This window comes from Mustela erminea, chromosome 1 (genome assembly GCF_009829155.1).
Source record: "Mustela erminea isolate mMusErm1 chromosome 1, mMusErm1.Pri, whole genome shotgun sequence".
Classification (NCBI taxonomy): Eukaryota; Metazoa; Chordata; class Mammalia; order Carnivora; family Mustelidae; genus Mustela; species Mustela erminea.
In genome coordinates, this window is record NC_045614.1 from 6,669,752 (window position 1) to 6,813,930 (window position 144,179).

General features: G+C 41.4%; 7 protein-coding genes across 7 annotated transcripts; 2 read left to right on the forward strand and 5 right to left on the reverse strand.

Annotated features, from left to right (window-relative positions):
• Window positions 1-10,718: 10,718 nt before the first annotated feature.
• On the reverse strand, window positions 10,719-11,663 carry LOC116600270 (olfactory receptor 7G1-like). Its single transcript, XM_032360423.1, has one exon. It carries the CDS (start codon window positions 11,655-11,657, stop codon window positions 10,719-10,721), a length of 939 nt encoding a protein of 312 aa, XP_032216314.1. The 5' UTR covers window positions 11,658-11,663.
• Window positions 11,664-27,586: 15,923 nt separating this feature from the next.
• Window positions 27,587-28,546, reverse strand: LOC116567957 (olfactory receptor 7G1-like). Its single transcript, XM_032303354.1, has one exon. It carries the CDS (start codon window positions 28,520-28,522, stop codon window positions 27,587-27,589), a length of 936 nt encoding a protein of 311 aa, XP_032159245.1. The 5' UTR covers window positions 28,523-28,546.
• Window positions 28,547-32,909: 4,363 nt separating this feature from the next.
• On the reverse strand, window positions 32,910-33,836 carry LOC116600281 (olfactory receptor 7G3-like). Its single transcript, XM_032360433.1, has one exon. The coding sequence runs from the start codon at window positions 33,834-33,836 to the stop codon at window positions 32,910-32,912; it is 927 nt and encodes a 308-aa protein (XP_032216324.1).
• A 19,216-nt stretch (window positions 33,837-53,052) lies between these two features.
• Window positions 53,053-54,087, reverse strand: LOC116567964 (zinc finger protein 85-like). The gene has a single exon (XM_032303366.1). The coding sequence runs from the start codon at window positions 54,085-54,087 to the stop codon at window positions 53,053-53,055; it is 1,035 nt and encodes a 344-aa protein (XP_032159257.1).
• Window positions 54,088-85,227: 31,140 nt separating this feature from the next.
• LOC116571809 (olfactory receptor 7G3-like) lies at window positions 85,228-86,166 on the forward strand. Its single transcript, XM_032310207.1, has one exon. It carries the CDS (start codon window positions 85,228-85,230, stop codon window positions 86,164-86,166), a length of 939 nt encoding a protein of 312 aa, XP_032166098.1.
• A 6,698-nt stretch (window positions 86,167-92,864) lies between these two features.
• On the forward strand, window positions 92,865-115,707 carry ZNF317 (zinc finger protein 317). Its single transcript, XM_032310061.1, has 7 exons — window positions 92,865-93,062; window positions 109,349-109,471; window positions 110,155-110,294; window positions 110,765-110,891; window positions 111,315-111,410; window positions 112,986-113,068; window positions 113,775-115,707. The coding sequence occupies exons 2-7, from the start codon at window positions 109,441-109,443 to the stop codon at window positions 115,092-115,094; spliced, it is 1,797 nt and encodes a 598-aa protein (XP_032165952.1). The 5' UTR covers window positions 92,865-93,062; window positions 109,349-109,440; the 3' UTR covers window positions 115,095-115,707.
• Window positions 115,708-129,102: 13,395 nt separating this feature from the next.
• On the reverse strand, window positions 129,103-130,044 carry LOC116598800 (olfactory receptor 7G3-like). The gene has a single exon (XM_032358127.1). It carries the CDS (start codon window positions 130,039-130,041, stop codon window positions 129,103-129,105), a length of 939 nt encoding a protein of 312 aa, XP_032214018.1. The 5' UTR covers window positions 130,042-130,044.
• Between the last annotated feature and the right edge of the window lie 14,135 nt (window positions 130,045-144,179).

The window sequence follows — 144,179 nt, forward strand, 5'->3', positions numbered from 1 at the left end:
AAGCTGAAGGAATTCATCACCACTAGACCAGCCTTAAAAGAAATTCTAAGTGAATTTTTCAAGTTGAAATAAATGATGTGGGGGCATCTGGGTGGCTAAGTCAGTTAAGTGTCTGCCTTTGGTTCAGGTCATGATCCCAGGATCCTAGGATCAAGCCCTACATTCAGCTGTCTGTTCAGTGGGAAGCCCGTTTCTCCCTCTCCCTCTGACATTACCCTCACTTGTGCTCTCAGGCTCTCTCTCTCTGTCAAATAAATAAGATCAAGCAAAAAAAAAAAACTATATCAATTAGTAATGTGAAAACATATTAAAGTAGAAAACTCACTGCTAAAGGTAGTCAAATGCAGAAAAGTCTAATATTTTAATGGTTATAACTCTAGGGTAATGTCTAAAGGAAAAAATTATTAAACATAACTATACTGCATTTATTTTAAAAATATACAACACAAAAAGATGTAAACTGACACACAAAAGATATAAAATGGGGAAATAAAAGGGTAGAGTTTTTTTTTACATAATCAAAATTAAGTTATTGGCTTAACATAGACTGTTTTATTATTTTATTTTATTTTATTTTATTTTATTTTATTTTATTTTATTTTATTTTATTTTATTTTATTTTATTTTTTATTTATTAGAGAGAGAGTATGCCTGAGCAGGTGGAGCAGCAGGCAGAGGGAGAAGCAGGCTCCCTGCTGAGCAAGGAGCCCAATGTGGGATCAACCCCAGGGTCATGGAATCAGGACCTGGGGCAAAGACTAACTTAACCAACTGAACTACCCAGGAGCCCCTTAACATGGACTGTTAAAACTGTAAGATGTGTTATATAAGCCTCATGTTAACCACAAATCAAAACCTTATAGTAGATACCAAAACAAACCAACATCAAAGGAGAAGGGAGATGAGGGAAATTGGAAGGGGAGATGAACCATGAGAGACTATGGACTCTGAAAAGCAATCTGAGGGTTTTGAAGGGGTGGGGGGTGGGAGGTTGGGGGAGCCATGTGGTGGGTATTATGGACGACAGGTATGGCACGGAGCACTGGGTGTGGTGCATCAACAATGAATTCTGTTACACTGAAAAGAAATTAATTAAAAAAAAACAAAGGAATCAACAAATCACAGAAAATAAATCACAAAGGAAGACAGCAATAGAGAAGAAAGGAGCAAAGGATCTACAAAATACCAAGAAAACAATTAACAAAATGACAATAGTAAGAATTCACCTATAAATAATTACTTAAAAGTAAAAGGCACTAAATTCTCTAATCAAAACACATAAAATGACAGTTGTTTTGTTTTGTTCTATTTTTTAAATCCTAACTATATGATGCTTACAAGGAATGCACTTCAGCAATTAAGGACACACATAAACCGAAAGTGGAAATGTGGAAAAAGATACTCGATGCAAATGAAAACCAAAAGAGGGCAGGAGTATCTATACTTATATTATATAAAATAGACTTTAAGTCAAAAACTATAACAAGAAACAGTGGCACCTAGAAGGCTCAGTCAGCAAAGCATCTGACTCTTGATTTCAGCTCAGGTCATTACATCAGGGTCTTGGAATCCAGCCCCATGTTGGGCTCCCTGCTCAGCAGAGAGTCTGTCTCCTTCCACCCTTCCCCTTGCTTGCACTCTTTTAAATGAGTGAATGAATGAATGAATAAATGAATGAATCAATAAAATCTTTTAAAAATTGTAACAGGACACAAAGACGACTGATATATAATAATACAGGTCATCAGGCTATAACAAGTATAAATGTGTATCTATCCAATATCAGAGTATGTAAACACATTAAACAAATACTAATGGATTTGGAGAGTAACAAACAATAAATAATGATAATGGTCCTCCCTACCTTACTTTCAGCAGTGTCTACACCATCCAGGCTAAAAATGAATACATAAACATTGGATTTTAAGAACAATTTACCAAATAGACCTAACAAACACATCCAGAAAACTCCATCTAATAGCAGAACACATATTCTTCTCTAGCATATACAGAACATTATACTGAATGGATCATATGCTGGGCCACAAAATGAGCCTTAACAAATTTGAGAAGACTGATGACAGTGGTATGAAGCAAAAACTCAATAACAGGAGGAAAACTGGGGAATTCACAAACAAGTAGAGGAAAAAAAATATATTCTCCTGAAAAACTGATGGATCAAAGAAGAAATCGAAATGGAAATTTAAAAAAAAAATCACACAACAGGGATGAGGGATGCCCCAGTAGCTGAGTTGATTAAGCATTTCCCTTCAGCTCAGGTTATAATCCCAACGTCCTGGGACAGAGGTCCACATCAGACTCTCTGTGCTCAGTGGGGAGTCTGCTTCTCCCTCTGCTTGCTTCTCCTCCTGCCTATGCTCACTCTCTCTCTCTGACAAAAAAATAAATATTTATTTTTCATGTGATTTTTTAAAGAATCACACAACAAAAGAAAATAGATTAAAACTCTTCAAACTACAGGGATAGAGGGAACATTCCTCAACTTCATAAAAGCAATCTATGAAAAACCCACAGCGAATATCATTCTCAATGGGGAAAAGCTGACAGCCTTCCCTTTGAGATCAGGAACACAACAAGGATGCTCACTCTTGCCACTGTTTTTCAACAAAGTACTAGAAGTCCTGGCAACAGCACAGCCACTGTGTACTCCTTGCACTCCCTTTCACCCCACAGATATACATGTTTAGTGACGACATCCACCTGAGTCCCTCGCCACCCCTTCCCCTCTACTCTGAGCCCACAACATGTACCAGCAGCCAGCTCAGGCCTCTGAAGATGTAAATGCGAGTCACCACCCTAGACCCCCTTGCTGGCTTCCCAGCACCATGTGCTCACTTGGAGATAGTCCCTCCAGCTGTGCACTGCAGGCCATCAGCTGACACTGATCACCAACCTCCACGGCAGTGTGCATGCCTGAGGCAGATGGTACAGCAAAGGGAGAGCTCACCAAAAGCCAGGGCTCCCACAGCTGCTTATGGATATGCATCAGGCCTTGTCTTCTGTCACTGGCCTACACCACTGAACTCTTCTGTAGCCAACCCCTCCAGCTATGCACCTCCACACTCCCAGACCAACCCCCATTACTGGGACCCTCTCCAATATATAAAAATCATGAACATATATGCACCCAACATCACAGCACCTCAATATGTTAAGCAAACACTAACAGAATAAAGGAAAAATAGGCAATACAATAACAGTAGGGATTCCAATGCCCCCACTTTCAACAGTGAATAAATAATTCAGAGAGAAAATCAACAAGGAAATAAACTTGAACCATACATCAGGCCAAATGTACCTATCAGACATATACAGAACATTCAGCTGATAGCCTCAGAATACATATTCTTCTCAAGCGCATGTGGAACTTTCTCCAGGATAGATAATATGATAGGTTCCCAAAGAGTCTTGACAAATTTATAAAGATTGAGATCATACCAAGTATGTTTCCAACCACAATGCTATGAAACTAGAAATTGGTAACGTAAGAAAAGCTGGAAACTCACAAATATGTGGAAATTAAACAACACAGTCCTGAACAACCAATGAGTCAAAGAAGAAATCAAAAGAAAAAAAAATACCTTGAAACAAATAATAAAAATGAAAGCACCATATATCAAAAACTACAGGATGCTACAAAAACAGTTCTAAGGGTGGGGTGTCTGGGTCTGGGGGTTGGTTATCTGCCTTTAGCTCAGGCCCTGATCTTGGAATCCTGGGATCATGCCCACATTGGGCTCTCTGCTTGGCTAGAAATTTGCTTCTCCCTTTCACTCTCTCTCTCTGCTTTCCTTATATATCTCTCTCTCTCCCGCAAATAAATAAAATCTTAAAAAAAAAAACAGCATGGAGCACTAGGTGTGGTGAAAAAATAATGAATACTGTTTTTATGAAAATAAATAAATCAATTCAATTAAAAAAAACAAGTCTAACAGAAATATTTAGAATGATATAAGTCTGCATTAAGGAAAAAAAAGATCTCAAAAAAGAACAAACTGAGGTCATACTTAGGAGAAGGAGGTAAACATAAAGAGCAGAAATAAATGAAATAGAGACCAGAAAACTGTGTAAGATTTATTTATCTGAGTCAGAGAAAGAGCAAGTGGGGAGAGGGGAAGGGTGAGAGACTCTTCAAGCAGACTCCCCACTGAGTGCAGACCTCAACTCAGGGCTCCATCTCATAGCACATGAGATCATGACCTGAGCTGAAACCAAGAGTTGGACACTTAACCCAAGGCTCAATCTCATGATTGAGATCATGACATTAGCTGAAACCAAGAGTCCAGTGCTTAACCAACTGAGCCACCCAGGTACCCCATGAAAACTATATTTTTTAAAACAACAACAACAACTAAGAGCTGGGTTTTTTAAAATATTATTTATTTATTTATTTATTTATTTATTTGAAAGAGATCACAAGTAGGCAGAGAGACAGACAGAGAGAGGAAGGGAAGCAGGCTCCCCACTGAGCAGAGAGCCTAATGCTGGGTTCCATCCCAGTACCCTGGGATCATGACCTGAGCTGAAGGCAGAGGCTTCAACCCACTGAGCCACCCAGACACCCCTGGTTTTTTTTTTTTTTTTAACTGTATTTTATTTTTTCAGTGTTCCAAGATTCATTGGAAGAGCTTTTTTTTTTCTTTTTTTAGAAATGATAAACAAAATTGAGGAAACTTAGCTAGACTAAGAAAAAAAAGAGAGAGAGAAGACTCAAATAAAATCAGAAGTGAAAGAGTAAACATTACAACAGATACCACAGAGATACAAAAGATCGTAAGAGGCTACTATGAACAATTATATGTCAATAAGTGGATAATCTAGAAGAAATGGATAACCCAGAAGACTCCTAAAAACATAAAGGAAACCAAGACTGAATCAAGAAAAAAAAATAATTTGAAGAGACCAATAATGAGGAAGGAAACTAAATCTGTAATAAAAAACCTCCCAACACAAAAAAGCTCATGATGACATGGTTTCACTGGTTATTTCTACCAAACATTTAAGGAAGAATTTACACCAATATTTCTCAAATTCTTCCCAAAATTTTTAAAGATGGAAACATTTCCTAAATCATCTCATGAATCCAGCATTACCCTGATACCAAACCCATATAAAGACATCACAGTAAAATTATAAAGGAATATCCCTAATAAAGAGAGATGTAAAAATCAAAAAAAAATTAACAAACTGAATCTAACACCAAATTAAAAGGATAATTTACCATAACCAAAGATATTTATCCAAGAACTCAAGGGTGGTTCAACATATAAAACTAGATCAAGGAAATACATCACATCAATAAACAAAAGACAGAAAATTCAATTTGATGAAGAAAATGATTTTCATAATTTAAAACCCATTTATGATCATTTTTTAAGACTCAGAAAACTAGGGATAGTGCAATAATTCCTCTACCTGTTAAATGGTTTTTATGAAAAACCCATAGCTAACACCATACCTGATACTGAAAGACTGAAAACTTTCTTCCTAACATCAAGGACAAGACAAGGAAGCTGACCACACCATTGCTGGTCACCATGGAACTGGAAGTTCTAGCCAGAGCTACTAGTCAAGAACACCAAATAAAAGTCATTTAGATTGGAATGGAGGAAGTAAAACTACCTCTATTCACAGGGACCTGATCCTATACAGAGTAAACTCCAAAGAGTTCACAGGAAAGGTACTGAGCAAAGAACCATTGCAGGATATGTGATCAACACACCAATATCAGCTGTGTTTTTACATATCCTAGGTGGCTCAGTGGGTTAAGCCTCTGCCTTCAGCTCAGGTCATGATCTCAGGGTCCTGGGATTGAGCCCCATATCAGGGAGCCTGCTTCCCTGCCCCCATGCCTGACTCTCTGCCAACTTGTGATCTCTGTCAAATATATAAATAAAATCTTTTTTAAAAAGTTATTCTGTTTAAAATAGCATCTAAAACAATGAAAACACCTAGAAATAAGTTTAACCGAAGAGTTAAGAGACTTGTACACTGAGAATTAAACACGTGTCTGAAATAAATTGAAGAAAACCTAAATAAATGGATCTGGGTCTGATGTTAATGGGTATAAAGACTTCATTTTTAAGATGGCAATCAATACAAAGAAACCTAGAGGGCTGCCTGGGTGGCTCAGTTGGTTGAGCATCTGCCTTCAGCTTGGGTCATGATCTCAGGGTCCTTGGATCAAGTCCTCTGTTGGACTCTCTGCTCAGTGGGAAACCTGGTTCTTCCCCCTCTCTAATAAATAAAATCTAAAAAAAGAAAGAAAGAAAGAAAATGAAACCTACAGATTCAATGCAATCCTTCTCATTATTATTTTTGTGCAAAAAGGGACAATGCCTTTCTTCCACATACGGAAAAACTGATTCTCAGACTCCTATGGAATTTCAGGGGTCCCCAATCATCCCAAACAATTTTATACAAATAAAATTAAAGGACACAGACTTTTTGAGTTCAGAGAGTACAGTTTGGCAATTCCTCAAAAGCTAAACATAGAACTACTGGACAACCCAGCAATTCCACTTCTAAGTATATAGCCAAAGAATTCAAATCAGGAACACAAACAAGTTATTTATATAACAATGTTCATAGCAGTATTACTGACAATACACAACACACATACACAACACACACACACACACACACACACACACACACAATGGATTATGTTTCAGCCATAAAAAGGAATGCAGTTCTGAAGCATGTTAAAACATAGACAAACCTTGAAAACATTATGCTAAGTATAATAAGCCAATGCAAAAAAACATGTATTTTATGACTTCTATGAAGTATTTAGAATAAGAATAATCACAGAGGGGCACCTGGGTGGCTCAGTGGGTTAGGCCTCTGCCTTCGGCTCAGGTCATGATCTCAGGGTCCTGGGATCGAGCCCTACATCGGGCTCTGTGCTCGGCAGGGAGCCTGCTTCTCTCTCTCTCTCTCTCTGCCTGCCTCTGCCTATTTGTGATCGCTGTCAAATAAATAAATAAAATCTTTAAAAAAAAAAAGAATAATCACAGAGATAGAAAGCAGACTAGAGGTTGTCAAGGGTGGGTTCTGTGGCATGAGCAAGTTTTTGATAAATGGCTATAGATTTTCTGTTTGATCCATGAAATTATGGAAACAGATGCAATGTTTGCCCAATACTGTGGGTGTAGTTTTGTCACCTAATTGCACAGGCAAAAATCATGAAATTTGCACAGGGTATAAGAAAGTGATCCAGTTTCATTCATTCTCATGTGGCTGTCCAGTTTTCCCAACACCATTTGTTGAAGAGACTATCTTTTTCTCATTACTTCTTCTTAAGTTTTTATTTAAATTCCAGTTAGATAACATACAGTGTACTATTAGTTACAGGTGTACAATATAGTGATCCAACAATTCCATATATCAACTGGTGCTCATCACAAGTACCTTCCTCAATCCCCATCACCTATTTAACCCATCTCCCCCAACCGACCTCCCCTCTGGTAACCATCACTTTATTCTCTGTAGTTAATAGTCTGTTTCTTGGGGCACCTGGGTGGCTCAGTGGGTTAAGGCCTCTGCTTTTGGCTCAGGTCATGATCCCAGGGTCCTGGAATCGAGCCCCACATCGGGCTATCTGCTCAGCAGGAAGCCTGCTTCCTCCTCTCTCTCTCTGCCTGCCTCTCTGCTTACTTGTGATCTCTGTCAAATAAATAAATAAATAAAACTTAAAAAAAGAGTCTGTTTCTTGGTTTGCCTCTCTCCCTCTCTTTTAATCACTTTGTTCATTTGGTTTTTTCTTCTCTTAAATTCCACATATGAGTGAAACCATATAGTACTTGTCTTATATGTCAGTCTGACTGACTGACTTTGCTTAGCATTATACTCTGTAGCTCCATTCATGTCATTGCAAATGGCCAAGGTTCCATTTTTTTTTTAATATTGTATTTATTTATTTGACAGAGACACAGAAAGAGAGGGAGCACAGCAGGAGGAGTGGGAGAGGGAGAAGCATGCTTCCCGCCGAGCAGGAAGCCCAGTGTGGGGCTCGATCCCAGGACCCCAGGATCATGACCTGAGCCAAAGGCAGACGTTTAATGACTGAGCCACCCAGGTGCCCCAAGATTCCATTTTTTTATGGTAAGTAATATTCCAATATATGTATACACTACATCTTCTTTAGCCATTCATCAATCAATAAATACCTGGACTATTTCTATAATCTATCTATTGAAATAATGCTGTTATAAATACTGGGGTACATGTATCCCTTTGATTTAGTGTTTTGCATTTTTTGGTTAAATACCTAGTAGTGTAATTGTAAAATATGGTTGCCCTATTTTTACCTTTTTGAGAACCTCCATACTGTTTTCCAAAGTGGCTGGACCAGTTTGCATTCCCACCAAAAGTGCAAGAGAGTTCCTTTTTCTCCACATTCTTGCAAACACCTGTGGTCTCCCTTGTTGCTGATTTTAGTCAGTCTGACAGGTGTGAGGTGATATCTCATTGTAGCTTTGCTTGTATTTTCTTAGTAAGAGCGATGGTGAGCATCTTTTCATGTGTGTGTTAGCCATCTGCATGTCTTCTTTGGAAAAATGTCTATTCATGTCTTCTACCCATTTCTTAACCAGATTATTTGTGTTTTGGGTTTTGAATTTGGTAAGTTCTTTATAGATTTTGGAATATTAACCCTTGATGGATACATCATTTGCAAATATATTCTCCCATTCCATAGGTTCCTTTTTAGTTTTGTTGATGGTTTCCTTCACTGTGTATGGTAGAAGTCTAGCCACAGCAATCAGACAACAAAAAGAAGTAAAAGGCATTCAGATCAGCAAGGAAGAAGTAAAACTTTCACTATTTGCAGATGGCATGATACTCTATATAGAAAACACAAAAGACTCCACCAAAAAACTGACAGAATTGATAAATGAATTCAGTAAAGTGGTAAGATACAAAACCAATGTACAGAAATCTGTTGTATTTCTATACACCAATAATGAAGCAGCAGAAAGAGAAATTAAGCAATCAATCCCATTTACAAATCCATCCAAAATAATATGATATGTAGGAGTAAACTTAACCAAAGAGGTGAAAAACCTGTGTTCTGAAAACTACAAAACCCTGTCAAAAGAAATTGATGATGACACAAAGAAATGGAAAGACATTCCATGCTCATGGATCAGAAGAACAAATATTATTAAAATGTGTGTACTACTCAAAGCAATCTATACATTTATTGCAATTCTTGTCAAAATATTAACGGCATTCTTCACAGAGTTAGAACAAAAATTCCTAAAATTTGTATGGAACCACAAGAGATTCTGAATAGCCAAAGCAACACTGAAAGAGAAAAAAAAAGTAAAGCTGGAAGCATCACAATTCCAGGCTTCAAATTATATTACAAAGCTGTAGTCATCAAGGCAGTAGAGTACTGGCACAAAAACAGACACACACAACCACATGATCAATTAAAGCAGGAAAGAATATCCAGTGGAGCATAACAAATAGCATGGAGGACAAGGGGAGATGGAGAGGAGAAGGGAGTTGAGGGAAATTGGAATGGGAGGTGAACCATGAGAGACTATGGACTCTGAAAAACAATCTGAAGGTTTTGAAGGGTGGGGGATGGGAGGTTGGGGGAACCAGGTGGTGGGTATCAGAGAGGGCATGGATAGCATGGAGCACTGGGTGTGGTGCAAAAACAATGAATACTGTTACACTGAGAAAAATAAATTCAAAATAAATAAATAAATAAAATACCCCATGATTCAAAAAATAAACAACTGAGACTTCATCAAATAAATAAAAAGCTTCTGCACAGGGAAGGCAACCATCCAAACTAAAAGGCAACCTATGGAATGGGAGAAGATACTTGCAAATGACACATCTGATAAAGGGTTAATATCCAAAATCTATAAAGAACTTATAAAACACCCCAAAAATGAAATCCATTTAAAAAATAGTCAGAAGACATGAACAGACCTCTTTCCAAAGAAAGCATATAGATGGCCACAGATACATGGAAAGATGCTCATCATCACCAATCATCAGGGAAATTATAAACATATTTATTGTTTTGGCATTTTACAATCAGAATTATTTTCTCTTAGTAGATATGACGGCTTTCTCACTGATGAGGATCAAAGGTCTAATGACCATCTCAAATCAATGAGATAATCACACTATAGCAGTTTTGAAGATTATAAAACTGAGTACAGTTAATGCTGATGTTGCCCTGCACTGACATAGTTTACCAGTGACAGGTCTCAGGAATTACTGGAGTATGAAAGAACAGCTCCCCCTACATACACACCATGTCATATACTTGGCTTGTCTCTAGAGTGCAGTTCGCATGGCCCTAACCATGAGATCAGGCAGACTCAAGTCTCTGCTATAACCACAGACTTATTTGATCCTTTCCTGACCTATCCAATTTTTCCCACTTCTCTTCTGACATTTTGGTATCTGTATAACACTTGCCTTGGGACAGTTTGTGAAGACCCCACCAAAAATACCAGGCTTAGGAATTAGAACTCATTTTCAAAACCTCACAAGAGCTACTCAAAGAGCAAATCAAGTTTCAACCCAAAGGTAAGATGAACTTACCCAGTAAGTTCTCTAGTCATTCTAGAAGAACTTGGTGATGCAAGAATCAGACATTCTGGCTCACCCAATAATTCTGTCACTTTGATTCATTCTAGAAACCCCAGTCCATTCAGACGACACAGTCACAGAAGAGAAGATGTTCTATTTATGAGTTTCCTCAAGGCTCCCTTCATGTCCCTGTTCCTCAGGCTGTAGATGAAGGGGTTCATCATTTGAGGGACAACAGTGTACATCATTGAAACCACTGCAGTGTTTCTGGAAGAGTTAGTAAGAGCAGAACTAATGTACACCCCCAAACCTGTCCCATAGAACAAAGATACAACTGACAGGTGAGCCCCACAGGTGGAAAAAGCTTTATACTTTCCACCTGCTGATGGCATTCTCAAAACGGAGGACACTATCTGAGTGTAAGAGAAAATGATTCCACACAGAGGAATACCACCAAATATGCTCGTTGCAAAATATATCAGGATGTTATTGATGAGGGTATCAGAACATGCAAGCTTGATGACCTGAACAACTTCACAGAAGAAGAGAGGGATTTCAAGGTCTGTGCAGAAGGTCAGTTCCAACACCATCAGACTGTGCATCAGGGCATCCACAATGATAATGAACAGGGGGAGCAAAACCAGCAGGCCACAGAGGCGGGAGTTCATAATGACTGTGTACCTTAGTGGATAACAAATGGCCACATAGCGGTCATAGGCCATTACTGCAAGAAGACTACTTTCTAAACTTGCAAAAACCAGGATAAAGCAGATCTGGGTGAGGCAACCTGTGTAACTGATGTGCTGATTCTGTGTTTGGATGTTCACCAGCATCTTTGGGATCGTGGTTGTGCTTAAACAGATGTCATTAATAGACAGATTAGAAAGGAAGAAGTACATGGGGGTGTGGAGGTGGGAGTCAGAGCTGACAGCCAGGATGATGAGCAGGTTTCCCAGGATGGTGACCAGGTACATGGACAGGAACAGGATGAAGAGGGGGAACTGCAGTTCTGGATCCTCTGTCACTCTCATGAGAAGGAAATCTGAAAGATGTGTGTCATTTCTGGGTTCCATGTTGTTGATGAATCTGATGGAAGGATGGAGTCAATCAAATGTGTGTTGTCTAAAAGAAAAGGACAAGCACCACTAGAGGAAAAACCATCTTGGGATGGGATGGATACTAATAGGAAGGAATAAGAGATGTTTCTTTAAAAATAATAAAAACCTGGGATGCCTACATGTCTCAGTTAAGTGTCTCCCCTCAGCTCAGGTCATGCTGAGGTCAGAGTCCCACATCAGGCTCCTTGCCCAGCAGGCAGCCTGCTTCTCCCTCTGTCTGCCTTTCCCCCTGCTGTGCTCTCTCTCTCTCTCTGACAAATAAAATAAATAAAAACCTTTAAAAAATAATAATAACCTGAAGCTGATATTGCAGAGAATCAACCATTGTTAAGTCTGAGGAGGGTTAACAGATAGTCATTTTTAAAAATTACCTTGTTTATGATGCTCTGTTTATTTAAAACATTCAGTAATTTTAGGGGTACCTGGGTGGCTCAGTCAGTTAAGCATCTCACTTCAGCTCAGGTCATAATCTCAGAGTCCTGGAATTGAACCCGGTATCAGGCTTTTCTCTCTCCGTCTCCCTCTGCTCCTTCCCCCTGCTCATGCTCACGCTCTCTCTCAAATGAATAAAATCTTTTTTTAAAAGATAAAAAAATAAACTGATATGCAGAATGTGAACTTATAATGCTTAATATCTTGATCAGACTTAGTTGTTTTTTTAAAAGATTTTATTTATTTATTTGACAGACAGAGATCACAAGTAGGCAGAGAGGCAGGCAGAGAGAGAGAAAGAGGAGGAAGCAGGCTCCCTGCTGAGCAGAGAGCTCGATGTGGGGCTTGATCCCTGAATCCTGGGATCACGACCCGAGCCGAAGGCAGAGGCCTCAACCCACTGAGCCACTCAGGCGCCCCAGACTTAGTTGTTATGTGGGTTTGGTCCACTCTAAGAAAATTCATCAATTAGTGTACCTTTCTTTGTGTATGTTACACTTCAATAATAATGTTTACTTCTGGAAAAAAAAAACCACATTTGGTAATTTTATAAAAAGAAACAGACTGGGAAGTCACCTGAAGATTCTCTCTGGGGGCACCTCGGTGGCACAGTCAGTTAAGCATCCAACTCTTGGTGTAAGCTCAGGTCATGAACTCAGGGTGGTGAGACCCTGCCCTGCTTTGGGCTCCATACTCAGTGGGAGGTCTGCTTGAGATGCTCTCTCCCTCTAAAATAAATCAATAAATCTTTAAAAATAAAAAGATTGTCTGGATCTCTACAGACTTCAGAGTCAGACAACTGAGATAATACATAAATATGTCAAGAAACAAGTTTTTCCAAACTTCCTGCCCTCTTACCACTACAAGATTATAAACAAATGCCAGAAAATTTTATAATGGTCGTGTTTTTTATACTTTATTTTTTAAAGATTTTATTCATTTATTTGAGAGAGAGCATAAGCACAGGGAGCAGCAGAGGGAGACAGAAGCAGGCTCTCCACTGAGCAAGGAGCCTGATGCAGGTTTCAATCCCAGAACTCTGGGATCATGACCTGAGCAGAAGGCAGAAGCTTAACAAACTGAGCCACCCAAGAACCCCAACACTCTTGTTTTTTAAAAGGCAAATTTGTACTCAGGAGGAAATGGTCCTGGTCATACAAGTGAATGAAAAGATATTAGTAAATGGAATGGTGGCAAAAAGCGCAAGGAAACATATGAAGACAAGACAGGAGGGAGGACCATGTGTTACTTGGTTTCAATCACCTGGTATATGTGCTCTTTTCACAGCTGCCTCAGATGAACCTGTAGTAAGACATCTGCTCCCGTTTCCAAACACTGAGTGAGGGATATTAGGTTACCTGTTGGCATCAGACTGGAATAATGACTGACATTTCTGATGAACCTTATGGAATATCTGCTCTCAGGAAGGGCAGAGGGATTGAGTGAGATCCGAGCGCCTGAGCAAGAGGGATTGCCTGTGGGAGGCGGCTTAGGTGCTACTTACTACTTTTCATGTTGAATGAGGCGGTCACAGCCAGATTGCAGTGTCTGTATCCCTAGAGGTTCAAGTTCCAAAGCTCCTCATTAACTAAGAAATTTTTCTGTCACAGACATCCCAAGGCAGTGTAAATCCTTAAAGACCAGCACTCTATAGAACAGTGGAATTCAGGGTGGTCCTTTCTTGACCCTAAAAGACCAGGTGTACCTCATGTACATTCGGGTCTGTTCATCTCCATTTTTTTTTTAATTTTTTATTTCTATTCAGCATAACAGTATTCATTATTTTTGCACCACACCCAGTGCTCCATGCAGTCCGTGCCCTCTCTAATACCCACCACCTAGTTCCCCCAACCTCCCACTCCCTGCCCCTTCAAAACCCTCAGATTGTTTTTCAGAGTCCATAGTCTCTCATGGTTCACCTCCCCTTCCAATTTCCCCAACTCCCTTCTCCTCTCTAACTCCCCTTGTCCTCCATGCTATTTGTTATGCTCCAAAAATAAGTGAAACCATATGATAATTGACTGTCTCTGCTTGACTTATTTCACTCAGCATAATCTCTTCCAGTCCTGTCCATGTTGCTACAAAAGTTGGGTATTCGTCCTTTCTGATGGAGGCATAATATACCATAGTGTATACGGGCCACATCTTCCTTATCCATTCGTCCATTGAAGGGCATCTTGGTTCTTTCCACAGTTTGGCGACCGTGGCCATTGCTGCTATAAACATTGGGGTACAGATGGCCCTTCTTTTCACGACATCTGTATATTTGGGGTAAATACCCAGGAGTGCAATTGCAGGGTCATAGGGAAGCTCTATTTTTAATTTCTTGTTCATCTCCATTTCAAATAATTTGCAAATATAGATACACCATTCTTCTCTAACTAAATTTCAGTCTTCATTGTTTAGGTATTAATGAAGGGATTTCTATCCAATGAATGACATCAGTAAGTCTGATATCAATTCTAGTTGTGAAAATATAGTTTGTATGTATTGATATAAATAATACAGGTAAAAATACAGCTGAGTTGTTATAAAATGGGAAACTCTCAAAGGTTTTTCTTCTGGGTGCCTGAATGGCTCAGTAGGTCAAGCCTCTGCCTTCAGTTCAGGTCATGATCTCAGAGTGCTGGGATTGAGCCCCACATTGGGCTCTCTGCTCAGCGGGGAGCCTGCATCCCTCCTCTCTCTCTGCCTGCCTCTCTGCCTACTTGTGATACCCCTCTCTCTCTCTCTCTTTCTCTCTCTGTTAAATAAATAAATAAATAAATAAATAAATAAATATTTTTTAAAGATTTTATTTATTTATTTGACAGACAGAGATCACAAGTAGGCAGAGAGGCAGGCAGAGAGAGAGAGAGAGAGAGAGAGAGAGGGAAGCAGGCTTCCTGTGGAGCAGGGAGCCCGATGCGGGGCTCGATCCCAGGACCCTGAGATCATGACCCGAGCCGAAGGCAGCAGCCCAACCCACTGAGCCACCCAGGCGCCCCATAAATAAATAAATATTTTAAAAGAAAGTTTTTCTTCTAAGAATCATTGTTTCCTGAAGCTTAATCTTCACTGTGTATATTTACAAGTATATTTATATTTAGATTCTAATTTATCCTGCGTGACAATTTTGACTAGAGTCAATGCAGACTCTGTTACTTCTTTTTACATATTGTAACTACTTTTTCTTTTTTTTTTCACAGTATTTTCAATTTACAGATTTGTTCACTTTAGGGGACTGTGGGTTAAAATTATCTAAAGAACTCATATGAATCAGTAAGAAAAACATAAACCCAGTAGAAATACCAAAAACATATATTTAAAAGAAAGGGAAACTGAGACCTGAAACCATAAATATCTTAGAAGCAAGCACAGGCAGCAATTTCTCTGACATCAGCCACAGCAACATTTTCTAGTTAAATCTCCTAAGGCAGGGGAAACAAGTGAATCATTGAACATTGTATCAAAAACTAATGATGTACTATACCTTGGCTAACTGAATTTAAATAAATACAAAAAAGCAACATTAAACTATTGAAACTACATCAAAATGAAAAGTTTCTACACAGCTAAGGAAACAGTCAAAAGAACAAAAAACAGCCTACTGAATGGGAGAAGATACATCTGATAAGGGATTAGTATCCAAAATATGCAAAGAACTTATACAACTCAACCAGAAAAAAAATCCAATCAAAAAATGGACAGAGGAAATGAATAGACATTTCTCCAAAGAAGACATACAGATGGACAACAGACAATGAAAAGATAATCAACATCTGATGATTAGTGATCATGAAGAAAATGCAAATCAAAACCACAATGAGATGTCACCTCACACACATCAGAATGACTTAACAGTAAGCTATGCCAATTAATTAAAAAATACAAGGAACAGGTGTTCGTAAGGATGTGGAGAAAATGGAAGCTTTACATATTGTTGGTGGGAATGCAAGCTGGTGCAGCCACTGTGGAAAACAATACGGAAGATTCATCAAAGAATTAAAAATGGAATTACCATATGGTCCAGTAATTCTACTACTGGGTATTTGCCCAAAGAATCCAAAAATACTCATTCAAAAAGATTTTATATATATATATGTATATATATATAATTTGGTATTTTTATATATATATCCCTATGTTCATTACAGCATTATTTACAATAGCCAGATTATGGAAGCAATCCAAGTGTCCATTCATAGATGGATGGATGGATAAAGAAGATGTGATATAGGGGCACCTGGGTGGCTCAGTAGGTTGGAGCCACTGCCTTCAGCTCAGGTCATGATCCCAGGGTCCTAGGATCAAGCCCCGCATCGGGGGTGGGGGTGGGGGGGGGGTCTCTGCTCAGCAGGGAGCCTGCTCAGAGAGTCTGCTTCCCCACTCCCCCACCGCCTGCCTCTCTGCCTACTTGTGATCTCTGTCAAATAAATAGACAATATCTTTTTAAAGTATTTTTTTAAAAAAGATGATATGGTATATGCATACAATGGAGTATTTCTCAGTCATAAAAAAGAATGAAATCTTCCCATTTGCAACAATATGGCAAGATTTGTCAGAGAAATGATTTCACATGATTTCACTGATAGGTAGCATTTAAGAAACAAAACAAATCATCAAAGAAAAAGAGAGACAGGGCACCAGGGTGGCTCAGTCAGTTAAGTGTCTGCCTTTGGCTCAGGTCATGATCACAGGATTTTGGGATCAAGTCCCCCATCAGGGACTCTGTTCTCCATCTCCCTCTACCTCTCCCCACCCTGCTCGTGCTCTCTTGCTTGCTCTATCTCAAATAAATACATACATAAGATCTTATCTTAAAAAAAAGAGACCAAAAAAAAAAATACAACCCCCCCGCCCACCAAAAAACATACTCTTACATACAGAGAATAAACTGCTGGTTACCAGAAGGAAGGTGTGTGGAGGGATGGGTAAAATAGGTGAGAGGGATGAAGAGTACATTTATCATCATGAGCACTGAGTAATGTATAAAGCTGCTGAATCATTCTACTGTAGAGCAAAACTAATATAATATTAATTATACTGGATTGAAAAATGTTTAAATTTAAAAATGTTTAAATTAAAACTTTATAAATAATAAAAGAAAAGGAAGTTAATATGTGAAGATGCCCAGCCACATAACAATAAGCTATGCCAATTAATAAATTATTTTTACTCCCACCAGGTTATCAGTATCCTTGAAAGTATACTGATGTGGTATAGATTATCAGGACCTTCTAACATGTGCTAACTGGCTCTCTTATTTCCATCAAGGGACATATGAGAGAGTGTTCCAACAGGTTATTCATAGTAACAGAAAACTACTTACAAACAAAATTTCCCTCAATATTGGACAGGATACCTACTTTGAAAACTCACCACATATCATGTAAAAACACAGAGGAATGGAAATAAGTTATTTATTTATATGCTCAACACGATTAAATATCAAAGTACAATAATGAGAAAAACAATTAAGATGAAAATGCATACATCATATTAAACTTCTAACAAGTTTGAAACCAGGCAGGCAGATTTATAAATTGAACAGGAATATGTATCAGATGATAAGAGGATGATGTTTAATTCTACTGCCAGTTTCAGAGGGCAAATATGATTAAATACTTGAAATTTCATAGAATTCAACCCAAAAGAAGAACTTCAAAGAAAATAAGTAAACGGGACGCCTGGGTTGCTCAATTGGTTAAGCAGCTGCCTTCGGCTCAGGTCATGATCCCAGGGTCTTGGGATCAAGTCCCACATCCGGCTCCTTGGCTCCTTGCTCGGCAGGGAGCCTGCTTCTCCCTCTGCCTCTGCCTGCCTCTCTGCCTGTGCTCGCTCACTCCCTCTCTCCCCCTCTGTCTCTGACAAATAAATAAATAAACAAGTCAACAGTGTTTGCACCTAGAAGGAGGCAAGGATAATGTAAGTGGCAGATCACACAGACAGGTCCTAGGGTGATGGCATTGTTCTTTTTAACCCCTGGGTAAGTGTAAATGTTCTTATTATGTGACTATTCTTTCAAATCTACAGGTAGATTTTATGTACTGTTAAGTATATACAACATTAAAAAGAAAAACTGAAGAAAGATCTTCCCTCTTCCTAACTGGGAATACATCCTCCCATAAGCTTTTTATTCTTTTTTTTTTTTAAGATTTTATTTAGTTATTTGAGGGAGAGGTAGAGAGAGCATGAGTGAAGGGATGCAGAGGGAGAGGGAGAAGCAGGCTCCTGGCTGAGCAGAGATCTCAATGCAGGGCTGGATCCCAGGACCCTGGAGTCACGCCCTGAGCTGAAAATAGACATTTAACTGACTAAACCACCCAGGCACCCCTCTTTCTATTTCTTTTTTTTTTTTTAATTAAAATGGGTCATGCTTTGAAAAAAAATCTCAAATTTAGTTCTGAGTGTAAAAATGAGTGCACAGGGATGCCTGGGTGGCTCAGTCAGGTAAGCCTTCAGCTCAGGTCATGGTCTCAGGGTCCTGATATTGAGTCCCCCATATGGGGCTCCCAGTTCAGTAGGGAGTCTGCTTCTCCCTCTCCCTCTGCTCCTCCCCCCACTTGTGCTCTCTTGCTAGCAAGCTCTCTCAATTAATTAGATAAAATCTTTAAAAAAAATTCCTCAACTCTATGGTCAAATAATCTTTGACAAAACAGGAAAAAATAGACAGTGGAAAAAAGACAGTCTCTTCAATAAATGGTGCTGGGGAAACTGGGCAGCTATATGTAGAAGAATGAAACTCGACCATTCTCTTACACTGTACACAAAGATAAACTCAAAATGGATAAAAGACCTCAATGTGAGACAGGAATCCATCAGAAACCTAGAGGAGAACATAGGCAGTAATCTCTTCGATATCAGCCACAGCAACTTCTTTCAAGATATGTCTCCAAAGACCAAGGAAACAAAAGCCAAAATAAACTTCTGAGACTTCATCAAAATCAAAAGCTTCTGCATAGCAAAGGAAACAGTCAAGAAAACAAAGAGGCAACCCACGGAATGGGAGAAGATATTTGCAAATGACAGTACAGACAAAAGATTGATATCCAGGATCTATAATGAACTCCTCAAACTCAACACACACAAAACAGACAACATATCAAAAAATGGGCAGAAGATATGGACAGACACTTCTCCAATCAAGACATACAAATGGCTATCAGACACATGAAAAAAATGTTCATCATCACTAGCCATCAGGGAGATTCAAATTAAAACTACATTGAGATATCACCTTACACCAGTTAGAATGGCCAAAATTAGCAAGACAGGAAACAACATGTGTTGGAGGGGATGTGGAGAAAGGGGAACCCTCTTCCACTGTTGGTGGGAATGCAAGTTGGTGCAGCCACTTTGGAGAACAGTGTGGAGATTCCTCAAGGACTTAAAAATAGAACTTCCCTATGACCCTGCCATTGCACTCCTGGGTATTTACCCCAAAGATCCAGATGTAGTGAAAAGAAGGGCCATCTGTGCCCCAATGTTTATAGCAGCAATGGCCATGGTTGCCAAACTGTGGAAAGAACCAAGATGCCCTTCAACGGACGAATGGATAAAGATGATGTGGTCCATGGTCCATATACACTATGGAGTATTATGCTTCCATCAGAAAAGATGAATACCCAACTTTTGTAGCAACATGGACGAGACTGGAAGAGATTATGCTGAGTGAAATAAGTCAAGCAGAGAAGAGTCAATTATCATATGGTTTCACTTATTTGTGGAGCATAACAAATAGCATGGAGGACATGGGGAGATAGAGACGAGAAGGGAGTTGGGGGAAATTGGAAGGGGAGGTGAGCCATGAGAGACTATGGACTCTGAAAAACAATCTGAGGGTTTTGAAGGGGCAGGGGTGTAGGAGGTCAGGGTACCAGGTGGTGGGTATTATAGAGGGCACGGACTGCATGGAGCACTGGGTGTGGTGCAAAAATAATGAATACTGTTACGCTGAAAATAAAAAATAAATTTTAAAAAAAGACAAAAAAAAAAGAAGGGATTAAAAAAACATATTTACATTTATATTAAAATAGATAATTTGGGGGAGCCTGGGTGGCTCAGAGGGTTAAGCCTCTGCCTTTGGCTCAGGTCCTGATCTCAGGGTCCAGGGATCAAGCCCCACATCGGGCTTTCAGCTCAGTGGGGAGCCTGCTTCCCCATCTCTCTCTCCCTACTTGTGATCTCTGTCAAATTAAATAAAACCTTTAAAAAATGTTTAAAATACTATTGGCTAGTATTTTGTTGAGTATTTTCGCATCTGTGTTCATCAAGGATATCGGTCTATAGCTCTCTTTTTTGGTGGGATCCTTGTCTGGTTTTGGGATCAAGGTGATGCTGGCCTCATAAAATGAGTTTGGAAGTTTTCCTTCCATTTCTATTTTTTGGAACAGTTTCAGGAGAATAGGAATTAGTTCTTCTTTAAATGTTTGGTAGAATTCCCCCGGGAAGCCGTCTGGCCCTGAGTTTTTGTTTGTTTGGAGATTTTTAATGACTGTTTCAATCTCCTTACTGGTTATGGGTCTGTTCAGGCTTTCTATTTCTTCCTGGTTCAGTTGTGGTAGTTTATATGTTTCTAGGAATGCATCCATTTCTTCCAGATTGTCAAATTTGTTGGCGTAGAGTTCCTCATAGTATGTTCTTATAATAGTTTGTATTTCTTTGGTGTTAGTTGTGATCTCTCCTCTTTCATTCATGATTTTATTTATTTGGGTCCTTTCTCTTTTCTTTTTGATAAGTCGGGCCAGGGGTTTATCAATTTTATTAATTCTTTCAAAGAACCAGCTCCTAGTTTCGTTGATTTGTTCTATTGTTTTTTTGGTTTCTATTTCATTGATTTCTGCTCTGATCTTTATGATTTCTCTTCTCCTGCTGGGCTTAGGGTTTCTTTCTTGTTCTTTCTCCAGCTCCTTTAGGTGTAGGGTTAGGTTGTGTACCTGAGACCTTTCTTGTTTCTTGAGAAAGGCTTGTACCGCTATATATTTTCCTCTCAGGACTGCCTTTGTTGTGTCCCACAGATTTTGAACCGTTGTATTTTCATTATCATTTGTTCCCATGATTTTTTTCAATTCTTCTTTAATTTCCCGGTTGACCCATTCATTCTTTAGAAGGATGCTGTTTAGTCTCCATGTATTTGGGTTCTTTCCAAACTTCCTTTTGTGGTTGAGTTCTAGCTTTAGAGCATTGTGGTCTGAAAATATGCAGGGAATGATCCCAATCTTTTGATACCGGTTGAGTCCTGATTTAGGACCGAGGATGTGATCGATTCTGGAGAATGTTCCATGTGCACTAGAGAAGAATGTGTATTCTGTTGCTTTGGGATGAAATATTCTGAATATATCTGTGATGTCCATCTGGTCCAGTGTGACAGAATGGGAGAAGATATTTGCAAATGACATATCAGATAAAGGACTAGTGTCCAGAATCTATAAAGAACTTAGCAAACTCAACACCCAAAGAACAAATAATCCAATCAAGAAATGGGCAGAGGACATGAACAGACATTTCTGCAAAGAAGACATCCAGATGGCCAACAGACACATGAAAAAGTGCTCCATATCACTCGGCATCAGGGAAATACAAATCAAAACCACAATGAGATATTACCTCACACCAGTCAGAATGGCTAAAATCAACAAGTCAGGAAATGACAGATGTTGGCGAGGATGCGGAGAAAGGGGAACCCTCCTACACTGTTGGTGGGAATGCAAGCTGGTGCAGCCACTCTGGAAAACAGCATGGAGGTTCCTCAAAATGTTGAAAATAGAACTGCCCTATGACCCAGCAATTGCACTATTGGGTATTTACCCTAAGGATACAAACGTAGTGATCCAAAGGGGCACGTGCACCCGAATGTTTATAGCAGCAATGTCCACAATAGCCAAACTATGGAAAGAACCTAGATGTCCATCAACAGATGAATGGATCAAGAAGATGTGGTATATATACACAATGGAATACTATGCAGCCATCAAAAGAAATGAAATCTTGCCATTTGCGACAACATGGATGGAACTAGAGCGTATCATGCTTAGCGAAATAAGTCAAGCAGAGAAAGACAACTATCATATGATCTCCTTGATATGAGGAAGTGGTGATGCAACATGGGGGCTTAAGTGGGTAGGAGAAGATAAAGGAAACAAGATGGGATTGGGAGGGAGACAAACCATAAGTGACTTTTAATCTCACAAAACAAACTGAGGGTTGCTGGGGGGAGGGGGTTTGGGAGAAGGGGGTGGGATTATGGACATTGGGGAGGGTATGTGCTTTGGTGAGTGCTGTGAAGTGTGTAAACCTGGTGATTCACAGACCTGTACCCCTGGGGATAGAGTATTATGCCTCCATCAGAAAGGATGAATACCCAACTTTTGTAGCAACATGGACGGGACTGGAAGAGATTATGCTGAGTGAAATAAGTCAAGCAGAGAGAGTCAATTATCATATGGTTTCACTTATTTGTGGAGCATAACAAATAGCATGGAGGACATGGGGACTTAGAGTGGAGAAGGGAGTTGGGGGAAATTGGAAGGGGAGGTGAACCATGAGAGACTATGGACTCTGAAAAACAATCTGAGGGTTTTGAAGGGACGGGGGGTGGGAGGTTGGGGTACCAGGTGGTGGGTATTATAGAGGGCACGGATTGCATGGAGCACGGGGTGTGGTGCAAAAATAATGAATACTGTTATGCTGGAAATAAAAAAAAAATAAAAAATAAATTAAATAAAAAAAAATGTTTAAAATACACAGTTTTATATATATGCCAAATGTGAATGAAATCTACTTTATCTCCATCCACTAAAATATGCATATGTATGCACTGACACCAATAAAAAGATGCTATATCAGTTAAAAAAAAAAAGTCCCTCAAATGTCTCCCCAGAGGTTCAAAGTCAGTCATTCTTGCTGGAGTCAGGGAAACCTCAGTGTGAACAAAGGTCTCAGGGGATTTACCTACGTGGCTGTGCTGTGAGCCTCAATGGAGGAATCTTCACACTACAGGCACTACCAGTGCCAGGGCAGGGAGCTGTTTCTCAGATGTGATGCTGAAAATAAAACCATCCCTCAACGTCCAGTAACAACAGGTTCTCCAGCAACTCCGATTCTCCAGGGACCACCACTGTTTAATCCCCTCCCAGAAAAGGTCACTTTAACTTACAGACCTTGTTTTCTGCATTTATGGGGAAAGAAATGCTCCTAATAATGACAATTTCCCTTTTCTCTACTCAGTATTTCCTTATCAAAAAACAAACAAAAAAAGCATTTCTCTGCAGAATAACTTTATAAAAAGACACACTTAGGGGCACCTGGGTGGCTCAGTGTGTTAAAGCCTCAGCCTTCGGCTCAGGTCATGATCCCAGGGTACTGGGAATGAGCCCCACATTGGGCTCTCTGCTTGACAGGGAGCCTGCTTACCTTCCTCTCTGCCTACTTGTGGTCTCTGTATGGCAAATAAATAAATAAAATCTTAAAAAAATTAAAAAATAAAGACTCACTTAAAATATTTGCATTATAGCCCTAAGACTGCACCCAATCTCTATGACATTAATGATACAATTAATTTTATTCAATTATGTTTCCCCATATGTAGGAAACAGCAATAAAAGCTCAGATACATTCTTATAAATAAACCAATGGAGGGCCCCTGGGTGGCTCAGTCAGTTCAACATCTGCCTTGAGCTCATGTTGTGATCCCAGGGTCCTGAGATATGCCCCCACCTCTGGCTCCCTGCTGAGCAGGGAGCCTGCTTCTCCCACTCCTGCTTTCCCTGCTTGTGTACTCTCTATCTCTGTGTCAAAGAATAAATAAAATCTTTAAAATAAATAAATAAATAACCAATGAGGTTTCTAAGCAAGTAAGATCAAACTTTGCCCTTTTTTAAAAAAACTCAGACCAGAAAAGTCAATTGATAAATACAACAAAATAAATTGCTGACACCAGTGGTAAAAAAATATGTGAGTTACAAGACTTAAGAATATATAGGCTGTGTAAGACATAAAAGAGAGGTGCCTGGGTGGCTCAGTTGGTTAAGCAGCCAACTCTTGGTTTCCACTCAGGTTGTTATCTCAGGGTCATGAGATCGAGCCCCACAGAGGGCTCCCCATTCAGCAGAGAATCTGTTTGAGATTCTCTGTCCCTCCCCCTGCTCTCACGTAGAGGTGCATGCTCTCCCTCTCTCAAATAAATAAATCAATCTTTTTTTTTTTTTTTAAGACCTGTAAGATATGGAACACAATGACAGCAGTTAAATCCTGGGGAATACTTGCTAGTTGTCAGGCATTGTCCTAAGTGTTTGTAATGCTTATGGGGGTGGACTTCCCAGCAGGAGTTACATTCCATATGATCAGTAATCATTTTCCCCAAACCAAGAATTAGATTAAGTAGAATCCTATTCTCAGGGAATAGACTAAAGGGCATTTATTCTGCATGACTCAATGCAATGTCAAGTAACAACAAAGCCAGAGTACAACAGTCAGATTTGTCTCCAGGTATCATATCAGGATAAGATGCCCATATCTGTCACAGCCATCTGTGTCCATGAGGGGAACCAGCCCAAGATAAACCCACCACACAGAAAAATAAGTAAGTTTGCCTCTACATTCCCTACCTCTGAAGTAGTTATCAGGAATACATCATTCCTAAAATCAACAACACAAGAAACAAAAGGTGTTGGCAGGGATGTGGAGAAAAAAGAACCCCTCATGCACTTCTGGAGGGAAGGCAAACTGCTACAGCCACTGTGGAAAACAGTATGGAGGGTACTCAAGAAGTTAAAGTAGAATTACCCCATGATCTGGTCATCACACTACTGGGTATTTACCCAAAATATACAAAAACATGAATTCAAAGGTATACATGTACTCCTATGTTTATTGAAGCATTATTTACAATAGCCAAATTATGGAAGCAGCCCAAGTGTCCTCTCATAGATGAATGGATAAAGAAGACATCATGTATATATATACATACATATGTGTATATATATGCATATATATACACACATCATGTATATATACATATATGTATACTTACATACCACATACCACATACCATATATATACATATATGAATACTTACATATATGTATATGAATGAATAATATTCCACTGTGTATGTATAATATTCATTATATATCTATGTATAACATATACAAGCAGACATATAAAATGGACTATTATTCAGCCATAAAGAGAAATGGAATCTTGCCATTTATAACAACATGAATGGAGCTAGAGAGTATAACGCTAAGTGAAGCCAGTCAGAGAAAGACAAATACTGTAGGATTTAACTTATATGTGGAATTTAAGAAACAAGACCAATAAGCAAAAAGAGGAAAAAAAGAGATAGAGGCCACCCAAGAAACAGACTAACTTTAGAGAATAAACTGATGGTTACCAGAGGGGAAGTGGGTGGGTGAAATAGGAGATTGGAGTTAAGGAGGGCACTTTTTATGACCACTGGGGTTGTATGGAAGCACTGAATCACGATATTGTACACCTGAAACTAACAGAACACTGTGTGTTACCTACCTGGAATTAAAATCAGAACTTGTAAAAAAAAAAAAAAGAATTTAACAATCTTTATTGCTCACGTCCATTAGAGCCAGGGTTACTTTCTTTTAGCAGAAACAAAGATTTTTTCACTAATTAAGATAAATTGTTTCACCATCATCTCAAACTATTACAGTGTAGTAGATGCTGATAGTGCCTTTGCAGAGACACGGTCTACCAGTGACCACTCTTGTAAACTACCAAATTAGGTGTAAAAGATCTGTTTTTCCCATGTTTCATAGTAGGCTTACTTTAGAACTGCATGTATGGAATTGGCAGTATTATGTCTCTGTGACTACAGACTTACTTGGATCCTCTTCACCATCCACCCAACTTCTTTACTTTTCTTCTTCCTGGAATATCCCCCCAAAATCACTGTATGCCCTCCCTCAGGTTCAGCTCTCTTGACCTGACCAAAGAAACTGAGCTTGATAATGGAATTTGTTTCTGAAACATCACAGAGCCATTCAAAGAACAATTCAAGTTGTTCAACATAGTATTAGAAGTCCTAGCAACAGCAATCAGACAACAAAAAGAAATAAAAGGTATCCAAATTGGTAATGAAGAAGTCAAACTCTCTCTCTTCGCAGATGACATGATTCTTTATATGTAAAACCCAAAAGACTCCACCCCCAAACTACTAGAACTCATACAACAATTCAGCAATGTGGCAGGATACAAAGTCAATGTGCAGAAATCAGTGGCTTTCTTATACACTAACAATGAAAATACAGAAAGGGAAATTAGAGAATCAATTCCATTTACTCTAGCACCAAGAACCATAAGATACCTGGGAATAAACCTAACCAAAGAGGTAAAGGATCTGTACTTGAGGAACTACAGAACACTCATGAAGGAAATTGAAGAAGACACAAAAAGATGGAAGATCATTCCATGTTCTTGGATCGGAAGAATAAACATTGTTAAAATGTCTATACTGTCTAGAGCAATCTATACTTTTAATACCATTCCGATCAAAATTCCACCAGTATTCTTCAAAGAGCTGGAGCAAATAATCCAGAAATTTGTATGGAATCAGAAGAGACCCCGAATCACTAAGGAAATGTTGAAAAACAAAAATAAAACTGGGGGCATCACGTTACCTGATTTCAAGCTTTATCACAAAGCTGTGGTCACTAAGAGAGCATGGTACTAGCATAAAAACAGACACACAGACCAGTGGAACAGAGTAGAGAGCCCAGATATGGACCTTCAACTCTATGGTCAACTAATCTTCGACAAAACAGGAAAAAATATACAGTGGGAAAAAGACAGTCTCTTCAATAAATGGTGCTGGGAAAACTGGGCAGCTATATGTAGAAGAATGAAACTCGACCATTCTCTTACACCGTACACAAAGATAAACTCAAAATGGATAAAAGACCTCAACATGAGACAGGAATCCATCAGAATCCTAGAGAAGAACATAGGCAGCAATCTTTTCGATATCAGCCACAGCAACTTCTTTCAAGATATGTCTCCAAAGGCAAAGGAAACAAAAGTGAAAATAAACTTTTGGGACTTCATCAAAATCAAAAGCTTCTGCATAGCAAAGGAAACAGTCAAAAAAACAAAGAGGCAACCCACGGAATGGGAGAAGATATTTGCAAATGACAGTACAGACAAAAGGTTGATATCCAGGATCTATAATGAACTCCTCAAACTCAACACACACAAAACAGGAAATCATATTTTAAAAATGGGCAGAAGATATGAACAGAGACTTCTCCAATAAAGACATACAAATGGCTATCAGACACATGAAAAAATGTTCAAGTTTCAACCCAAAGTTAAGATGAACTTACCCAGTAAGTTCTCTAATCATTCTAGAACTTGGATGCAAGAATCAGACATTCTGGCTCACCCAATATTTCTGTCACTTTGATTCATTCTAGAAACCCCAGTCCATTCAGATGACACAGTCACAGAAGAGGTGTTCTATTTATGAGTTTCCTTAAGGCTCCCTTCATGTCCCTGTTCCTCAGGCTGTAGATGAAGGGGTTCATCATTTGAGGGACAACAGTGTACATCACTGAAACTACTGCAGTGTTTCTGGAAGAGTTAGTAAGAGAAGAACTAATGTATACCCCAAAAGCTGTCCCATAGAACAAAGATACAACTGACAGGTGAGACCCACAGGTGGAAAAAGCTTTATACTTTCCACCTGCTGATGGCATTCTCAAAACAGAGGACACTATCTGAGTGTAAGAGAAAATGATTCCACACAGAGGAATACCACCAAATATGCTCGTTGCAAAATATATCAGGATGTTATTGATGAGGGTATCAGAACATGCAATCCTGATCACCTGAACAACTTCACAGAAGAAGAGAGGGACTTCAAGGTCTGTGCAGAAAGTCAGTTGCAACAACATCAGGCTGTGCATCAGGGCATCCACAATGCTAATAAACAAGGAGAGAAGTATGAAGAGGCCACAGAGGTGGGAGTTCATAATGACTGTGTACCTTAGTGGATAACAAATGGCCACATAGTGGTCATAAGCCATTACTGAAAGAATACAACTATCCAAACTTGCAAAAACCAGGACAAAGCAGACCTGTGTGAGGCAGCCTGTGTAAGTGATGCTCTGGTTCTGTGTTTGGATGTTCACCAGCATCTTTGGGACTGTCGTTGTGCTTAAGCAGATGTCAGTAAAGGACAGGTTGGAGAGGAAGAAGTACATGGGGGTGTGGAGGTGGGAGTCCGAGATGACAGCCAGGATGATGAGCAGGTTTCCCATGACAGTGACCAGGTACATGGACAGGAACAGGCTGAAGATGAGGGGCTGCAGTTCTGGATCCTCTGTCACTTCCAGGAGAAGAAATTCTAAAATGTCTGTTTCATTTCTGGGTTCCATATTGTTGATGAATCTGATTGTAATGATTATGGAAAGACAATGAAATGTCAGCCTCTAGGCAAGCAGCAGGAGTATCACCAAGCACAAGCACCTTGTTGGGAAAGGAAAATGTCCAATGGAGAGATGCCTTCTCTTTGCATATTATTTTGTTATTTTGAAAAAAGATCTAAAGTGAATAAAGCAGTGAGTCAAGATTTGTTAATTCTGGAAAGGGTTGAGGAATCATCATTTTTAAAATTAGACTATTCTTTAATTTGGTAACTTCACTAGAAAAAATGGGTAGTGAGACTGTCTGGATCTCCACTCCCTGTGAGATACCTCACAGGCTGGCAACAGAGATAATACAACAGTATGTTAAAAACCCACAACTGGAAGATACAGGGAAACTGCCCAAGCCAACTCCCAGAAACCAGTAGAAAGACTGAGCAAATGTTGTTATATAATAACAATCATCCTATTTGCAAATGCTCATGTTCCTGCTGAGAAGGAAAAATGTCTTTCTCACAGAAAGAAAAAAGAAACTGACAGAATGATAACTATTTGGGGACTGGAGGAAAGGTTCAAGGAAATAAGTCAAGAAAATAGAAGACAGGCAGGAAGCAAATGGATGTCTTGATTCCACATGTACCTCTCACAATTTCTGCTGGATAAACTTGTAGTAAAATATATGCCCTCATTTCCAAACATTAACTAAGGGACATCAGGCTACCTAGATGACATCACTGTGGAATGATACAGGACATCTCTGCTAGATGCTGGATAATGGAGACTGGTGCTCCACCTACAGAAAGAAGAAAGGGAGGGAGTGAAGCATCAGGCTCCTCAGCAAGAGAGATCATCATCAGGGTGAGGCACAAATATGCTATTTCTTTCCTGGGGCAGGGCTGTTGATCGAGGCTGTCACAATTTATAGTCTCTGTACCTCTGGAGAATCAATATCCAAAGCTCTTCATTAACTGAACAATTATATCTTCATTCTGATCCCAGGGTGGTGCAAATTCTTTTCAGACTAAAGCAGCAGAATTGAGGAATTCAAGATGGTTGATACCCTGATGCAATGAGTCTATCACCACTTATCTCTCCACCTGTTTCTGCTCACATCTTCTATTTCACGTACATTACAGATATGCACATGCCCTCCTTTGGAATCTCTATGTAATCAGTGATATCAGGAAGCCTGATGATAATTGTAGGTGTGAAATTATGTATTTGTATTTCAGCCATTAGAAGGAATGAAATTCTGACAGGTGCCACCACATGGATGAACCTTAAAAACTTATGCTCAGTGAAGTGAGCAGATGAAAAAGAACAAATATTGTATAATTTTAGTTTAAGGAGCCTTGAATAGGCACATGAACACTGTTACCAGGGGAGGGAAGAAAGGAATAATTTTTTAGCGTCCCAGAATATCTTAACAACTGTATCTGTGCTAATAAAATCATGTTCCTATTGGTAGGGTGAGCAAGATCACATCTGGAAATATTTACTGAAAGTTTATGTGCCCTGCTCTTTCTTTCCTTGTTATAATGAAAGAACAATTCTGAATTTCATTGAATCAGTAGCTTGTTTTATTAGCTCATTTTTGAGGTGCTTGAATTTCTTAGTCCTTATCTTTTAGATTGTACTTATTCTCATAAAAAATGCTTGATTTCAGCGAAAACAGACAAAAAAAATGCCTTTGAGGTGTCTGGGTGGCTCAGTTTGTCGGGTCCCCAATGTTGGGTCCCCTAATAATAGGTCCATGGTCAAAGGAGTGAGACTGATACAAAGTGAACGTCAAGCAAAGCTTTATTTCGTGCCAAGTATCAAGAATCAAACCGGCCATCACACAGACTGGTCAGGGCTGCCCCTTACAGAGAGGGTGACCCCTCCCTGCCTCACAGACTAACTTTTATAGAACAAAGGCCATTCGGTTGGGCCTGGCCACACACTGGTGGTGAATGAGATAGTAACACACAGAGAAAGCTACACAGTCATGCTAGGTCACACGCGGGTGGCCAACTGAATTACAATTCATCCCATAGTAGCTATTTGAACTGGCCTATCACCTTAGTCAGAATTGGCGCCCAAAAGTTGGGGCACACTCTCCTTGGTAGCTAGGGGGACAGTATGCACGCTTTACTGATTGGATGTCTCCACCTGACCCAACTCATCCCTGCATTCGGTCTGTTATCTGGGGGGGGGGGGGGTAGGGTCAGTTTAAGTTTTACTGCATAAACAACAAAATGGCTGTTCAACCAAGGTGGGGCCACTCTGGCTAAATAGGCCCTTACAAGTTAAGTTTCCAACTCTTGATTTCTGCTCAGTCATGATCTTGGCTGGGATCATGAGACTGAGCCCTGTGTGGGCATCTGGGCTCAGCTGGAGTCTGCCTGAAATTTTCCATCTCTCTCTGCCCCTCCCCCACTTGTGTGAACACTCACATGCTCTCTTTCTCTAAAAATAAATAAATCTTAAAGAAATGCTTAACTTTGGGACGCCTGGGTGGCTCAGTTGGTTAAGCGGCTGCCTTCGGCTCAGGTCATGATCCCAGCGTCCTGGGATCGAGTCCCACATTGGGCTCCCTGCTCAGCGGGGGACCTGCTTCTCCCTCTGCCTCTGCCTACCACTCTGTCTGCCTGTGCTCACTCTCTCTGACAAATAAATAAATCAAATCTTAAAAAAAAAAAGAAATGCTTAACTTCTCTGAAGTAATAAAATTGTTTCCCTATTTTGTCTTCAGAAATATTTAATCACTGATTCTTGTATCTAAAGCTTTGGTACATTGGAATGAATTTTTTTGAGTTTTTATATTGTAGTAAATATATATAACATTATAAGGGCCTATTTAGCCAGACCGATGCCATCCGGTTAAACAGTGATTTTGTTGTTTATGCAGTAAAACTTAAACTGACCCCCCCAAAACACCCCCTACCCCCCCACCCCCCCCAACCAGGGAACTTACTTAAAAGCAAGTCTGGGAAACCAGTCCCAGGTAACAAAGCCCAAATACAAGGGTGGGTCAGGTCAGGTGGAGATAACAGCCCAAATGCAGAAGCTGAGAGGGTCAGGTGAAGACATCCAATCAGTAGAGTGCACATACTGTCTCCCTAGCTACCAAGGAGTGTGGGTGCCACCTTTTGGGTGCCAATTCTGACCAAGGTGACAGGCTCATTCAAGTATCTACTAGGGTAAATTGTAATTCAGTTGGTCACTCATGTGTGACCTAGTATGACTGTGCAGCTTTCTCTGTGTGTTGCAATCTCATTGGCCACCTCTGTGTGGCCAGGCCCAACCACATCGCCTTTGCTCTATAAAAGTTAGTTGGTAAGGCAGGGAGGGGTCACCTCTTTGTAAGAGATGGCCCTGACCAGTCAGTTTGATTCTGGATGTTTGGCACAAAATAAAAGCTTTGCTTGACCTTCACTTTGTATCAGTCTCGTTCCTTTGATCAGGGACCCATTATTGGGGGACCTAACAAACATAAAATTTACTATTTCAGCCATTTTAAGTGTACAATGCCGTGGCATTAAGAACACTCACAATGTTGGAGGACCATCATCACTATCCATTTCCTGAATATTTTTATCATCCCAAACAGAAACTGTACCTATTAAATGATAACTTTTTCTCCAACCAGCTTTCAGAAGGAACCTAACACCTTGCCATACAGCTGATTTCAGACTTCTGACCTTCAGAGTGCAACAGAATACATTTGTGTTGTTTTAAGTGGCTAACTTTGTAACATATTACAATGACAATGGGAAACGAATATAGGACACATAGTTCAATTTGGGCTAATGATAACAACAATGCTTTCTGGATGTCTCCTTGGAAATATTATGGCTGGTTTGCAAGGAAGCTCAAGGAGAGGCTTATCAGGTTATGTTTCTGACTTTGAAAGGCCTCTGCACTGGAGCAGGCATCAGTGACCACCAGGAGACTAGCCCTAATAGGAAAACATCACCACATGGCAGAGTAAAATGCACTCCCCTGGTTTTGTGCCTGGACCTAAGCAATCCCTGAAGTTTTTGTTAGGACAGATCATTGTTTTTATCATTTGACCCTACTGGATCTGAGAATCTTGCCTTATTACAGCTGAAGTCATGCATCCTCACTAACAGAGTTTAAGCTTCTCAAATCTACTCAAAATATAAACTAATATAATCACATCAATTTTATAGATGAGGAAACTGAGTTTAGAGTTGAAATAAATTGTCAAAGACCACAAAGCTATGTTTTAGTGGAGGTAGGATTCAAACACAGCTGGTCTGATTTCAAAATTCTTACCCTTAACTGTTAGATCTCTGGCTTTATATATTCAAAGTCAGTCAGGCTGTCTGGATTATTTCTCTCTGTCAAATTCCAACAGTGTAAGCCCAAAGCAGCTGACACATTCATGAAAAGATTATATTCTAGAGGTAAGTTTCCTCAAAGCCCCCATCATGTCCTTGTTCCTCAGACTATAGATAAAGGGATTCATCATGGGGGTGACCACAGTGTACATCACTGATACTATTGCACTCTTCCTCGAAGACTGTGTAGCTGCAGAACTAAGGTAAACCCCAAAACCTGTACCATAGAACATGGAAACAACTATTAAGTGTGACCCACAGATGGAAAATGCCTTATACTTTCCACCAGCTGATGGGATTTTCAGGACAGAGGAGACAATTTGAGTGTAAGAGATAATTATCCCAGAGAGAGGAATAACACCCAAAAGGCTGGTCACTAAATACACAAGAATGTTATTGATGAGGATATCGGAACAGGCAAGCTTGAGAATATGAGCTAATTCACAGAAAAAGTGGGAAATTTCCAGATCTGTGCAGAAGGAAAGCCGCAGCACCATCAAAGTGTGGAGAAGGGCATCCAGAACACTAATAAGGAAGGACAGCAGAACCAGCAGCCTACAGAGTTTGGGGTTCACAATGATATTGTACCTCAGTGGGTGACAGATGGCCACAAATCGATCAAAGGCCATCATGACCAGAATTCCATTTTCCAACCCGGCAAAAGTCAGGACAAAGCAGATTTGGGTGAGGCAGCCTGCGTAACTGATGGATTTGCTCCGTGTCTGGATGTTCACCAGCATCTTGGGGATCGTTGTGGTGGTAAAACAGATGTCAACAAAAGCCAGATTAGAGAGGAAGAAGTACATGGGGGTGTGAAGGTGGGTGTCATACATAATGGCCAGGATGATGAGGAGATTCCCAACCACAGAGACCAGATACACAGACAAGAACAGGCAGAACAGGAGAGGCTGTAGCTCTGGATCTTCTGACAGTCCCAGGAGGAAGAATTCTAGAGTATCTGAGAGATTTCCGGATTTCATGTTGTTGAAGGGTCTGATAGAAAGTTGGAAATGACAAGAAAACAAATCTTAAGAGAAACTTTCTCAAACATGCCTATCTTTTCTCCTGCTTCCCTCTCTCCCCTTTTTAAACCTCCTTTTCCTGTTTTGTTTCCCTCAACACTCCCAGCTATACCATCCTGTCCCAAGTTTTTTTTTCTATCAATCCTTTGTGAAGTAGATGTACTTAATAAGAAAATAGGAATGACATATTGCCCTGTTACAATGGCTGGGTGGTTAAGTGTCTGCCTTTAGCTCAGGTCATAATTCCAAAATCCCAAAATCAAGCCCTAAGTTGGGTTGCCTGCTCAGCGGGAGTCTGATTCTCCCTCCCCTCAGCTTCTCCCCTGTTCCTGCTCTCTCTCTCTCATTTACTCTCTCAAATAATTAAGTAAAATTAAAAAAAAGAGAGATGGAAGGAGAAGCAAGAGGGCGAGGAGTAGGAGACTAAAATATCATCAGGTCCCAGGAGTTCAGCTAGATAGTAATCAAACCATTTTGAACACCTACAAACTCATCAGAGGATAAATAATAAGAGCAACAATTCTAGAAACAGAAAATCGATCACTTTCTGGAAGGTGAGACGTGCAGAGAAGTGAATTCAAAGCAACAAGAAGAGACCACAGAGGGGAGAGGCCAGATCCCATCAAGTGAGAGAGCAGCAGAGCACAAAACCAGAACTCTTAGAAGTCTGCTCCACTGAGGGATGTCACTCCAGAGGCTAAGCGGGGGATGGAGCCCTCATGGGGACAGTGAGGGGACAGTGTGGTCTCAGGACCCACAGGGTTACAGAAAGACCAGGGATGTCTGAGGGTGACAGAGCCCACAGGCATCAGAGTGGGGAAGCCAGCTGTAGATACAGAGCCAAGGAGGGCACTCTCAGCTCGGGGTTACCTTAAAAAACCATGATCGAGGCACAGCCAGGCCACTAATCTATGAGCAGTGACGCCGGAAGTGGCAGATCTGGGGAGACTCATCTTCCTTCTCTGGGGGGAGCAGCAGGGGAGCACACAACAGGAATATGCTGGGTTTGGAGACTCCAGACAGGGCCATGTGACAGAGACAGAAACATTCAGTCACAGGCCAGGTGAGCTCAGACCATGGCCGGAGACCAGGGAGACAGGAGAGATTGACTGCTTTTCTCTGAGGGTGCACTGAGTAGTGGGGCCCTGAGCTCTCGGCTCCTACAGGGCTGGAGACTGGGAGGCCTCCATCTTCACTCCCATTCTCCAAAGCTCTATGGAAATCATTCAGGGAACAAAAGCTTCCAAGAGCAAACCCAAGCAGATCGCTTAGCTTGGCCCCTGACAAGGATGGTGCAATTCCACCTCCAGTAAAGATATTTAAGAATTACTGCAATAGGCCCCTCCCCCCAGAAAAGCAGGAAGAACATCCAGCCAAGACAAAGTTCATGGATCAATGAGAATTGCCAAATTCCAGAGCAAAAGGAAAGCAACACACAGAATTCATGGCTTTTTTTCCATGATCCTTTAGCCTTTCAAAATAAACTTTTTTTAAAAGATTTTATTTATTTATTGGGGGGTGGGGGAGAGCGAGCACAGGCAGACAGAATGGCAGGCAGGGACAGAGGGAGAAGCAGGCTCCCCGCCGAGCAAAGAGCCTGATGTGGGACTCGATCCCAGGACGCTGGGATCATGACCTGAGCCGAAGGCAGCTGCTTAACAAACTGAGCCACCCAGGCATCCCTCAAAGTAAATTTTTTAAGTTCATTTTTTCTTTCCTCTTTCCTATTTTAATTTTTAAAACTATTTTATCAATACCTTTTTTGTACAAATGTTTTTTAAAATAGAGATCTTTATTTTTTTAATTTAATTTTATTTTTTCACTGTTCCAAGATTCGTTGTTTATGCACCACACCAAGTGCTCCATGCAATACATACCCTCCTTAATATCCACCACCAGGCTCTCCCAACCCCCCACCTCTCTCCCCTCCAAAACCCTCAAATAAGTCAAGCAGAGAGAGTCAATTATCATATGGTTTCACTTACTTGTGGAGCATAAGGAATAACATAGAGGACATTGGGTGGAGGAGAGGAGAAGTGAGTTGCGAGAAATCAGAAGGGTAGATGAACCAGGAGAGTCTGTGGATTCTTATCGACACCTTTTCAAAAAATCTTTTTTAAAAAATTTTCATTGTTATCATCATATTTTAACCCTTCATTATATTTAACCTTATTTTTTGCCTACATATACAGGTTTTTTTTCTTTAAAATTTAAGAAACAATTTTTTCTAATCAAAATATACCCTAAATCTAGCACGTGGCTTTGTTCTAGTCTCCACCCTGATCACTTTCTTTCCTTTTTTTTTCTTTTCTTTTTTCAACCAACTTCTTACCTTAAAAATTCCTTTTTTAGAATCTTTAAATTTTCATCTTTACGGTCATATTCCATCCCTTCATTGTGTTTACCTTTATTTTCGTATATGTATGTTTTTCTTTCTTTAAAATTTTGGGAGGTAGTTTCTTCTAACAGACCAAAATACACACAAAATCAAGTGCGTGGCTCTGTTTTAATCACCAGTCTAATATATTTTTTTTCTTTTTTTCTCCCTTTCTTCTCCCCCCCAGGTTTTGGGTCTCTTCTGATTTGGTTAGTGTGTATTTTTCTGGGGTTGTTGCTCCCCTTTTATATTTTCTTCTCTCATTTATCTATTCTCATCTGGATAAAATGACAAGGCAGGAAAAACTCACCTCAAAAAGGAGACAAGAGGCAGTACCAATGGCTAGGAAGCTAATCAATACAGACATTGGTAATCTGTCAGAACCAGAGTTCAGAATGATGGTTATCAAGGTGCTAGCTGGGCTCGAAAAAAGCATGAAAGATACTAAAGATTCCCTTTCTGGAGAAATAAAATCTTTTTCTGGAGAAATAAAAGAACTATAATCTAGCCAAGCTGAAATTAAAGAAAAAAGCTATTAATGAGGTGCAATAAAAAAAATGGAGCCTCTTACTGCTAGGATAAATGAGGCAGAAGAGAGAATTAGTGATATAGAAGACCAAATGATGGAGAATACAGTGAGCAAAGAGAGACAACCACTAGACCATGAGAGGAGAATTCAAGAGATAAGTGATACCATAAGATGACAATATTAGGATAATGGGCAAAAGAAAAAGAAAGAGAGAGGCAGAAGGTATATTGGAGCAAATTAGAGCAAATTAGAGAAATTTCCCTAATTTGGTGAAGGGAACAAGCATCAAAATCCAGGAGGCACAAGGAACCGCCCCTCAAAATCAATAAAAATAGGTCAACACCCTGTCGTCTAATAGTAAAACTTACAAGTCTTAGTGACAAAGAGAAAATCCTGAAAGAAGCTCAGGACAAGGGGTGCCTGGGTGGCTCAGTAGGTTAAAGCCTCTGCCTTTGGCTCAGGTCATGATCCCAGGGTCCTGGGATCGAGCCCCACTTCGGGATCTCTGCTCAGTGGAGAGCCTGCTTCTTCCTCTCTCTCTCTCTCTCTCTCTCTCTCTCTCTCTGCCTACCTGTGATCTCTGTCAAATAAATAAAATCTTAAAAAAAAAAAAGCAGCTCAGGACAAGTCTGTAACATAGAACAGTAGAAATATTAGATTGGCAGGCAGCGGACCTATCCACAGAGAGCTGGCAGGCCAGAAAGGAGTGGCATGATATATTTAGAGCCCTAAATAAGAAAAATATGCAGCCAAGAATACTATATCCAGCTAGGCTGTCACTGAAAATAGAAGGAGAGATAAAAAGCTTCCAGGATAAACAAAAATTAAAAGAATTTGCAAACCCCAAACCAGCTCTACAGGAAATATTGAAAGAGAGCAAAGAGAGAGCCTAAATATAGGCTCTAAGCAAAGAGAGAGCCTAAATAAACAGACCAGAAAGGAATTGAGACAATATACAGTAACAGTCACCTTACAAGCAATACAATGATACTAAATCCATATCTTTAAATAGTTACACTAAATGTAAATGGGTTAAATGCCCCAATCAAAAGACCTAGGGTACCAGAATGGATTAAAAAAAAATAAGACCCATCAATATGCTTTCTGCAAGAGACTCATCTTAGACCCAAAGACACCTCCAGATTTAAAGTGAGGGGGTGGAAAACTATTTACCATGCTAAAGGACATCAAAAGAAAGCTGGAGTGGCAATCCTTATGTCAGATAAATTAGATTTTAAGCCAAAGACTATAATAAGAGATGAGGAAAGACACTGTATCATACTTAAAGGGCCTGTCCAACAAGAAGATATAAAATTTTTAAATATCTATGCCCCTAACATGGGAGAAGCCAATTATATAAACCAACTAATAACAAAATCAAAGAAACACATCGACAATCTTAGTATATGTGCTGCCGAAGTGAGCACAACATCGACAATCATACAATAATAGTAGGGGACTTTAATGTCCCCTCCTCAGTGAAATGGACAGATATCTAAGCAAAAGATCAACAAGAAAATAAAGGCTCTCAATAACACACTGGACCAGATGTACATCAAAGATATATTTAGAACATTCCATCCCAAAACAACAGAACACACATTCTTCTCTAGTGCATATGGAACATTCTCCAGAATAGATCACATCCTGGGTCAAAAATCAGGTCTCAACTGGTACCAAAAGACTGGGATCATTCCCTGAATATTTTTAGACCACAATGCTCTGAAATTAGAACTCAGTCACAAGAGGAGAGTTAGAAAGAATCCAAATACATGGAGGCTAAAGGGCATCCTTCTAAAGAATGAATGGGTCAACTAGGAAATTAAAGAAGAATTTTAAAAATTCATGAAAACAAATGAAAATGGAAACACAACTGTTCAAAATCTTTGGGACACAGCAAAGGCAGTCCTGAGAGGAAAGTGTATAGCAACACAAGCCTTTCTCAAGAAACAAGAAAGGTCTCAAGTACACAACCTAATCCTACGCCTAAAGGAGCTGGAGAAAGAACAGCAAACAAAGCCTAAACCCAGCGGAAGAAGAGAAATAATAAAGATCAGACCAGAAATCAATGAAATAGAAACCAAAAGAACAGAAGAACAAATCAACAAAACTAGGATCTGGTTCTCTGAAAAAAATTAAAAAGATTGATAACCCCCTGGCCAGACTTATCAAAAAGAAAAAAAGAAAGGACCCAAATTAATAAAATCATGAATGAAAGAGAAAATATCACAACCAACACCAAAGAAATACAAACAATTATAATAACATATTATAAGCAACTATATACCAGCAAATTTAGCAACTGGAAGAAATAGATGCATTCCTAGAGACATATAAACTACCAAAACTGAACCAGGAAGAAATAGAAAACCTGGAGGCACCTGGCTCAGCCGCCTTCAGCTTGGGTCCTGGGATCAAGGGTCCTGGGATGAAGCCCTGCGTCAGGCTCCCTGCTCAGAAGAGAAACTGCTTCCTCTGTCTGCCACTCTGCCTACTTGTGCTCTCTGCCTGTCAAATGAATAAATAAAATCTTTTTAAAAAAAGAAAAGAAACAGAGGCGCCTGGGTGGCTCAGTGGATTAAGCCTCTGCCTTTGGCTTAGGTCATGATCTCAGGGTCCTGGAACTGAGCTCCACATTGGGCTCTTTGCTTAGCAGGGAGCCTGCTTCCCCCAACCCCTGCCTGCCTCTCTGCCTATTTGTGATCTCTGTCAAATAGATAAATAAAATCAAAAGAAAGAAAGAATCAGAAAACCTGAACAGACCCATAACCAGTAAGGACACTGAAGCTGTCATCAAAAATCTCCCAAAAAACAAGAGCCCAGGGCAAGATGGCTTCCCAGGGGAATTCTACCAAACATTTAAAGAAGAATTATTGCCTATTCTTCTGAAACTGTTCCAAAAAATAGAAATTGAAAGGAAACTTCCAAACTCATTTTATGAGTCCAGCATTGCCTTGATTCCAAAACCAGACAAAGACCCCATCAAAAAGGAGAATTACAGACCAATATCCTTGGTGAACACGAATGCAAAATTCTCACCAAAATGCTAAACCAATAGGATCCAACAGTACATTAAAAGGATTATTTACCACAACCAAGTGAGATTTATTCCTGGGCTGTGAGGTTGGTTCAACATCTGCAAATCAATCAATGTGATGCCATACATTAAAAAAAGAAAGGACAAGAACCGTATGATACTCTCAACAGATGCTGAAAAAGCATTTGACAAAGTACAGCATCCTTACTTGATCAAAACTCTTCAAAGTGTAGGGATGGAGGGTACATACCTCAATATCATCAAATCCCCCATCTATGAAAAACCCACAGTGAATATCATTCTCAACAGGGAAAAACTGAGAACTTTCCCCCTAAGGTCAGGAACATGGCAGGGATGTCCACTATCACCACTGCTATTCAACATAGTACTAGAACTCCTAGACTTGGCAATCAGACAATAAAAAGAAATAAAAGGCATCCAAATCAGCAAACAAAAACTCTCACTCTTTGCAGATGATATGATATTTTATGTGGAAAGCCCAAAGACTCCACTCCAAAACTGCTAGAACTCATACAGGAATTCAGTGAAGTGTCAGGATATAAAATCAATACATGGAAATCAGCTGCATTTCTATACACTAAAAATAAGACAGAAGAGAAATTAAGAAGTCAATCCCATTTACAGCTGCACCCCAAACCATATTATTGTGAAAATATTGTGAAAATGTCTATGCTATCTAAAGCAATCTACACATTTAATGCAATCCCTATTAAAATACCATCAATTTTTTTCAAAGAAATGGAACAAATAATCCTGAAATTTATATGGAACCAGAAAAGACCTTGAATGGCCAGAGGAATGTTGAAAGAGAAAGCCAAAGTTGGTGGAATCACAGTTTCAAGCTTCAAGCTCTATTACAAAGCTGTCATCATCAAGAAAGTATGGTACTGGCACAAAAACATACACACAGATCAATGGAACAGAATAGAGAGCCCTGAAATGGACCCTCAACTCTATGGTCAACTTATCTTCGATAAAGCAGGAAAGACCTTCCAATGGAAAAAAGACAGTCTCTTTAACAAATGGTGTTGGGAAAATTGGACAGCCACATGCAGAAGAATGAAACTGGACCATTTCCTTACACCACACACAAAACCAGACTCAAAATGGATGAAAGACCTCAATTTGAGACAGGAATCCATCAAAATCCTAGAGAAGAACACAGGCAGCAACCTCTTTACCTCAGCCACAGCAACTTCCTCTCAGAAACATCACCAAAGGCAAGGGAAGCAAGAGCAAAAAATGAACTATTGGGACTTCATGAAGCTCAAAAGCTTTTGCACAGCAAAAGAAACAGTCAACAAAACCAAAAGACAACTGACAGAATACTTGCAAATGGTATACCAGATAAAGAGCTAGTATCCAAAGACTTATCAAACTCAACACCCAAAGAGCAAATAATCCAATCAAGAAATGGGCAGAGGATAGGACAGATATTTCTGCAAAAAAGACATACAACAGACACATGAAAAAGTACTCAACATCTCTTGGCATCAGGAAAGTACAAATCAAAACCACTTGAGATACCACCACACACCAGTCAGAATGGCTAAAATTAACAAGTCAGGAAACGACAGATGTTGGCGAGGATTCAAAGAAAGGGGAACCCTCCTACACTGCTGGTGGGAATGCAAGCTGGTGCAGCTACTCTGGAAAACAGTATGGAGGTTCCTCAAAAAGTTGAAAATAGAGCTATCCTATGACCCAGCAATTGCACTACTGGGTATTTACCCTAAAGACACAAATTTAGGGATGCCTGGGTGGCTCAGTGGGTTAAAGCCTCTGCCTTTGGCTCAGGTCATGATCCCAGGGTCCTGGGATCAAGCCCCACATCGGACTTTCTGCTCACCAGGGAGCCTACTTCCCCCACTCTCTCTCTCTGCCTGCCTCTGCCTACTTCTGATCTGTCAAATAAATAAATAAATAAAATCTTAAAAAAAAAAATACAAATGTAGTGATCTGAAGGGGCACGTGCACCTGAGTGTTTATAGCAGCACTTTCCACAATAGCCAAACTATGGAAAGAACCTAGATGTCCATCAACAGATAAATGGATAAAGAAGATGTGGTGTGTACACACACACACACACACAGGAATACCATGCAGCCTTCAAAAGAAATGAAATCTTGCCATCTGCAACAACATGGATGGAACTAAGAGCATTATGCTATGCGCAGTAAGTCAATCAGAGAAAGAAAATGATCCCCCTGATATGAAGAATTTGAGGGGGGGGGTATGGAGGGAAAAAATAATACAAGATGGGATCAGGAGGGAGACAAACCATAAACAACTCTTAATCTCATGATACAAACTGAGGGTTTCTGGGGGTGGGGGAAGGGATATCGTGGCTGGGTTATGGACATTGGGGAGGGTATGTTCTGTGGTGAGTGCTGTGAAATGTGTAGACTGATGATTCATGGACCTGTACACCTGGGGCAAATGATACACTGTATGTTAATTTTAAATATGCCTGTAAAAAAAAATGCCTGTAAGCCAGTAACTCTAAAATAAAATTATTGAGGCTTTATTCTAGAACAGTTTGAGAAAATACAGCTGATGGGCAAGATCCAGTCGATAAAGGCTTATGAGAACATAGCCATTCATTTCTTTATCACCCATGGCATCTTGAAAGCTACATCTGAGTTGAGTACTTTTGAGAGGCCACATGGCCCACAAAATCTAAAATATTTTCCAGAGACAAGATGGCGGGGAAGTAGGAGGTGGCGCCTTTTCAACCTGTACCCTAAAGTGAGCTGATTACCTACCAAAGAAGTCCGATCACCCATGAAATCAGCCTGAGATCAGAATTATACACGTCTGGATTTCTACAGGGGTAGAAGATGCCAGTGGGCAGGAAAAGCAGAGTGGACACTGGACTGATATTGGAAGATAAACAAAAGGGGGAGGGAGCCACCAGAGGTGACCGGTTGGAAAGTAATACCCCTAATATGAGCGAGAGTGCCCTGAATCTGGGGACCAGCATTAACTTGGAGACTGGTTGAAAGCACTCCAAAAGAGCAAAGGATAGAGGGGGGAAATTATGGGAATCAGGGTGGCTAGGGACAGGGGCTTAAGTCCCCAGACCCAGGACAGCCTCCCCTCCTGCTGAGCCAGAGGGAGTGCAGCGGAGAAACCGCGTCTTGGTCCCTTAGCCACCAGTGCACCTGAGATTGCGTGGGGTCTGGCTCCTGTGAGGGGCTGGGAGCCACACCAGACAGCAGAACACCGAGCCCTGCTACAGAGCCTCAGACACACACCCCCCCCCATCCTGAGAGAGGTGCACAAAGGCCCATCCGGCGCTCTCAGTTCCGCGCCATTGTTTCAGAGCCTGAGACATGCACCCCAAACTCTCCCGAGAGAGGTGCACAAAGGCCCAGCCTGGTGCTTTTGGACCTGCATCCCGCTCTCAGAGCCTGAGACACACGTGCGACCCACAGCCTTCCCTGAGAGAGGTGCGTGGGAGCAGGGAGCTCCTAGACCCAGAAAGACCAGGCACTCCCAGCCTGGGCCAGCGGGAAAATCTCGGCATGCGATCGCTGCTTAGAACCTCTCTGGTGGTCTGGAGATGCCTAGACAACCACCCTGCCGTGTTTTTGGGTTCAAGCAGAAGATCCTGCATCCCCAAGGACTGAGATTCAGAACCTGCTCTGCCAGTGGCCAAGAGGGAATTTATATGGCCTCTGCAGTACCCACAGGGGAGCAGACTGAGGCTTCTCTCTGAGAGGGAGGTCAGGGTGCAGTTTGATTTCCTCTAAACCTACAAAAACCATCAAAAGTGGTCAAGGTGAGAGAGAAAAAAAAAAAAAATGAACAAACATAAAACCTCCAGAGAACAAAAGCCTGAAAAAACTGGTTTCCTCAGAGCCCACCCCCTTGAGGGGGGAGGGCAGGAGGACTTAACTCAGGGAACATCATTGACTGAAAAACCACGTGGCAGGCCCCTCCCCCAGAAAACCAACCAGGAAGGAAAAAAGAAAAAAACCACAAGAGAACCACCACCACCACTTCATAGGACAACTTTTATTTTTAATTTATTCCCACTATTTGGCTCATTTTTTTAATATAGATAATTTTTTAACCTACTTACCATCACAGTGAGCTGTCTAGTACATCAAATTCCATAATAACCTTCTAACCTGAACTCAATGATACATACACCTGTGTTTTTCTTTTGCATTTCTATTTTTTAAATTTCTTCTTTTTATTTTAGTTTAGTCTAGTTTATTCCTTTTTATTTTTATTTTCTAATATTCATATAGAGTTAAACTTCAAAGTAATCCCCTTTCCCCAATCAATACTACCCCTATAGGTAAACCAATTTTTAACCCCCCTTTATCTTAGGAAAGTTGAGTCCTTTAACAAAGGTATCAAGATACATTCAGGAAGAATCAAAACCACCTTCCTCGCCCACACTGAGAATTTATAACCACTCTCCCATCTTTTTCTTCCACCAGTGTTTCTGTGTTTTTGTGTTTGTCCTGATAGTATATAAAATATTTTCCATCTGGCTCCTTATTGAAATAGTCTGCCTACCTCTAGTCTGGAAGCCTAATTAGATTTAGGTTCAATTTTTTTGGCAAACCCTTTTAAATATTTTCATGAGGACCCACATACTCTCTTGCTTTTTGTAATAATTATCACTTTGATCCATTAATTCACTGGCAGTTACAAAATGTTGACGTTTATTGGTTAAAATACTTCAATAAAAAAATACTTCAATAAGGAGTAACTTTCCCTAATTATACAAGTGGTCACCTGAGGACTGCATTCTCGCAAGGCAGGATACATCTTGATTCTTGTATTCATCATTTGTTAAAATAATAAAGTGGCTTTCAGCATGACACACAATGTTCGCCATCTTTGGCCATTCCTCAACTTGCCTCCTGAGCTCTTCTGAAACAAGCCTTACAGCTTCAGGTCTACCTTAAGTTTGGCATGAAAGATATTCTATACTCATCAATGCCTTGGTCTTGTGTGTCCCATGCCTATGCTCCCAAGGCTGTGCTCCCATGCCGGTACACACCACATGTGGTGTGTGCTGGCTAACATCAAAACAGAGCCCATCTGCAGGATCTAAGTCAAGCTTAGAAAACACTGCCAGCTCAGAGAGGCTTGTATGAATCAGTCATGAGCTAGACACATGTGCATATAATTTACAGACACTGGTCACAGTCTGCTCCATAGTCACTCAGGGACGCAGGCTGCTGGGGACCCTCCAGTCTTGTAGTTGTATCACTTGGAACATGTGGCCTTGCTAGTAATGATTTGGTGGATTTTAAAATGTTTGCAAATTCCGATTCTTTTCCTTAAGGAGAGCGGACACAAGTAGGCTGGGAAAATATTTGCTGCAATTTTCTCTCCATTAGTTGAAGGCTAATGTCACTCTCTGAAGCTAGAGTGAAGCACCTCTTTTCTGTAACAGGAGAGCGGGAGAATGACATTTAAGGAGACTTAATAAAATAATATTTTTAAGTGTCATTCTCATAAGCCTAGACAGTATTTCTTAATTACCTAACCCTGATATCAAGGCCACTGAACACTTGAGCCCCCAGAAAGGCTGGTGGACAGAAAGAAGGAAATAGAAGCAAATACACAAAGGAACACCCAGGTGGCTCAGTTGGTTGAGCATCTGCCTTCAGCTCAGTCAGGCTCCTTGTAGGGAGGCTGCTTCTCCCTCTCCCTCTGCCCCTCCACCCACCCCCCATGCTCTCTCTCTCTCAAATAAAATTTTTAAAAAGAAGCATATATACGTGGATGATTACACTTTCAGGGTAATATGGGGACGTACAGTAATAAATGCAAAATGTCCGACAGGGCACATGCGAACAATAACACTTTAGCGTATTTTACCCAATTAGATCTATGTTCAGGAGAAAAAAATGACAATTTTAGAAGTTCCTTACCTCTTTCTCACTGGTATTTTCCCTTTTCCACTTAACACTCCTTAACCACATAATGATGAGATAAAAGTGGAAAAAAAGAAAAGAAAGAAAACAAGAAAGGAGAGATAATTAATTCCAAATATATTCAAATATTAATGGATGTCATTAGAGTCTAGCTCTGTGCTTAGAATAACAGCCTGGATAGAAATATTTACCCTTTTGCTTCCTTGATACATACCCCAAAATGTCTTTCTCTTCCATCATTTTTCCATTCTTACTGCAGTTTCTGAAGTGAAAATAAATCTCTTTATCCAGTAGCATAGGTCCCTATTTTTGTCTTAACCCTTGTCATTTATTTCTATAATAGACAATATAAAAATGTTACTTTTCAGAAAAGATTTTATTTACTTGAGAGAAAGAAAGATCACAAGAAGACGGGGCAGGGAAAGGGGTTGCCCCTGAGGGTAGAGAGAGAACCAGACTCCCTAATGGTCAGGGAGCCCAATGTGGAACCTGATCCCAGGACCCCAGAATCATGACCCAAGCCAATGGCAGATGCTTGGGTCATGATGGAGCACCCTTAAAAATGTTATCTTTTAAAAGTTCTCATCACAAGAAAAAATGTGTGACCAAGTGTGGTGATGGATGTTACTGAAACTTATTCTGGTAATCATTTTATCAATATTCACATATATCAAGTCATTATGTTGTACATCTAAAACTATAGCAATGTTACAACTTAATTAAAAGAAAGAAAATGTTGGGAGTAACCCATAGATCACAACCTCCTTCCTCATATTCTGGGTTTGGCCACCTCAGCCCCTGGTTCAGAGGAATCGTCCCACGTGGACCTACCCAGGACCCTCTACAAGCCTCTCGTATCCCATGGTTTATCCAGATTCCTGAGAAATTTATCATGATGCCCCCAAAAGTGGCAACAGGGGATAGGAATGGGTAGCAGTGTCTAAGCTTCTGCCTACTCCCACGAAGGAATTTCTGCAACAGCATCTCAAATACATGACAGAATCACAAGTACAGTGAGCCCACATAATGCGAGCCCTCTGCTTCACAAGCTGAGGCCCTGAGCAGAATTGACTCTCTTCCTGGAGAAAGATAAGGGATCATAAAAACCATTTAGGGATAAGTCTTGAGCACAGACACTCCTTGGTTTAGTCACAAATCTCCCAACTATAACATGGATCTATGACATTAGAAGGTCCCTGAACCTCTCTGAGCAGATTCAATTTTTTCATTTTTTCAAAAAATTTTACTTATTTGTCAGAGACAGAGAGAGAGAGAGAAGGTGCATGCGCACAGAGGCAGGGGAACACTCCCCACTGAGTAAGGAGCTGGATTCAGGACTTGATCCCAGGACTCGGATCTTGACCTGAGCCGAAGGCAAATGTTTAACTGACTGAGCTATCCAGGTGTCCCAATTTTCTCACTTTTATAATGGGAACTACTATAAAAATATACAAAGGTATCGCAGGAATAAAAAATTAATAATGTAAAGCACCCAGCACAAGCGGGGACTTGCAAAGACTTTTCCTATCACTTTCAGTTTTAGCAATGAACAGTCCTAATGTCTAGAAAGGAAGCAAGCTGAGAGTGAGACAGAGTAAAGAGAGACAGGCAAAGGCACCCCAAGACTATCTTAGGGCTGAAAAGGATGTACTCAAATCCCTACTGGGAGCCCTCAGTATAATGAAATAGAGAAAGGAAATAACCAAAACAAACGTTAAGTATGGGAATACATACATAAGTTATGGCACAGTCATGGTACACCATGTTATTTAAATATTTTATACTATTATATCATCCTTCATGTTTTAAATGTTATGTTTTAAAAATGCAAAAATCTAAGTATTTACATTACTTCTCACTATATAAAATTAGATCAAAACTTATAAAAGGAGAAAAGCAATTTATATGTTAGGTATAGCATGATAAAATTTATATAATTATAAAATACTCCTTAAAATAATTGTTTCACATTTTATGTTCAATTTAAGTATCCCAACAAGGACAAAGGGACAATGAAATGCTTAAGCCCACCAACTGGCATGACAAAATTTTGATTATTGTGCCAAGCTTGCCCCAGTTTTTTTAATAAAACAATGCAGATTGCTTTTAAGCTCTGGCATATTCATACATAATCTCAATACAGATGGAAGGTCATTCTGCTGAGGGTAAACTCGATACCGAACTTTACATGTATTATTCCCCTGGAATATTTCACATGTGTAATGATGTAGCTGTAAACATTCTGTGCTTATGTCACATTATGTTACAAGCTCATTATTATTATACATTATTATTCAACTCAACCACTTATTTTGGCTTTATACTGTATTTTCTGTATTTATTAAGACTGACACAAGAAGATTAATTTTAATATACATTCTCACATCAGTGGGCATTTGGGCTGATTACAATTTTTTTCTATAGCAGAGATTTATCAGATATGTTCACATGTACTAATAGTATTAAACTACCTGTGGCAAATATCCACCAATTCCAGACTGGTAATCTCTGGGAAGTGGGGGGGAGAATAGTAACGTAACAGAGGATTTTTCCATGCTGAGATAGTTATTCCCATCTATAAGCAAAGAAAGGCCTTTCCCTGTGGGATCTGGATCTGATCCTCAGTTTAAAATATAATGATAGGGAAGCCTCTTTGGAGAACAGTGTGGAGATTCCTCAAGAAATTAAAAATAGAATTTCCCTATGACCCTGCAATTGCACTACTGGGTATTTACCCCAAATATACAGATGTAGTGAAAAGGAGGGCCATCTGTAACCCCAATGTTTATAGCAGCAATGGCCACGGTTGCCAACCTGTGGAAAGAACCAAGATGCCCTTCAATGGACGAATGGATAAGGAAGATGTGGTCCATATACACTATGGAGTATTATGCCTCCTATCATGCCTCCATCATAAAGGATGAATACCCAACTTTTGTAGCAACATGGACGGGACTGGATGAGATTATGCTGAGTGAAATAAGTCAAGCAGAGAGAGTCAATTATCATATGGTTTCACTTATTTGTGGAGCGTAACAAATAGCATGGAGGACATGGGGAGTTAGAGAGGAGAAGGGAGTTGGGGGAAACTGGAAGGGGAGGTGAACCATGAGAGACTATGGACTCTGAAAAACAATCTGAGGGTTTTGAAGGAGTTGGGGGTGCGAGGTTGGGATACCAGGTGGTGGGTATTATAGAGGGTATGGATTGCGTGGAGCACGGGGTGTGGTGCAAAAATAATGAATACTGTTAAGCTGAAAATAAATAAAAAATTAATTAAAAATATATATATAATGATGGGGCGCCTGGGTGGCTCAGTCATTAAGTGTCTGCCTTTGGCTCAGGTCATGATCTCAGGGTTCTGGGATTGAGCCCATTCCCACTGCCTGTGTTACCTGTCACTCTGTCAAATATGTAAGACCTTAAAAAAAAATAAACCAATCATATATAATGTATACTACTGTATTTTTTTTAAATGTCTGAAGCTAATATGGCCAAAATGTCAGCATTAATTCTGGAAAGTACTATGCTATTCTGATGGTTTAAAATATTCTGTATTTTCTTGGGTGCCTGGGCGGCTCAGTTGGTTAAGTGACTGCCTTCAGCTCAGGTCATGATCCTGGAGTCCAGGGATTGAGTCACACGTCCAACTCCCAGGCCCGTGGGGAGTCTGCTTTTCCCTCTGACCTTCTCCCCTCTCATGCTCTCACTCCCTTTCTCAAATAGATAAAGAAAATCTTTTAAAAAATAAAAGAAAATATTCTGTATTTTCTTTGAGAGTTTTCAGAGAAAGACTAGAAAGGCAGACTAATGGGTCTCAACCTTCTCTCTCAAGGTCCTCACAAGTAAGAGGTAAAGACAAGACTTGAGCTTTCTGAGGATAAAAGCTGGAATCAGATATGGGAAAACTGGGAAGCCAAACTCACCCATCCTAGTCCCATTCTCAGCCCACCAAAATGAGGCAAACCAGTGAATTGTAGAATTATCTGTCCAGTTCCTTTTCTTTAAGATTTTACTTATTTGACAGAGAAAGTGAGTACCAGCAGAGGAACAGTAGATGGAGAAGCAAGCTCCCCACAGAGCAGGGAGCCCAATGCAGGACTCCATCCCACGACTCTGAGACCATGACCTTAGCTGAAGTCAGATGCTTAACTGGTTCAATCAAACCACCCAGGAACCCCTATCTGTCCGATTTCTAAAGGTGCTAATACATGTTCAAGGAAGGAAAAATGTCCCTGGAATTTAAAAAGCAGAGTAAGAGCAGAAAATGAAAGCTGACCACAAATTCAATATAGCTTCATCCTACCAAACTTTCTTTTACCTCTTAGATGTCCTCCAGATAGGATGATATTAAAAAAAAAAAAAAAACTGTACATTCAATTTCTCACAGCATTTAGTAGGGCACATCAGATTGCCTTGAAGTCACCAGTAAGTAATTCACCTTTCCTCTAGATATTGAAGGGCAGAGGTGGGAAATCTGTCTCCAGGAAAGGCAGAGGGACCAAGGCAACTGGGCTCCAGGGCAAGAAGGTTGACCTCAGGAGACTCAGGTGTGTTTCCTGACATAAACATTGCTTTGAGAGGAGGGGGTCACAGGTAAACTCTAGTCTCTGTGGGCCTGGGAGCTCAATTTCCAAAGCTCCTCATTAGCCAGATATATGCTATCATTTCTTGCCCAAAGCATTTCAAATCTTTGAGGATAACAGCTCATAGAGAGGATTCATGAATGACCAGATTTCCTGAACCTGAGAGGACAGCTGTACATAAATTCTCTTCCCATATGTTTCCTCTCATCTCCAGACTGGGAATCTCATTCGTGGATTTCTTGGGGCTGACCTTAAGAAAACTGATGAACTTCTCATCAGACCAACTCCCAGCTTTCTCTGAGGCAGAGATTATCACTGGAAGAGTAAGAGAAGCAAGGTGGTGTTTAAGTCCTCATAGGGATAGAGACTGGGGATACAGAGCATGTACCATGGGATCATTTCCACAAAGTCAACTCTCTCAAATTTTTCTTTAACCAAAAACACTCCGTGAGTGAGGTAAATACTATAATAGTAAAGAGTACATGCAAAGAAGCCAATTTACTAGTTACTTGGGAAGGCTTTTGGAGGTTGTCTGGAAAACGGACATCAAAAAGAACCAAGATGCCCTTCAATAGACGAATGGATAAGGAAGATGTGATCCATATACATGGAGTATCATGCCTCCATCAGAAAGGATGAATACCCAACTTTTGTAGCAACATGGACGGGACTGGAAGAGATTATGCTGAGTGAAATAAGTCAAGCAGAGAGAGTCAATTATCATATGTTTTCACTTATCTGTGGAGCATAACAAATAGCATGGAGTTGACAAGGGGAGATGGAGAGGAGAAGGGAGTTGGGGGAAATTGGAAGGGGAGGTGAACCAGAGACTATGGACTCTGAAAAACAATCTGAGGGTTTTGAAGGGGCAGGGGATGGGAGGTTGGGGTACCGGGTGGTGGATATTATATAGGGCACAGTTGCATGGAGCACTGGGTGTGGTGCAAAAATAATGAATACTGTTATGCTGAAAATAAATTTAGAAAAAGGAAAAAAATTTAAAAAAACAATCTTAGAGATCACACACAAAAAAATACTAACCAGATGAAAGCAGGTGACAGATTAATTGTAGTAACACTGGGAAACTGAAGGATATACAGAACTCTATACAAAATTTTCTATTAAGTGCAAAACTGGTTCCAAATGAAAAGTTTTTAAAGATTTAAAAATTAAAATATGACTCTCTTCCAGAATACACATCAAAATGACCAAAATGAAAAAGACAATGTAAAATATTAACAAGAGAGCAGACATGCATACTTGAAAATTGAACAACTGCTTCATAAACTGTGGGATACTGTTGAATAAATGTGACCAGATAGTGTTGAACAAATGTGACTATGTGTATTCCCTATGACCCAGAAACTGCACTCCTAAAATATATACCTGACAAAAATATGTACAGCTGTGAACTAAAACATGTACAAAAATGCTCATAGCAGAATTACTTATAAAATACCCTAACTATAGGGATCCTGGGTGGCTCAGTTAGCTATGCACCTGCCTTCAGCTCAGGTCATGATCTCAGGGTCCTGGGACTGAGCCCCACATCAAGCTCTCTGCTCAGTGGGGAGTCAGCTTCCCCCTCTCCCTTTGTCTCTTCCCCTGCTTGTGTTCTCTCTCTCAAATAAGTAAACTATTTAAAAAAATACTCCAACTATAAACAACCCAAATGTCCAGAACAGTTGAATTAATTGTGCATATTCATAAAATGGGAAGCTATGTATCAATGACAATAAAATTCTGCTGAAGAAAGAACACAGATGATTCTCACAAAGACTGTTGAGCAGAATCCAGGTACAATGATACCGTATCAGGTAGAATAGGGCATATAACTCTGTAAACATACTAAAACCCATTGAATTTTATACTTCAACATGTAAATTACATCTCAATAAAACTGTTAAAAAGGCACGATTCTACGGGCACCTGGCCAGGTCAGTGGAACATACGACTCTTGATCTCAGGCTGTGAGTTCCTATAGAGATTACTTTAAAAAGAAAAACCTTTTAAAAAATGCATTGAGGGGCGCCTGGGTGGCTCAGTGGGTTAAGCCGCTGCCTTCGGCTCAGGTCATGATCTCAGGGTCCTGGGATCGAGTCCCGCATCGGGCTCTCTGCTCAGCAGGGAGCCTGCTTCCTCCTCTCTCTCTCTGCCTGCCTCTCTGCCTACTTGTGATCTCTCTCTTTCAAATAAATAAATAAAATCTTTAAAAAAAATGCATTGAATCCAGAGTACACGTTATGGTATCAAGAAGTAGGGTGATTAGAGAGTGAAAAGGGAATGACCAGTGTGAGTTATACGGATAACCTCCATCCTGGTACTCCAGTAGCAATTCAATTTTTTAATTATATACATAAATTTCTGAAAACCTAACATGGGTTATATTGGTGACACATTTGTGAATAAAACCTCCCTTCCAAAATACATGCACACACACACACTGTAAACATGGTGGCTTAAAACATTAGGCATTTATTTTTCTCAACAAGTCTTGAAGACACTACAAAGTTTTTACGTTTAGTATCAATTGGTCATGTATCTAGGAGATGTTTAAAGGATTTATCAAAGTCACTGCATAACTTATATTTCTCCTACAGATTTTTAGAGGGGTTTTTCCATTCTTTACATCCAGTTCTCTGCAGTTAGTATCTGCTTATACGCCTTCAAGATTGAGAGTTCACTGAAAACTACTGTACGTGGACATTACTTGGAGTTTTATCCAGCATGAGTGCTCTCGTGGTGCCGCCGAAGGGATGACAGCTTACTGAAAGCATGTCCACACACACTGCATCGATAGGGCTTCTCTCCAGTATGGACTCTCTTGTGCACAGTAAGATTGCACCTTACGCTAAAGGTTTTCCCACACTGATCACACTCATAGGGTTTCTCTCCAGTGTGAGTTCTTATGTGTATTGTAAGGGACACATGCCTCCTAAAAGCTTTTTCACACTGACTACACTTGAAGGGTTTCTTTTCCCTGGTGTGCTTTTTCATGTGTCTCCTATGAGATAAGAAACCACTGAAGGCCTTCCCACATTCCTTACACTCATACTGTTTCATTCTCATGTGAACTTTCTTGTGCAAAGTGAGGAAAGATTTCACTCTGAAGACTTTCCCACACTGATTACATGCAAAGGGCTTCTCTCCGGTGTGAATTCTCACATGTTCTTTAAGGCATGAGTGATCCCTGAAGGCTTTCCCACAGTCAATGCAATTACACGGTTTCTCTCCAGCATGCATTTTCTTGTGCACATTAAGATTACAGCTCATTCTAAAAGTTCTCCCACACTGATCACACTTGTAAGGTTTTTCTCCAGTATGTATCCGCAGGTGTGTCTTCAGAGCTGATGGACTACTTAAGGCTTTTCCACAGTGACTGCATTCAACAGACTTCTCACCAGTGTGTACTCTCTTATGTCTTGTGAGGTATGAAAGAATGCTGAAGGTTTTCCCACAATCAGTGCAGGCATAGGGCTTCTCTTTGGTATGTATTATCTTGTGCATGGTAAGCCTAGAGCTCCTACTAAAAGTTTTGCTGCACTGATCACATTTGTAGGGTTTGTCCCTTGAATGAATTCCTTCATGTTGTCTGAGAAGTGAACTATCTCTGAAGGTTTTTCCACAGTCATGGCATTCATAGGGCTTCTCCCCAGTGTGAATTCTCTTGTGTCGTGTGAGGTAAGAGTTTGAACTGTAGGCTTTCCCACACTGGTTACACATAAAAGGTTTTTCTCCAACGTGGGTTCTCATGTGCAATGCAATGGATGAGTGGTTCACTAATACTTTACCACACTGGCTACACTGAAAAGATTTCTCCCTAATGCAAGTTTTTTGATGCTTACCATCTAAGATTGAACTTGAGACTTGTCTAGAGTCAGGGCATTCATAGGATTTCTCTCTTGTATGTGGTTTCTTGTGCACAGCTAAGAAAGAACTCCTGATGAAGGTATTTTTATCATTTTTACAGTCATTGAATTTTTCCCCAGAAAGAACGTTCTCATGTGGGTTAAGGTGTAAACAACCTCTGAGGGCTTTTCCAAGATGAAGGTGTTGATGGGGATTCTTGCCAGGATGAATCCTCTGATTCTGAGTAATGCTAGATTTCATGCTCAAGGCAATTTTATTCTGTTCAATGGATCTTCCTCCAAGAGTTTGCTCCTATTGGTTAAAATTAGTTGTGATCACAAGATTTATCACAATCACTATGTTGACTGAGAATCTCCTCCCCCCAACCTGTACTCAAATTCTGACAGGTTTAAACACACACTTTCTTTTAAAAATAAATAAATAAATATAAATAAATAAATAAATAAATAGACACGCACTTTATTAAAATTAGAGCTTACCTAACACTTTTTTTAAGTGAATATACACAGTTCCTATCCGAGTTTATTAGCTTGAATAAGATGAATCTTATACCACATGGCTCTCATCAGGGTTCTTTAAAGTTTTAATATACAAATGCTTTGGAGTGAATGTTTTTAATATTTAGTATCTAATGTCCATTGTGAAAATATTTACTTTGAGGATTCTCTGCAACCATTTTTGGAGCTAGTGGGTAAGCTTCCTTAATATTCATGGTATTTAGAGAATTTCCTATTTTTTGTTGGTAAAATGAATGCCTCAAATTGCTCCCTTAGTTCATGTTTTCCTTTTCTACTACATGGAACTCTGGACTTCTAACAGACAGCAAGAAATTCTTGTGTGACTCCTACCTTCTTGCCACTGAGTGCTTCTTTCTCCAAAATATCTTGCTTATGTTGTGATTGTTTGGTTTTAAGGGGAACCATTCCATCTGAACAAAGTGGGGGAAAGTAAGTTTTTGTCAATATGCTTACAAAACCAGGCAAAGCCCAAGCCCAATCTGAAACAAACAGGAAACAACCTTGAGTTTGAAATGGTGGGATGACAAGGACCAAAACTAACATCCATGTGGATCTCTTCAAACAGACCCTAAACTTAGGAAGACAATGTGCAAGAAAAAATGTATTTTGATCAAAAGAATGATATTCACATGTTTTTGTGTTAATAAGCAAAGGCTATGGTGTATTATACACACAAAATGGGGGTTTGAAGTTGCAGGGGTTGGGAGGTTGGGGTACCAGGCGGTGGGTATTATAGAGGGCACAGATTGCATGGAGCACTGGGTGTGGTGAAAAAATAATGAATACTGTTTTTCTGAAAATAAATAAATTGAAAAAAATTTTTTAAAAAAGAGTGTTAAAATAAAGGAAAGAATTAGTGATTCTAAATGTAAATATTAAAGCACAAGACAGATCTTTCTTTCAGAGCACAGGAAAGTATGAAGGACATAAGGAGAAGGATGGGAAAAATGAAGGTGAGAAATTAGAGGGGGGAGACAAACCATGAGAGACTATGGCCTCCAGGAAAGAAACTGAGGGTTTCAGAGGGGAGCGGGCTGGGGGAGGCGTGAGCCTGGTGATAGTTATTAAGGAAGGCATTTACTGCATGGAGCACTGGGTGTTACATGCAAACAATGAACCTTGGAACACTACATCAAAAACTAATGAAGTACTGTATGGTGACTAACATAACATTTTAAAAAAGTATGAAATGACAGGTTAAAAGCCAAAGACTAGGGAATTCTCAAAGTACATGAATAAGCTCACACCAAATAGTCTCTGCTCTCTACTCAAATTTAGAGCGTATTTTTTTTTAAGTCCCCTGTTTGACTCTTCATAATGTATCTCTTCCTCAGCCCCACCAGATGTGGTAAAAAAAAAAAATTCATTTATGCCCACTGCTCACTTGAACAGGTATCTTGGTGATTTCCTGTCTCTCTTTTCATCTCATCTTCTTGTTCCATCTGGGTGATCAGAGTGGGTTTGCTGAGCTGCTTTTCTATAATAGGAACAATGCATGTGAGAGAACCATGTAGTGTATAAGGAAACAACAGTGGCAACTTTATCTTTGAGGTTCTGAAGATAGACAAGTGTGGCTTTAGGAGCGGCAAAATGATTATGACAAATTTCTAACAGATAAAAAAAAAGTAAAGCACCTGGGAGATCAGCTTTTATAATGATAGAATTAAGACCCTATTAATTCATCTCCCCCACTAAAACAACAAATAATGGGCAAAACAAGTAGACTCAAATCAATTCAGAACTCTAGAAATTAACTGAAGACACAGAACAAATGGAAAGTTGTCTATCCAAGAAAAATCACTGAACCTTGGTAAGAGGAAAAAGCCACCAGCCTTGCAGTCAACAAAGAGACTGGAGTTCTGGTAAAATAACCAGCCCCAGAACAGTTATTATTTTCTAAAATACTTACATTTATTTTTAAAAAGCTATTGAGAACAGTGTTTTTTGTTTTTGTTTTTGTTTTTTTTTTAGATTTTTGTACACCTCACTAATGCATGGCTCAAAAGAAGATCACTGGATTATTATATCCACTTCAGAATACAGTGCAGCTTTCTATGTTGTTTTGAAGCATAAGGGAATAACACGGAGGACACTGGGAGAAGGAGAGAATGGAATTGGGGAAATCAGAAGGAGAGATGAACCATAAGAGACCGTGGACTCTGAGAAACGAACTGAAGGTTTTGGAGGGGAGGGGGGTAGGGGGTTGGGTGAGCCTGGTAGTGGGTATTAAGGAGGGCACGTATTACATGGAGCACTGGGTGTGGTACATAAACAATGAATCTTGGAACTCTGAAAAAATAAAGTTTAAAAAAACGGTATGAAGAAAATCTAGACTCAGAGATAAGTAGTTGGGGAGAAGAGGAATATATTAATACTCTCTAAAAATGAGTGTTGATATTCTTTGATAAGGCACCAAAATTCAGTAAAAATAGAGGTTTCTTTAGGTTATTTGCAACACAGAATCTGAAACTGTATCAATGAGTCCTTTGTACTCTTACATTAATATCCACTGTAGCTGTATAGATATAAAACATATATATGAATATAAATAAAGATGTATTATTAGTCTAAGCGTGACGTTCCCTAGAAAATCTATATCCTCAGGCTGTTGTAGCTATTGGAGTTTAGCCAGAGCTCAGCTTAGCAGGAAAAAACTCTTATCCCCAAGGCATCACCTTAGGGCCTTGGAACAGCTCCAATCAGTTCCTGGGGATCCAGAATTCTGTGCATAAGCCAAGGCTAGGCACATGGCCAGAAAAAGAGGGTAAGTCCCAAGTCACCTAGCTTTGGTTGACTTTTAGACCCTGCCCAGGCAGGCAGTGAAAAATAACTAGTCTTATAAGTTGCCTGAAGCTTAAAGGCATGACTTCTTACATAGATCTACTTGGCATGAGATGAAGAGACATAGGCAAGGCATTTAAGAAAATGATACTAATCACTATTGGACTACTCAAGTTACAATGACCAGGAAACCAGGCTTAAAAATTAAAATAAGCACTTTTAAATTTTTATTTATTTTTATTTTTTTAATGTTGGCTCTATGCCTGGTGTGGTGCCCAACACAGTGCTTGAACTCACAACCCTAAGATCAAGACCTGAGCTGAAATCAAGAGTAGGACGTTCAACTGACCGAGCCACCCAAATGCCCCCAAATAAGGACTTTTTAAAATACACAAACAATGAGGGGCACCTGGGTGGCTCAGTCATTAAGCGTCTGCCTTCAGCTCAGGTCATGATCCTGGGGTCCTAGGATTGAGCCCCGCATCAGGCTCCCTGCTTGGCAGGAAGCCTGCTTCTCCCTCTCCCACTCCCCCCGCTTGTGTTCCCTCTCTCTCTGTCAAATAAATAAATACAATCTTAAAAAATATATATACAATGAATCATGGAACATTACATCAAAAACTAATGATGTACTATATGGTGACTAACATCAAGTTTTTAAAAAAGAAAAAGAAAAGATAAGTTAGGAGAAAATTCTGTGGCTGAACATTACAGGGCATACAGAATCTGTGGATTCTGCTAGGAAGGTCACAAAACAAATAAGCACAGAGAAGAAAACGACAATGAACCCTGATGGCAAAGGCATCCATTACTAGAGTTGGTAAATTTTATTATCTTGAAATGCCTGTTCATGTGCCTGTTACATCAACACGGATGGAACTAGAGGGTATTATGCTGAGTGAACTAAGTCAATCAGAGAAAGACAATTATCATATGGTTTCACTTAGATGTGTAAATTAATAAATAGGCCAGTGGATCATAGGAGAATGGAGCAGAAACTGAATGGGAAGAAATCAGAGGGAGAAAAACCATGAGAGACTCTTAACTATGGGAAACAAACTGAGGGTTGCTTCAGGGAAGGTGGGTGGGGAATGGGGTAACTGAGTGATGGGTATTATGGAGGGCACGTGATATGATGAGCATTGGGTGTTATATTCAACTGATAAAGTATTGAACACTACATCAGAAACTAATGATGTACAGTATGTTGGCTAGTTTAATTTAAATTTAAACAATTTTTAGGGGCACCTGGGTGGCTCAGTCATTAAGCATCTGCCTTCAACTCAAGTCATAGTCCCAGGGTCCTGGGATCAAGCCCTGCATCAGGCTCCCTGCTCAACAGGGGAGTCTGCTCCCTCTCCCTCTGCCCCTGCTTGTATTCCCACTCTAGCTGTGTCTACCTCTGTCAAATAAATACATACATTTAAAAAAAATTTAAGTAAAATCTCATTTTTAAGAAACACGCAAAGAGACAGGAAAGTATACCACACATATAGGGTTAAGAAAAGCAGCCAATAGAATATACCCCTTTAAAGGCCATACTTTGCAGTTAGTAAACAAGTATTTAAAATAATATGTAAAATAATATTTAAAATAATATTTAAAATAAATAAAATAATAAAGGTGCCCTTTAAAGCCATACTTTGCAGTTAGTAAACAAATATTTAAAATAACAAGGGCACCTGGTTGGCTCAGTGGGTTAAAGCCTCTGCCTTCGGCTCAGGTCATGATCTCAGGGTCCTTGGATACAGCCCCATATTAGACTCTCTGCTCAGCAGGGAGTCTGCTTCCCCCCCTCTCTATGCCTGCCTCCCTGCCTACTTGTGATCTCTGTCTGTCCAATAAATAAATAAAATATCTTTAAAATCATCTATTATAATTAGATTTAATGGACAAAGACTGAAAATTGTCCCCCTGAGATTAGGAACAACAACAAAATGATGTCCATTCTTGCCACTTATATTCAACATTACATTGGAAGTTCTGTCCAGGGCAACTAGGCAAGGAGAAAAGAAATAAAGGTTATCCCATTTGGAAAGAAGAAAAACCATCTCTATTCACAGATGTCATAAACTTATAAATAGAAAATCTGAAATAATCCACACAAAAAACTATTAGGTTGCAAGCTAAAAGATCATATACAATTTATCAACTGTATTTCTATATATAATCAATTAATATAATAAAAATGAAACCAAGAAAACAATTTCATTGACAATAGCATCAAAAAAAGATGTGGTATATATACACAATGGAATACTATGCAGCCATCAAAAGAAATGAAATCTTGCCATTTGCGACAACATGGATGGAACTAGAGCCTATCGTGCTTAGCGAAATAAGTCAAGCAGAGAAAGACAACTATCATATGTTCTCCCTGATATGATGAAGTGGTGATGCAACTTGGGGGCTTAAGTGGGTAGGAGAAGAATCAATGAAACAAGATAGGATTGGGAGGGAGACAAACCATAAGTGACTCTTAATCTCACAAAACAAACTGAGGGTTGCTGCGGGGAGGGGGGTTGGGAGAAGGGGGGTGGGGTTATGGACATTGGGGAGGGTATGTGCTTTGGTGAGTGCTGTGAAGTGTGTAAACCTGGCGATTCACAGACCTGTACCCCTGGGGATAAAAATATATGTTTATAAAAAATAAAAAATTAAAAAAAAATAAGAAAAAAATGATTAGGGATAAATTTAACACTAAGAAGTTTAAGACTTACAGGTGCCTGGGTGTCTCAATTAAGCATCTGACTCAGAGGGCACCTAGGTGTCTCAGTGAGTTGAACCTCTGCCTTCAGCTCAGGTCATGATCTCAGGGTCCTGGGATCGAGCCACATATCGGGCTCTCTGCTCAGTGGGGAGCCTGCTTCCCCCTCTCTCTCTGCCTACCTCTCTGCCTACTTGTGATCTCTCTCTATCTCTCTGTCAAATAAATAAAAATTAAAAAAAAAAGCAACTGACTCTGGGTTTCAGCTTAGGTCATGGTCTCAGGGTCGTGGGATTGAGCCCAGTGTCAGGCTCTATAATCAAGGTGGAGTCTGCTGGAGACTGTCTCCCTCTCCCTCTTCCTCTGCTCTTACCCCTGTCCATGCACCCCCCCAAGTAAACAGATAAAATATTTTTAAAGTATTTTTTAAAGGAATTTTAAGACTTAGACACTGATAACAGAATTTAAAGACCTCTGTGGATAGAAAACACAAAAACAACCAATCAGAGATGAAGAACTCAATAACTAAAAAATAGCAGACTAGAGAAAGCAAAGCAGATCATGGAGCTGGAAGATAGGGTAGTGGAAAGAAACCAAGACGAACAGCAAAAAAATAAAAAGAATGATTAAAATTAAAGGTAGAGTAATGGCTGGCTCAGTTTGTGTAGCAATTAACTCCTGATCTCAGGGTTAGGAGTTTGAGTCCCACATTGGGTGTAGAGATTACTTAAAAATAAAATCTTAAAAAAATTGAGAACAGTTTGAGGGAACTCAATGATACCATCAAGCATAGTAATACTTGCATTATATGGATCCTAGAAGAAGGGTAAAAGGGGGGCATAAAATTTGAAGAAATAATAAATGAAAACTTCCCTAATCTGGGGAAGGAAACAATTATCCAGATCCAGAAGTCACCCCCAATAAATCAGCCTAAGAAGGTCCACACCAAGACACAAACTTACTAAATGGAAAAAAGTGGTGATAGAGAATTTTAAAAGCAGAAAGATTAAAGAAAATAGTTACATACAAGGGAAATTCTGTAAGGCTCTCAGCTGATTTTTCAGCAGAAACTTTGCATGCCAGAAGGAAGTGGTAGGATATATTCAAAGTGCTAGAAGGAAAAAACCTGCAAGCAAGAATATTCTACCTAGCAAAGCTGTCATTCATAATACAAGATAAAGAATTCCTTTGATTGGGAAGGGAAAGGCCATAACCAGAAGTAATAAAACTATAAAAGTAAAAACTTTCACAGATACATTCAAACATAATAAAAGTAGCAGACTAATCACTTATAAAGCCAGCATGGAGGTTAAAGCACAAAAATAGTAAAATTAATTACATCTATAAAAGTCAGTCAAGAGGGGCACCTGGATGGTTCAGTCAGTTAAGTGTCTGCCTTCAGTTCAGGTCATGATCTCAGGATCCTGGGATTGAGTCCTGCATCAGGGTTCCTGGCCAGTGAGGAGTCTGCTTCTCCCTATTCCTATGCTCCTCCCCTCCCCCTGCTCATTCTCTCTCTCTCTCCCTCTCTCAAATAAATCTTCAAAAAAAAATCAGTTAAAGGATTCACAAAATGAAAGAATGTAAAGTATGACATCATATACTTAAAAGGGGGTTAAAAATTTAGTACTTTTAGAATGGGTTCAACCTAATATAGAGACCAACCTAATATAGACTTGCTATATGAATATGACATTGTATATTCAGCTGAAGAATGGTAATCGTAAGTCAAAAACCTTTAATGGATACCCTAAAAAAAAAGACAAAGGTATTCAAGCATATCACTAAAGAAAGCCACAAAATCACAACAGAACAGAACAAGACAAGACAGGAACAAAGAACCACAAAAGCAACCATAAAACAAGTAACAAAATGGCAGTAAGTACATACCTATCTATAATAACTATGAATGTAAATGGACTAAACATTCCAAAAGACAGAGCACTAAATGGATAAAAAAAAAAAAAGCAGGAGCCATCTATATACTGTCTATAAGACAATCATTGCAGACTTAAAGACACATGCAGACTGAAAGTAAAGGGATGAAAAAACATTTACAGTGCAAACCGAAGTGAAAAGAAAGCTGAAGTAGCAATACTCACATGGAACAAAATAGACTTTAAAAACAAAGACTGTAACAAGAGACAAGGACAATACATCATCATAAAGGGGAACAACCCAATAAGACAATGTAACAATTGTTAAATATTTACGCATTCAACTTGGGAGCACCTGAATGCATAAAACTATAAAAACCAGAGGATATTCATAGTAATACAATGACAGCAGAGGACTTTAACACCCCACTTACATCAATGGATAGATCATCCAGACAGAAAACCAACACCTGGGTGGCTCAGTTTGTTAAGCATCTGCCTTTGGCTCAAGTCAAGATCCCAGGGTTCTGGGATCGAGTCCCATACTGTGTTCCCTGCTGACTTCCCCGTAGGGAGTCAGCTTCTCCCTCTGACCCCCCCCCCACCTTGCTCATGCCCTCTCTCTCCTTCACAAAAATAAAATCTTTTAAAAAATTTAGAAAAAGAAAGTCAACAAGGAAACCATGGATCTGAATGACACACTGGACCAGATGCATCTAACAGATATTCAGAACATTCCATCCCAAAGCAGCAGAATACACATTATTTTCAAGAGCACACAAAACATTCTACAGAAGATTATCCTGTTAGGTCATAAGGTCACAAGTCTCAACAAAAACAAAAAACTGAAATCATCTTTTTTAACCATAATGGTATAGAACTAGAAATAAACCACAAGAAAAAAATCTGGAAGGACTACAAATACATTGAGCTTAAATAACACCATTATTAAACAATGAATGGGTCAACCAGGAAGTCAAAGAGGAAGTTTAAAAATACATGGGAACAAATGAAAATGAAATCACAATTGTCCAAAATCTTTGGCATGCAGCAGAAACTTTTCTAAGAGGGAAGATTATAGCAATACAAGTCTATCTCCAGAAGCATGAAAAATACACAAGCTAACCTTCCACTTAAAGGAGTTACAAAAAGAACAAAGCCCAAATCCAACAGAAGGAAGGAAATAATGAAGATTAGAAAATAGGTAAAATTAAGACTAAAAAATTATAGAACAGATTAGTGAAACCAGGAATTAGTTCTTTCATAAGATCAACAAAATCAGTATCTTTTTATCCACATTCATCAAAGGAGGGAGGACTCAAAATCATAAATGATGGAAGAGAAATAGCAACCGACACCACAGAAATGATTATAAGAGAATAAAAAGTTATGTGCTAACAAACTGGACAACCTAGAAGAAATGGAGATATTCCCAGAAACACATAACCTCCCAAAACTGAATCAGGAAGAAAATTTTTGAACAGACCAATTATGAACAATGAAATTCAATCTTTAAGACAAAATAAAAGAAAAAAAAAACTCCCACAAACAAAAGTCAAGAGCCAGATGGCTTCACAGGTGAATTCTACCAACATTTAAAGAAGAGTTAATACCTATTCATCTCCAACTATTCAAAAAATATATATTAGAAAGGAAAATCTCCAAATTTATTCTACAATGGGCTCCTGGGTGCTCAGTCAGTTAAGCATCTGCCTTGGGCTCAGGTCATGATCTCAGGGTGTTGGCAAATGATGTTGACACAACTGGACAGCAACATGCAGAAGAATGAAACTGGTTCACTTTCTTACACCATACACAAAAATAAATTCAAATGGGCTAAAGACCTAAATGTGGAACCTGAAACCATTAAATTGCTAGAAGAAAACATAGGCAGTAATTTCTTTGCCATTAGCAAAGAAATTTTTCTATATACAAGTCTTCTGTCAAGGTTAACAAAAGCAACATTGAACTACTGGTACTACGACAAAATAAAAAACTTTTTCACAGTAAAGGAAATAATCAACAAAAAGACAACTTATTAAATGGGAGAAGATATTTGCAAATAATGTATCAAATCAGAGGTTAATATTCAAAATATATGAATTTATACATAACAAACAAAAAACCGGACATTCCAATTAAAAAGTGGTCAGAGGACACGAACATTTTCCATCCATCCAGATGGCCAACAGACACATGAAAAGATGCACAACATTATTCATCATCACAGAAATGCAACTGAAAACCACAGTGAGCTATCACTTTCCATCTGTCAGAACAGCTAAAATCAGAAACAAGAAATAGTAAGTATTGGTAAGGATGTGGAGAAAAAGGTAAGATGTGGTAACATATAGAGGTGCAGCCACTGTGGAAAACAATATGGAGGTTCCTCAAAAAATTTTAAATTAGGATTATCATATGATCCAGTACTTCCACTACTAGGTATCTACCCCAAGAAAATGGTAACACTATTTCAAAAGGTATCTCCATCCCTTATCATTGCAGCCTTATTTACAGTAGCAAAAATCTGTTAGAAATCCAAGTGTCCATTGGCAGATGACTGTATAAGATGTGTGTCTATGATGGAGTATTATTCAGCCATAAAAAAGAATAAAATCTTGCCATTTGCAACAATATTGATAGATCTCGAGTATAACATGAAGTCGGTCAGTTGGAGAAAAAGACTGTATGATTTCACCCACATATGGACTTCAAGAAACAAAACAAACCAACAAAGAAAAGAGACAAACCAAAAACAAACAAACAAACAAACAAACAAAACCCAAATTCTTAACTATAGAAAACAAAGTATGGACAACAAACCTACTGAAAAAGGTGAAGGAGATGAAGCATGCACGTATCTTGATGAGCACGAAGTAATGTATAAAACTGTTGAATCATTCTATTGTATACCCGAGACTAATAAAACACCATTATACTTTTTAAATTTTAATTAAAAATATAATAAGGGCGCCTGGGTGGCTCAGTTGGTTGGGCGACTGCCTTCAGTTCAGATCATGATCCTGGAGTCCTGGGATGGAGTCCCACATCAGGCTCCCTTCTCAGCAGGGAGTTTGCTTTTCCCACTGACCTCTCTCGTGTTCTCTCTCTCTCTCTTTCAAATAAATAAATAAATAAATAAATAAAAATAGTAAATAAAAAAACATATTAACACAAATAAAGACCTCTACGAATGAAATGACATCCCATGTTCATAGATTGGAATAATTTATATTGCTAAGGTGGCAACACTCCCCAGACTGATCTACAGATTCATGGTGGCTTTTATCAAACTCCCACCTACATTCTTTGCAGAAACTGACAAACTTAGCCTAAAGTTCATATGAAAATGTAAGGTACATAGCATACAAAGCAATCTTGAAAAAGAGAAACGAAGTTGAAAAACTCACACTTACCAAATCAAATCTTACTACAAAGTTACAACCGTAATCAACAACATGGTACTGGTGTAAGGGTAGAAATATAAACCAGTGGCATAGAACTGAGAGTCCAGAAAATCAAAAAGTTGGATTAAAATTAAACTTTTATACCACAAATGATACCATCAAGAAAGTAAAAAGGGAACACAGAGAATGTAGGGAAATATTTGCAAATCATGTATCTGATAATGAATCTCTTTGCCGAATACATAAAGAACACTCACAACTCAACAGGAAAAAAGAAATGGCAGCCCAATTCTTAAATGGGCAAATAATTTTTTTAAACATTTGTTTATTTTAGAAAGAAAGAACATGCTTGAGTGGGCAGAGGACGAGAGAGAGAGAATCTCAAGCAGACTCCCCACTGAGCACAGAGCCCTCTTAAGATCAAGTCCTGAGTCTAAGAAGAGTCAGATTCTTCATTGACTGAGCCACCCAGACACCCCAAATGGGCAAAAGATTTAAATGGACATTTCTCCAGAGAAGATATACAAATGCCCAATAAACACAAGAAATATTGCTCAGTATCATTAGTCATTAAGGAAATGCAAATCAAAACAACACTGGGATACCATTTTACAAACATTAGGATAGCTACAAACAAAAAGGCAGCATTAAGTGCTGGCAGGAATATGGAGATTTGGGAACGTTTATACATTCCTGGAGAGAACGTAAAATAATACAGCTAATTTGGAAAACTGCTTGGCAGTTCCTCAAAATGTCCGAGTTATCAAATGGCCCAGCAATTCCACTCCTAGGCATATACCCAAGATAAATGAAAGTATATGTCCACAAAAAAACTTGCACCGTATGAATGCTCATAGCAGAACGATTCGTAGCAGCAAGTGACAAAAATCCAAATGTCCATCAGCTAATGGACAGACAAAATGATACGTCTATACAACAGAGTATTATTCAGCAGTAAGTAAGAATTAAGTACTGATAAATGCTACAACATGAAAAAACCTAGAAACCATTATGCTATGTGAAAGAAACCAGTCACAAAGACCACATGTGGTATGAATCCATTCATATGAATATTCAGAATAGGCCAAGTCTATAGATATGGAAAGTAGATTAGTTGTTGCCAGGGTCTGGAGAACAAGGAGGAATGAAATGCCCTGCAGGCAGGCCAATGAGAGTGTTCTGGAATTAGGGGCCCCTGGGTGGCTCAGTGCTTTAAAGCCTCTGCCTTTGGCTCAGGTCATGATCCCAGGATCCTGGGATTGAGCCCCATGTCAGGTTCTCTGCTTGGCAGGGAACCTGCTTCCTTCTCTCTCTCTGCCTGCTTGTGATCTCTGTCTATCAAATAAATAAATAAAATCTTAAAAAAAAAAAAAAAAGAATGTTCTGGAATTAGATAGTGGTGATGGTGGCACAACTCTGAATACACTAAAAAAAAAAAAAAAAAAGGACACCAAACATATAAAACATATTTCTTTGTGTTCTCTAAATGGCTAAATGGTAGGTGTGTTGTATCTTAATACAAGATATTTTTCTTAAGTATGAAAGTCTTCAAAAACCTACAAGAAACCAACAGGAATATTCATATAAACTACAAGGTACTGGGGCTTATTTACCCCAGAAACCCATGCTCAAACTCAACAAATAAATGGAGGGATTGTCAGCCTTACCCAGAGATGCCAAGTTCCTATAGTTCTCCAGCATCACATCTCTGTACAGTTTTCTCTGACGTGAATTCAACAACACCCATTCCTCCTGGGTAAAGTCCATGGCCACATCCTCAAAGGTTATTGAGTTCTAAAACATCAACACATTTTATCTCCATCAGCAACCAACCCCACAAACATTCTTGGGAAGAGAGTCTTGGTGACTTCACTAGGGATGAAAGACCTCTTTCGTAATAATTTCAAGATCCTAGAACTCAGTCCTCTTCTCTCTTACTCCTTAAGGATATCATTCAGTCTCAAGAATTTAAAGCATCTCTCTAACACATCATGTTTCTCTCTACTTCTAGCCTGAGAGTTTTTACAGTCTTACTCTATCTCTAGGATCGAAAACAGACCTGAAGACACTGCAAGAAAAATACTTGCTAAATAAATACATTCCCCCCCCAACAGAATGACATAAATTTTATATCCTTTTACCTTCTCTAACATCACTAAGTAGAAAAGATGCCTGAAAATTTTTTTAAGTAGTAGAGTAGTGGAGTAATTTCCAAGATTGGTTGTAAGGCCCCTGTGAAAATTAATGAAAGGAAGCCTCACTGAAATGGAACCAGCTCGCCAGCAGGGATAGCTCTCACCCCCTACCACCAGTGGTCATTGCAGACCCACCAGGAAGAGACAGACTTTGCAAGGCATTCCTTACTTTAGCTACTACTTACTACCCCAGAGGAGCAAGAAAGGTTTTCTCCTCGTTAGTCAACAGCCCAGGGAATGAGAGACTGCCACAACTCAGCCAACGGAAAGCCACAATACACTGAATTCCCAATTTATTCAATAGATATTTTGTTTGTAACAGCCTTCCAACTCCCTTTTTCTGCTACAGAAGGGTCCTCTCCTTGGTTCTCCAGACTTGCCTGTAGTTTTGCTGTAGCTCGCTTGTCCCAAATTGTAATTCCCTGCTATTCCTGAATAAACCCATTTCTGCTGGTAAAATCATGGACAACTTTTATTTCTAAGGTTAACACCCTGTGGGATACTGGCAGGAAACACATTCACTTCAGGGAAGAAATGTATTTTAGGAGAAAATTCACCTGTAATGCAGAGTAGATGTTTTCCACCTCTGTGATCCTCTCATGGGCACCAGCAGGGTCTAGAACAAGCAAAGACAGAAAACAGGGTGCCATGAGAGTCTGGGCACATCCATTATTGTACCACCCACAAGCCTAAAATTTCCCAGTATCATCAATCGAGTCATCCATACGTACACACACACCCACAAAGCATATTAGCCAGACAACCTGCCCAGCTCCCCAAAGTCAGAAAATAGGGAGCCTTGATATCCATGAGGAACAGATTTAGTCTCAATTTTCTTAGGCACAGAAACTGAAACTCAGAATGGTATAGAACAAATGGATGGAATAATGAGGTAATGAGGTACCACCTCTAAATGTTCTTCCCTCTCTCCCCATGATGCACAAATGCCTTCCTTCCAAAATCCCAAAGATGGCTGAATCATATGGGAACCAATTATGGGGCTCCATTGGCCTGTAGAGTTCCACAGCATCTCCTCTCATGTTAACCTCTCCTTCCCAGTCCTCCTCCATGGCTACTCAGCTTTATTCTTTCCTGTCCTTTCTAAAGGGGAAAGGCCATTTAATTCTAGTGAAGTGCATCTACCCTAGGAACTTACCGACCACAGCAGACAGACATGTGGCTGCCATTTTGTAAGACTCTTGAGTAAGTACACCCAGGATGCCCCTCTTCTTGCTTCTCTGGTCCACCGCAGGCAGGGCTCTGAAATGAAGAGGAATTAACAAGAGAATGTGCAAGCTTTCCATTTCTCCTCTGCACTGAGGGCAATTCCATCATAGCCCATGTAGCATGTGTTCCTTTCAGATTCAAGCAGTCTTTGATCATGGGTCCTTGTTTTTCTTGCCATGGACAACCTCAAAGCAATCTGACAGGCATTCTTATCTTCCTCATCCCTAATGTAAACCTACCATGTTAACAAACCACACTGTCCATCACTTATCAAAACTGCCATCTCCACTGAGGTACTTCCCTGGTTTCTCATCTGCAATGGCCCCAAGGCACAGACCTAACTCATTAAGTCATCAGCACCTGACTCCCACTCTGACTCTCCACCTTGATTCAAGATTCTAGGGTGTAAGCTAGCAAACACCCATACTTTCACATCTCAATCACATACCTTGAACTTCTCACCTGAGACTCTTGCCCTCTTGAAGACAAAAAGCCAAACCATCCTGCTCTGAACACAGTAACTACACTCCTACCCTGTTCGCTTTTTAATCTGTACTGCACCTGCTCTCTTCCCTCAAAGTGGCATCCAAGCTGTCCAAACTCCCATTATTTTGCTATTTATAACCCCTTATTTCCTTGGCACTACATATAAAATGCCATGGCCCTTTATTTCAATCATGTATTTTCCAAAAACTCAAATTCCGTTCTCTCTCTGGCCTATTATAACACCTGTTCTGGATAATTTCAGCCATCTGTCCATCCAAGCTGGGTGATTCCTACCTAAGCAGTTATATGGGAAGCACTAAAATTTTGAGGCCACCTACTCTAAAACAGGTCTTCATCGCTAAAAAGCCCCACAAGTAATTTAATTCCTTAGTTATCTAAAGCTCTTTTGACAATTCCTCCAGGACTTTGAATCTCACATGGTCTCAACTTTCCCTCTTCAACAACAAATGACCTTGTATTTTACTCCACAAACAGTAACGAGGATGAGAAGGATCCTTTCCTTACCATCATGGTTTCTTTCTCCTTTCATTTTGGAAACAAGGGAGTGTCTTCCTTTTTTTTTTTTTTAAGATTTTATTTTTGAGGAGTGCCTGGGTGGCTCAGTCATGAAGCATCTGCCTTCGGCTCAGGTCATAACCCCCAGGGTCTTGGGATAGAGCTCGAAGTCGGGCTTCCTGCTCCAGCAGGAACCCTGCTTCTCCCTCTCCCACTCCTCCTGCTTGTGTTCCCTCTCTCACTGTCACTCTGTCAAGTAAGTAAATCAATCTTTAAAAAATATTTAATTTTTGAGTAATCTCTACAATCAGTGGGCTCAAATCCAACCCCAAAATCAAGAGTCACAAGCTCTTCCCATGGAGCCAGCCAGGTGCCCCTCTTCCTTCCTATCTAAAGCCAGGATCTCTGACTTTGCTATGCCAGGGTTTCCCATCCTTGACACTACTGACATGTGGGACTGGGTATGTATTTATTATGGGGGACCCATATGCTTTGCAGCATCTCTGGATTCTACACAGTAGATGTCAGTAGTATCCTCTCCAGCTGCAAAATTAAAACTATCTCCAGATATTGCCAAGTGATCCCTATGGGGCAAAACTGCCCCCATTAAGAAGTACTGGTCTAAGATGTGGGTGAGGATGTGGAGAAAGGGGAACCCTCCTACACTGCTGGTGGGAATGCGAGCTGGTGCAACGACTCTGGAAAACAGCATGGAGGTTTCTCAAAAAGTTGAAAATAGAACTACCCTATGACCCAGCAATTGCACTACTGGGTATATATCCTAAAGATACAAATGTGGTGCTCCAAAGGGGCACGTGCACCCAAATGTTTATAGCAGCAATGTCCACAATAGCCAAACTATGGAAAGAATCTAGATGTCCATCAACAGATGAATGGATCAAGAAGATGTGGTATATATACACAATGGGATACTATGCAGCCATCAAACAAAATGAAATCTTGCCATTTGCAACAACGTGGATGGAACTAGAGGGTTATCATGCTTAGTGAAGTAAGTCAATGGGAGAAAGACAACTATCCTATGATCTCCCTGATATGAGGAAGTAGAGATGCAACATGGGGGGTTTGGAGGGTAGGAAAAGAATAAATGAAACAAGATGGGATCTGGAGGGAGACAAACCGTAAGTGACACAATCTCACAAAACAAACTGAGGGTTGCTGGTGGGAGGGTAGGGAGGGAGAGGGGGATGGGGTTATGGACGTTGGGGAGGCTATGGTGAGTGCTGTGAGGTGTGTAAACCTGGCAATTCACAGACCTGTAGCCCTGGGGATAAAAATATATATGTTTATAAAAAAATTTCAAAAAATTAAAAAAATAAAGAAGTACTCGTCTAATCCCTTCACATCTTCTCTCCAAAGGCTTACTCTATGGTTATTCCTTGGTTTTCTTTTCCATCACCACTGTAAGCACAAAGAGTTAAGGGTCCCCAGAAAAAGTAAGACATAGCTTTCCTGACATAAGAAAAGACATTTTAGGCCCCAGGTCACCTTGTGATCTATGCCTGACCAGGACTACTTGCCCGAGGCACATTCCTGAATTATCTTTGCAGGATTTAAACTCCATTGATCAAATACCAGATGAACAGGAGCCTGAGAACTGACAGATACTGAACCTTGTAGGCCTGGGTCACTTCCCTCAACTAAGACTTGGAGTCTGTCACCTTAAAATGACTTCTGCCCCAATTTCAGGCTAAATTCTCCAACGCATAAGCCCGTTTGTGAATGTGTATGCACCCTTAGCTTAAACCTTCCCATTTCGTTGTTGGAGATGGCACTGCTCTGGGAAACATCCCCAAAGTTTCTCCATTTATTTTTTTGGAAGTAAAACCTTTTCTTTTCCTCTCCTTTGGCTTAATTGTGTCCTCTGACTTAACACCCACCACGAGGTGAACTCAGTTTTGGGAAACCCCCAACAACTTCTACTTCACTGTATACACACCTGTAATACTTAAGCATAATATAAACATAATAAATCTCTCCCATCTTGAAACAAATTAATACCTCGTGTTCCACTTACCCTGGGGTTACTGCTCACTATCGCCTCTTTACCACCAAACTTCTCAAGAGTCGTCTACCCTCCCACTGCTCCCAATTCCTCCCCTCCCTTAATATACTCCAACCTGGCTTGCACCCCACTATCCCCCTTCACCACTCTGCCAAGATTGCCATGGGTTTGAGAGAATTAATGAGAGTTAATCCAGTAAATCCACTTGTCAAGTTAGTCCCTCAGAGAAATTCTATTGTAGACTCTCTAAGTTATTCTCTTCCCGGGGCTTTTGTGACCACACCTTACAGCTCTCGCTACCCTCCGTTCACCTCGGCAAGACTATCCGCCAGGATAAGTCTTGGCCCCTACTTCTTGCCGCACTGTGTGTCTTCTCTATCTATACATCCCCCTGAACTTAATTTTCATGTCTATGCTGATAACACCCAAATCTCCAGTGAGGGACCTCAAGTTAATGCTTAAGGCCTATATCCTGCTGCTTTTCAATTACTGTCATCTAAAATTTTCATAGACGGATAGAAATGTAAAAAACTGAACTTATCTCTACCCCCCCCCCCCAAGAAAAACCATTTGCACACATGGTAAGGCAGGGGAGCTCCCTGGCTATTCAAAGTGGGCAGAAGGGATTACTGGTATCCCACCCTTCATCCCACCCCACAGCTGTGACTAATTGAAACAAGATTAACCATTTGAGAAGGGCGTGTGGCCTCTTTGGTCTGCAATCAAAATCTAACAGAATCCTTAATTCTTCTCCCTTTGGCCCAACAGCCATTGAAAATTTAAAATACAGGCACCCTTGGGGCGCCTGGGTGGTTCAGTGGTTTAAGCCTCTGCCTTTGGCTCAGGTCATGATCTCAGGGACCTGGGATCGAGCCCCGCATCGCGCTCTCTGCTCAGCGGGGAGCCTGCTTCCTCCTCTCTCTCTCTCTCTGCCTGCCTGCCTCTCTGCCTACTTGTGATCTCTCCTCCTGTCAAATAAATAAATAAATAATCTAAAAAAAAAAATACAGGCACCCTTTCTCCCCCACCCCCAAGGATAACCAGTCATTTGAAACCTGAAACTATTCCCTGATGGGATCCCCCACCCTCCACATAGCAGAAATTGGTTGAAACTCATACTAATCCAAACTATACACTCTCTCTGAAAATACCCAAATCTTATCATTTAATGATGGTTTCTCCAGAAAATCTCCCCAACCATGAACTCTGGCCCCCCAGCCCCTGCCTTACCTGGATAATTCTTCCTGTTACTTTTTGGGCTCTTTGATGTCATTCACCTTTACTGTGGGCCCCTAGAGCGAATATAAAGCTAGTCTCCCCTTACTGTCTAAAGCTGTTCTTCCCATGCAGCCTTTTTCACAATTTGTAATTATGTATTTAGTTCTTTGCTTACTTATATTCTTTCTCTTCCCCTAGACTATAATGTTCAAATGTACAAGAGTGGCCTTTTCTTATAAAAACACTATACCCAGTCCCTGGAACATCTGTAGCCACGTCAAGTGCCCAGAATTCCAGGTAAAGAAATGAGTCTCTGAAGAACCCATTCCACCTTCCATTTGTCCTGATATCCTCACTCATTCCACTTTGAAACCCAGAGAGTCTGGGAACACCTGGGTGGCTCATATTAAGTGCCTGCCTTCAGTTCGGGTCATGATCCCAGAGTCCTGGGATCAAGCCTTGCATCAGGCTCCCTGCTCAGCGAGGAGCCTGCTTCTACATCTGCCTCCAATGCTCCCCTGGCTTGTACTCAAAGCACTCTTTCTCCCTCTTCCCCAAATACATAAAATCCTTTTTAAAAAAATGAAACCAAGAGTCTAGATTGCCATCATCCATTCCTAACCCCTACTACTGACCCTTAATCTTATCTCCATTCCCTCAAACTTGTCCTTCTGCCCTCCAGGTTCAGTATGCACCTAGCTCTAAGCTAAACACCAATCCAACCATGGTTCACCCCAGCTCACAATGGCTTCCTACCAGCCTTAGCATTGAACCCTTATCTTGCTTTCAAGGTTGGAAATCAGACCATCTAGCTCACCTTCTTCCTCTCTTGCTTTGTTTTCAGCCCAGTCCTGTCTTGCTCAGTTCCCAGAACACTCCAAGCTCTTAGCTGCCCCAGGCATTTTGCAAGGGAAGAGCAAACCTGCTAAAATTCTCTCCCCATTCATGGCCCACCACATCCCAGCTAACTGCCTAGCTGTGGTGTCTAAACAGAGTATCTCAATCAGATGTGGAGCCCCTCAAATGTGAGGGATGACTGGGTAGAAGCCCATGGCATACTTGGTGAAAGGATTCAGAGGGGGAACAAAGGAGCTGTAAGTTTATTGAATACACAAGGGACAGCAGGCAGGACCGCAGAGAGAGGCTGTCTGCAGTGAGGCAGTGAGGAGGGCTGTTTATAAAGGGGGAAGGTGAGGTGCCTGGGTGGCTCAGTCAAGTTGAGTGCCCAATTCTTGATTTCAGCTCATGTCATGGTCTCAGTGTCCTGAGATGAGCCCCATATCTGGCTCTGCGCTCAAAGTCTGTTCCAGCTTTTCTCTCTCCCTTCCCCTCTGCCCTTCCCCCCACTCCCACACTCTAAATTAAAAAAAAAATCTTTGTGGGGCACCTGGGTGGCTCAGTCAGTTAAGCATGTGCGTTTGGCTCAGATCATGATCCTGGAGTCCCAGGATGGGAACCCACCTTGGGCTCCTTACTCAGTGAGGGGTGTGCTTCTCCCTCTGCACACCCCCCCATAACCTCTCTCCCTGCCCCCGCTTTCACTATATTTCTCTCTCAAAATCTTGTGGGTTTTTTTTGTTTTTTTTTTTTTGTTGTTGTTGTTGTTTTAATCCTTAAAAGGGCAAGGTAAGGAAGTACAGCAACAAATGGCATCTTCCCTTTTCTGGGAACTGTGTCTGGTTATAAGTTGCCCATTGGTAAGTTAGGGCCTATGGATAATTTGAGGTGGGCTGCCTGATGGGCCTGCCTTCAGCCAGGGGGTCATGGTGACCCTTTCTGGGTTCCATTGCTCAAGCCTGTTTGCCTAAAAGCAGCCTCTACAGTAGTTATTTCTAACATTGTGGCTTTAACATCTCTTCTTTCCAAAAAGCTTTATGAAGCTCAGATCAAGTCCTCCTCTGGCATCCTCTGATTTACAATATCTCACCAAAAGCTATCATTTATCACACTTAATGGCTGGACTGTACAATCCAGGGGAGCAGTCTCTTACTAATTTTGCTAGCTCAGTCCCACAGGACTGAGCTAACAGTAACAAGCTTAGCGTAGGCAAGAAGTAACTATCTGTGGCCCACACAGGCAACAAAAATGCAAAAACACAGCCCAAAAACCTTGTAGTGTGAACACACTAAATGATAAGAATCACTGACATTTACATAACAATAAAAGATAAAAACAATGAAGTTTATTGAGTTTAAAATAAGACGAATTCTAAGTAAACAAGGCTTCAAATTCTATAAAAGACTACTTTTTTTTTTAAAGATTTTTTTATTTATTTGACAGAAATCACAAGTAGACGGAGAGGCAGGCAGAGAGAGAGAGGGAACAGGCTCCCTGCTGAGCAGAGAGCCCGACGCGGGACTCGATCCCAGGACCCTGAGATCATGACCTGAGCCGAAGACAGCGGCTTAACCCACTGCGCCACCCAGGCGCCCCAAAAGACTACATTTTTTTTGGACCAAATCCTTAGTATTTAAAATCGAAGTTGATACCTAATTTGCCCATTATATTTTATCTGGTTGTGGGAAAATAAACATGTATCTCATTAACACTAGACAAAACTCATCTCGTGTAGTTAATTCAACTCCAATTTCATTAACTTCTTAATGAAGTTGTGTTACTTCTTCTACAATCTCTTGATTTTCAAGTGGTGGGTTTGTAATTTTAGTTGAGCTCATTTGAAAGGAACAAAGCTGATAACAGAACTCACAAGGTAATACATTCCCCATCCTGATACCCTGTGAACAAAACCTTCCCAACATAAAGAACTGAAAAATTACATCTCACAAAACACCCCAATCACAAAGTGTACCCTGATGCCCACAGTCAGGAGCAAACACTCTGGGACACCTGGATGACTCGGTCCATTAAACTGAGGTCAGGATCCTGGGATCGAGTCAGGCACTGGGCTCCCTGCTCCCTGCTCAATGAGAAGCCTGCTTCTCTCTCTGCCCCTCCCCCCTACTCATGCTTTCTCTCTCTCACTCTCAAGTAAACAAATAAAACCTTTTAAGAAGAAAAAAAAAAGAGCAAACATTCTGTAAATTAAAAATTCTCTTACAAAGCAAAGGGTAGAGGAGAACCCCCGCCACAATTACTCACCAAGACACACAGAAATCCATATGTGAGCAAGGTAAGGGTTTGAGCCAGATGGCTGTTCACAAATTCCTCAGCCATACCACGCTTCTGGTCTGGAGAAGCACACAAGGTCACTGCCTTTTCCTAGTAATGCAATTGAAAGGACAAAAGGATTAAAAGACACACCCTGGTCTCCTCAATTAGACTTAAGTAGTGCACTTTGGATAGGGTTACTGATAGCCAAAGAGTATGCCCTGATGACCTTAATTCCACTTACTTGGTATTTCCTAAATATCCAGAAAAATACGAGGACTCAGAAATCTCAGTAGAGTGATTCCCTGCCTACGGAAGTCTAAATTGCTTCTTTTTGCAGGGTATTTTATCATTCGCTCATTCATTCATTCATTCATTGAATAAATATTAATTGAGTGTCTACTGTGTACCATGCACGATTCTAAATATCAGGAATATAGAAGAAACCACACACAATTATACAGAAAAATCAAGTAAGAAAGCTCCCACAATGACAACTGCTTAAAGAGAAGTAAACGGTAAAGGAATAGTGAGTGATTAGTGTAGGTGAAGACAGGAACTCTTATTTCCCTAGTTAGCAATTGTGGGCTTTTATTTTTTAAAAAATGAGTTATAATTGACACAACACAGGCTCCCTTTGAGGAGCTAATGTTGCAGCTGAGACCTTGACAAGACTGATCACACTTCCTGCTTGACGTAATGTAGGCCAAATTGACAGAGACATCTGGGTCCTCAATTTTCTGTGAACTTGTTTCATCCACATCAGGTCCAGATTCCCACATGCCCACAACACGTGAACCTTCCTACCTCAACTTTCCTGTTAGTGCAATATTTAATGCAGGCTGTTGAGTTTCAAGACACAGGCTTCTTTCCCTTTCCCCAGCTACCAGCCTCTCTGCATATTAAATGTTTGTTCACCCACTCCTCCCCCATTGTGGCATAAACTTTGCATGTCTTCCCGTCGCAAGAGTCCCTCTTAAGAAAGTCTTTTCGGGGGCACCTGGGTGGCTCAGTCAGGTAAGTGTCTGCTTTTGGCTCAGGTAATGATCCCAGAGTCCTGGGATCGAGCCCACATCGGGCTCCCTGCTCAGCAGGAAGTCTGCTTCTCCCTCTGCCCCTGCCACATACACTCTCTCTCTCTGTCAAATAAAAAAAAAATAATAATAAAATTTTAAAAAAGAAAAAATTCTTTCCATATTAATTTTGAAGTACCCTTTGAAAAGAAATTTATCAACCTGAATTACAAGTGCCGACTATGGGGACTACCTGGGAGAAGACATTTCCAAAGAGAAATGCCAGTACAAAGGTCTTCAGGCATGAACAAGCTTGGAGAGTTGGCAGAAGACAGACTCCCTCTCATGGGGGAGCCAAGTTCCTCTGCAGAGCTAGCCACTCAGTCCTTTTCCAACCCTACCTTCAACGACTCCCCACTAGTGGAATGCAATCATGGGGGGAGAATTTACACTACAGAAACCCGCCACTGTCACAAATGAGAACTTTTACCAACTTCCCAGCAAAACATTGCCTCTTACCACTGGTCTCTTCATTTCTGTTATGGGTATAAAAATGGCACCTACCTCATAGGTTGAGACAAGTTCTTGGCTCATACCAGTAATACTTAATCGACTCTTATTTGGGTCATGGTGAGCAAAAAATGGCAAGTCCTTGTTCTTTCAGAGTTGGAGCTTACAGCACAAAGAGGGCTTTATTCGAACAATGGCGGGAATCCCGCATCTCTGTACAGTTGTAGGTGAGTGCCATCAATGACTAGCCACCATGCAGGAGAGCCCCAAATCAAGAACCCTTGCCCAGGACCAGAGTCAAGCAGGTGCTGCTAAGGCAAAAATCTGGAGATGCCATCACTAGTGTTTCCACAATAGAATGCAGAAAGCATTTTAAACACTACATATTTTATTTTAAATACTACATATTTTAGAACCTATAAAAATATATATTGCCAACACATACTCACAAAACATTTGCTTAGGGAAAAAAATTGCTTAGGATTGTGGTAAGTTAAACTTTGCCAATTAAGAGATGCTTTCAAGTCAATAAGGGTATTGGTAAGAACCATGAAGACAATCAGGAACGACTGGGGTTCGGGAAACTGCCTCCTGGAAAGGGGAGTGGTACATGACGAATGGTAACCTTCTCTGATTGTGAGCATCTTCATCAGCCCTGGACTGTGAGCTCTAATCCTGGAACACAGGAGAGGCAGGAGAAGGAAAGGGCAAATGCATTACGCCCTGTGAGGTAATTAGCAAGCCAGCAGTTTCCCGCCTTCTGCTGCGGGAGTAGAATGAAGAGAGAACAATCTGGGAGCACCTGGTGGCTCAGTCGGTTAAATATCTGACTTTGGGTCCCGTCATGATGTCAGGGTCCTGGGATTGATCACCGCATGGGGCTCAAGGCTCAGCAGGCAGTCTGCATCTCCTTCTCCCTCTGCCCCTCCCCCCACTTGAGCATGCGTGCATGCACTCTCTCTCTCTCTCCCCAATAAATAAAATATTTAAAAAGGAAAGAGAGAGAATAATTTGGCTAATGAGGAGCTTTGGAAATGAGGCCTCTAGGGACAGGAAAAAAAATGTAAATAGACTCCCTGTCCCCTATCAACACAATCTTGCACCTACCAGACCAGGGAGGAAGACACCACATCACTTCTTAGAGAATTTTCTTGTCCAGAAACTCCACACAAGACCATCTCCTTGAACTTCTCAAAGGCCAACTTGTCTTCAACATCTACATCCTGGAAAGAAACTCAACTCCTGGGGCCTTCTGTGGGACCATCCTGGAGATACAGAAATCCCCTGTAAGTTCTGGAGAAAAGGGGCCACTTACTATTATTACTATTATTCCCATGTAGGGGTAGTCCTAGGTTAAGTAGGAAGGCTAAAGCAGTGGTTCTCAAAATGTTGTCCCCAGACTAGCAGCCAGGACTGGGTTCATACATCTACAACATGGACAGTCACAGGGAACCCCACTCTTGGCTTAATGCTTTGCTGTCACGGTCTTGAAGTTTTTGAACTAGGGGGTCCTACATTTTCATTTTGCCCCAGGACCTGAAAATGGTGCAGCTGGTTTCACCTGGGGAGTTCTTTGAAATACACTTTCTCAGTCCTCACCTAGATATGCTGAAATCTGGGGTGGTGCCCAGCAACCAGTTTTTAAGAAACCCTTCAGGTGAGTCTGATGCATGGTCAGATTGGAATAGTTGTCTAAAGGCACTCCCAAGAAGGTCCTGAGTCAGTCTCATAAAGGCACTCCCGATTTTTCACTAACTACTTGGTGTATTTCCAAGTCCTCTGACTCTGGATTCACAATTGCTGCTGACTCTGCTGACACCTTTTCCTCACCTGAAGATGCCAGGCTGCTCCAGTGCACCACTTTCTCTCCCTGGTAGAACAGGAGGGGACCTTTCTGCTCTCTCCCCACATTGCTAGTTTTAAATCCAATCCTTTGAGGAAGGCACTGAAATTCAAGGGAAGGAGGCCAGTCTCCCCAGTCTACTTACCACTTAAGAGTTGTAGTAGAATTTTCAAAATGGTCTTCTTCCCTCATCACTCAGGGGTGTTGCCCCATAGTTGTTCTCTCTCCTCCTCCTGCTGCTCCTTTATCTTCCTGTCCTTTTCCCCTACACCCTCCAATACATGCCATTCAAAGGGAGGAATCATGTCAGGATCTTCTCAAGTTCCAGTGATAGTAATATAAATAATATGAGCAAACAAGTATGAGACACTCATAATAATATGAGACACTCAGACATGTACTTTGCTTTTTCCTTCTTATGTGCATTCCTGGAATGTTGATACTATATTCTCATTTCTATTATGCACATAAAAAATGAAAGCTCTGTATGCCTGTGTGGCTCACTTGGTTAAGCATCTGCCTTTGGTTCAGGTTATGATCCCAGGGTCCTGGAATCGAGTCCTGAATCATTCTCCCTGCTTAGCAGGGAGCCTGCTTCTCCCCCTGCTTGTACTTTCTCTCTGTCTCTCTGGCAAATAAATAAATAAAATCCTTTTTTAAAAATATTTATTTATTTATTTGACAGATCACAAGTAGGCAGAGAGAGAAAGGGGGGAAGCAGGCTCCTTGCTGAGCAGAGAACCCAAAGTGGGGCTCAATCCCAGGACCCTGAGATCATGACCTGAGCCGAAGGCAGGAGCTTAATCCACTGAGCCACCCAAGCACCCCAATAAATAAAATCTTAAAAGAAAGAAAGAAAGAAACAGGGGTGCCTGGGTGGCTCAGTTAAGTGCCTTCGGCTCAGGTCATGATCCCAGAGTCCTGGGATCCAGCCCCACATCGGGCTCCCTGCTCATCGGGAAGCCTGCTTCTCCCTCTCTCACCGCTTATGTTCCCTCTCTCACTGTGTCTCTCTGTCAAATAAATAAAATAAAAAAAGAAAGAAACACACTAACAAAACCTCAAGCATGTTTATGGGTTTCCTAAATTGGCTTTGATTGGATTGAATCCAGATGGGCTCATTCTACACCGTGCTTTAGAAACTTCCACAGCAATGGTTTTCAAAGTGTGGTTCCCGGCCCTCCACCCAACTGTATCAGCATCACCTGGTAACTCATTAGAAATGTGAATACTAGGGCTCCACCCCACACCTAGTCAGCTGGAAATTCTTGGGTAGGGAAGAGAGATCTGTGTGGGTTTTTTTTCGTTGAAATATAGTCAGCCTACAATATTACATTGGTTTAAAGTGTATGACGCAGCGATTTGACAATTATATATGTTAAAAAATGCTCATCATATGAGTGTAGTCACTGTCTCCCACTGTGCAAAGTTATTACAATATTATTGACTATATTCCCTATGCTGTACTCCTCATCCTCATGATTTATTTCTCTTATAAATGGAAGCTCGTACTTCTTCATCTCCTTTGCATATTTCTTTTTTTTTTTTTTAATTTAGAGAGAGAGTGCCTGGGAGTGTGGGGAGGAACAGAGGGAGAGAGAGAATCTCAAGCCGACTCCCTGCTGAGTGCAGAGTCTGACCCAGGCTCAATCCCAGGATCCTGAGATCATAACCTGAGCCAAAACCAAGAGCCGGATGCTTAGCCGACTGTGCCACCCAGGCACTCCTCCCCTTTGCCTATGTCATCCATCTGCCCCTGGCGTTGTGTTCCCTAAGAACACCCGTGAAGTGTGAGAAATGAGGGGCAACTGATTTCTCAAAGCACCATGAAGGACAGGAGCATAATGAACTAAATCAGATAAAGGTTTCTTCAACGTTTTGTATTAATTAACTTATTTTTCTAACCATAGAAAATATACATGACATAAAAGGTACCATTTTAACCATTTTTCAGTGTCCAGTTCAGTAGTATTAAGTACATTCGCAACGTTGTACAGCCATCCCCGTCATCCATTTCCAGAAATTCTTTTAACTTGCAAAACTGAAACTGTCCCCCGTAAACACTAACTCTCTATCCCCCTCTGCCAGCTCCATCACCCATCATCCCACTTTCTGTCTCTATAAATGTGACTCCTCTGGGGACCTCACAGAAGTGGAATCATACAATATTTATCTTTTTCTTTTAAAGATTTTTATTTATTTATTTGACAGAGAGCTACACAGAGAGAGATCACAAGTAGGCACAGACAGGCAGAGAGAGAGGGAGAAGCAGGCTCCCTGCTGAGCATGGAGCCCGATGCGGGACTCGATCCCAGAACCCTGGGATCATGACCTGAGCCAAAGGCAGCCGCCTAACCAACTGAGCCACCCAGGCGCCACCGGTATTTATCTTTCTGAGAGTGGCTTATTTCACTTAACATAATGTCCTCAAAGTTCATCCATGTTGTAGCAGGTGTCAGAATGTCATTCCTTTCCAACCCTGAATAATATTTAATATTCCATTGTATGGATATGCCACATTTTGTTTATCCATTCATCAGTGGACCGTTGGGTTGCTCCCACATTTTGGCCATTGTGAATAATGCTCCTACGAGCACGGATGAACAAATATATCTTCAAGACCCTAATCTCAATGCTTTCAAGTATATACTCAGATTAGGAATTGCTAAATCATATGGCAATTCTACTATTGAATATTTTTTTATGAAACCCTTCAACATTTTAACACAGAAGAATTATAAAGACTCTTTTGCACATTTTTAAGTTTCCCAAATGTATAACCTCCGTTCATGTTTCTGCAATAGTCGCTGTTGAAAAAGGTAACAGTCTGTGTGTCAGGAAATCAAAGGGAAAGGGAATATCCTAAACCAAGTTCAACATTTTCTTCTCCCTAAAGACTACTACATTGCTTCTTGGCCTTTTGGCTAAGATCAAGTGTAAAGATTAGTATAAACACTATACTGTTATTTATAAAAATAACAACAACAGCAATAATTATAGCCAATATTTCTGGAGTATTCACTATGTCCCTCGCACTGAGACCTTTTCTTGTTTAATGCATAGAGCATCTTACTCATTTGAAGGACATAAAAGTCCTTTGAAATTTGGTCGGCTTCTCTCTTCATGAACTGTCCTGCCACCCTTGCTTCATAAACCATCCTGCGGACTGTGATCCTGTCCAGTGGCCTGGATGTTAGCACTGGCTGGTTCAACCGTTCTCTCCCCAACTTAGGCCAGTCTGAGGGCAGAAGAAAAAATGCTCACTTACCCACTCTGGTGTCTCAAGACTCTGCACATTCCATCCTCCCTGTACTTCTGTTATGAATGTGGATCCTTCCCAAGAGAGTTTGGTTCTGATTAGAGCAGGAAACGATACAGGTTTGTCAGTAATGACAAACCAGCATACCAGCTCCTAGAATTACTCACTCTTGAAGATTTCTTGACTCAGCGGTGAGGTGGAGTGTCGCTTTTATGAGGTGGCAGCTGCTGGGAGTACATCATCTCATCTGTAATTATTACAGGGGCCAGATAATGAAGGGACTTGAATGCCATTGAGGACTTGGTGGTTTCATGGATTTCAGAATGTCACTGAAGAATCCTGCAAGGTTGTGCTAGACCTCTGCTGGCCCTAGGGGGAAGATTGCTCTGTAAAGATGCACAAAATCAAATGCACTCAAGAGTACTTGGAAGGTGGGGAATAATTACAAAACCATTGCTATTTGGACATATCCTAGAGAATGGCTACTCAGAAAAAAATCGGTCAAAAGAAATATGCTATAGGGGCACCTGTTGGTACATGGAACCCTTGATCATGGGTTTGCGGATTTGAGCCCCACTGGAGTAGAGATTACTTCAAACTAAAATCTTTTTTTAAAAAAAGAATATAGGGGTGCCTGGGTGGCTCAGTGGGTTAAAGCCTCTGCTTTTGGCTCTGGTCATGATGCCGGGGTCCTGGGATCGAGCCCCGCATTGGGCTTTCTGCTCAGCAGGGAGCTTGCTTCCCCCACAACCCCGCCACCTTACCTCTCTGCCTACTTGTGATCTCTGTCTGCCAAATAAATAAAATCTTAAAAAAAAAAAAGAATATACTAGGGGCATCTGGGTGGCTCAGTGGATTAAGCCTCTGTCTTCAGCTCAGGTCATGATCTCAGGGTCCTGGGATTGAGCTCCACATTGGGCTCTCTGCTCAGCAGAGCTCTCCCTGCTGTGTTCCCTCTCTTGCTCTGTCTCTCTTGGTCAAATAAATAAATAAAATCTTTTAAAAAATTTAAAAATAAAATAAAATCACTCTTCCTCAGATTCTGGACATGACCCATGTGTCTGGCTCTAAGCTTACTAGCAGAAAGAAGATGAAGGAAAGAAAAGAAAAAAGGAAGGAAGAGAGGGAGGGAGAGAAGGGAAAAGAAAAAGAAATATGATTATTAGAGAAAATAATCAGTTGCTCATAAAAAGCATTAGCTATTCTTTTTTTTTAAGATTTTATTTATTACTTATTCAACAGACAGAGATCACAAGTAGGCAGAGAGGCAGGCAGAGAGAAGGGAAGCAGGCTTGCTGCAGAGCAGAGAACCCAATGTGTGGCTCGATCCCAGGACCCCGGGATCATGACCTGAGCTGAAGGCAGAGGCTTTACCCCACTGAGCCACCCAGGTGCCCATTAGCTATTCTTGTTTTAAGGAACAGACAAGAATTTTCCCTCTCGATGTGACATTTCCTCAATAGACACAACAGACAGACTTATTCAGCCTTTTCTTAGAATGTCGTTTATTGTCACTGTAGGCTTGTGATGACAAATCACGAGTCCTGCAAAAGCAATTCCTTTGAAACAGACAGGTCCCGACAGAAGGATCTGATGTAATTATAAAATTCAGGATATTTAAAGGAATGGATTAATAGTGTTATTCCTCACATGGAGGCAGTAGAGAATGTCAGATTTTAATTTCCAGGATTACCTGAGATTGGCAATTATGAGCAGACCCAGTTCAGAGTTAACTACACAGTTAAGATTTTCTGAGAAAGTAAAGTTGTCTAACAAGGTTTAATTGTTTGAAGAAACCATTAGAGTTTAGCGCTAGATCTTAAACTGGCATGCAGGCATGATAGTTCCTTAAAAAAATAATAAAACAGCACTTATTCTCATTCTTAATTTTAGAATTAGAAAAATGGGTGATACATAGAAGTCATTCAAAATTTCCTTGGTGAGGGAAGAAAGGATAAAGGAACCTGATGAGAACTGTTTAAATATTCAAGATTTAAAAAAATTTTTTATTATTTATCTGACAGAGAGAGAGAGAGAGATCACAAGTAGGCAGAGAGGCAGGCAGAGAGAGGGGGGGAAGCTGGTTCCCTGCTGAGCAGAGAGCCCGATGTGGGGCCCGATGTGGGGCTCGATGTGGGGCTCGATCCCAGGACCCTGGGATCATGACCCGAGCTGAAGGCAGAGGCTTTAACCCAATGAGCCACCCAGGTGCCTCTAAATATTAAAATATTTTAAAGCAATAGATAAAAGACTTCTCTCCAACAAGGGATGCCTGTGTGTCTGTTTCACCATCACTAACTCGTGTCTCTAACTCAGCAGACACATCAGCCATATGGAATCAGAAAACCAGACAGAAGTATCAGAATTCTTCCTCACCGGACTTTCCGAGGATCCAGAACTGCAGCCCCTTCTCTTCGGGCTGTTCCTCTCCATGTACCTGATCACTGTGTTTGGGAACCTGCTCATCATCCTGGCGGTCAGCTCTGACCTGCACCTCCACACGCCCATGTACTTCTTCCTCTCCAACCTGTCCTCTGTTGACATCTGTTTAACCTCCACTATAGTCCCCAAGATGCTGCTGAACATCCAGACGGAGAGCAAAGCCATCACCTACACAGGCTGCCTCGCTCAGCTGTATTTTTTCATGGTTTTTCTATGTATGGACAATTTACTGCTAACTGTGATGGCTTATGACCGCTATGTGGCCATCTGCCGTCCTCTGTATTACGCGATCATCATGAACCCCCGCCTCTGTGGCCTGCTGATTCTTCTCTCCTTGCTCATGAGCATTGGGAATGCCCTGCTCCACAGTCTGATGGTCTTGCCACTGTCCTTCTGCACAGACTTGCGAATCCCCCACTTCTTCTGTGAGCTTGCTCAGATCCTCAAGCTTGCCTGTTCTGACACTCTTACCAATAACATTCTGGTGTATTTCATGACCAACCTGTTGGGGGTTGGTCCCATCTCAGGGATAATTTTCTCTTACACTCGAATTGTCTCCTCCATCCTGAGAATCCCATCAACTGGTGGGAAGTTCAAAGCTTTTTCCACCTGTGGGTCTCACCTGTCTGTTGTTTTCTTATTCTATGGGACTAGTGTTGGAGTCTACCTTAGTTCTGCAGCTTCCGTCTCCTCCAGGAGGAGAGCAGTGGCCTCAGTGATGTACACGGTAATTACGCCCATGATGAACCCCTTCATCTACAGCCTGAGGAACAGGGACATGAAGGGAGCCTTGAGGAAACTCATCTCTGCGACACCTTCCTTTTCATGATTCTGTCATCTGGCTTGGGTATAGGTTTCTGGAAGGACTAAAAGGGAATGAAATACTCGTATGCTAGAAATTCTGACTTCCCCCTAATTGAATTCTAACAAACTGGTTAATCATGACTTTCAGGTCAGATTTTGTATTAAGTCCTACAGTCCCATGTTTTAGTGCCTGTCATTTATTAACTAACTTAACTCTCTGAGTTCACATCAACATCTATAAAATGGGCCGAGTAATATTACACTTGATTATTAAATCAATGCTATCATGTTTGAAGCTACATTTCTTTCTTTTTTAAAATTTTAAAAAGATTTTATTTATTTACTTGAGAGAGCAAGAGAGTGAGCGAGAGAGCATGGGCGGGGAGAGAGTCAGAGGGAGAAGCAATGCAGGACTCATCCCAGGACTCCAGGATCATGACCTGAGCTGAAGGCAGTCGCTCAACCAACTGAGCCACCCAAGCGCCCTGAAGCTAAATTTCCTTACTAAGCAGGCTCTATGGAGGAAACTGTTTTTAAGCAGAACTTACTTTCTGGGGTGTGTTCTGTGTGCCCTCTGAGAGTGGCGTGGGAAAGAAATTTGTACAGATGGAAGGCTGGCTTTTGTCTCTATGGAAAACTATTTGGTGTTTGTCCACAGTTCCTGGCACAGAACTCCTGGGACTCTCCTGATTGATAAGAGTGTCCTGGGCATGCTAATGAGACAAGTCACTGTTCTGGGACACCTAGATAGCCTCAGGGCTGGTTGCCAGAAAGACCAAGAAGTGGTTAGAAGATTGGGACTTTCAGCTCCAACCTCCATCCTCCAGGTGTTAGAGGTTGACCTAATCTACCAATGACCAAGGATTCAATCAATCCAACCTATGTAATGAAACCTACAAAAAAAAAAAAAAACCCACCAAAAAACTAAAAGGACAGAGTTCAGAGAGCTTCCGGGTTGGTGAACAAGAACACACCCATGTTCTAGGAGGGTAGAGCACCCCAGGCTGCCCAGGGACGGCAGCTCGGGACCCTTCTGGACATGGCCCTACATATCTTTATCTGGCTATTCATTCTCATCCTTTGTAAAGCAAAAAAAAAAAAAAAAAAAAAAAAAAAAAAAAAAGAGGCAGTAATCTAGTAAGTAATTTGTTTTCCTGAATTTTGTGAGCTGCTCTAGGAAATTCATCAAACCTGAGGAGAGGGCCAAGGGAACCCCTCTGATTTACAGTCAGTCAGTCAGTAGCATAGGAGACAATCTGGACTTGCAACTGGTTTCTCAAATGGGGCAGCGGTAGTCTTGTGGGACTGAACCCTTAATTCGTGGGATGTGACACTCTATCCAGGTAGATAGTATCAGAACTAAGTTGATTGACAAAACACCCAGCTGGTAGCCAGAAAGAACATGTGTCATTCAGTGTGAGGGAACAAACACACGCACATTTGGAGGCTAGAGGTATCAGGAGTTCTAAGGGTTGTGTGAGGTTAAAGGAGATGCAGAGGGGAGGTAAAATTTTCTTTAGACCCACGAAGCCTAAAATATTTACCATATGGTCCATTACAGAAAAAGATTGGCTTCTTGCCCTTTTCTGTCTCTCAGCAAAAACTCAGAGGCCCTTGCTTCCGAATTTTTATAATTAAATTCGACAAACTCCATATAAAAATCCTAGAAGTCTGAACTGCTATTTCAAATGCAAGTTAACAAACATATGATCAGTAAGTCCAAGGGAAAATCAAGGTGCACCTCAAAATCCTCAGATCCTGTCTGCTTCCTGCATCTCCGAAGGAGGATAGGTTTTCAGATATGGCCGCCCAGCATGTAGAGCTCTTGTTCTCAAAGGAGAGACAAGCAGTGATTTTTTTGTGTTCATGCCCCCTGTACCTCCACCTGGGCACTAACCACGTTTGGAGCCCAGTGTACCTGCAATGGGAGTGTCCTGCGCATTGGGGGATGTTTACCGGCGTCCTTGCTTCTGCCACCAGGTGCCAGGAGCTCACCGCCCAAACTCAGCTATGACATCCAATCACTTCTCATTGAGAACCCCTGCTCAAAATAATAATAATAATAATAATAATAACTATTATTATTACTGAAAACAGGTAAGGCATCTCAGAGAAAACCGGTCATTTATGTCTGTTGTTCGAATACCAACATGTAAAGGAGAATGACAATATTCAACGTCATCTGTGCTGCTGGAAAACCAAGACGGTTAATCCCCCCACCTCCCACCCTTTCGTGTTCCAGAAACTACTTACCACAGAGAGCTCCCTTCTCCCTATGACTTGGATAAGACTCACTGGTGACCCCCTTGTTTACCCATGACAAAGCCAGACACACACCCTCCAAATTCCCAATTTTCCCCCCAAGGTTCTAACTTTCTATGCATGGTCTCAACTGTGTATTTACAGATTTTTGTTTCTCCTTTCACCCGTGTGTCTCTCTCTAGGGATGTTTTAAAAAGCAGGAGACTCTACAAATTTCATAGTCACTATTGTTACAGCAGTAAAGTGGGTGCAACACCACTTCACCCCCCCAGTGCTTTCTCTTGGTCTTCATTAATACCATGGGTGATAATTTGAGTAATCGCGATACCACTATCAGCCGTGTTATCCATGCCCCATTTCCCTCATCACGAAGAGGTCATCCATGAGCTCCTCAAGCATGTAACCAACCCAACCTCAGACCCCTATAAGAGACCCTCTTTCTTGAGGCCAATCATGGTACCCCTTCCTATATTTATCAAGGCCCAGTAGGATTCAGATGACTCAAGAATAACTTGAGTAGAGCTTAATAAGGCAATATTTACAAAGGTATGGGTGGGCTTAGGAAATTCACAAGGAGTAGTGTGGAACCCTATGTCTATTAAGAGAAGGCTTCTTTTTCACCATCAATGATGTCTTCTTTTTTTTTTTTTTTTAAGTCGGCTCCATGTCAAACCCTATGCAGGGCTTGAACTCGCAACCCTGAGATCAACACCTGAGCTGAGACCAAGTGTCAGACGCTGAACAGACTGAGCCACCCAGGCACCCCAATGATATCTTTTGATGAGTAGTTTGTTTGTTTGGTTGGGGTTTTTTGAGCAGTTTCTAATTTTAATGCATTCTGGTTTATCAAATATTTCTTTCCTTTGCCTCCTAATTAAGAAATATCTTCCTATTCCACGACATGAAGACACATTTTTCTCTATATTTTTTGTTTTACCTCTCACATTTATTTCTGCATTCATTCTAGAATGGTTTTGATTTTTATGGATAGTATGAGAATGGATTCAGCTTTACTGAAAAGATGGTCCCTTGCCCCACTGCACTCATTGCCATCATACACTAGGTGGCACTGTTCTCTTGCATTGGTCGGGTTTTACTCCCGCATCAATCCCAAAGGGGGAATTTAAGGCTATTTACGCAAAGTTCAAAAACCAGGCAGAAGTATTCTATGATGCATAAGAGAGGGTGAAAAAAATACTTCCTCCTACCCTTCTAGGTTCTAGGTTGGGGTTTTGTAACAAAAGTCAGATTAACAAAGGAAAACATGCAAATGTATTTAAGTTTTATTTGGCACGGGACCCTTTAAAGGGAAATGAAAGCACAAAGTTGTTAACCTAGACGTTTTTATGCTAGGTTTGATGAAGAGTAGAAAGTCGTGGGAAAATGTGTTAGGGCAATAGGGTATGAGTTTAAGAGTAGTAAACTGAGGCAAATTTAGCAATCCCATTCATTTGGATTCCTCTCTGTGTCCCTCCATCTTTTTCTTTTTAAGATTTTATTTATTTATTTGACACAGAGAAAAAGCAAGAGATCACAAGTAGGCAGGCAGAGAAAGAGGGGGAAGCAGGCTCAGAGAGCCTAATGCAGGGTTCGATCGCAGGACCCTGAGATCATGACCTGAGCGGAAGGCAGAGGCTTAACCCACTGAGCCACCCAGGCACCCCATGTGTTCCTCCATCTTTAGAGACAAGGATGCTTCTTTCCTTTGGGTATAGAAAGGACATCCATCATATGCCCATCTTACAGTCTGCGTCAGGGGAAAGCAGAGAGTCCTTGCTGAACCCGCCATTTCTCAAATTCCTTCAACTTAGCATATTCAATGTCATAAGATGTCATAATTTAAGGCAGCCGTATTTGGAGCCCTGTCAGATGTTAAAAGAATTTATAATAGGGTTTTTCTTGGAGGATGAGGGGTTGTAGTGACCAGGAGAAACATGAAAGAGGCTTCTGGGTTCCTGGTAATTTTCTTTTTAAAAAACCTGGGTAGGAAAAAAATTAAAAAGTAAAAAAATACATAAAAACAAAATAAAAAATAAAAAACCTAGGTAGCAATTGCATAGGTATGTATCCTTTGTGAACACTTTGATGACTTGTGCATAGATGTGCCCACTTTTAAAATTTATTCACAGACTCTCTGCATGTTTGTTATACTTCTTCTTCCTTTTTTTTTTTTTTTTTGACAGACAGAGATCACAACTAGGCTGAGAGGCAGGCAGAGAGAGGGCAGGTGGGGAAGCAGGCTCCCTGCTGAGCAGAAAGCATGATGCGGGCCTCAATCCCAGGACCCTAAGATCCCAACCTGAGCCGAAGGCAGAGGCTTTACCCACTGAGCCACCCACGCGCCCCTGTTATACTTCAACAAATAATTTTTAAAAGTCCACTTTATCTCCTTCCATCTTCTCAAGGTAGTGTGAACGATTAAAAGCCATTTAAACAAGTAGGGGAATGTTTACCAGTATAAACTCATCAACTGCGAAAATTAATAATAACAGGAAATCTTGTTAGAATGGAGTCTAGAAGGTGGGAAGATGGGGGGGGGGTGTTCTCGGCCCCACCACTGGTTGCCAATTGCAGACCAAACAGGAAGAGAGGTACCTTGCAAGTTAATACCACTTTACTACCCCAGCAAGAGGATGAAAGGTTTCTCCTCTCCTGGCAACAGCCCAGGCAATGAGACTTCACCACTCAGCCAACGAAAAGCCACTATACTTCAATCTACCAATTCATTCCAAAGGACTTTTTGTTTATGACAGCCTTCCCAACTTCCTGCTTTCCTTTATCATAGACCGTTCCTCTCCTTTGTTCTGTGGACTCCGTAGCTGCTGGTCCTGAGTTGCAATTCTCTACTATTCCCACATTTTTTTTTTTTTTTGCTGGTAAAATAACTGGTAGTTTCATTTTTAAGGTTAACATATTTTATCTCATTACAATAATCATATATTTTTTAAAAGATTTTATTTATTTATTTGACAGAGAGAGATCACAAGTAGGCGGAGAGGCAGGCAGAGAGAGAGGAAGGGAAGCAGGCTCCCCACTGAGCAGAGAGCCCGATGTGGCACTCGATCCCAGGACCCTGAGATCATGACCTGAGCCAAAGGCAGAGGCTTAACCCACTGAGCCACCCAGGCGCCCCAATCATATCTTTATATAGAAATATGATGTGCATGAAGTGTGTCCAACCTTCAGAGCACTATCCTCCTTAATAATACTTAGCACCAAGGAGTACTGCAGAATTTTCCTACTCTTAATTTTGAAGACTTCGGTGAGTGATATTTTTCCCTTTCATTCATTCCACCAATTAATCCTTGTGAGTTTACTGGGATTCAGCATTGACTAGACGAACTCTGATCCTGACCGAGTATTGTTTACTAATTTCAAATACCCAGTTTCTGTTTTTATGCCCCCAGGTCCTGCCTGAGTCCTATCTGAATCTTCTCCCTTTTCTCCTCCTCTGTGCTGGCTCCAGATCTTTAAGATGTGACCCTTTCCCCTCTCTGGAGTTTCCCCCAGTCTTGACCCAACCACCCACTGCCCCAGGTCATTCCATTTTTGCTCTCCTCTCTGCAGTGGGGCTTGTTCCGTCCCCCTCTTGTTCCTGTTAAGAGAAATCAGAATTACTTACTTTTCCCATTTGAGTCTTACAACAATTTAGGAGGTAGCTCATTTCTATAGAAGGGACAGGCTATAGGCACTATACTGAATGCCTGTCTTGGTGGAGTTGGAATTAGAACTCGTGCTAAGAAGCAGACACGGACCACTGTTGCATTCCTTTTGTAGTCATCTTCCCCTCACTTGGAAGTTAGGCCTCCTAAACTTCTGGCTAAGGCATTGTAAGAGGACCACAAAACACAAACTCGGACTTTTCCAAGCCCCACCATGACTTCTCTTGACTCAGAAGCAAGGAAAACTTTTTTTTTTTCTTTTTTTTGGCAGTGATCAGGCTCTGGGTAGACGGTCAAGGAAGAACTGAACGTTCCAGTGGATAGATGGCATAAACCAAAGGGTTGAGAGTGTTGTCAAGGTTTTCAGTGGACAAGTGGAAAGACAGGGTTGCTATTACTTGAGGTTGAGAGGGTGAAGTCAGGAGTTTGATCTGTGGCATTTTAAAAGTATCTATAAAATAGCCAAGCTGAGAGAGCAAGTCTCATATGATCTGGAATCCAGGGTAGACGTGTGGGGCTGTGGATGGAAATTTGAGCCTTGAGTGCATCCACAGTACTTAAAACGGTGAGATTCACTGCTACCACAGAGAGAACGATAAGAAAACAGAAAGAAACCTGAGGACTGAGTCTCGGGATCCTGGAACAATTGGAAGTCGGGATCTGTGGAACGCCAGACTCGTCCTGGGAACCACCACCTTGACCGTCTAAACTCAAGAACTACATTTCCCAGAATCCTTTCCGCCCCATGTTTCCGAGTTCGAGGCCGCTTATGAAGTCCCGCGAGATTTAGAAGGCGGAAGTGAAGCGGAAGCCATTGCTCTCAGGAGGCGATTGCGGCTGTATACACATGGGCAGGGGAGGGGTCCGTCGTGGCTTCGTCTGGGCTGTTGGGGACTCTCCGCTTCCCCGCCGCAGACCGGACCTGCTGTGTGTACTTGGCGTCCCTTCACCTGCAGCCTCCGTGGCCTCCACTCCACCCGATTCTGCCCTCAGCCTTGTAAGCTCTGCTTTCCTCCCTTAACCCTTAACCCTCGGTTTTCCGAGAACAGGAAAGGCCCATAGGCAGAGACGAGTAAATGGGTTCAGGGACCTGGGACGGGAAAGTCCGGCAGCCCGGCGAGGAGTGTGCTTTGAACTCTGATCGGCAGTATGAAACGCTGGAACGCGAGGACCGAAATGTAGGACCCCCGTGTTTATGACAAGGGAAAGGCAGTGGTGATTTGGTTTTATTATTATTATTTTTTTTAAAGGACTCCTCGGGGTGGGGAGGGAAAAGCCCCACGGAAGTGAGTTCGGGACTTGATGGTGCGGTCAGGGATGGGAGACCGCGAGGAGAGAAGCACATAATCCTTGGCTTTGCGGTCCATTTTCTCCCGGCATTAATAAGAGGCACCCTGGCTTTATGTAACATTTGTATTGAATGTTGAATTTTAAATTTTTAAAGTTTCTGGTGCACTTACCTGTTTAGTTGACTCCCGTAAACAGCCTATAACTAGTTTAAAAGTTCACGTCAAAAAAAAAAAAAACCACTTCCCTTCAACATTCTGTTAATTTGAGACTTATCCATTAATATTTGTTGTGACTACTGATATTTTGCGTTGATTTTTACCGTCTTACGTGCTTGTTATTTATCCTTTTGACTTTCAGGTATTTTTTTAATTGGAATATAAAACATACGCCAAAAAGGGTACGAAAACACACATATTCTCTTTTTTTTAAGGGTTTAATCATTTTTTTTAAGATTTTATTTATTTACCTGTCAGAGAGAGAGAGAGAGGGAGAGAGAGCGAGCGAGCACAGGCAGAGTGGCAGGCAGAGAAGAGGGAGAAGCAGGCTCCCTGCCCAGCCAGGAGCCCGATGTGGGACTCGATCCCAGGCCGCGGGGATTATGACCTGAGCGGAAGGTAGCCGCTCAACCAGCTGAGCCAGGTTAAATCCAGGCGTCGGGGTTTAATCATTTTTAATATGAATAATGGAAATTTATGACCCACTTAGAGTAGAATGGAATAAAAGCACTAACAAAGACATACGATGATGAAGTGTGGCAGTCAGGGCCGTTAGATAAAAGGATGGTTAATGACGTGGTTAACTAATGTCCAGCTAGTGTCCAGAACCCACTTCACACTTTTGCTGTGCACCCACACACACACACACACACACACCTCTCTCTCTCTCTCTTTCTCTCTCTCTCTAAAGCAAATCTACAGACCAGACCAAAAAGAGATGATAAAATCCTTGGAACCTGGGTGCTCTCCTGCATCTTCCTCTTTCCCCATGATTTCCTTTATGGATTTTACTGCTTACATGTTTTTCAAAAAAAAAAAAAAGCATTTCCTAATTTTGGTAATTATTTGTGAATGGACTCCCATTCTTAAGTGTTTTCAGAAATATCCTTTTTTCCATTAATGCAAGTTCAGTTTTTAATTTAGAGATTTCTGAGTATCTTGTAGATGAAGTAAGTACACTTAGCCATTCTTTTTCAGGCACTTCATGGCTTAAATTTTAGAGTCTGCGAAGTTCCGCACACTGGAGTTTTATTTTCAAGTTGCATGGAATCTGTATATGAATTTGGATAATATTGGCATAATTCCGTTGTATCTTACAATTTATGTCTTTTTATTTATATACTGTAATGCCTTTCAGGAAAGTTTTAAAGGATTTAGAGTGTTTATTTTGGTTTTTGGTTTTTTTTTAAGATTTTACTTGAGAAAGGTCATGCATAGGGGTGGGGCAGAGGGCAAGGGAGAAGCAGACTCCCCACTGAGCAGGGAGCCGGGGGGATCACTACCTCAGCCAAAGGCAGACCCTTAACCTGCTGAGCCACCTAGGTGCCCCTAGGGTTGTGTTGTGTAAGAGAGAAAGAGGGGTTTTTTTGTTGTTGGATTTATTCATAGGAGCTTTCATTTTTAGCGCTTGGGATTTTTTCCCCTCAACCTCTTGGTGTATTGAATTTTGGTTGGTTTTTTGTTTGTTTGTTTTTAAATATTTTATTTATTTATGTGACAGATCACAAGTAGGCAGAGAGGCAGGCAGAGAGAGAGAGAGAGGGCAGGAAGCAGGCTCCCCGCTGAGCAGAGAGCCCGACTCAGGGCTTGATTCCAGGACCCTGAGATCATGACCTGAGCCGAAGGCAGGGGCTTTCACCCACTGAGCCACCCAGGTCCCCTGGGTTAGTTTTTGTATAGTGTTTTGAATGTTCTTCAAAGACAGTGTTATCATCTGTTTAGAATAAATAGATAATTTTTTTTACTTTCCATTTGCATCGTTCATGTTTTATTTACTTATTTTTTTGGACGGGCTGAGGACTGGTAGCATTGCGTGGAGTTTGGATAGGAAACTCTAGCAGTCCTACATTTTTTTTTTCTGACCTTGAAGAGAATTGACCTTGTTTGCTGGAGGCTTTTTTTTTTTTTTTTTAATTTATTAGGCAGATACCACAAGCAGGCAGAGAGAGGGGGAAGCAGGCTCCCCACTGAGCAGAGAGCCCCATGTAGGGCTTGATCCTGGGACCCTGAGACCAGGACCTGAGCCGAAGGCGGAGGCTTAGCCCACTGAGCCACCCAGGTGCCCCCGGGGGCTTTTTTTTTAAGATAGCAAAGGAGGCTCCCTACTTTTCCTAGTTTAAGAGTTTTTCCTCTTGAATGGTTTAGGTTTTTAACGAGTGATTTTTTTTTTTTTTTTTTTTTTTCCTTTTGGCATCTACTTCGATATGTTTATCTTGTGTATCTCCAGCTCCGAAAATAATGGCTGGCTTATGGTAGGTGCTTCTACTGTAGTGCATTGAACAAATGAGTGAATACTTTGCTTTTCTTATTTATCTGATAATGTTGAGAATTAAACCAATTGATTTCTTAGTGATTCACTACATTTGCCTTGAAAAATAACTTGAGAAAGACAGGCACTGTTCTATCGATTTTTTGGCTTCTGTCTGCTAGTAGTTGGTTATTTGGATCTGTGTGTGAGTAAAATGGGCCTGCGATTTTCCTTTCTGTGTCAGGTTTATGCCAACCTCATAAAATAGGGTGGAAATACTCCCACTGTTTTCTAAACTCTGGAATATTTTGACCAAGAATAGAATCAGTTTTTCCTTAAAGGGGAGCTGTGCCAGAAGAACCATTTTGGTCTGGAGTTTTTGTTGTGGAAATTTTTCGAGCTCTTGATTCAATTCCTTTAAGGGTCTTAGTGATGTAAGAAGGATATTAGGGTTCAGAGCCGACAGCCAAGAAAGGATTCTTGAGACGTTTTTGGTGCAAAGAGGTGGTTTTATTAAAGCACCAGGACAGAAATAAATAAGTAAATACAAATTTTTTAAAAAATTTGGAAAAGCACGAAGATGGGACCTGTGGGTAGAAAGAGCTGCACTGGGGTCATGAGGAGTGGCCCATTACATACTTTCAAGTTGGGTGGGGGTTAGGGATAGTGTAAGTCTCCCAGGTATTTTGGAATCAAGGTTTACAGGATTCTGAGGTTCTACCTATTGTTAGGAAAAGGTCATTTATTTAGTAAACCCGCAGTCATGAGACCCTTCAGATGTCCATCAGTGGGTCATATGCTTGGAGGATGATTGCCATCATGTATCTTGGGGGATAAAGGAGATGAAGGAAGTTTCTGAAGGAATTTTTATATGTTAAAGTAGACTTACAGGATCTGGGCAGCCGGGCTAAGATTGACTTTTGCTCTTCGCAGCGTGTTAATTAACATCAAAGCAGTCCCTAGAAGAATGTCACTCTGCCTGTTGCAAGGACTTGGCCAAGAGGCTGTAAGTAGTAAGGAAATTTAATAATTTTTCTTCTGGCTTTGTTTGCCTCATCAGTAGGGCATCTAAGTTCTTTACATCATTATGGTGAATAAAATATCTTTAGAAATTTTTTCCTCCTAGGGGGGTGCCTGGGTGGCTCAGTGGGTTAAAAGCCTCTGCCTTCGGCTTGGGTCACGATTCCAGGGTCCTGGGATGGAGCCCCGCCTGGGACTCTCATCGGAGAGCCTGCTTCCTCCTCTCTCTCTCTGCCTGCCTCTCTGCCTACTTGTGATCTCGATCTGTGAAATAAAAAAATAAAATCTTTAAAAAAAAAAAAAAAGAAAAGAAATTTATTCCTTCTAAGGTTTAAATTGTATAGTCAAAGTTGTTAATAAAGTTCTTACTAGAATTGTATAGTCAAAGTTGTTAATAAAGTTCTTACTATATTTTTAGTGTTCATCACATCTGTAATGTAATCCAGTTCTTCCTTTTTATATTTTCCTTGTTTAAAAAATAAATCTTGCCAGAATTTTGTCAGTTTTGTTTTTCTTAGAGAACTTTTGGCTTGATTGAACCACTTCCTTGTATGGATGTTTTCTATTTTAGAACTTTTCTGTTCTTTATAGCTTTCTTCCTTTTATTTTTTTGGGATGTTTCTTTCCAGTTTCTAACATTGGACACCTGTCACATTCCAGAGGATTCCAGTGGAATACCTTACTGCATTTCAGTTCTAAATATTGAATATTAGGACTTCTTTGACATATGAATTATTTAGGCTTTTTTTTTCCCCCTTAATATCCATTGCTCTGACAGTTTTCTGGTTGTCTTTTGGGCATTGTTTGCTAACCTCATTGCGCTGTTTTCATAGACAGATGCCATTTTCTGAGACACATCGTGCCTGTGTGGTTGCATTTTATAGTAGGTGTGGGATACGGTTTCATCCCGTTCAGTCTGCCTGTAGTTAATTGAATTGTCTGCTCGAACAGTATTAGTAAGAGCTCTGCTGGTGGCTTTGTCCATTTGCAGAGTTCTGCCCTTTTTTATTTTTTTCATGTGTTTGAGGCTGTGAAAACATATATACAGCCTTTTCTTGAATTATACCTCTTTGTTCTATAATACCTCAGTTTTCTCGATGAACCATTCTGCCTTAATCCTTTCTGTCCAATTCTAATATGTTTAAGCAGCTTAAAAAAAAAAGTGTGTGTGTGCCCTATATATCTTCTTTTTATTTCCATTCTTGTTTTATCTTTGTGTTTTTTTTTTTTAATTTTTTTATTAAAATTTTTATTTTTTATAAACATATATTTTTATCCCCAGGGGTACAGGTCTGTGAATCACCAGGTTTACACACTTCACAGCACTCACCAAAGCACATACCCTCCCCAATGTCCATAATCCCACCCCCTTCTCCCAAACCCCCTCCCCCCAGCAACCCTCAGTTTGTTTTGTGAGATTAAGAGTCACTTATGGTTTGTCTCCCTCCCAATCCCATCTTGTTTCATTGATTCTTCTCCTACCCACTTAAGCCCCCATGTTGCATCACCACTTCCTCATATCAGGGAGATCATATGATAGTTGTCTTTCTCTGCTTGACTTATTTCGCTAAGCATGATAGGCTCTAGTTCCATCCATGTTGTCGCAAATGGCAAGATTTCATTTCTTTTGATGGCTGCATAGTATTCCATTGTGTATATATACCACATTTTCTTGATCCATTCATCTGTTGATGGACATCTAGGTTCTTTCCATAGTTTGGCTATTGTGGACATTGCTGCTATAAACATTCGGGTGCACGTGCCCCTTTGGATCACTACGTTTGTATCTTTAGGGTAAATACCCAATAGTGCAATTGCTGGGTCATAGGGCAGTTCTATTCTCAACATTTTGAGGAACGTCCATGCTGTTTTCCAGAGTAGATGCACCAGCTTGCATTCCCACCAACAGTGTAGGAGGGTTCCCCTTTCTCCGCATCCTCGCCAGCATCTGTCATTTCCTGACTTGTTGATTTTAGCCATTCTGACTGGTGTGAGGTGATATCTCATTGTGGTTTTGATTTGTATTTCCCTGATGCCGAGTGATATGGAGCACTTTTTCATGTGTCTGTTGGCCATCTGGATGTCTTCTTTGCAGAAATGTCTGTTCATGTCCTCTGCCCATTTCTTGATTGGATTATATGTTCTTTGGGTGATGAGTTTGCTAAGTTCTTTTTAGATTCTGGACACTAGTCCTTTATCTGATATGTCACTTGCAAATATCTTCTCCCATTCTGTCAGTTGTCTTTTGATTTTGTTAACTGTTTCCTTTGCTGTGCAAAAGCTTTTGATCTTGATGAAATCCCAATAGTTCATTTTTGCCCTTGCTTCCCTTGCCTTTGACGTTGTTCCTAGGAAGATGTTGCTGCGGCTGAGGTCGAAGAGGTTGCTGCCTGTGTTCTCCTCAAGGATTTTGATGGATTCCTTTTGCACATTGAGGTCCTTCATCCATTTTGAGTCTATTTTTGTGTGTGGTGTAAGGAAATGGTCCAATTTCATTTTTCTGCATGTGGCTGTCCAATTTTCCCAGCACCATTTATTGAAAGGCTGTCTTTTTTCCATTGGACATTCTTTCCTGCTTTGTCGAAGATTAGTTGACTGTAGAGTTGAGGGTCTATTTCTGGGCTCTCTATTCTGTTCCATTGATCTATGTGTCTGTTTTTGTGCCAGTACCATGCTGTCTTGATGATGACAGCTTTGTAATAGAGCTTGAAGTCCGGAATTGTGACGCCACCAACGTTGGCTTTCTTTTTCAATATCCCTTTGGCTATTCGAGGTCTTTTCTGGTTCCATATAAATTTTAGAATTATTTGTTCCATTTCTTTGAAAAAGATGGATGGTATTTTGATAGGAATTGCATTAAATGTGTAGATTGCTTTAGGTAGCATAGACATTTTCACAATATTTATTCTTCCAATCCAGGAGCATGGAACATTTTTCCATTTCTTTGTGTCTTCCTCAATTTCTTTCATGAGTACTTTATAGTTTTCTGAGTATAGATTCTGTGCCTCTTTGGTTAGGTTTATTCCTAGGTATCTTGTGGTTTTGGGTGCAATTGTAAATGGGATGGACTCCTTAATTTCTCTTTCTTCTGTCTTGCTGTTGGTGTAGAGAAATGCAACTGATTTCTGTGCATTGATTTTATATCCTGACACTTTACTGAATTCCTGTATAAGTTCTAGCAGTTTTGGAGTGGAGTCTTTTGGGTTTTCCACATATAGTATCATACCATCTGCAAAGAGTGATAATTTGACTTCTTCTTTGCCGATTTGGATGCCTTTAATTTCCTTTTGTTGTCTGATTGCTGAGACTAGGACCTCTAGTACTATGTTGAATAGCAGTGGTGATAATGGACATCCCTGCCGTGTTCCTGACCTTAGCGGAAAAGCTTTCAGTTTTTCTCCATTGAGAATGATATTTGCGGTGGGTTTTTCATAGATGGCTTTGATGATATTGAGGTATGTGCCCTCTATCCCTACACTTTGAAGAGTTTTGATCAGGAAGGGATGCTGTACTTTGTCAAATGCTTTTTCAGCATCTATTGAGAGTATCATACGGTTCTTGTTCTTTCTTTTATTGATGTGTTGTATCACATTGACTGATTTGCGGATGTTGAACCAACCTTGCAGCCCTGGAATAACTCCCACTTGGTCGTGGTGAATAATCCTTTTAATGTACTGTTGAATCCTATTGGCTAGTATTTTGTTGAGTATTTTCGCATCTGTGTTCATCAAGGATATTGGTCTATAGCTCTCTTTTTTAATGGGATCCTTGTCTGGTTTTGGGATCAAGGTGATACTGGCCTCATAAAATGAGTTTGGAAGTTTTCCTTCTATTTCTATTTTTTGGAACAGATTGAGGAGAATAGGAATTAGTTCTTCTTTAAATGTTTGTTAGAATTCCCCCGGGAAGCCGTCTGGCCCTGGGCTTTTGTTTGTTTGGAGATTTTTAATGACTGTTTCAATCTCCTTACTGGTTATGGGTCTGTTCAGGCTTTCTATTTCTTCCTGGTTCAGTTGTGGTAGTTTATATGTTTCTAGGAATGCATCCATTTCTTCCAGATTGTCAAATTTATTGGCGTAGAGTTGCTCATAGTATGTTCTTATAATAGTTTGTATTTCTTTGGTGTTAGTTGTGATCTCTCCTCTTTCATTCATGATTTTATTTATTTGGGTCCTTTCTCTTTTCTTTTTGATAAGTCGGGCCAGGGGTTTATCAATTTTATTAATTCTTTCAAAGAACCAGCTCCTAGTTTCGTTGATTTGTTCTATTGTTTTTTTGGTTTCTATTTCATTGATTTCTGCTCTGATCTTTATGATTTCTCTTCTCCTGCTGGGCTTAGGGTTTCTTTCTTGTTCTTTCTCCAGCTCCTTTAGGTGTAGGGTTAGGTTGTGTACCTGAGACCTTTCTTGTTTTGAGAAAGGCTTGTACCGCTATATATTTTCCTCTCAGGACTGCCTTTGTTGTGTCCCACAGATTTTGAACCGTTGTATTTTCATTATCATTTGTTTCCATGATTTTTTTCAATTCTTCTTTAATTTCCCGGTTGACCCATTCATTCTTTAGAAGGATGCTGTTTAGTCTCCATGTATTTGGGTTCTTTCCAAACTTCCTTTTGTGGTTGAGTTCTAGCTTTAGAGCATTGTGGTCTGAAAATATGCAGAGAATGATCCCAATCTTTTGATACCGGTTGAGTCCTGATTTAGGACCGAGGATGTGATCTATTCTGGAGAATGTTCCATGTGCACTAGAGAAGAATGTGTATTCTGTTGCTTTGGGATGAAATGTTCTGAATATATCTGTGGTGTCCATCTGGTCCAGTGTGCTTTCTTTATTTCCTTGCTGATCTTTTCCTTGGATGATCTGTCCATTTCAGTGAGGGGAGTGTTAAAGTCCCCTACTATTATTGTATTATTGTTGATGTGTTTCTTTGATTTTGTTATTAATTGGTTTATATAGTTGGCTGCTCCCACGTTGGGGGCATAGATATTTAAAATTGTTAAATCTTCTTGTTGGACAGACCCTTTGAGTATGATATAGTGTCCTTCCTCATCTCTTATTATAGTCTTTGGCTTAAAATCTAATTGATCTGATATAAGGATTGCCACTCCTGCTTTCTTCTGATGTCCATTAGCATGGTAAATTCTTTTCCACCCCCTCACTTTAAATCTGGAGGTGTCTTCGGGCTTAAAATGAGTTTCTTGGAGGCAACATATAGATGGGTTTTGTTTTTTTATCCATTCTGATACCCTGTGTCTTTTGACAGGGGCATTTAGCCCATTAACATTCAGGGTAACTATTGAGAGATATGAATTTAGTGCCATTGTATTGCCTCTAAGGTGACTGTTACTGTATATGGTCTCTGTTCCTTTCTGATCTACCACTTGTAGGCTCTCTCTTTGCTTAGAGGACCCCTTTCAATATTTCCTGTAGAGCTGATTTGGTGTTTGCAAATTCTTTCATTTTTTGTTTGTCCTGGAAGCTTTTAATCTCTCCTTCTATTTTCAATGATAGCCTAGCTGGATATAGTATTCTTGGCTGCATGTTTTTCTCGTTTAGTGCTCTGAAAATATCATGCCAGCTCTTTCTGGCCTGCCAGGTCTCTGTGGATAAGTCAGCTGCCAATCTAATATTTTTACCATTGTATGTTACAGACTTCTTTTCCCGGGCTGCTTTCAGGATTTTCTCTTTGTCACTGAGACTTGTAAATTTTACTATTAGGTGACGGGGTGTGGGCCTTTTCTTTTTGATTTTGAGAGGCGTTCTCTGAACCTCCTGAATTTTGATGCTCGTTCCCTTTGCCATATTGGGGAAATTCTCCCCAATAATTCTCTCCAGTATACCTTCTGCTCCCCTCTCTCTTTCTTCTTCTTCTGGAATCCCAATTATTCTAATGTTGTTTCGTCTTATGGTGTCACTTATCTCTCGAATTCTCCCCTCGTGGTCCAGTAGCTGTTTGTCCCTCTTTTGCTCAGCTTCCTTATTCTCTGTCATTTGGTCTTCTATATCACTAATTCTTTCTTCTGCCTCATTTATCCTAGCAGTGAGAGCCTCCATTTTTTATTGCACCTCATTAATAGCTTTTTTGATTTCAACTTGGTTAGATTTTAGTTCTTTTATTTCTCCAGAAAGGGCTTTTATATCTCTCGAGAGGGTTTCTCTAATATCTTCCATTCCTTTTTTGAGCCCGGCTAGAACCTTGAGAATTGTCATTCTGAACTCTAGATCTGACATATTACCAATGTCTGTATTGATTAGGTCCCTAGCCTTCGGTACTGCCTCTTGTTCTTTTTTTTGTGTTGAATTTTTCCGTCTTGTCATTTTGTCCAGATAAGAGTATATGAAGGAGCAAGCAAAATACTAAAAGGGTGGCAACAACCCCAGGAAAATATGCTTTAACCAAATTAGAAGAGATCCCAAATCGTGAGGGGGGAGAAAGGGGATAAAAAGAGGTTCAAAAAGGAAGAAAGAAAAATAAGAAAAAAGGAAAAAGAATTAAAAAAAATAAGAAAAATATAAAAAAGAAAAAATATATATATTAGATAAACTAGTTAAAAAACGTTAAAAAAAAGGTAAAAGTTAAAAAAAAAAATTTAACCAGAAGGCGAGAAAAAAAACAAAAAATGAAAAAGAAAAAAATTAAATTAACTGCAAGACTAAAAAAAACACAGGGAAAAAGCCATGAGTTCCGTTCTTTGCTTTCTCCTCCTCTGAAATTCTGCTGCTCTCCTTGGTATTGAAACCGCACTCATTGGTAGGTGAACTTGGTCTCGGCTGGATTTCTTGTTGATCTTCTGGGGGAGGGGCCTGTTGTAGTGATTCTCAAGTGTCTTTGCCCCAGGCGGAATTGCACCGCCCTTACCAGGGGCCGGGGTTTGCTTTCAGGAGCTTTTGTTCCCTGAGCGCTTTCCATAGAGTTCCAGAGGACGGGAATACAAATGGTGGCCTACTGGTCTCCAGCCCGGAGGAGCCGAGAGTCCAGGACCCCACTCCTCAGTGCGCCCTTTGAGAACAGCGCCCAGTTACTCCCGTCTGCCTGACCTCCAGCCGCGCTCCGAGCTCACCGAGCCTGCGACCGGTTCAAGGTAACACCGAGCTGTGAGCTTACTGTCGACTCTGTCTCTGTAGCCGGCTTTCCTGTTCCAATACCCGCAAGCTCTGCGACACTCAGACACCCCCGATCCTTCTGTGACCCTGCGGGACCTGAGGCCACTCTGACCCCGCATGGGCTTCGCCCCAGTTTAGCCTCTGGAGCGATGTCCCTCAGTGGAACAGACTTTTAAAAGTCCTGATTTTGTGCTCCGTTGCTCCGCCGCTTGCCGGGAGCCGGCCCCTCCCCCCGGGGTCTATCTTCCCGTCGCTTTGGATTCACTTCTCCGCCGGTCCTACCTTTCAGAAAGTGGTTGTTTTTCTGTTTCCAGAATTGCTGTTCTTCTTCTCTTCGATCTGCCGAAGGATTTTCAGGTGTTTGCAATCTTTAGATAAGCTATCTAGCTGATCTCCGGCTAGCTGAAGTTAGTCTCAGCCTGCTACTTCTCCGCCATCTTGACTCCTCGCTATCTTTGTGTTTTAGATGGCTCTTATAAACAACATATAATTGGATTGTTTTTAATCCATTCTGAGACTCTTTGTATTTTGGTTGAAATATATTTAGTTGTTGAATTTGCCCTTTTTCTGTTTTTTTCTTTCCTCTAGCTGTCTTTGATTTAAATATTTTTCTTTAATTTCACCTTTCTCTCTGTCTATTTTTAAATAGATTTTATTTATTTATTTGCAAGCAAGGGGGTAAGGAGAAAGACAAGCAGACTCCATGCTGAGGGCAGAGCTCAACATGGGGTTCAGTCCCTGGACTTTGAGATCATGACCTGAGCTGAAATCTGGAGTCAGTTGCTAAACCAACTGAGCCACCCAGACACCCCTTTCTCCTTTTTGAATTTATTTATATGTTATTTACCCTGAAGACATTGGCCTTAGAAGAAAGGGCAGACATCTCCATCCTTGTTAGTAATAGGAGAGGAAGAGAATATCCAAGACCAGTTTGGGGAGGAATTTCGGTAGAACTGGAGACCAGAGGGTTAGAAATACTCCTTTTTTTTTTTTTTTTTTTTAAAGATTTTATTATTTATTTGACAGATAGATCACAAGTAGGCAGAGAGGCAGGCAGAGAGAGAGGAGGAAGCAGGCTCCCCACTGAGCAGAGAGCCCGATGTGGGCCTCGATCCTAGGACCCTGGGATCATGACCTGAGCCGAAGGCAGAGGCTTAACCCACTGAGCCACCCAGGCGCCCCAGAAATACTCCTTTTAAAGTCAAGTATAATTTACATTGAAGACAATTTATAGATGTTAGATCCAGTTTGATGACTTTTTTGACAGTTGTGTATGTTGTGTAATGACTAACTAAAAAAATTAAATGAAAATATGAAGAATATTTCAGTTGCTCCCGAAAGTTCCTCTTGTTTCTCTCAGTCTCTCCATCTCATACTCTTCCATCGAGACAGCCACTTTTTTCTGGTGACCAAAATAAACAAGTTTTGCCAACAACCAAAATAAGCTTGCCTACTTGTGGATGTCATATAACTGGAATTAGAGCATTTTTTTGTGCCTAGTTTCTTTTTTTAAAAAGATTTTATTTATTTGAGAGAGAGAGAGAGAGAGAGACAGCACAGTGAGGAGCAAAGGGAGATAGAGATTTCTCTCTGAGACGGATCCCAATGAGGGGCTAAATCCCAGAACTCTGGGATCATGACCTGAGCTGAAGGAAGAGGCTTAACAACAACCAACCGATGCCCTTGTATCTAGTTTCTTTTTTTCCTTTTTCCTTTTTTTTCTGAGATTTATTTATTTATTTGAGTGAGAAAGCACGAGAGGGGAGAGGACCAGAGGGAGAAGCAGATTCCTCCCGAGCAGGGAGCCTGATGCAGGGACTAGACCCTGGGACTCAGGGATGGTGACTTGAGCAGAATACAGATGTGTACCCGACTGAGCCACCCAGGCACCCTTCTGTCTAGTTTCTGTTGGCATTGTAGGCATTCAGCCATGTTGTATGGCTCAGTTTTTGTTCTCAGTATTCCATCGTACACACCACGATTTGTTTACCCATTCTGCTGTTGAGGTAGATTGTTCATAGTTTGGGGCTGTTGTGAAATCAGATTGCTGTGAACATTTTTGTATAAGTCTTTGTAACATGTGTTTAGAAATTTATTTTGGGTAAATTTCCGTGAATGGAATGGCTGAGTCAAGTTGGAAGTTGACTTTTTTTTTTAATTTCTTAGAGAGAGAGAAAACAAGTAGGCAGAGCAGCAGGCAGAGGGAGAGGGAGAAGCAGGCTCTCTGCCCAGCAGGGAGCTGGATGTGGGGCTCGATCCCAGGACCCTGGGATCATGACCTGAGCTGAAGGCAGAGGTTTAACCCACTGAGCCACCCAGGCACCCCTGAATGTGTACTTTTAAGAAACTGGCAAACTATTGTCCAAAGTGGTTGAACTATTTCAACCCCAGCCATCCATCTTTTCCAACATTTGATGGCATTTTTTTCATTTTGGCCATTCCAGTGGATTGAAATCTTACATCTTCAGTTTTGTTTTACATTTATCTGATGACTAATGATGTTGACTACCTCTGTGAAACTTATTGGTCTCTCATTAAATTTTGTGAAGTGTCTTGAGCCCCTTTTTTTGAGTTGGATTTTTTCTAATTTTGTAGGAGATCTTTATATACTCAGAACATGAACTTTTCATTAAGTATATGTACTACAAACATTTTTTTCCCAGCCTCTGTCTTGCCTGTTCATTTTTTTTTAACTGAGGTATAATTGGCATAGCATTATATTAATCTCAGGTGTACAGTGTAAAGATTCAATATTTGTGTATGTTGCAAAATGATCAGAATAAGTCTATAGTTAATATCATCACCATACTTAGTTACAGATTTTTTTATCTTACGATGAGAACTCTCAAGATCAACTCCTAGTGGATTTCCCCTCAATTTTCTTAAACTGAAGTAGAGTTAACACACCATGTTACAGTAGTTTGGGGTATAAAAACCTTATGCTTTGCTCACCACAAGTGTAGCCACTACTTGTCATCATACAGTGTTACTGCAGTACCTTGGACAGCGTTGCCTGTGTTGTACCCTTTTCCTTACCTGCCTTCAAATATCTACTACAGCATTATTAACTATAGTCACCATGCTGTGCCTTATATCGCCAGGACCTACTCATTTTATAACTGGAAATTTGTACCTTTTAACCCCCTTCACCCATTTAACCCATCCCCTGCCTCAGGCAGTCACCAGTCTGTTCTCTGTATCCATGAGGTTGTTTTCTGGTTTTTCTTTTTCTTGTGTTTTTTTGTTTTGTTTTGTTTTGGTTTTGTTTTCTGGTTTTTCTTAAAGATTCCACATAGAAGTGAAAACATAAAATATTTATTTTTCTGTCTGCTTATTCTAAGACTGCTTATTTCACTTTGTTTATGCAGTGATAAGAGAAAATGCAGTTATTTTTTACCCATTGAGTTCTTTCAGTACCATTTATTTTATTTTATTTTTTTAAAGATTTTATTTATTTATTTGAGAGAGAGACAGTGAGAGAGTGCATGAGCAAGGAGAAGGTCAGAGGGAGAAGCAGACTCCCTGTGGATCTGGGAGCCCGATGTGGGACTCGATCCTGGGACTCCGGGATCATGACCTGAGCCGGAGGCAGCCGTCCAACCAACTGAGCCACCCAGAAGCCCCTTTCAGTGCCATTTATAAAGAAGACTTCTTTCCTTCCTGAATCGCTTCGTTCTCTTACTGAAAATAATTTGTGCACATGTAGATTTGTTTTTAACTCTCTTCTGGTCCGTTGATCTATTTGTTACTCATTCCAGTAACTCTTCATTATTGTGGTAACTTAGAAGTGTGAATCCTCCAAATTTGTTTTTCTTTCTTAACATTATTCCAGCTTCCCTAGATCTTTTGTATTTTGTTATACATTTTTTAAAAGATTTTATTTGTTAGAGAGCACAAGTAGGGGGAGCGGCAGGCAGAGGGAGAGGCAGGCTCCCCACCAAGCAAGGAGGCTGATGCAGGACTTAATCCCAGGACTCTGGGATCATGACCTGACCTGGAGGCAGACGCCTCACCAACTGAGCCGCCCACACATCCTGTATTTATTTCCTTTTTATCTTCCGCCCCTCTCCCTCTGCCCGACCCTGAGATCAAGGCTTGAGTTGAAATCAAGAGTCAGATGTTTAACCAGCTGTTCCACTCAGCACCTCTGGTGTACATTTTGGCTGTCAACTTCTAGAGAAGAAGCCTCCTAGGATTTTGATAGGGATTGCATTGTATTGACCGGTACACTTAGGGAGAATAAATACTACCTTAATAATAATGACTCTTGTAGTCTCTGAAAATGATGTCCCTGCTTAGTTATTTAGGCCTTCAGTATTTTTCACCAGTGTTAAACAGTTTTTGTTGTCAAGGTCTTAAGCAGCTTTCAATTTACTCCTAGGTATTTAAAGTTTTTAGGCTACCGTAAATGGCTCTTTTCTTACATGTTTCATTTCCCACTTCTTTGCTGAGGTATGTTTTTTTAGTTGAGATTACTGTGAAATGAAAATAAGGTGATTTGTTGAAAGTAAGAGTAATGATAAGTTAGTTTGTGACTCAGGACAAACTGGTAGGATGCGTACGTGGTTTTGGGGAGGTTGTAAGGTCAGGTTGCATAGGACGCTTTTCTGGAATGTAGGTGCTCCTTTCCCGATTGAGTTTTGAAAGTTTGGGGTTGTGTGCAGCATCATTTTGCCAGGTACCTTCAGAGAGGGGGTAAATGGCTGAAACCATCCAGGGCCGGTCTTTTGGTCAGTAGTAGTTACAATGGGCAGAGAGTCATGGATGTTACAGATCCATGATGACTTCTGGCTGGGTAGGTAGGGTGGTGAAAAAAGGTGATTTGCTGTCAGGGAATAAGATGGTAGGTGCATGGGTGGTCTGGAGTCCTCTCTCAAGTGGGAGAGTTTGGGTGAAGTGTTATGGAGGAGGTTTTGTAGAGAGTAAGATTTCTGAATCAGTATCTGCAACATGAAGCTGATTCCAGTGACGAGAAGGCCTGGTCTATGGCCAGGGTGGACATGTTGGTGTATGTGTATGGCGTGTGCGGCCAAAAGGCTCTGGAGATTTGAACACGTGGTAATAGGTGGACCATCCCATGGCCGCTAGAACCATCTGAAGCCATGGTGAGCCTTGAAGTTGAAAGGAAGAAGGGAAATTGGAGCCCAGGCATTTATGAGTAAGGGAGTCTGACTGAGCTGTGCTCGGGGACAGATTACTTGGGAGAGTGGATCTGAATCTTGAGGCACATCAGGGACCTTCCCTACATCGCCTGGAGGATTTCCTGAAGATAAAGGCCCGTATTAGACAGAACTTGGCTGCTCTAAAGAGAAGATGCTGGAAAGCAAAAGTCACAGTTGTCCTTTGAGCCTGAGAGGCAGAAAGCCTTGGACTGCTCCTAGTAAGTCTTTCTCTCATTTGCTGCAGATGCCTGCTCGAAGAGTCCCGTGACGGCGGGAGGGACGCCTCCTACAGCCAGTGCCCAGTTGTGCAGGCAGATTGACGGTCATCCTCACGGGATGGCAGCCCTTGGTCTGTCTCCCACATGTGGTAAGTTCTGGGTGTGATGAATGGATGCCCTCAGAAGTCAGCTCTCGTGGCCCCTGGATTTCACAGAGCTCAGGGTTGTGCATGGCCAGAGGGAGGGCTGCCAGAGAGCATGGAGGAACCGAATAGGGGTAGGAGCAAAGTCTTGGTAGCCTCCCAGTGGCTGCGTCTGATTTGGGGTCTTTGTGGGTCTGGGTGAAGTAGGGATTGTTAGTTGTTGGTTTATAAGGAAGGACTATAATGGGCAACCCTTAATTAGTTTTTATTACTATTATCATTACTAAAGATTTCATTTTTAAGTAATCTTCGCATCCAGCGTGGGGCTCAGAGCGTCAACCCTGAGATCAAGAGTCACGTGCTCCACCACTTGAGCCAGACAGGCACCCGGTTGTATTCTTTTATCCATTTATTACTGTGGTGAATCTGAGTGAAGTAGCAGCTCTGCCTCTTAGAGCTTTAATTTCCTCACTCATTGATTGAGCATATACATCACTTTCTTTGGGTATGTGAGCCCACCATCCTTTCTCTGTCCCTGCGTGGAGCAGGGCTGCTCTGGCTCCTTACAAGACATGGCGTGTGTGAGAGACAGGGATAGGCACCGCACGCCTAGACAGCGGGTGTGGGCCAGTTTCCTGATCTCTGAGTGTCCGGCAGGCTCTAATCCTCATGGATCTGCTCTTCTCCAGCTGTGTCCCCCCAGGACCCCGCCTATATCCGTAAGTCGGAAGTTCCTCCTCCTTCCAAAGACCATTCCTGTTCTCAGGACGTGGAGCTATTTGCTCGCAATGGCCTGGAATGCCCTGTGCCGGCTGGTATTGGTTCTCAGGTAGGAGCTCTCTGGGCCCCTAGGGGTGGGAGAGGCACTTCCCTAGAATGCCCCCAGCACCACTTGTTCGAGTTCTTTGAGAGCCTCAGCCAGGCTGATCAGTGCCTGATCAGGGCAGTGGGGTGAAAAAGCCCGAGACGGCTGCAGTGTTCCCCGCGATATCAGGGACCTGGTCGGGGGAAATGAATTTGTGTAGCCGGCGGATCTCTCATCATAGAGCTCAGAAGGCTCGGGCTAGACATGGAGAGAGCTTTGGTCCCATGTCAGCAGTGTTTGAATTGGAAAAGATGAGATCATCTCATAGGAAGAATCTTGAGGACTGGCTTCTGGAACACATTTGAGACCCCAGAACCCCATCTGAAAATCCCGTGTGTGGAGTCTCTCCTGCCCAGGCTTCAGCCTCAGCCGTCTTTTCTGTGAACGCGATAGGCTGGTTTCTTAACTGACCCCAAATGTGTGTGGCGATTCAGGAGTCAGTGACTTTCCAGGATGTTGCTGTGGACTTCACGGAGAAGGAATGGCCCCTGCTGGATTCTTCTCAGAGAAAACTATACAAAGATGTGATGCTGGAGAACTACAGTAACCTCACCTCTGTGGGTAAGGCTTGAGTCGCAGGTGTTTTTGTTCTAAGTACTTGGTGTGACCCCGGGACTGTGGGGAATTGGAACATAATTGTGACCAAGCCGACCTGGTGCTGCCCCCGCCCCACCCCCAGAGTCTCCTGGTGGTTGTTGAGACCTGTTCGTTCCCTTGACCTTAGACGTTGTCACGTGTGTCTGAGTTAGGTTTCTGAGTTAGGAAATCCTCATTCTTTTGAAGGGCAATGCATGTGGGTGTTGGTGGTGTTGTGTTTTATGAAAGCCTTTCACTGTGTTCCTTAGAAATTTGGCACCATCATTTTGCCGCTCCTAAGTCAGACTTGTCCGTCTTCAGAACACTGAAGACCAAAACACTGACCCCAGCGTAACGGAGGGCTTGTTCTCTCCACGATCCTCAACACACGTCTTCCCCTGTGAGTAGGGTATCAGGTGGGCAAACCCAGCCTCATCTCCCACTTGGAGCAAGAAGAGGAGCCGAGGACCGAGGAGAGGACACGTCACCGAGCCACATCTCCTGGTAAGCAGCAGGCAGACGCAGGTGCTTCTGGGTACCTGCTGATTTGGTGATGCGATGGAGGAAATGCTTGTCGGTACCTGTTCCGTTCAGTGATGGGATGGAGGGAGAGCCACTAGGAAATGTCACGCAGGGAAATTTGAGCATGAACCCTCTCCATTCGCTCACAGGTGCTTTGGTCTCTCTGTCCTCTCCAGGGTGTTTGCCTGTATGTGTATTTCTTTTGTCGCTTTCCCTTACCTACTTACTTTTTGCTGAGATAGAACTGACATGACACTGTGGTAGTTTCCGGTGTACAACATAATAATTCAATATTTGTATGTATTGCAAAGTGATCGCCACGGTACGTGTCATTAACATCCATCGCTGCACAGTTAACAAAAGTATTTTTTCCTTGTGATGAGAACTTTCAAGATTTACTGTCTTAGCAACTTCCCGTGCATTGCAGTATCTTTCACTGCAGTCACCATGCTGGGTGATAAATCCCCAGGACTTCTTTCATAACTGGGAATTTGTACCTTTGATGTCCCTTTTGTCCCCCTTCACACCCATTTTGTCCACCCACCACCTCTGACAACTACCACCAATCTGTTCTTTGTATCCGTGAGCTCGGTTGTACTGTTTTTGGGGGAGGGGAGGGTGGTTTGGTTTGGTTTTTGGTTTTTGTTTCTTAGATTCCACACTTCGGTGAGATCCGGTATGCCTTTCTTTGTCTAATCCCACTTAGCAGTATGCCCTCCATCCTTGTTGAAAATGGGGAAATGCCTTTCTTTTTTATGGCTGAGTAATACTCCATCGTCTGTATATACCACATTTTCTTTACTGTTCTCTACCGAGGGGCACTTAGATCAGTCCCATTGCCTTGGCTGTTGTAAATGATGCTGCTTTGAATGTGGGGATGTGGATGTCTTTTCAGGGTGGTGTTTTTGTTTTCTTTGGGTAAATTACTAGAAGCTGAATTGCTTGGAGTCCCCTTTAAATCTGACATGTCCACATGAGCTTTGTCCCCGCCTTTCATACTCAACATTCCTGGTCATACTTTTTCCGTTGTTATCAGTGTCAGTCTTTGAAGAATTTATTCCTTAGGGAATCAAGTTAAATGTCCTCCCTGTCACTGGCAGATGTCTCACACAGCCACGGTTCGTAGACATCTTTCTTTTTTTTTTTTTTTTTTTAATTTCAGCGTGACAGTATTCATTGTTTTTGCACCACACGCAGTGCTCCATGCAATCTGAGCCCTCTCTAATACCCACCACCTGGTACCCCAACCTCCCACCCCCGCCCCTTCAAAACCCTCAGATTGATTTTCAGAGTCCTTCCTTCTCCTCTCTCACTCCCCTTGTCCTCCATGCTATTTGTTATGCTTCACAAATAAGTGAAACCATAGGATAATTGGCTCTCTCTGGTTCATAGACTTTTTTCCTCACATGTGTGTTTCTCCCCTTTGACATCACCTTTCCTTCTTTAGGGCTCATATTGCAAAGAAATCCCCCCTGTTTCTGTCACTACCATCTCCCCGTCTTCTTTCTGCAGCTAATATTTTTCTCCCCAGGTTAATACTTTACCAATTTGTTTCAGATTGGGAGACTCCATCTAAAAACAAATGGTCCATCCTCATGGAAGATATTTTTGGGAAGGAAGCACCCAGCAGTGTGATAGTGGTAAGATTTCCTTGGGATAATCCCAGGTCTCCCGTGCTGGGAGGAGACAGGGACAGCCTCAGAGAAGCAGATCTAGAACCAAGTGAGTGGCCTTCCCTGAGGGCTGGTTGTTCAGACACTGACTGTCACAGCTTAGCGGGGAAACTCTAAACCTAGCCTTAAATTTCTTGGCTTAGGTTATGACAACCAACTCTTTCTGTAACTGTGCCTCAGGTAGTAAGTGTTAGGGCTGGATTCAGATTTAAACGGGTTAACAAAATATGCATGCAAAAAGCTTTGTGAAGGTATTATCTGTGGAGCCTTAGGGGGTGGCATTCAGCCCTTTTTTTTTTTTTTTTAAGATTTTATTTATTTGATAGAGATGACAAGTAGGCAGAGGGGCAGGCAAAGAGAGAGGAGGAAGCAGGCTCCCCACTGAGCAGAGAGCCCGATGTGGGGCTCGATCCCAGGACCCCAGGATCAGGACCTGAGCCAAAGGCAGAGGCTTTAACCCACTGAGCCACCCAGGTGCCCCGGTGTCCCACTTTTTATGTGATTGAGCCCAGATGGGGCAGGAACAGGGTTTTGGCACTGCAGATCACAAGGTCACTCGTCACAGTGACGCGCTTCTGCTTCCATCCGCTCGTGTGGGGATGACTAGATGATTTATAGGAACGTGGCGAGTTGTGGGAAGTGCCTTAGTCAGCGTTCCTCTCTTAATCAGCAGGAAAGAACTCATCTTGGAGAGAAATCCACCGAGTACGCCCACCTGTTTGAAGTCTTCAGCGTGGGCTCTCATCTTACTCAGCAGATGGGAAGGCACGCTGGCAAGAGGCCATATCACCGCCGGGACTGTGGGGCCGCTTTCAAGAACAGGCCCCATCTCGCCCAACACGTGAGCATTTACAATGGGAGGAAAATGCACGAATGTCACCAGTGCCAAAAAGCCTTCACCACGAGCGCGTCCCTCACACGACACAGGAGAATACACACGGGGGAGAAGCCCTACGAGTGCAGCGCCTGTGGGAAAGCCTTCAACGATCCCTCTGCCCTCCGGAGTCACGCGAGAACTCACCTCACAGAGAAGCCCTTTGACTGCAGCCAGTGTGGAAATGCCTTCCGAACCCTCTCCTCCCTGAAGATACACATGAGAGTTCACACTGGGGAGAGACCTTACAAGTGTGACGAGTGTGGGAAGGCATACGGCAGGAGCTGCCACCTCATTGCCCACAAACGGACACACACTGGAGAGAGACCCTACGAATGCCACGACTGTGGGAAAGCGTTCCAGCATCCCTCCCATCTCAAAGAGCACGTCCGGAATCACACCGGAGAGAAGCCCTATGAATGCACACAGTGTGGGAAAGCCTTCCGATGGAAGTCGAACTTCAATTTGCACAAGAAGAACCACACGGTAGAGAAAACATACGAATGTAAAGAATGTGGGAAATCCTTTGGTGATCTCCTGTCACGGAGAAAACACATGAGAATTCACATCGTAAAGAAACCCATTGAATGTAGACAGTGCGGGAAAGCGTTCCGAAACCAGTCCATCCTTAAGACACACATGAATTCTCACACTGGAGAGAAACCCTATGGGTGCGACCTGTGTGGGAAAGCCTTCAGCGCCAGCTCGAACCTGACCACACACCGGAAAATCCACACTCAAGAGAGACGCTATGAGTGTGCAGCCTGTGGGAAGGTGTTCGGGGACTACCTGTCCCGGAGGAGGCACATGAGCATTCACCTGGTAAAGAAACGTGTTGAATGTAGGCAGTGTGGGAAAGCCTTCAGAAACCAGTCGACCCTCAAGACACACATGAGAAGTCACACAGGAGAGAAGCCGTACGAGTGCGATCACTGCGGGAAAGCCTTCAGCATCGGCTCCAACCTTAATGTGCACAGGAGGATACACACTGGCGAGAAGCCCTACGAGTGCCTGGCCTGCGGGAAAGCCTTCAGTGACCATTCGTCCCTCCGGAGTCACGTGAAGACTCACCGGGGAGAGAAGCTCTTCGTGTCATCCGTGTGGAAGAGGCTCCAGTGACGCGTCATCTTTAAGGGAAGCCACAAGAGCTTAGACTGGGAAGAAGCATTGTTGGTGTGAGGGAGGCAGGAGCACTTTGATGAGCTCTACTGGACACAGAAGAGTACCTACTCTGTGACAGGAGAGACCCAGTTTGTGTCATGGCTGCGGAAGAGCTGTTTCTTCTCATCACTGTGGGGTTTGTGAGGACTCATGTTGGGGGCAAAGACATATCCTGTGCAGAAGCCAACTGTGTACATCCAGCTCTTTAAGGAAAATGAGGACTTCAGGGAGAGAAACCGTAGCTTCGTATTTAAGGTCAAAATGACTTTAGCACCACCTGGCACTTTCGGGGCATCTGAGTAAGCACAGTAGGGAGAAACTCTGTAAATCCGCTGTCTGGGCAAACCTTTGCCGGTCTCACTCTGTATTCCTCATAAAAGAAATCCTACTAAGGAGAAAAACTTGTAAAGTAGTAATGTGCAAAGGCCTATAATAGGTCAGAAAACGGGCCAACTCCCTATTTTTGTATGGCTTGCAAGCTAAGAATGGTTCCATTTTTGTTTATAAAGATTTTGTTTATTTATTTGACACACAGAGAAAGATCACAAGTAGGCAGAGAAGCAGGCAGAGAGAGCGGGGAAGCAGGCTCCCTGCTGAGCAGAGAGCCCGATTCGGGGCTCGATCCCAGGACCCTGAGATCATGACCTGAGCCAAAGGCAGAGGCTTAACCCACTGAACCACCCAGGTGCCCCAGTTGTTCCATTTTTGAAAGGAGAAAAATGTGTGACAGATACCATTTGCAACTCACAAAGCCTAAAATGCTTGCTTTCTGGTCCTTTACAGGAAAACATGGCCAGCCTTGGGTCTACAGCAGCAGTTTCTAACCGGGGGTGATTTTGCTTGTTTGGAGACATTTCAGGTTGTTAAAACTGGGGGGAGATCCTTCTGGCACACAATGCACAGGAGTCCCTCCAGCAGAGAATTACGCAGCCCAAAACGTCAGTATTGCCAAGGTTAAGGGACAGCTAAGGGATTTACAGTTTTTGTGAAATGTTATTCATGCTAGGAGAGCTTTCTACTTAAAACTTCAAAAAATACAATCAGTGTAATTCAGGGAACGTGAGAACCCACACTTCAGACAATCCCCACGTGGAGATGACTTTAGCCATAGCCCCCCTCACTTGTGCTTAGGAGAATTCCTACTCTGGTGGAATTTTCCAGTGACCATAAAATTTCATTTGTCAGTCTTTATTCATGAAAACATACCCCAGCTCATTAATTGGTAGTCTCTGTTTTTAAGATCATGCTCCTCTAACGCTAATGCTTTATCACAGAAGGTTTGTATATAATATTTTTATTATAATTCCATTCCTGATACATGTTAATTTCCTTCTGGATAACTTACTTGACCAGTGGACTGGTTAGAATTATGTTACATACTGTGTAACATGGGTATTTTTTAATACCTGTTTATTATGAGTATCTAATTCAGGTGTATTGGATCACCACACAATGTCTTCCATCCGATGGATCCTCTGGAATGTTCTTGGTTTCCTGTCCAGCCGAGAGGGACGTACACCTCTCATTGCTCCCGGTGTCTTGTCTTTATGTCAGGAAAATCCAGCTTTTGTCAGATTACTGACATATGCTATTTTTAAAAGCCTCTTGCGACTTTTCTGCGGTTAGTAGGTCTTTGTCTCACAGCCTGGCTGTTGACAGATCAGCAGATGTCCCTGTGTGGGCTGTGAGAGATAGTGCTTGAAAAGGAGTTCTCCCTAATTGGATTCTTCTATGTTTTGTTTTGCTGTTTGCCCTGCTGCTCACGTTGCAAGGAAACCAAGTACCTGGTGTTACAGGAGCGGTCTTGGGACCATGAGGATGCAAGCCACAGGCTCCAGAGGAACCTGCAGAAAAGTCACAATGATCCTGGCCACCCCAATAGCTTCTTTTTCTCCACTAGCCATGGATTTGTTATTTCCAGACTTCCTATTACAGGAGAAAAAAAATAAAACATTACTGGAGTAAGCAGCTTTGGATATTTCATTGTTTGTCAATTTAATAATTTTTTCAGTCGGGGGAGGGTTCCGCTCCTCTTGGTGTTTGCCGTCTCATACATACACTCAGTCCTTGGAAGGTTCTATAACTGCTGTCTGTGGGGTTATTACCGGCTTAACACTCGGAACTGTTGGAAATGGGGTTTTTTTTTTTTTTTACATCTTTAAGCCATGTTTTAAAATTGTACTTCAAGTCTTTGACATACTTAAGTATTTAAGTTCTTGACTTGAATATCAGTTTTTACAAAAGCCCTAAGAAGCCAGTACCATCGCTGTCTCCCCCTGGTGAATGGAGAATCAAAGGCACGCAGTCCAGGTTCAGGCCGGTCCTAGTGCTGGTGTTTGAGTCCATGCTTCCTCTTGTGTCAGGCCCCGTTCTGTCTATGCCCCACATCTAGAGCAGCAGATTGGGATTTTTGCCCTCATGGGGCTTACATTCTGCTTAGGGTAAGGCGCCTGATAAATGAGTAACTAAATATATCGTATATCAAGTGGTGGTACATACAGTGAAGGCAAAATTAAGCATGGCGCCAGTGAGGGAGTGCAGGAATTCAGCAGACCTGTCGGATGGGCAGGGAAAGAGTGAGCTCAGCCAGAGAGTTGGGTGTTCGAGCGGAGATGTCCGTGAACTCCGAGTGCGCCATATGTAATCAGGAAGAGCACCCTTGGCAGTTCACGGGCCGTGAGAATGAAAACTCGGCCTGGGACCGCCATGCAGTAGCAACGAGGCCAGGGTGGCTGGAGTGGAGGAAGCTTGGGAGTCACAGAAGATGAGGCCAGAGCTGGGTCAGGATCCCGATCTTGTGGGTTTCCTGGAAGGACTTTGCCTGTTTTCTTCCACGTGGTTGGAAGTCCGTGGAGGGCTTTGAACAGAGGGGTGGTGACTGTCCAATTTCTGTTTGAATCTCTGGCTTCAGAGTTGACAGACTAAGGAAGGACAAAGGACAAACAAGCCTGCTAGCAAGCCATTGCAGAATACAGTTAAGAGACTAGGGGCCAGACTGGTGTTAGCAGGGGAGGTCTGAGAAGCACAGGGATGAATGCAGCTGTTAATTTTCACTACCAGACAGCAATCATTTATTCCCCGGCAGTGCACCTTTCCTCTCGCTGACATGACTTACAGTTAGTTCCATTTTCCCCAGTTACGAGCATGGCTACTTTAAGAGATGGCGTGCATACTTTGTGGAGCATTGGTGAGTTATCCCAGAAGCAAATTGCCGGCGTGAGGTCTGTGCGTGTTCGGCTTAACGGTATTGATGCCAAAATCATGTCTACAGTGGTGTGTGTGTGTGTGTGTGTAAACGTTTAAAACAGGTTTGACTGAAAACACAAAAATGCTTAATTCACACACGTACAACTTAATTATTACGTGAACAAATCCATGTAATCAGCAGGCAGGAAGAAATAACTACCAGTATAGCTGACATCCCTTTGCCTTGCGCCCACAACAAACCCTGCCCTACTGTGCATGGGTAACCAGAATTCTGACTGCCCACACGGCGTGGGTTTTTTGTTTTTGTTTTGTCTTTGAGCTCAATACGGAACCATACACTATGTGTTCTTTTGTCGGTCTGACTTCGCCCATTATTTCTGTGAAATTGATCCTTAGCATTTAGAGTATTTCTAGCTAGTATATTTTGTGTGTGTGTGTGTGTGTGTGTGTGCGCGCGCGCGTGCACGCGTGCATGTTGCACACTGTTTGAATGTTCCACAATTATTTAAGCAGCTTGTGTCAGTGGACATTTCACTTTTCAGTTGGGGGCTGTTGTGAATAATGCTGCTACGGACATACTTCAGCGTTTCTGATCGTGCACAGATGCATGTATATTTCTCTTGGGTGTATACCCTGGACTGAAATTGCTGGGTCTTACAAGGTGCGTATGTTGATTTTTGTAGATGACGCCAAATTTCGAAAGTGCTTGTGCAAGGTCATTTCCCAGCAAGCTATTTTGTAGAGTTGGATAAAGTACTAAAGTTGCCTGCCTTTTTCTTACTGTGATTCATGTATTACGAACCCTCTGGATGGGAGTCTTGCATGCTCTCTCCCACTCTGTGGCTTGTCTACAGTGTTTTAAGTGGTGTCTTTGGTTGAAATGGATTCCTAATTTTAATTTTATGGACAGTTCTTGCATGAGAAATATTTGCCACCCAGAAGGCAAGAAGACATTCTATGATTTCTTCTACAAGTTGGTTTTGGCTTTGGTTTGGTTTTTGGCTTTAGTATATACCTGTAGATCTATGTTTAGATCTATAGCCCATGTGAAATTAATTGTTGTATGTACTGTGTGAGCTGTTAATCTTAGTTTTACTTTTTCCATATTGACCCAGCATTGTTTATATAAAAGTACATCTTGGCCCTAAGAATTGGAGATGTATCTTTGTCATATATTGAATTCCATATGTATCTAATTCTGGGCTTTTTAGTCTACTGATTTATTTGTTTATGCCCCTTGCCACAGTGTTTAAATTATAAGAAGCTTTATAATAAGCTTTAATGTTTGGAATGTCTAGTTCCCCCTCATATTATTCTTTTTCAGTGTCTTCCTAGGTATTCTTGTCTGTTTGTCTTTTAAGATTATTTTTTTCTCTTAAGTACCCTTTATAACCAACATGGGGCTCAAATTACAACCCGAGATCAAGAGTCACATGCCCAGCTGACTGAACCAGCGAGGCACTCTTACATGCACTTTCCTATTATTTTGTTGAACTCTATTAAAATTACCTTGTTGGTATTTTTATTGTCATTGCCTTGAATTTATAAGTTAACTTGAGGAGAACTAACAATTCTGTATTGTAAAGTCATCTTATCCAAGAACAAAGGGTATCTCTCCATTTGTTCAGGTCTATTTTAGTGTTTATCTGGAATGTTAAAAAGTTTTCCTTACACAAGTTTTATACATTCCTGTTACGTTTTCTCTAAGTATTTAGTCATTTATTATAAATGAGCTTTTCTCCATTATGTTTTCTGTTCACAGTTTTTGTACATGAAAGCTACTAATTTTGTAACTTGCCAGTGCACTGAATTAGTTTTTGAGTTAGTTGTATTACTGGTTTTCTGGGGTTTTCCAGGTATGCTGCCATATCATCTGCAAATTGAAATATCTTGTTTACCAGTTCTACACCTCTAATTGTTTTTGGTTGTCTAATTGCATTGGCTAGTAACCTCTAGTACAGTGACAAATAGTAGCAGAGATAGTGGGCATCCTTGCCTTTTTCTAGAGGAGGTTCTCCTGTTGTTTTCCCATTAATTAAGATAATGTCTTTTAGAACTAAGATATTATATTTATTTTATCATATTGAGAAGATATCCTATATTCTTGAATGTTTTGTCATGAATGGGGGTTGAATTCTGTCAGGTTTTTTGAACATCTATGAAGAGGATCATGAGTCTTCTGACTTATTAATAAAGTATGTGATATTAATAAATATTTCAATATTCAACAAAACTTGCATTCCTGGAGTGAATTTCACTTGTTCATGGTATATTATTTTCTAAATGTGGTGCTGGATCCTTTTTGCTAGTATTTTGTTTAGAAGTTCTCATTGGTATTAATGTATGATAATTGGTCTGTACTTTGTACTGTGTCTGGTTAGGTATCAGTATTATACCTGCTTCATAAAAAGTATTGGGAATTTTTCCTTCTGAGTGCTCGGGGATAATTTATATGGCATTAGGACAGTGTGGGTTTTGGATGATTTGGTAGAATTCCCTTTGAAACCATCTGAGTCGTGTCTTTTAGTGGTATATTTCTTTAGGAATTTTCTCTCATAGAAATTAGTCTTTCTTGAGCTTTCTAACTTGAATGAGTATTGGTAATCTGTATTTTCCTTGGAAATTGTCTATTTCATTTAGCATGGAGATCAGCAAAGTAGTTAATGATTTTTAAAATGTTTTCTGTTTTAGTGGTCATCATCTCTTTTTATATATTTACTTGCTCTTTTCCTGGGTCAAATGAGCTATTGCTTTGTTTGCTTGTTTAAAAATGAAATTTTGACTAATTAGACCTATTATTTTTCTGTTTTCCTCTTTACTTTCTGCTTTTATCTCCACTCCTTCCTTACACTTTGTTTTGGTTTATTTTTTCTTTTTTTTTGCTTTTTTTCTTAACCAGCAATTAATTTATTCTTAATCTTTCATTTTATTAAGTGCTTTCTGCACTGAATTTTCCTCTGATTACTGCTTTAAGTTGCATTCCATGGCTTCTGATACATAGTTTCTCCATCATCACTGTTTCTTTGAAATTCTGTAATTTCAGTTTATACTTCCCTTTTCATTAAGGAGTTAATAAGGGGTTTTTAAATTTCCCAGTAAGATTTTTTTTTCATTTTTGTTCATGAATTACAGGTTTATTGAATGTTGAGTTTCTGCAGTTTGAATATAATAAGCCTAGATAGAGATGTGTTGGGCGGTGGGTGGGGGAGCTTGCATTAATCCTACTTTGATGATCTCTCAGTTTTCTGGATCTGTAGTTTGGTGTCTGTCACTAATTTGGAAAATTCTCATCAGTTATTACTTAAAATATTCTGTTTTTTCCCCTCCTACCTTGATATTCCATAGCACCTACATTACACTTTTTATAAATTGTCCCATGGTTCTTGGATATTTTGTCTTTCATCCTTTTTTCTTCCCCCTCTTTGTATTTCTGTTTTAGAAGTTTCTATTGAAGCGTCTTCAAGTTCACCAAGTCTTCTCAGCCAGGTCCAGTCTGCCACACCCATCAAGGACAGTCTTCACTTCTGTTGCTGTGTTTTTGCTTTCTGACATTTCCTTTTGATTCTTAAGAGTTTTCATTTCTCAGCTTATGTTACGCATTTGTTCTTGCACATTTGCTTTTTCCATTAGAACATGAAGCATGGGGGCACCTGGGTGACTCAGTGGGTTAGGCCTCTGCCTTCGCCTCAGGTCATGGTCTCAGGGTCCTGGGATTGAGTCCCGCCTTGGGCTGTCTGCTCAGCGAGGAGCCTCCTTCCCCCTCTCTCTCTGCCTGCCTCTCTGCCTACTTGTGATCTTTCTCTGTGTGTCAAAATAAAATCTTAAAAAAAAAAAATGTAGCATGTTAACTATAGTTATTTTACATTCCTGGTCTGACCGTTCCAGAATCTGCTATAACTGAATCTGGTTCCAATGCTTGCTTATCTCATGTTAGACTGTTCTGACTTTGCCTTTAACATGCCTTGCAGTTTTTGTTTCTTTGTTGTTTTTTTAATTTTTAAGTTTAACATGATGTGGTAGGTTAAAGGATCAGCAGTAATAGCCCCTCAGTGTGTTTTAGTTTTTCTGGCTAGAGGTTAGCCTGTGTTTATGGGGTGCTGTAGCTATTGTGTGAGAGGCCAGAGTTTCCTCTGGTGTCCCTCTTTCCTTTGGGTTCTAGAGATTCCTTAAATATGGACTAAGACTAGCAACTTTTTTAACTAGTCCTCTTCATACAGGAGCCTTCTCTTCATACAGGAGATCCTTCTCATTCTTCAGTTACAAGCAACAGGAGTTCCTTTTTTTTTGTTTTTTAGCCCATTGCTACTTTTCTGAATTTAGGATAAAAGCTGATTTTTATTTTTTTTTAAGCCTACCAATTACTTTTTGAGAATAAAATAAATAAATACGCTTCCTAAAGACAAGTTCCAGCCTTGGGCCTTTGACAATTGTTTTGATTTAATATTTGTCATAATTGTTTTAAAAAGAGTTTCTCCACTTTATTGAAGAAGTGGCAAATTTGAATACTTTACCAGATAAACCTGCTGTCCTCCGCACACCACTGTGAGGTGGTCTTTTGCCTACAGAAGGCACAGGTGAGAAGAGTGCTTACCTGCTAGAAACAAACCATTTATTTGCCAGGTGCTTACACTGCAGTGGATCAGTTTGGCTGATGGCGCATGGCGAACAGGGGTGCATGGTCATGGGTTTGCGTCCTCCATTTGCCGTCCTGGAATCCCTGCACCCTTCCTTTCCACGTGCAGTGCCTCCACGCAGGCAATTGTGTGAGCAGTGATGGCACTTGCATATCTGTGAGCAGAGGTGCTCAACGTCCCAAAGGCCTCGGTGAAAGTGTTCCCAGGCTCATTAGTGAAGAGCAGTCATTGGCATTTGCTGGGTCGGTGGGGAAGAAAAAAGGTGTACCCTAGAGGCCAGGCCCAGGAGGAGGAGAGCACTTTCTCTGCATTGATGAAAATGGGGCTGTGTAATTAGGAGCCTTGGGAATCCAGCACAGCTACACAGTCTGTGCAGTCCCACAATCACATCAATTACAGGAGGAGAAGGAAAACTCAATTCCCATCGACACCTCAGTGGCCTGGAACTCTTGCTTCTCCTTGCACTGCCCCGCTGTTGTCAGGACAAATGTCATCTCGCACATGATCTCTCTGGAGAGACCTTCTAATTACACTCTTGCCCAGTCTTCATGTTTTCCTCTAGCTTTCTGTCCTTTGGTTCTTTCCACTAGGAACCAGCTATACCCTCTACTGTTTTGGGAACTCCAGTCCAGTCAGGTCACCCTCTAGGGAGCCAGCGAGTATCACTGAAGTGCCTTACACTGAATTCCACTTCGAGAAGAGGGGCAGTAAGACTAGATACCGTCTTCAAGGGAATAGTGGTCTAGAAGGAGACATGTAAACAGTAAGATAGAGAGTGTAGGCAATTAGTCCATTCGGGAAGTCCCGAGGAGGGTATATTGGCAATCAATGAAAACCAGATAGGGGTGATGCAAGCTAAGTGTAGATGGCTTATGTATGCTGTTCATGATCAGAATTGAAGAAACATGCCAGTCTTGGGTGCAAAGGCAGGTAACAGGATTCTCTTTGAAATAGTAGATAAAGCTGAAGGGGCAACATAGGATAGATTATGTAATACACAACATATGCATCAACATTTTTTAAAAGATTTTACTTATTTTTCAGAGCACAAGCAGGGAGGAGCAGGCAGAGGGAGAAGCAGGCTCCCCACTGAGCAGGGAGTCCGGTGCAGTACTCGATCCCAGGACCCTGGGATCAGGACCTGGGCCAAAGGCAGACACTTAAACAACTGAGCCATTGAGGTTTCCCATCTATCAATACTTTTTTAAAAAGATTTTATTTATTTGTTAGAGATCACAAGCAGGCAGAGAAGCAGAGAGAGACGGGGGAAGCAGGCTCCCTCCTGAGCAGAGAGCCCGATGTGGGGCTTGATCCCAGGACCCTGAGGTCATGACCTGAGCCGAAGGCAGAGGCTTTAACCCACTGAGCCACCCAGGTGCACCCCCACCCATCTGTTAACATTTTATTTAGCAGCCTCAAATGTTAATTGGAAGTTGGTGAAAATCCACTGCTATGTGAGGAGATTTGCTGTTTAGAAAAGTAACCTGGTCCCTTTAGGACAATGTATTTATATTTGCTGCATAATAAACTATCCAGAACGGTGGCTTAAAACCACCACCATATGATTTATTGTTGATTGATAGTTTGCGCTGTGCTTGGCAAGGCTCCCTCATGTCTGCCATGGACTGCCAGTTTGTCTGGCCAGCACCTTCACTCAAGAGCTCCTCATCCTACAGTCCAGATAAGGCCTGTACCTGCCCTGCCAGAGCATTCCAGAAGATTAAGGCCCCTTCCTGTGCCATTTTTCGGTCAAGTCCCTGTTTGTGTCCTCTTTGCCTGCGCCCCGTGGACGAGTGCAATCACATGGCTGGGCCCAGAGTGAAGGTAACCAGTCACACAGAAGGGGTGTGGGTCCAGGAAAGGGAAGAAATGGTGGCCATTTCAGGAATCCCCACAGGACCAAATGAGAGGACACCTGGGTGGCTTAGTTAAATGTCTGCCTTCAGCTTGGGTCATGATCCCAGGGTTCTGGGGTAGAGTCCTGAGGGCGGGCTCCATGCTCAGCGGGGAGTCTACCTCTCCCCCTTGCTCGTTCTGTCTCTCTCATTCTCTCCTCTCTCTCACTCTCCCAAGTAAGTAAAACTTAAAACAAAAAAAACAAAAAAACCAGTCCAAATGAGAGAACAGCTTTATAGAGCTATAACTGACATCTAATGAATTGCACACACTTAAACAATTTAAGTTTTCGCTTACCAAACAAGTGGATACGTTTTTGCCTGTGTCCAGAGCTCACGGTGGAGGTTCTCATGCTCTCTGGTGGAACATTCAGAGATCTGAGCAAGCACTTGTCTGAGGAGCCTTAGAGTTAATGTGGCGTACAGGCTTGGAACACGCTTGGAAACAAAGTACGCTGAAATGGGAGAAAATTCGGCTCACCAGTGAGAAGCTGATCACCCCAGGAGACCAAAGCACATTCTTTTAGGAGACTGCAAGCCTTTGTACAGCTGCTAAGACCCCAGTAATAAGCAGCTTTTATCTGAAAGGCCTCAAAAACTATAAATCTGGCTAATTCTCTTAGCTTTTGGGTACTGCTGGGGCAGAGTAAATCCTACAAGCTCGAATCACTGGCTTCATGTTTCTGTGCCTTGACGTCTTGATGTAGGCAAGTGGAAGCAGCACTTTCCAGCCAGGTTCTATGTGAGTCCCACCATTGCTTTGTGTTTTTAGAGACATTTGAGCCTTTATTAATGTCTCTTTTCTGGGCATTGGAAATGATAGTTGTTGTCTATGGATGGCATCCTATCTGATTGGTTAATAGAAGTCCCTTTTCAGTAGAGAAGTATAACTCTGTTGGATGACATTGGCCTTTGATCCTATGTGTTTTCTTGTACTGGCTGTGTCTCCAGTGGTTTACAGTGGGATTTATGGTAAGTTTAGGCAATGTTCTTGATGGAGTTGGGTGTCCCCGCTAGATGGGACAAGAGAGTGAGGTTCCACATCCTCGAGACAAGGCCATAGAGACTCAGCCAACTCTGTCCAAAAGAACCTCTTAGTCCTTCAGCTGGTGGGAGAAAGTGCGCCTTATAGGCTACTGGGAATTACTTCCTGCCTCAGACCTAAGGAGGAAAGAGCTCCTCCAAGAAGGGAGGTCAGCAGGTGGAGAGATGTCTTTCTCCAAAGGAATCCACTTGGAGACAGAATTCATAGGAATGTTTCACCTCGGAGATCAGCAGAGGACATTTTCAGATAATATAGTTACAGAGATTACTGTGAATCAGCAGTCTGTGCTGCTGCTCCCCGCTTTGCAAAGTGGAAATAATAGCAGTATCTGTTTCCTTAAGGTGGTTGTGAAGATGAACTGAGTTAACACATGTAGGTGCCTGGACTAAGGCCAGTCATACTGTGAGAACAAAACAGTCAATCTAACAAGTATTTTCTTAGGATGTTCCACATACTTGGCATTGGCGTTCAAGCAGATAATAACAGACAAGGTTCTTTTTTCTGGGGTTTTGAGACCACTGAAAGTGTTCATCTGTTTACTCGATGAATGTGCACTGGTGCTTCCGTTCCTGACCTGTGGCCTCCTGCATGCAAAGACTCTTGAATACAGGCCAGTATCCTGGATTCATTCTATTCTGGGACCTAGGAAAACCAGGATCTTCCCCCTTGCTTCATAATTCTTTCATTTTTCCTTTCCTTGACTCCTTTGTTTCATGGCAGACCAGGTGGTTCTTGTCCAGGAGTGACTTTGCTCGTAGTCATTTAGCAGTGACATTTAGCAGTGTCTGGAGACCTTTCTTATCTTTAACTAGGGTTGGGGAGGATGCCACTAGCATCTAGTGTACAGAGGCCACAGATGCTGCAAAACATCCTACAACACATAGGACAGCCTCCACCACAAGAGCCCATCTGGACCCAAATGTCAACAGTCCCCAGGTTGAAAAACTCTGTGGTAGAGTAATAATTTCTATACTAGGAACTAAATGGGAGACAGAAGACAATCAGATAGTATTCCAGGCTCATTAGGATGGTCCTGTCCTCTTGGCTTCATCTAATTCTGCTGAGGTCACTAGGGAAGAAGTTTCATGAAAAGGTTGGAAGCTAAGACCTTATTGCACTGAATAAAGTGATTCTGTTTCTGAAGGTTGCCAGGGAGAGGGGGTAGGGAGAGGGTGGTGGGGTTATGGACATTGGGGAAGGTATGTGCTATGATGAGTGCTGTGAAATGTATAAACCTGGTGATTCACAGACCTGTACCCTTCAGGCTAATAATACATTATATGTTAATAAAAAAAAATAAAAATTATAAAGAAATCAAATAAAATAAAGTGACTTTGTTTGAGAGAGTCAGTTTGCATCACACCCTCAGACACCTGCTGGGAAGAATGCAACTGGGCATAGTTTTCCAGGTTACAGGATCCAAGCCAATAGAGCTACCTTTTTGGCACTAGATGGGGACTCAAATAAATCAATGGTGTTAATAAATATGGTGCCCACTACTTTGTGAGAATCTCTATGTGAGACAATTAACACTAGTTTTCTGTAATCACCCCAACAGTTATTTACAGATGAAGAATTTGAGGCAGCTTAGAGCTAGTAAATATCCTAGTAAATGGTGAAGTTAGGATTCAGACATTGGAATCTGCCTGAGGCCAAATCTAGTGATCACCAAGAGGGTTCAACGGTCCTCAAATCAATGTAAGACAGTTTTTGTTCTCAGTTCAGAAGACTCTACCCATTCTACCCATTCGTCTCAACCAGTAAAAAAGGATGCTTTGCCCTCTCAGTTCCCTGTTGTGGGGAGTCTCTATCTGGGGCCATTTCCTGGTCTAATCCTTAAACTCTAAGTTCAGGAAGGTCCTCTCCTGGTTTGTGCAGATCTAGCCTCCAGCATGTGCTCCTGGGGCTGTTAGAGAGCTGGCTTTGAAAAGGGCCCCTCCCCTATGTGGCTCCATTGGTGCCCTGAGTCAGCTCTGGAGAGTCACTCAGCTCCATCTAATCTACCATAGCCTGTTCAATCCTCTCTACCCGGTTTTTCCAAACCTGTCCTGCTGGTAATGGAGATCCTTTCCCTGTGCCATCCCCCTCGCTCCATGGCAGTATAAGCTATTATAGTTAATAGGGTTAAAGGAATGGAGACTGTTGAAAAGCTCTGCACCTTTTCGTGGCCAATATAGAGTTTGGTGGCCCTCATGGATCATGATGGCTGACACGTACTGAGTGCTTATACCAGACACTGTTCCGAGCACTCAAGTGTAACATTTAATCCCCACCAGAACTCTTCAGGAAATGTATTGTCATCACTATTACAGATAAGGACATAGAGGCACGCAGATGTGACTTGTGTAAGATCACACCATTGTGAATGATGGCAGATTTGAGCCCAGAGTCCTCTTGCACACTGCTCTGCTGCCCTTCAAAATATGGCAAGTGCCATGAAATCTGGACTTGTAGGAAGCTGGTGGTCAGCGTAGGCCTCTGAAGAGTTGAAAGTTTTGATTTGAAGCCTGATTGTGAGAAGGAGTCAGACACGTGAAGACTTGGCAAAGCATGTACCAGGCAAGGAAGATGGCAAGTAGATTGCTTCTTACATGGATCAATGAAGGCCAGGATTCTCTTTCCCTTAAAATAGACACCACAATGAGTTTCCTAAAGAAGCTTATTATTAACATCCCAAGTATAGGTCAATGGCCACCACAAAAGCAAGATTCAGTACGTAAAACTTTATGGAGTGAGGGAGATCAGTATGAGACTGCCCAGATAGATAATGGTTTCCACACTGAGACCAGGGAGACCCATGGTCCAGCATTCCTGGTGCTAAAAGCCAGAATATAACTGACAGGAATAAAGTCGAATCAGTAATGTGAAATGCTTGTCACTCCTGCCCCCCTTCTCCCCAAAGCACTCCTCAATTTGCCTTCTCCTCCCCTGATGCTTGCTTACAGGAGTCTGTGTCCTGGAAATAGCATATTTTCATGAGAAGTTTAGTTATTGGTTGACCATTCTTTTTCTTGCATGAACAATAAGACTTTTGGTGTGCTGCTTCAAGCTTGTCTTCAGTTTAGGGATGTTTTTCTTCTAGTAAATCATGAGTAGTATTTATGTTTTGTCTTCAGATTACATACTCAGGAACACCAGCTATCAGCACTTTGGATCTCTGTTGTCTGTCCTTAGCTTTGGTTATCTCACTGAGAGTAAACTCCTCTCCTGAAAAGTCTCCTCAGAGCCCTTTTCATGTCCCTGTTCCTCAGACTGTAGATGAAGGGGTTCAGCATGGGGGTGACCACCGTGTACATCACTGAGGCTATTGAGCCCTTTCTGGAGGGATGAGTTGTTCCAGAAGTGAGGTAGACTCCAAGGCCTACCCCATAAAACAAGGAGACAACCAAGAGATGAGACCCACAAGTGGAAAAGGCTTTATACTTCCCTGCCACCGATGAAATGTCCATTATGCAGGAAATAATTCTATAATAAGAAAAAAGGATCACAGTCAGGGGAATGACACCCAGCAGGCCAGTTACAAAATACAGCAGGATGTCATTGGCAAGGGTGTCAGAGCAGGCAAGCTTGAGGATCTGAGTATGTTCACAGAAGAAGTGGGGGATTTCTATCTCTTTGCAGAAGGACACCCTCAAAAACATCAAGCTTTGCAACAAAGAATATGTCAGGCAGATGAACCAAGAAAGTAGAAGCAGGAAACCACAAAGGCGAGGGTTCATAATGACTGTATAGCGCAGGGGATGACAGATGGCCACAAACCGATCATAGGCCATCACCGTCAGTAGCAAATTATCTAGTCCAGCAAAAATCATGAAAAAATACATCTGGGTAAGACAGCCTTCATATGTGATGGTATTGCTCTGTGTCTGGATGTTCACTAGCATCTTGAGGACGGTGGTGGAAGTGAAACCTATGTCAGTGAGGGACAGGTTGGAGAGGAAGAAGTACATGGGTGTGTGGAGGTGGGAGTCATAGTTGATGGCCAGAATGATGATAAGGTTCCCAAGCATGGTGACCAGGAACATGGATAGGAACAACCCAAAGAGGAGGGGCTGCAAGTCCATATCTTCTGAAAGTCCCAGAAGGATGAATTTCAAAACCACTGTTTGGTTCCCAGCTTCCATATGACTTATGGAAATTGCCTGGAAAGAGGCAATGTTAAAATAATGACAAAAGAAGAATGTGCCATTATATTTCAAACTCATGATGTCTTGTGCATTACATAAGAGTTGTGGTTGTGATTTCTTTAGTTGACCAAAGTCTCTTCAGTAACACCCTCCCCTTCCTGTTTGTATCACTACTACCAGGATCACCTCTTTAAAATGAATGTCCCAAAGCAGCCAGTAGGCTTAGTTGTCAGAGCATGGGTCACTTGATCTTGGGTTTATGAGTTTGAGTCCCACATTGAGTGTGGAGATTGCTTAAAAATAAAATCTTAAAAAAATAAAATAAGGGGCTCCTGGGTGGCTCAGTCGGTTAAGCGTCTGCCTTCAGCTCAGGTCATGATCTCAGGGTCCTGGAATTTTGCCCTGCATCAGGGGCGGAGCCTAGGCTCCCTGCTCAGCCCAGCCTGCTTCTCCCTCTGCCTGACACTTTACCTGCTCATTCTCTCTCTCTCTCAAATAAAGAAGTAAAATCTTTTAAAAATTAAAATAAAACAAAACAAAATAAAAAAATAAATGTTCCACACCATGTGGGGGTCTCCTCTGCATCATCCCCCATGCATGGGTGCCCCACCTCTGCTGTATAATTCCTATGCGAGGACCACTAGCCTCATGAGAATCTCCATCCTGCCTTGTGTCTGTGGTCTCTTCAAGTCCAGGGAAACAGAGAAGAAGGAGATCATCGAGACTTGCAGAATTTAGTAATATTTTTTGTTCTCATGCCACTAACCAGTGTGTGCCTGGTATCTTATTAGTATATAGGAACAGCACATTCTCTGTGTTGTTTGGTTCTGATAAGGATGCTGTGCAAAGATTTTATAGATAATTCTTTAATTATTACAGTAACTCCTCCATTGCTGTCCTAATTTGTCCCTCAATCACCATCATAATGATCAAGGTACCACAATATGCTTCAATTCCAAAGAGTAAATCAGACACCCTCCCCACCCCCGAACCATACATTCTAATTATTCTCTGCAAGTTCGTATTGTAGTTCCTTCCATTTCTTTAGGTTAGGTCAACTCTGCCTTTTCTACTTCATTTTCATTTCATATCCCAAGCCCTTAACACAATACCTGGTGCTCTCTGTATATTTTGGTTGAGTGAGAGTAACAGAAGAAATTTTCAGGGTATAGTAAAGACAATTCCCTATCGTAAAATCCTCTAACTAGGAAGACACACCATTTATCATGAAGATTTTCCAAATGAACATAAAGGGAATGCAGGCCCTACCTTTTATTTCACCTGGTAAAAAAAAAAAAGTAAGAAGCCTTAGTTTATGTTTGGATATTAGGTCTCTGTGACAGGAGGAAATTTCTAGACTCAGAGGCAGTTGCCTTCAATTTTATATACATTCAAAAAAATGTATACAAAGTTCCTAAGCAGCTTAGTGATAGATTATAAAGAATTAGATCAGTTGTTTAAAGTATATACAATAAATTACGGTTTTGTAAATAATACCAAATGATAGGGTGCCTGGGTAGCTCAGTTGGTGGGGCATCTACCTTCAGCTCAAGTTGTGATCCTGGGGTCCCAGGATCAAGCCCTGAAACTGGTCTCAGTGGGGAATCTGCTTCTCCCTCTGCCCCTCACCCTCACCCAGCTCATGTTCGCTCTCTCAGGTAAAGAAATAAAATCTTTTTTTAAAAAAATAATACCCTATGACCCTGCAATTGCACTACTGGGTATTTACCCCAAAGATACAGATGGAGTAAAAAGAAGGGCCATCTGTACCCCAATGTTTATAGCAGCAATGGCCACGGTTGCCAAACTGTGGAAAGAACCAAGATGCCCTTCAACGGATGAATGGATAAGGAAGATGTGGTCCATATACACTATGGAGTATTATGCCTCCATCAGAAAGGATGAATACCCAACTTTTTATCAACGTGGACGGGACTGGAAGAGATTATGCTGGGTGAAATAAGTCAAGCAGAGAGAGTCAATTATCATATGGTTTCACTTATTTGTGGAGCATAAGAAATAACATGGAGGACATGGGGAGATGGAGAGGAGAAAGGAGTCGGGGGAAATCGGAGGGGGAGATGAACCATGAGAGACTATGGACTCTGAAAAACAACCTGAGGGTTTTGAAGGGGCAGGGGGTGGGAAGTTGGGTGAGCCTGGTGGTGGATATTATGGAGGGCATGTATTGCATGGAGCACTGCGTGTGGTGCATAGACAATGAATTCTGGTACACTGAAAAGAAATTTAAAAAATAAAAATTAAAAAAATTTTTTAAATCATCACACACACAAAAAATAGTAGTACCAAATGGCATTAAAAAGCAAATTAAAGTCTGAGAGAGGGAAAAATTATAAGGAAATATAAAAATACAGTTTAATATATTAGAAAACTTTTAAAAACAGTATGAACTTATTACCCTCAACACCCAAAAAACAACCCAGTTAAAAAATGGGCAGAAGACATAAATAGATATTTTTCCAAAGAAGACATCCAGATGGGCAATAGACGCATGAAAAGATGCTCAATATCACTCATCATCAGGGAAATAGAAGTCAAAAGTGCAATGAGATACCACCTCACACCTGTCAGAATGACTAAAATCAACAACACAGGAAACACCAGGTATTGGTGGGAATGTGGAGGAAGGGGACACTCTTCTACTGTTGGTGGGAATGCAAACTGGGGCAGCCACTCTAGAAAGCCTTCCTCAAAAAGTTAAAAATAGAACTACTCTATGACCCAGCAGTTGCAACACAGGGTATTTACCCAAAGGATACAAAAATACTGATGCAAAGGGACACATGCCCCCTGATGATTATAGAAGCATTATCAACAAGAGCCAAACTATGGAAATAGCCCAAATGTCCATTGTCTGATGAATGGATAAAGATGTGGTGTATACATACACTGTGGTATTACTCAGCCATAAAGAGAATGAAATCTTGCCATTTGCAGTGGATGGAGATACAGTATATTATGCTAAGTGAAAAGTCGGAGAAAAAATACCGTATGATTTCACTCATATGTGGAACTTAAGAAACAAAGCAGATGAATATGGGGAGGAAAAAAGGAGAGAGGCAAACCGTGAAACAGACTCTTAACTATAGAGAACAAACTGAGGAGGGTGGGGGATGGGCTAAATGGGTAATGGGCCTTAAGGAGGCCACTCGTGATGAGCACTGAGTGTTGTATGTAAGTGATGAACCACTAATTTCTACATCGAAAACTAATATTATACTGTCCATTAACGGGGATTTAAGTAAAAACTGAAAACTACAAAAGAGCTACAAAATAAAAAAATAAAAGCAGTAAGAAAAAACGAAAAGGTTATATGGGCCAAAAAAAGAGTTAGGTATGAGACTGTTGATAGCATTGCTGTTTATGGTTCTCTAGAATCACTGTAGAGTCCCCTGTTCAATCACATTATTTAGAATATTGGCATCGGAGTTCTGCTGTTGGAGTAGAATATTTGCCAGGTGTTGCCAAGTTAGAGTGTACTGTTGGAAGTATTGCTGTCAGACATAATGTTTGTATTAGTGCATATTTTCAAAACCTAAACAGGACAGTTAGGAAACCTTAACTAACATAGCAAATTGTCCATGGTAGAGCGGAACGTAGAAAGAACAGAATGAAATGAGAAGACTAAAGAGACGTTCACAGAACAGGGGCCATCCAGAGGTGAATTGTAATGAAAAGAAACTCACCAGAGTGTCCACCTTGCTTTTCCTGAGAGGTAAGAGTCTAGGTGCCTATTTTCTTTTTTTCCCCTCTTTTTCTATGTCTTCTTAATTTTCCATAATGAGCATATATTACTTTGTGATTATAAAAAAGCTATGGAGAAATATATTCATGTATTTTACAGATTTCAGGATGACCCCTTCCCCCTGTTCCCCTGGGCAGGTCAGGAACTCAGTAATCCCTGAATAAAAGATAGCATGAGCCATTATGCCAGGTGGACAGAGGGAATGGAGTTTGGAAGAGGGAAGAAAAGGGAAAGCAGGAGTAAAAGAAACAAAAATCCAGAGATGAAACTAGGGGAAGAAGCTATAAAATAAGGATTCTCCAGAAACACAGAACCAACAGATCTGCGACCGGTATTTATAGGTGGAGCCTGAAGGCCTGAGAATCAGAGGTGCTGGCATGGTTTCTGGTCTGAAAAGCCTGGCAGGCTTGAGTTTTGCAAGGGAGCAAGCCAGCCTGAAGGCAGTCAGACAGACGGAATGATCTCTAACTCGGCCTTTTTGATCTCTACAGGCCTGCAGTAGCTCTGATGAGGCCCACCCACATCAGAAAGGGCAATCTTCTTCGCTCTGTCTAGGGGTCTGAATGTCCATCTCCTGGACAGAAATACCCTCACACACACATATACCCAGAATTGACCAAATATTTCCCATCACAGAAGCGTTTGAATTGTATCTGATATTTGCAAATAAAAGGTAACAGCCTGCAGAACTAAAACCTCTCCACTGGGATGCAACATTAATGAGTCTGATGGTGAACTGGGAGTAATGTTCACCGTCTGCGGGCCAATGATGGAAGGTGGACGTGCTGATGTCTCCGGCAAAGTGCTGGAGATCCATGCTTTGATTCTGAGTATGTGCTCTCGGTTGTGGTGGTGGTGGTGGGGTGTGCATGTGGCAGGCATGCAGAATGAAAGATTCGATTTAGGGCCGATTCTTCAGATGTGAGAAGAATATAATTAGCCTAGATGGCAAATGCAAATTTGATTGCTTTGGGACTCCATGGATAGTAGGAAGACAAATGAGAGGAACTTTGCTAGTAGGGGCATCTGAGACTTTCCATGCAGTAGGACATGAGGAGTCAGGAATGGATAAGGATGGCTGTGATGCAAAACTTATCCTGAAGATCGGTATTTATGGGAGAATCTGGCTGTCTTTGGTATAAAAATGGCAACAAAAATTTTCACTGAACACCTTCACTCACCAGTGGGGCTTTAATTCAGGTCCTTATAGCTTCTCATATGGGTCACACATGGACTGGCACCCTCCTTGCCCATTAAGCAGGAGAGGTCAGCATGGTTCCCACCTCATCATTGTTCACATCTTTTAAAAGTCTTTCAGCTGGGTGCCTGGGTGACTCAGTGGGTTAATCCTCTGCCTTTGGCTCAGGTCATGATCTCAGGGTCCTGGGATCGAGCCCCACATCGGGCTCTCTACTCAGCAGGGAGCCTGCTTCCTCCTCTCTCTGCCTGCCTCTCTGCCTGCTTGTGATCTCTCTCTCTCTCTCTGTCAAATAAATAAATAAAATCTTAAAAAAAAAAAGTCTTTCAGCGGCTCGGTATCCCTCCAGGGGAAGGTCCAAACTGCACTCCCTTCATGGTTTGGCCCCTGTCTACTTGCTCTGGCCTCATCACTGATTCCCCCAATCCCCTCCTGTCTTCTGATCCATCCTTTGTATTAAGGAGGAAATTACCCAAAACTTTTAAATTACTCAAAAGGATGGCTGCATTTCTTTTGAACACTACCTTGAAGTATTGCAGAATGGGCCAACTTAATTCTCCCATTAAAAAAAAAAGATTTTATTTATTTATTTGACAGAGAGAGAGGTATCACAAGTAGGCTGGCAGAGAGAGGGAAGCAGGCTCCCTGCTGAGTAGAGAGCCGGATGCGGGGCTCCATCCCAGGACCCTTAGATCGTGACCTGAGCTGAAGGCAGAGGCTTTAACCCGCTGAGCCACACACGTGCCCCTAATTCTCCCATTTTCTGAGGGAATGTCCCTTCATTTGCTTGAGACCTGGACTGTGTGACATCAGTGCTAACACACAGGAGATTAATAAACTTCAAGTGATTTTTGTCTAGTAGAGATGCAAAATGTTTCTATTCAGCTAAGAAGATCACCCCAAAGGTTATTGTTCCTTGCCCTGTGGGACAATGAATCTCTATCTGGTAAAGAAGATAATGCCAAAAGCTACAGGGTTTTTAAAAAAAAAATTTTTTTAAAGATTTTATTTATTTATTTGAGAGAGAGAGAGAGAGCATGAGCACATGAGTCAGTGGCAGGGGCAGAAGGAGAGGGAGAAACAGACTCTCTGCTGACCAGGGAGCCCCACATGGGGCTCCAATCCCAGGACCCCGAGATCATGACCTGAGTCAAAGTCAGACACTTAACGGACTGAGCCACCCAGGTGCTCCAATTTTTAAGAATTTAAACAAGGTGCCAGAGCCTCACAACATTTTTATGGCAATGCGCTATCCCCTTTTTACGAGCTCTTTTTAAAAAATTATTTATTCCTTTGAGAGAGAGAAAGGACATGAGCAGGGGGAGAGGCTGAGGTAGAGAGAGGAGCTGAGCAGAGAGCCCAACGCGGGGCTTGATCCCAGGACCCTGAGATCATGACCTAAGCCTAAGACAGATGCTTAACTGAGCCACCCAGGTGCCCCCAAAGCTACAGTTTTATTTTCCTGTATTTCTGCATCCAACTTGGAAACCTCATTTCATTATTCCTTTCCTACCTGTATAAATCCCTGTTCCTCAAATGCTCTGCAAACTAGCTTTACTCTCTTGGCTCCCTCATTAATAAATAAGTCTTTGACAAATACTCACCATATATTTGTATGAGAGTCACATTTTTATCTATCGGAAACTAAGGCTTTGACATCAGATACTCGACAGTTCTTACGATTCTAGGTACATCCTATGCAATTTTGTAGCTCTGGACCTTTGCATTTACCTTCCCCTGGAGACTTCTTCCTGCCTATTCACCTGGGAAAGTCCTATGTCTCCTCCCACGCTCTGTCCTGAAATCCTGAAATCTTCATTGACGCAACCCAGGCAGTGCTGACCACTCTCTTTTTGCACCTCCTCTGCACCTTCTAGACACTGGCCACATGTGGGGCAAGCTGTCACAGTGCTTGCATGGGTTTGATCCTGAGGCTTTCATCTTCTCAGGGAAGCAAAGCATTGTAGTTTCCTCCTTATATGCAGTACCTAGCTCAGTGTTAGGAACAAGGGAGACACTTCGTATATGTGTCAAGTTCCCTCTAGAAAATAAAAGGGAGGGATGCTCAAGTGGGCAGAGACCGAGGGGGAGACGGAGAACTAAGAGGCAGGGAAAGGAGAACAGAGCTGGAGATGAGGTGAGGACATAAAGCGCAGTGGGGCTCTGACAGTCCTGTCCGGAGCCAGGGACTTTTTCTTGATTTGGGTGGGCTTTTCCTCTCTGCATTTCTACCTATGTGCCAGGAAAGCATGCCAGTGAAGTCTTCGGCCCTCGTCTTACCTCTTTGCCACTGCAGTTTCTGAACAACGCTAGGGCAGCACAATGGTACTGCTGAAGATTTGGGCTCTATTATATTAGCTTCTCCCAATGGAAGACAAATAAGGGCAGAGAAGCAGGGACCACTAAGCATGGGGGCCCAGGGCCAGAATGACACCTGGCTTGGCCCAAGGGCATTTCCTTCTGACAAGGGAGAGGCGACCCTGAGGTGAAGGGCACAGGAGGATTCTTTGGGGCTGAATTCCCTCCCTTCTTGTTAAATAAATTGCTGTTTTGATTGTTTCTGGAGACTCCCCACACCCTCTCAAGGGGCAGGGAAGTGAATTACTGCCATGTCTATACCCTGAGAGCAGAGTTGGAGCCACATGTAGGATCTGTACAACTTCCGCCAGCCCCGGTTTCCCCCACCCCCGGACATACATGCAAGTCTTCCAGCCCCACTCCTCAGTCCCTACTGGGATGTTTTCTCCTAAAATATTCCTCTCCTCTTGGGTGTGGCCTCCAGGGTACACAGCCTCCCTTAAGGAACATCTCACTTCATCTCCAGTTTCTTTACAAATCTAAGGATTGAGAAACATCTTTAGTCAAGTCTTTTTTTTTTTAAGATTTTATTTATTTAATCATGAGAGGCCAAGAGAGAGAAGCAGAGGCAGAGAGAGGAGTGCAGGTTCCCCACAGAGCGGGGAGCCCAATGCAGGACTCATCCCAGGACTCTGGGATCACCGCCTGAGCTGAAGGCAGATGCTTAACCCACTGAGCTACCCAGGTGTCCTGGAATCATTCTTTTAAATATTTTTCCAGCATGATCTCATTTATATAAAGGCCCAAAATGGACAAAGCATATCTCTGGTGATGGATGTCGGAATAATGATGATCTTGGGGAGTAGTGTATATTTCTGGGGTGCCGGAATTGTTCCAGAGCTCAATCTTGTTGGCAGTATGCAAGTATAACCACCACAGAGCATCATCAAGCTGTATAAACCTATGATTTTTTATCCTATCTGCTATATTTTAATTAAGACATTCACTTGAAGGATTTCCAGGACACACCCTTAGTTCACACATGCCCTCTTAAGCAACAGAATCATTATTCCTAGACAGATTTCAAGGATAATTTTGATTGCATCCCTTAATAATAACGAGATGCTGTTGAGAGCAACTAATTTTTGTAACGGGACAACACATGTAGGTAATTAACAGTAAAAATGAACTATTTTCATTTTTATGCCCTGGGTGGCTCAGTCAGTTAAGAGTCCAACTGTTGATTTCGGCTCAGGTCATGATCTCAGGGTCCTGAGATCAAGCCCCACGTCCTGACTCGTCACTCAGTGGGGAGTCTGCTTGAGATTCTCTCTCTCTGCTCTTCCTCCTGCTCTCTCTCTCTGAAATAAATAAATGTATATTTTTAATTTTTTAAAAGATTTTATTTATTTATTTGAGAGAGAGAGAGAGATCACAAGTAGGCAGAGAGGCAGGCAGAGAGAGGGGGAAGCAGGCTCCCTGCTGAGCAGAGAGTCCGATGCGGGGCTCAATTCCAGGACCCTGAGATCATGACCTGAGCCTAAGGCAGAGGCTCAACCCACTGAGCCACCCAGGCAACCCATAAATAAATATTTTTTAAAAAATGAACATGCATCAATTTTAGAAGTCAGACAACTTCTTATATATATATAATATATATATATGTGTGTGTATGTATATATATTATATGGTATATCATATATATGCACTGGGAATTCCCCACCATTTCACCAGATCACTCTTTCTATTATTTTCCATATTATTTTTCACACACTATATTATATAATGTATATAATAAATATAATATATATTAATAATTATATATTAATAAAAAATATATAAAAGTTACCATTTTGGGGCGCCTGGGTGGCTCAGTGGGTTAAAGCCTCTGCCTTCAGATTGGGTCATGATCCCAGCATCCTGGGATCGAGCCCTGCGTCCGGCTCTCTGCTCAGGAGGGAGTCTGCTCCCCACGCCCCCCCCCCAACTCTGCCTGCCTCTCTGCCTGCTTGTGATCTTTGTCAAATAAATAAATAAAATCTTAAAAAAAAAAAGGTACCATTTTAACCACTTTTAGTACGCAGCTCAGTGGCATTAGGTACATTCACATTGTTGTGCAACCATCCCCTCCATCCATCTCCAGAACTTTCTCATCTTTCGAAGCTGAGACTCTGTCCCCATGAGACAATGACTACCCCCACTCCCTGCCCCACCCCTGGATCCCGCCATCTCCTCTCTGTCTCTCTGAATTTGACTACCCTAGGAACTTCCCATAAACAGAGTCATATAGTTTCTATGTTTTCAGTTTCAGGAGTGCCCTATGTCACTTAGAACAATGTCTCCAATGTTCATCCATGTCATAGTGTGTGTCAGAACTTCTTCCTTTTTTAGGGGGAATAATATTCCCCGTATGTTTACATGACACTTTGTTCATCTGTGAGTCTCACAGTGGATACTTTAGTTGCTTCCAGCTTTTGTCTATGCGAATAAACTTCTATGAATATGGGTGTATAACCAACAGATGTTTTGAAGCCTTTTTTTCCAGATTTGTTCTTAGAACTTTGATCAGCTACATGTATTGGTCAGAACCTTACACAGAAAATAAAGAGAAAGATTTTTTAGATGGATGACAAAACATATTTTTTCAGTTCTCAAAATTTTGTTAGGAAAATATCAGGAAAAGTCGAAAAAGGATATTTTTAACATAGAAGTTTCAACTGAATAATTGTCCACAGTCTAAAGAATATCACATAGCACTTGATTCAAATTTTGAAAAAATGGACTTAATTTTCTTTAACTGAGTCTTGTTGTATAAGAGACCCTGTCCAATTAATGTTTTGATACATTTTTGTCTCAAAGAATTTCTAAATTTATTAAGCAATGTGTTCTGTTCATAGTCTAAAAATATGAATTCATGTCATAGGTTTTTTGAATCTTGCTATTATGAAGTTTTTGCTCTCTAAGACTATTTACTAAAAGGGGTGAAGAAATTTCCCATATATTATTTGAAGTCTTGTAGTTATGGTTCCAGTAGCTGTTGGGTTATACCACTGAGATTACAAATGCTTTTTAAGTTGTTTTGTTTTGTTTTGTTTAATTTTTTATTTCTTTTCAGTGTAACAGTATTCATTGTTTTTGCACCACACCCAGTCCTCCATGCAATCCATGCCCTCTCTAATACCCACCACCTGGTTCCCCAACCTCCCACCCCCCACCCCTTCAAAACCCTCATATTGTCTTTCATAGTCCATAGTTTCTCATGGTTCACCTCCCCTTCCAATTTCCCCCAACTCCCTTCTCCTCTCCAACTCCCCATGTCCTCCATGCTATTTGTTCAGTTTTATACACACACACACACACACACACACACACACACACACACACACATATGGTAGAAAGCTATTTATACTTGTTGACAGGAAATTTCATCTAGTCACTAAAGTTGTGTAAATAATGCATATGACTTTGATTTCATCATTCCAGTTTTAATTTACTCAACTAATTAAAAATAATACATTTCACTTATAATTAAGAGTAAATACTTTGTAAAATAAATGATTTATTCATTTTTAAACATTTTTTAAGTAAGTTCCATACCCAACTCATGGCTTGAACTCATGAACCTGAGATCAAGACCTGAGCTGAGATCAGAGTCAATGCTTAACAAACTGAAACACCCAAGTGCCCTTGATTTATTCATTTAAAAACATATGGCAGATCAGGGAGATTCAAATTAAAACCACTTTAAGATACCACCTTACACCAGTTAGAATGGCCAAAATTATCAAGACAGGAAACAACATGTGTTGGAGAGGATGTGGAGAAAGGGGAACCCTCTTCCACTGTTGGTGGGAATGCAAGTTGGTGCAGCCACTATGGAAAACAGTGTGGAGATTCCTCAAGAAATTAAAAATAGAACTTCCCTATGACCCTGCCATTGCACTACTGGGTATTTGCCCCAAAGATAAAAGATGGAGTGAAAAGATGGGCCATCTGTACCCCAATGTTTATAGCAGCAATGGCCACGGTCACCAAACTGTGGAAAGAACCAAGATGCCCTTCAATGGACAAATGGATAAGGAAGATGTGGTCCATATACACTATGGAGTATTATGCCTCCATCAGAAAGGATGAATACCCAACTTTTGTAGCAACATGGAAGGGACTGGAAGAGATTATGCTGAGTGAAATAAGTCAAGCAGAGAGAGTCAATTTTCATATGGTTTCACTGATTTGTGGAGCATAACAAATAGCATGGAGGACATGGGGAGTTGGAGAGGAGAAGGGAGTTGGGGGAAATTGGAAGGGGAGGTGAACTATGAGAGACTATGGACTCTGTAAAACAATCTGAGGATTTTGAAGGGGCGGGGGGTGGGAGGTTGGGGGAACCAGGTGGTAGGTATTAGAGAGGGCACGGATTGCGTGGAGCACTAGGTGTGGTGCAAAAACAATGAATACTGTTACGTTGAAAATAAATTAAAAAAAAAAACTAAAAAAAAAAAAGATTATGTGAAGAATGTAAAAAAACACATATGGCAGAACTTGTTTTTATGGTAAATCACGGAATATCAGTTTAATTTGTACAATCAACTAGAGTGCTTCCTTTGTCATTTAAATATTTTCTCATGTCCAAAATGAAAAAAATACATGGTATTACCCTCCCTCTATCGAGAACATTCTTGACAGATGAAGAGGTCACTCTTCTGCAACTCAAGAGGTCAACTTTCTCACTGCTGAGTCACCCCCCCAGTCCCTGTATAAGCAGACTCCTCCCCACCCCTTTACCAAATCACTCTATCTATTATTTTCCATGTTAATAAATCCAAAGGACATTGTTCAGCCTTTACTACTTGACTAGTGTCATCATTTTACACGGTTGACCCTCCCTCTCTTGAAGCAGGACTGTTTATCTACATACCCGTGTTCAATACCATATAGCCTATACAGTCACAGTATGGTCACACGAGATTCACTGAGACAGGTGCAACTTTCTTTCTTCTGTGTTACTTTGAGACAGACCCTAAGTTCTGTGGCTATGGGAGATGGGTCTTTGCAGCAAGGACACATTCCTGAGGGGGAACCTCTTTTCCTCAAAGGCAAATCCATAGTGATGAAAGCTCTTCAAAGAATTAATAAGCCCACGGGGGCAGAGATTCATCTGGCTCCAAAGATGCCTTCCTGGAAAACAGAATTAGCACACATGGGTCTGTTCTACCATTTTCTCATTACCCCAAAGGAGTTGAATGACTTGAAGAATAGCCCATCAGAGGAACAATTTATTTAATGAAGAGCAATGAGAAATCATCGCCCCAGGGACTCGAGAAACCATAAACACTTCCCTAGCATCCTCACCCATAGTTCAGTGACACCTGACAAGGAGGAGACCACCCGGGTGCCTCTCACGGATATGACTTGGTGACAGGTTCTGTCTCCCTGCTATTCTCTGGTATAGAATCTGTCATCCACATCTAATAGAGGAGAAAGAGGTTGCACCAATATTTCTTTATGCAGTGCCAACCAGTTGAGTCACACTGTCCTAGTGAGTACTGGGTGTGAAAAGGAGGATTAAAAATCGGTTGGGGGAAGGAGGTAGTAGGATGGATAATGACTCATGGCTGTTTTTTTTTTTTAACCTCTGGAATTTATTTCCCTGGTTATTTATGTCTTTTTGGATTCTGCTGCTACTATTTTCTGTTGCTGCCAGCTCTAATGGGCCCTCATTCTGGAAACTAGTGACTTCTCAGTGTCACTGGCATGGGCATTCCCTCAAGTGGACTCTTAAGAGTTTCTAACCCACCTGCTCATGGCTTCCTTGTGCTTCTCTAGTGTGGTAGCTCTCAAAATGGGGTTCCTGGAGCAGCCTCAGCAGCATCTCCTGGGAGCTTGTTAGAAATGCATCTTCTGGGGCACCTGGGTGGCTCAGTGGGTTGAGCCTCTGCCTTCGGCTCAGGTCATGATCTCAGGATCCTGGGATCAAGCCCCACATCAGGCTCTCTGCTCAGCGGGAGCCTGCTTCCTCTTCCCTCCCCGCTACCTGCCTCTCTGCCTAATTGTGCTCTCTTTCTCTCTCTGTCAAATAAATAAATAAAATCTTTAAAAAAAAAAAAAAAAGAAAAGAAAAGGAAAAAAAAGAAATGCATCTTCCCAGTCCCTGCCCAAGACCTGCTGACAAAACTCTGGGCGGGAGACCCAGAAATCTGTTTTAGCAAATCCTCTAGGTGATTCTAGCGTGTGCAATAATTGAAGAATCTCTGTCCAGAAGGATACCTGCTTCTCCACCCCACCATCACCATGACTTGGTTTCTACCAGGTTGTATACACTCTGTTATTCATAAAATATGTACTGAACGCTCACTCCGTGCCGGGTGTTATCTATGTTGTCATTGCAATTGTGAACAGGCCTTTCTCTTGTCTTTCCTAACGTTTGTTTACAGATCCATAAGAGGTTAATGACACTGATTCATCCTCATTGTGTTTAAGTTAGCTTTCTTCAGTGTTGCAGCAGCTGACAGCGGCCAGATTTTCTTCTGATTTCCTAATATATTGCATTCACTTTTCTGTCTTAGGGCATTTCTTTTGAATAATTGGAGACAATGTTAAATAATTACAACAGCAGGCATTATTTCCCCTTTCAGCTTTTTGTTTCCTTGGTCTGTTTCTTAGGGTTTAATAATGGACCTTGGATTAACCCTTGCTTTAGCATAGCTATTCTTGATCACCTTTTGGCAGTATTCTTGATTTCCTGTGACTAAAATTTTACCCTGTTCCCTTCCCATCAGTAACTGTTTGATTTAATTAAATATATATTTATTTCTTTTGAAGCTATACTATTTTCTGCATCAATTGATTCATGTTCCATGAATCTTTTTCTTT

What these genes read in the sequence shown, in the direction of transcription:
- LOC116600270 (XM_032360423.1), bottom strand. Translation starts at nt 11,657, where the DNA reads ATGGAACCCAGAAATGACACACATCTTTCAGATTTCCTTCTCATGAGA.
- LOC116567957 (XM_032303354.1), bottom strand. Translation starts at nt 28,522, where the DNA reads ATGGAACCCAGAAATGAAACAGACATTTTAGAATTTCTTCTCCTGGAA.
- LOC116600281 (XM_032360433.1), bottom strand. Translation starts at nt 33,836, where the DNA reads ATGAAATCCGGAAATCTCTCAGATACTCTAGAATTCTTCCTCCTGGGA.
- LOC116567964 (XM_032303366.1), bottom strand. Translation starts at nt 54,087, where the DNA reads ATGAGAACCCACGTTGGAGAAAAACCTTTTATGTGTAACCAGTGTGGG.
- LOC116571809 (XM_032310207.1), top strand. Translation starts at nt 85,228, where the DNA reads ATGGAATCAGAAAACCAGACAGAAGTATCAGAATTCTTCCTCACCGGA.
- ZNF317 (XM_032310061.1), top strand. Translation starts at nt 109,441, where the DNA reads ATGGCAGCCCTTGGTCTGTCTCCCACATGTG. An exon ending in CGGCTGGTATTGGTTCTCAG is followed by an intron (nt 110,295 to 110,764) that starts GTAGGAGCTCTC and finishes GTGGCGATTCAG; the next exon opens with GAGTCAGTGACTTTCCAGGA. An exon ending in TCACCGAGCCACATCTCCTG is followed by an intron (nt 111,411 to 112,985) that starts GTAAGCAGCAGG and finishes AATTTGTTTCAG; the next exon opens with ATTGGGAGACTCCATCTAAA.
- LOC116598800 (XM_032358127.1), bottom strand. Translation starts at nt 130,041, where the DNA reads ATGGAAGCTGGGAACCAAACAGTGGTTTTGAAATTCATCCTTCTGGGA.